Genomic DNA, 121896 nt, shown 5'->3' on the forward strand with positions numbered 1-121896 from the left:
AGGCACAGTCGGCATCGGGGTTCCACTGGAAGGGCTGCAACACAGAGGGGAGGGAATGTAAAGGAGACAAAACGGAACTGAAAATGCGAATGAACTTACAGTAAAAGTTTGCGAACCCCAGGAAACGCTGAAGGGCTTTCCTGGAGTCTGGAACTGGCCAGTCATGCACCTCCCACTAGTGATTGCAGCATTAGTGTGTGTGTGTGTGCGTAAGCGTGCAGGTGCGCTCTGTGCGGGGGAGTTGTAGTTGTGTCAGACAATATATTCACTGCACTACACCACAGTAGTATAGTAAAATAGTAATCATTATATAGTGTAGTAATGATATTTTCAATAGAGTTGGTTAGTAATTGTGTTTATTGTGTGTTTGTATGCTGCCCAATTTACATCAAAACAATACAATTTACTGATTTTTTAGATAAAAGAGATCAAATTAAATTAAAATTAATTAAAATTTGTCCCGGCCCTCAACAATATCTTTTTTTTCTCATGTGGCCCCTTGGGGAAAATAATTGCCCACCCCTGATCTAGCCACCTCTCTGCCTGGTGCAACATGATGAAAAATCTTGCGCAAAGTATCCATAAAGTCATTCACTGAGTGGCATATTATTGATGTGAGTTTGTACTGTAATGCACAGAACTGGACCCAGATGCAGGACGGTGGTAAATAACAGTCTTTATATAAACAGATAAGCTCAAAATGTTTATTCCTTCGATGCCATTATTTTTTTTTATCATGATTCGATAATAGCTCGGCCACTGTTGCAACCCTGTCTAATACCCCTAATCTTGTGCAGGTACCGTGTTCTAAAGCCACACAAATATTGATGTCCCTGTATCACACACCAATCAGGTTTATGAATTTCTGACCAAAAACAAAATAATTTAATATGAAAGGTGCTCCACTGAATCAAAAGCCTTATAAAACTATAAAATCAATTTATCATCAGTGTTGTTAGTTTTTAAAAGTATCATTGATGTTGGGTTTGAAATTTGTAATTTGGTCAAAGAAGTTGGTTGAATCAATTGGAGCGTACTTAGACGAGTAGAGATTTCTATAGAAAATAAAAATTTCTTTCTCAATAATTTTGTTATCCTTGCATTCTGTTCCATTAATTCACACACTTGTTAACGCCTTATTTTCCTGTCTTCTTTTATCCAGCCTGCTGAAGTATGTTGTGTTTTTTTCTCCCTCTTCCATCCATTTTGCTCTTCACCTTATAAAAGCACCCTGGGCTCTTTTCAGAAAGATATCATCAAGTTTGGATTGTAAAAGCAGTAATTTCTCCTTGTCTTCAGTAGTCAAAACAGGTTTGCTACAATCTTGATTATTTCACAAAACAATTTGCTCTCTTCCCTTCGTCTTTATTTATTTAATTATTTACTGATTATCATAGAGAATTCTCTAATTTTCTATTTAACAATTTCCCATTTATTACAAATATGATTTATGCTGTCATCATTTTTAATTTTGGTTATCATTTATTTTATTTTAGAACAATAATCTTTATGTTTTAGTAGGTCAGAGTTAAATTTCCAGTAACCTTTTTTTTTCTTTTTCTATAAATCGAATTTAACGTAATTTCAGTTATACAGTAGTCAGTTAAAGTAGCGTTGGAAATTAAAGTTTCCGAGATATTTGGCTATTGCGTACCCGCAGCAAGCCAATAGTCAATCCTACATTTAGTGGTACCATTAGGTTCATACCAAGAGTATTCTTTCTTCTCTGGGTTTTGATTCCTTCAAATATCAGCCAAGCTGTTATCTCTGATAAATCCTTCCATAAGGGGATTAAAATGGTTATTATCAAAGTTATCAAATCACTAAAGCTTGCTGTGCTCATACACAGCTGTGACATCACTCTACACTGTAAAATCCAATAGCTGCCCTGACATACAAACATTAGTTAACTTTATTCCTCGTCCCTCAATATGTACTTATGACTTGTATTTATGAAGTAACAGTTACTTGCATGGTGAAAATCGCAAAATACTTAATAATACAATAATACATTTTTACACAGTCTCACTCCCACTGCGCATTCGAAGAAGTGCGCATGCGCAGTAACAACATTCATTCAGTGTCTCCCGCTCAGCAACGCAAGTCCACCAGCACACAGGCCGGGGGCACTGAGGCCAGCCTGCTAACTTGCAGGCTGGACGCTAACGCTAAATAGCTAGCGAATGTTAGCGTTTGTAGATAGCTAGCGAAGGTTAGCGTTTGTGCACTCCCCCTTTGAAGCATGAACATGAATCTATATATCTATAATATAATATACCATAATTACAATGCATTGACTTTAGTCAGGTTAGTACACACAGTCCCAGCCATAACAACAAAATAAGATAAAAAAAAAACAAAAAAACAATACAGTAATACAGTATTGGCATAATAATTTCTTTCAGTGTTTCGTTTTCAGTTTTTGGCCAAGTGTTACCTGATTTTCTGTTTCGGCCAACAATTTTCATTACGGTGCATCCCTAGTTTTTGGCCTTGAAAAACTTACTTCCTCATGGAAGTAAGGAGAGACTCATGCAAGAGCTGTCTCTGATGATCACAGCACAAGTGTCCAACTCGCCTCCACTGATGAACTCAGCTGGATTTGCCCAAGAAATATAAATACAACCAACAACCCCCGTAGAATTTATGTTGCTACTCGCGGTTACAGCTGTGGATTGTTTCTTAAAAATTAATTCTGCAATCAGTGACTTCTTTCCTGCACTGTCAAATAATGCAGTGACACTTGTTTCGTATATACTTTCACAGACATTTGTGTACTGTAGCTTTTGAATGCTGCATTATCTATAGCTTAATTTGTTCATCATCCACTTCTAGAAACCAGATGTGACAGCAATGCGCACCATTGTACTCTGAGGCCTCCCTGTCCTACTTGGTGATGACCCCAGTGACTTCTACAACACCTGCTTCGTAGGTTCTCATAGGAGCATATTAAATGAGCACACACATTTATGTGGAAATTTGATTTGTATTTACCAGTGTAAATACAAAAAACCAGTGTGAAAAAAAATAAAAATTGTAATACAGAATATATCCATGAGTTCAGTACAAACATTGGCATGGGCTGCTTGCTAACTGACAGTTTGGTGTATGCTAGCAGGGTGAAGTTACCAGCCTAGCTCCTCTGAAGTGAGAGGAATTCATCTTTCATCTCCAAAACTGAGTTATTTCGTACAAGACCATGTACAAATTCTTCTTTGTGGTTTGTGTTTTATTTTGAAACATGCAGTGGAGAGAGACAGTAAATCCAGGGGGAGAGAGAGGGATGATGACATGCAGCAAATGGTCCAGGACGGATTCAAACCCGGGGTCGTTGACACAGCCTCAATTTGTATGTCCAACTGGCTACCAGCTGTTAACATCGCAACTAAGCCCAAATCATGGCAGTGAATATGTGGTTTACTTTTACAGAGTATGCCACTGACTTCTATCCACTGCCATTGCTTGCGCTGAGCTAAGCTGCAATGTTACCCTGGATTTCCACTGGACGCGGAACGGCCGCGGAACGGCAGCGGCCCGGTAGCCGTTGCAAATCGCTTCCATTCTAATCAATGTGAGCATTCCCACCGGCCGCGCTGCGGCGCGGATCAGCAGCGGCCCAGAAGTGGCTTGCCGCGCCGCAGCGCTATCGATAGGAATCAGTTCTATTTTTTCCGTTGCCGCTGCTGAACCTCGTAAATTTCAACGAAGCAGATTGCACAAGACAGGAAGTCCGACACAGTATCAAAGTAAAACACTTCCGCCCCCCTTTCAAAATAAAACACAATACGCAGGTCACAACTTCACCTCAACGTTACGTCATAACCGGTGCTCCCAGGTCAACAGTCATTTGATCCGAGGGTCTCGGAGACAATGGACGACGAGAGACTGATTATGGAAGTGGAGAAATATAAAATCCTTTATGACACCACAGATCAACAGTTCGTCCACGAAGCAGAACCGCGCCGCGGCCGTTCCGCGTCCAGTGGAAATCCAGGGTTAGACTTAGACTTCCTTTTATTGTTATTGCACAGAAAACACAGCAGAGAAAACTGGCAACGAAATTTCGTTGCTTGGCAACTGGATAAAAACCAACAACACTGAATTTTTGAGGTAGATTACTGTGTACTATGACTTAAGAAAACAAAATAAATAAATAAGTGGGTATGCATATAAATAGCCAGTTGGACATGTATCACAAATTGAGGCTGTGTCAACGACCCCGGGTTTGAATCCGTCCTGGACCATTTGCTGCATGTCATCATGCCTATTTTTTTGCACTACTTTCATATATATAAAAGTAGTGCAAAAAACAGGAAAGAAATCTGTAAGCAAACAATATGAAAAAAATAACAGTTAAATATTGCACTGATAGTGTCGGGGGGGGTTGTTATTCGGAATTTAGCAGTCTGATGGCCAGCGGAAAGTAACTGTTCCTGTGTTCCAGACGCCAGCAGGGAGAACAGTCCATGGTGGGGGTGGTTGTGGTCAGTGAGGATCTGGTTATCTCTGGTTAGGCAGCGCCTGTTTGCAATGTCCTGGATGGGTGGGAGGGGAGTCCCAATGATCTTCTCCGCTGTCCTCACCACACTATGCAGAGACTTCCAGTCGGAGGTCTTGCAGCTCTAAGACCAGACGGAGATGCCACTGGTCAGCAGGCTCTCGATGGTCCCTCTGTAGAAGGTGGAGAGGATGGGAGGGGGGAGAGACACCCTTCTCATCCGTCGCAGGAAGTGTAGGCGCTGCTGGGCTTTCTTCACCAGGGAGGTGGTGTGAAGTGTCCAGCTGAGGTTGTCTGTGATGTGCACTCCCAGGAACTTGGTACTGCTGACGACCTCCACTGTTGTGCCATTGATGAGGAGTAGTGTGTGGAGGAGGTTGTTCACCCTGCACCAGTCCACCAGATGTCGCACCTCCTCTCTGTAGGCCAGTTCGTTGTTGTCCTGAATGAGGCCCACAACTGTTGTGTCGTCCGCATATTCCAGGATGTGGTTGGTGTTGTACCTGGGACGACAGTCGTGGGTCATCAGGGTGAACAGCAGGGGGCTCAGGACGCAGCCCTGGGGGGAACCGGTGCTCAGGGAGATGACACTTGGGGTATTGTTACCCACACGGACAGACTGGGTTCTGTCGGTGAGGAAGTCCAGCAGCCAGTTGCACAGGGGGATGTTGAGGCCCAGGGCCCAATTTGTGTACCAGGTCCTGGGGGATGATCGTGTTGAATGCTGAGCTGAAGTCTAGAAACAGCATTCGCACATGGGTGTTCTTGTCCTCCAGGTGCTCCAGGCTCAGGTGGAGAGCAGTGGTGATGGCATCCTCAGTGGAGTGGTTAGGTTGGTACGCAAACTGGAGCGAGTTGAATGACGGGGGCAGTATGGGATTGATATGGTCCTTAACCACCCACTCGAAGCACTTCATGATGATCGTTGTTAGTGCAACAGGGCGAAAGTCATTAAGGCATGTGATGGTTGGTTTCTTGGGCGTGGCAGACTTAAAGCACGGGGGGACAACAGCCTGGATCAGTGACGTGTTGAAAATGTCTGTGAGCACATGGGCCAGCTGGTCTGCGCACTCCTTGATCAGCCGTCCTGGGATGTTATCAGGGCCTGATGCTTTCCGTGCGTTAACTTCTCTCAGGGCTCTCCGTATAGCAGTGGTTTCGAGCCTGAGTGCCTGTTCATCGAGGTGGGGGGTGGCTTTCCTCGCGGGGGTGTTATTCAGAGCTTCAAATCTCCCAAAGAAGTTGTTGAGCTCATTGAGGAAGCTGATGTCGTCTCGGCAGGGTGAGGGTGTGGCTTTGTAGTCTGTGACGGTCTTGATGCCCTGCCACTGTTGTCTGGTGTTGCTGGGGTCATTGAAGAAACCTTGGATCTTCTGACTGTGGGCAGGTTTGGATGTTGGGATTAGAAGCGTGATTGGTTATGAATTTAAAATATTAATAATTAATTAATTATGGAATAATTAATTTTGAAAAAAATAGAGTCAAACTCAAATCGGGGGACCACTCCTCTCAAACAGAGGAGAACAATCGGTTCTGAATGAACCATTAATTCATAACCTCCAAAGACAGTCTCATAAATTAAGCTGACTACCAATTTGGATTATGATTAATAATTAACTTAATAATTGATAAATCACAATACTATCAATAGTTAGGTGAATTGAAGGATTGGAGTTCTACAGGGAAGATGTTGGCAATATACACACGTGTGCAATATTAATCAGACCAGACTGTATATTTTAGAAAACATTTATTAAAAAGACATCAAAGATTGAAACAACAATATCTATTAAATGTAACTATATACAGTGTGTGTGTGAAAGAGAGAGTCTGTGTGTGTACAGGTCAAATGGTCAAGTCAAGTAGAGGTAGACTACAAATCAAGATGGCGGCTGTAAAAAGAAACTACAACAAGATGGCGGAATCAAAGATGGTTTCTTGACCGCATGGCTGCTGTGTTTCTTGGTTAACCACTTTTGTAAACTGAGATGCCAGGTTAGATGAGAGGTTAGAAGCATGCACAACTAGAGCTGAAAGCTAAGAAGCATGGACATCGCTAACATCATATTAACCTAAATCTAGACATCACAACAACACTTTGTGTGAGCAAGTAAACTCAATACAAGATTTCATCTATGCTTAGCCAAGTAGTGTGATGCTATGCTAGGCCCAGTTAAGTTACCAAGTCCTTAAAAGATGCAAAAGTGTCCTTTTGAGGTGCTGTCTGTTGGTCCAGGAACGGTAGATGGTTGACTGTGTTTCTGGTATCTGTTGCTCAGGTTCCTCCTTCAAAAGTTAGCTAGTTGGAGCTAACCTGGCTCTGGATCCTTGGATGATCCTTAGGCAGGCTCTGTGTCGCTGTCTCTGATTGGAGATAGCAGGCTGCTGTGAGCAGACTTTTAATGATTTCTTTGTTATCCAGAGCAAAGAAATGAAGAAAATATTCACATTTAAGAAGTTTAAACAATCGGAAATCTTGTTTTAATCATGAAAAAAGCTTCCAACCGATTAATCGATTATCAAAATAGTTGTCAATTAATTTAGTAATGGATTAATAATCGATTAATCGTTTCAGCTCTAATCATATCTAATTGATTGATCAGTTCCTAGTCTGTCCACCTGTTCCACTAGTCCAGATCCAGGTCTGTCAGTGATTACATGCTAACTTTCATGGGCATTAAAGGTGACATAGAATGCTTGTATCACACATATATGTTAGTTATGGAGGTCTACTTACATATATTAACTTGTTTTCATGGTTAAAATCCTCCTAATCGCTGCAAACGAGCCGATCAAAATATCTCCTCACTGACGCTCTCGTCAGCCGCGCTGTTTCAGACCAAAACCACACCCCCTGAACCAGGACTGTGTTGTGATTGGCCAGCCAACGAGAGCTTTCCTACTGTACTGTGATTGGCCAGGTACCTGGAAGTGACGTAATAGATAGGCCAGCTCTCAGATACACAGCTCCCCCTCTGGCACGGTGGATGCTCTGCATCTCAGCAGCTACAACGAGAGTAGTTCTTCTTCTTCTGCGGTTGAATGTATGCAACCGGATGTGCCCGGAATAGTGCCCGCACCGGGAGGCGCTACGGTGGTGAGAGGAGTGGTGAGGATTTTTGATGACGACATCAAACTACGGAAGTGCCGATCCGCTTCGCAGAGCCCAGGAAAACAATACAACACTATTTTCTCAGCAGTGGCTGAACTGTTTGTTCTGAAGCTTTAGGGTTTCATAAACGAGGTAATGACGCAGATACACACACAAACGCAGCGTTAATTGGAGCTTCCGGTCTATGTGGGCTTTAATTGATTGTAATCTCAATTTATTCCAGCAATTCCTGACCACAAGAGTGTCCTGTACATCCACACCTGTGTCCTCCATCTGACTGCACGAGTGTGCTGTCAGACCACACCTGTGTCTGCTGTTTAACTGCATAAGTGCCTGCTCGGAAAATTCATCTTGCCAGTCTTGGAGTTGGTCTGCCTCAAACAGTGAATGTATTTAGGTGTGGAGATGTGGAGTTGTAAGGATTGTAATGTATCTTTATCCGGTAGATTTGAGCTACTAAAACATATAAGACTACAGCACCGTCATAGGCAACGCAACCCATGCCCACACACAAAGTGCCCATGTACTTTTAAGACATGGAATGCTCTTCACATTCATTTAAGTAGAGTCCATCCTAAACAAAACTCTCAGGAGTTTCTGGAATTGTCAACATTCAGTTGTCATTTGTGCACTTGTAGTAATCTGCCTGCAGAAAATGATTATTTTGTACACATTGGCACTCATTTAAAGAGTAATGAAACTGTTGCTTGTATGTTTTGGGGTTGCAGTTTTCAAACAAATGTATACGGAACATTTCACTCTCACAAGAATAGGAAACACAACCTACATATGTTGAAAGATTTCAAGCCAGGTGTAGTTATCACTCAAAGAAATGAAACTCAGGTGCTGTTTGCATTAAATAGTTATTTCAACTGAAATTATTGAATAATTCTGTGTTTTGGATTCAAATGAAGAATGTCAAATAGCATGTACTTAACTTTATAGTTTGTTGTAATTAACAAACAATAATGAGCATAATTTATGTAAGCAAGTTAATTAAAGGCGACATAGAATGCTTGTATCACACATATATGTTAATTATGGAGGTCTACTTACATATATTAACATGTTTTCATGATTAAAAACCTCCTAATCGCTGCAAACGAGCCGATCAAAATATCTCCTCACTGACGCTCTCGTCAGCCGCGCTGTTTCAGACCAAACAGTTGCTGTGATTGGCCAGCCAACGAGAGCTTTCCTACTGTCCTGTGATTGGCCAGGTACCTGGAAGTGACGTAATAGATAGGCCAGCTCTCAGATACACAGCTCCCCCTCTGGCACGGTGGATGCTCTGCATCTCAGCAGCTACAACGAGACTAGTTCTTCTTCTTCTTCTGCGGTTGAATGTACGCAACCGGATGTGCCCGGACTAGTGCCCGCACCGGGAGGCGCTACGGTGGTGAGGATTTCTGATGTCGACATCAAATTAAGGAAGTGTCGATCCGCTTCGCAGAGCCTAGGAAAACAATACAACACTATTTTCTCAGCAGTGGCTGAACTGTTTGTTCTGAAACTTTAGGGTTTCATAAACGAGGTAATGACGCAGATACACACACAAACGCAGCGTTAATTGGAGCTTCCGGTCTATGTCACCTTTAAGATGTACATCAGGCCTAGAGGGGCGGTTCCCACAGGTACTTGCACATGCTCAGTAAGAAGAAGGCTGAAGGCGCCATTTTCTGAACTTGTACTCTGCTGTCCTTCCACATGTCTCGGATTTCTTCATAATCCACGACCATCCGTTAATATTCAGGTAAGTTAATGACTAAACAAAAAATTACAAACTAAAATATGCTTGTTTTATACCAGTTGATGAGTATTTATGATTTTGGATTGATGGTATAGGTTGTGGTAAGATGAAAAACAGAAATATTTTTGCTAGCTTGACTCCATTTAGCTTTCCACGTTGTGCACATAAAATGACCTGGTTAGCCATTTTTTATTTATTTATAATAATCAATCTCAATGCACTAAAAATTGTCTTTCGGAGTTTAGATAAATATGTACTTAATTGGCTGTAGGTTAATTTGTAAGGAACTTCAACCTATTGTTAACTGGCGGCTAACAGTAAATGGACATAATTTGTAGATATGTATTATGTTGGGGAGAGAAAGTTTGTTGCTGAATCCCACGTTTCATAACAAACTGCAAAATCATTTAACATGGCGTACTTCCCACACATAAATTTGATGTCATTAACTGTTCCATGGTGCATCACAGAAAATGATCCGCCATTTCCTTCTCCATATAGAAACGCACGGTGTCTTCGCGTCATGTGTAGTGTTACTCTACATTCCTAAATTTTAACCGTTGCTCCTTCAAATTTCTTTTTTTTTTAATTTTTGCAAATACCGCTGCATGTCTCCTCCCTTTACAGCAGAGTCGTGTATTCGCGTTACGTAAACTACAGATAACTATCTTGCGTAGTATCTACTCTTTTGGGGTTTGCTGATTTTGAAAATCTCCAAACGTTATGGCGAGTGGGGAGGGGAATGGTGGGTGACTGAGCACCTCAAATTGCGGCAGCGGTACTCGCGTCACATTTCTCACGCTTTATAAGTGATAAATTACTTCACATACATTAGTAATCTATGAATCGAGGATGCAAAGGCAGATTGCTCTGCGTAGTTCACGCATACAGCTTTCTTGGACTAGCGACCTATCAGCCAACCAGAAAATATTATTCACTGTTGCTGGGCAGAATGGACGCGCTGTGCTCTGGTTCACGTGCTTGTCTGACGTCCGCCCGTACCTGCACAACTGGAGTCGCGGGACTAGATTTTTTGGGGTTCTTGTACGGAAATACACTGAACATTTTGTAAACACAACGGCGCAGTATTTCTACCGACCGAATAAACAGGAGCACACTTAGCTCGCGTGGACTCTGATTTGATGTAGTAAAGTAAAATACAATGTGGTGTCAACACAGGATCTTTTAGTCTGAAAAGTAAACCGAACATTTTCCTGCTCGTGTCTCCTCACCCAGCCCCATCAAGAAATATATATATATATTTTTAAATATAGGCTATGATTGAAATATTCAAAATCGAAATATTGTTTTATTGTTTTTATTTAATGTTTAAATGTTTACACTCATCCTTTAAAAAGCAATTCTAAGTCAAAAACAGGTTGTGTGTGTGTATACATATATATGTGTATATGTATACATATATAGCCTTTTAATCATTAACTTTTCTCCTTATTGTCATTTGCATTTGTGTATGTTTTCTACATTCTTAAAAAGGAAGGAACTTCAAAACTGCACAGCTGTGAAATTAAGATTTGCAGAGCGTGTTTGTTGACGGATGCCAGACCAGCAACCTAACAATAGTGGTGAGTTTAGTACCTGAAAAATATCTCAATAAATGTAATACCTGGATGCAGTCATTTTAATAGCAACATACATATGATATATGTCAGATCTTAGAAACCTAATAAGGTCTTATCATATTTAAGAACTTTACAAATGAATGACCAATAATCTCTTTGTCTTTTTTTCTTTAGGTTATGAATGTGGAGATGCAAGCAATGTGCTGAAACTCTATCTACAAGGTACCAATTACTGAAGCATTACAAATTAAAACATGGGCATTTTGGTCAAAGACACACATTTCCATGCACATACTATGACTGCCCTTGTTCATTCAAAACATGGAATGCTCTGAAAACTCATTTAAGCAGATGTCATGTTGAAGAAATACTTGGAACGAGTGCAGAGCTTGTAACATTTACATGTATTTTGTGTCCAGGAAGTGTCTTTTCATCGAGTAGAGAGTACTTTTCACACACCAACAACCATTTAAAAAAATATGAGACTGTCCCTTGCATGTTTCAGAATTGTTCTTTTCAGACTAATATATACAGTATGCTACCTTTAAATCTCATAAAAACAGGAAACATGGCACTTGGACAGTAAAAGACCTGGAAGAGGAAATAGTGAAAATTTGTGATATAAGTGAGGACCGCACATCTGAAGAACATTGCAGCGATCTTGCAGGAACTGCCTCTGTTTTATCATCTCCCCATTTAATTAATTCTGACACTGAAAATGAGAACCTGCAAAACATCATAATTGAGAAATTTGCATCTGTTCTTTTGAAATTGGAGATTTACTCACATGTACCAAGCTTAGCAGTTGATGAGTTTCTTGAAGAACTGCATTTTATTTTAACCTCTGCTGTATTGCCTATATCAAAAAGTACAGCTATTGATATTTTCAAAATATCAGTATTTACTTGAAGGAAGGCCTAACAACAAAACGTTCCAATATGTTCCCTTAATCAAGTCCCTACAACAACTGCTCAGTCGAAATGATGTGATCGATAAAGTTGTTGATAGTCTTACTGTCTCTTCTGTGACTCAACAGCAGTATTTGTCTTTCAAAGATGGTGAACACTACAAGAACAATCAGTTTTTTTCAGGTGAACAACTAAGACTCTCAGTATGCCTGTATATAGATGACTTTGAAGTTTGTAATCCATTGGGAACATCGAGGAAGAAGCACAAACTGTGTGTTGTTTATTGGACTTTAGGTAATTTGCCACCTGGTTCAAGTTCAGCCTTGTCCTCAATGTATCTTTCATTATTGTGCAAAAGTGATTATGTTAAATCATTTGGGTACAAGAAAATATTTGAGCCCCTTTTGTGTGATATAAGGATCTTGGAACAGCAAGGGTTGTTTATTCCACAGCTTGGGTCATTTATAAAGGGTACAGTACAATGTGTAATTGCTGATAACCTTGCTGCTCGTGGGCTTGCTGGGTTTCTAGAGAGTTTTTCCAGCAAGTATTTTTGCCGATTTTGTACAGCGCAGATTGATGACATTCAGTCACAGGAGGTGAAATCAGGAGCTTTCCACCTTAGAAGTAAAGAAAGACATCAGCTTCATGTCAGAAAAGCTGAGGAAGAGCAGGTTCACTGTTTTGGTGTTAAAAGAGCTTGTGTGTTGACAGACAGTCTATCGCACTTTGATGTCCTTAATGGTTATCCCCCAGACATCGCACATGATCTTTTTGAGGGCATAGTTCCAGTTGAACTAGCGCACTGCATTACTGCACTGCTGTCAAAAAAGTACTTTTCTCTTGACCAATTCAATAATCTAATACGTTTGTTTCCATACATGTGGGGGGACAAGACAAACCGCCCACATTTGTTAACACAAACCTACAGAAATAAAAAAACAATAGGGGGAAATGCCCACGAGAACTGGTGTCTTCTCAGATTGCTTCCTTTGATGGTTGGGAATCTTGTCCCCCCAGATGAACCTGTGTGGCAGGTAATTTTGGATTTAAAGGATATTGTGGAAGTAGTTGTCGCCCCCATTGATTATGCAGAAACAATTGCATATTTGGAGTGCAAAATTTCAGAGCACAGAAAAAAATACCAGGAAGCCTTTCCTGATCAAAGATTGTTGCCAAAACATCATTTTCTAGAACATTATCCAGAGATGATTAAATGTTTTGGTCCTCTTGTAGCATTATGGACGATGCGATTTGAAGCCAAACATAGCTTTTTTAAGCAGATTGTTAGGCACACGAAGAACTTCAGAAATATTACATTGTCCTTGGCAAAAAAACACCAACTGATGGTGGGCTATCATATGGCCAGACCTGAAAGTGAACAATATTCCCCAGAAGTAACACAAGTCTCAAAGGTCTCAAAAAACTTAGTCCATAGTGCAACCTTCATTGGCTTTAACTACAAAAAGGGCATGATAGTTGTGCATGGGTCTTGTGGTGGTTTGCCAGAATTTGCAGAAATAATTCAGCCATGCATTTTACAAGATGGTGTCAGTTTCATCATCAGGAAATTTTGCTCATGGTATAGGGAGCACTACAGAGCCTATGAGTTGCATCCAACAAGAGAGCTGGTGATTCTGGATGTGAAGGAGCTTGCTGACCCATACCCTTTGGCTGACTATAATGTTGGATCCATACGAATGGTGACATTAAAGAGATTTGTACATGTGACGGGTAACTTCTTTAATATGATAAAATAATTACTGTCCATTATCAATATGTTAAATAAGAAATGACTGTCACTCATGAGTACTTAAAAGGCTGGAATCTGGGCTTTTAATTTCTAACAATTGTCTGCTTTTCTTTTCAGATTAAATACAAGATGGCTGCAACTATAAGAGTTGTACTTGGAGTAAATGATGCATCCAAACTGGCTCTTCCAACTGGAATACCAGGTTCAGTGGCAGACCTTAAAGAAGAGATTAAAAGACATTTTGGCTTGTCAAGAAACTTTAGACTTCAGTACAGAGACACTGAATTTGACAATGAGTTTGTGAACTTGTCATGTACTTCAGACATCAAAGACAAGAGCACAGTGAAGATAATTTACTTAACAAATGATACAAATGCGTCTCTACCTCACCATGAGCCCACTGCTTCACCTCAAGGAGTTGATAATACGTCTTTATCATCTTTTTCATCAACATCAGACACTGACATACTATCCTCCCCTGGATCTGCATCTTCAGGGTCCTCCCTCAGATCACAGCCATGGCCTCATACCTTCCCACTACCTCAGTTCAATTATGAGGTCGACGTTCAGCTGGAGAAGGCCAACCTGGCCTTTCACAGCAGTGGAACACTGCTGTGTCCAAGTACCAAACTTAAGTCTGCTATCCTTGAAAGTTTGGCATCAGAAATTATCAAATACAAAATGTATCCTTCAAGTGCAGACCTTGATGATGTGAGTCAAGCTTTGATAACAAAACATCCTTGTTTAAAGGAGCAAGGATCCGTTTCTGGGTACTATGGTTGGAAAATCAGTTTAAAATACAAAATGGCCAACTACCGCACCAGACTGAGGGGCATTGGCTGCCCGGAGTTGAGCATAAATGCTATGAAAGAAAAGGATGGTTCCCTGAACCACAGCCCAAACCAGGTGAAAAAGCCTCGGAAAGCCGAAGTCAACTACTGTCCTGGTTATCCTGCAGGCGAATCTAAAGAGAGTCTTGAGGCTGAAAGACAAGCACTTCTAGTGGAGGTGAAAAAGAAGAACCAAGAGCAGATTAAAAACAAAATGGAAAGAACATTTGCCTATAGAAGGCAGGAAATTATCCAGGATATGCCCTTCATCACAGAGTTACGGAGCAGATGGCCTGCTCTGTTTTCAGAAAGAGAGGTAAAAATGTTCTAACCCTGTTATGGTGAACATGCCATCCCTTGGTAGCATGTGGTTTTTATTCAGATGTGGCTTTTTAGCTTGAAAGTATATTACTATGTTTCAGGTTGATGCAGAATTTGCCAGAATCACCACTGTCCCACTACGGTCTACTTTCATGTTTCAACTTGATCGGCATACTGACAACTTACTGAAGGTCTTCCGTAAGAAGGGAGGGGCAGCAGGACAGAAAATTAAGGTCATTTTGGCAGCAATGGACAAGGTATATATGATTTTAAATATTTTAACTTTATTGTATGTATAAGTCTCTCCTACTTTTCTGTATCGTGTGCAAAACCTTTTATTTGTCTCCTGTAGGATCCAAGTATTGAAAAATGGAGAGATTGTGTGCTCAAAGCAGTGTCTGTGTACCTAAATGAAGATCCACAACATCTCATTAAGGAATACATGGTCAATTTCAAAGAACTGTTTTAAACAAAACTGAAATATTGATTGATTCATTTTAATGTTTCTGCGTTAGACAATGTTAACTTTTTTTGTCTGCTTGTTGACCATGTGACTTATTGTTTTGACCTGGTTTGATTATTACTTTTTGTAATTAGAACTGTTTTAATATTTCATTGTTGTATTTAAATTTTGGGGGAGAAAACACAAGTTTTGCACTTCCCTTCCAAGAACTTGCTAATCAGCTAGGACATCACAGGTTAAAAATCAACTTTCATAACTTTATAAATAAATTTGAGAGTGAAAAGATAAAAATTCTGAGTCAAAATTTACCTGCAGAGATCAGTATGGTTAAATAATTAAATATTGTTCTGAACAAATATTCCTGTATTTTTTAATGGCATTTTGCAATTTTGTCCTGAATCAATGTCAAATGAGCTGCCTAGGTTTTAGAATGGTAGACAAAACATAAGACAACACTTTTGGGATTATATGCATTCAAAACTTCAACATTTTTCTTTTTATCATTCTTCCACATTCAGGATATTGATCCTGGTGCAAAGAAAGATATGGAGGAAACAATGATGGGAGTCTACGTCATTTGGCATGAGGGAGCAGCGGACACTGATGAAGCTGAGGATGTCGGTATCATTATAGAGGGAGTTGAAGTGCTTCAGGGTCTCAGGTATTTTGCTAATGGGTGTGCACTACTGCTTGGCCTGATCTACAGCTTAAATCTAAGCTATCCCAAAGACTTAAGATACACTTTTGAGTTTGTCCAAAAAGTATTGCTGGATTTGGATAGAAACAGAATGTCTGCAAAGGTGCAGGTCTTGAAAAACCGACTGCACGAGTAGCTTCACTGCACAAGGCAATATCTGTGATGTTCACTGCTTTTTGTTTTACATGGTGTTATTACAGCAGATAATATTGTACTGTATCAGCAATGTTAAATGTCAGCTGTTAAAGCCTGTTCAGGCCTGCCTTGTTTTTTGCCATATGGTGTGCTAAAGTTCTGTCCTTGGAGGTATCTGCTTGCTTTTGGTATTTATTTTTTTACAAAACCAAAAGGCGTTGAATTTAATGTCATAATGACCAAGCACCAAGTTTCAATTTTTACTTGAATACACTATGATTATTATTGTTGGTTTTGCTTTGTATTGAATAGTGTATCTTTTAAAGGGCCACTGATGTTTACTGTTTTATTACAGTTAGAAAAACATTTGTTGTGATTCACTTTAAATTCAATACCTAATGGATATTTTTGGTTTCACACTGTTTACATGTGCAGCCTAATTGAGCCAAAGGCATAGCTTGACTAAGACAGATAACTGGACATATTGCAGAGTCCAAGTCTACATGCAGAGGAGAACATGTTATTATTGGCTGTGTTTAGCTTATCGTTCAAAGTGTTTCTTTACTGTAGCTTTCACTTTTGCCAGAGCCATTGTATTGTTGTTGCTTTTTCAGCAACAGTACTGTAGTTCATACGTTGTCTCCTACTACCTGAAAAGACCGGGAGGAGTATTTTTTGGTTTGTGGACGAAAATAGATTTTAGTTTGGGCTTTGAGAAATGTGTAATTTTCTGTTTAATGGTACAACTCAATTTTGTTTTATGGGTATCTGGGATGTAACCAGACTGCACTTTTGATTTAAGCCCATGTTTATTTGTGGTCAGTCTTGTCTGAAATTTAATTTTAAAATAAAGGCAGGTGAAATTACTTTTTTGTGTAGAATTACATTTTTAATAAATATACACAATTTAATTAAATTAAGCTTGACATTGATAATTAAATTGAACGTGACAAATTAATTAAATCCAACATAAAAGGGTTAAATTATTTCATCATTAATGAGTTTAGTACATCTAATATTATAGTGTTAAGTAAATGTGACTTAACTGTATGATGTAGAATATATTTAGATCTATTAAGTGAAATATGCATAAAAGTAAATAGTAATAATTACATACATGGTTATTCTTGCATTTAATTAATTGTGTTTCGTGGGACCGGTTGACATAACTGAGTTAAGTAAATCTGATGTTTCATTTCTTTGAGTGAGAGTTTCACAAGAATCCTCTGATAATCCTGAGGAAGAGGCACTTAATCAAGACAACTCTGCAGTTGAAACCGACCATGCATGTTCAAGTAGTGATGTGGATGTAACTAAGAACTTGCCTAAAGTAATTGAGCAAAATTTTGCTGCATCGTTGCTCAAGTTGGAACATTTTGCACATGGTCCAGGCACAAAAATGACTGACTGATGACTTCTTAGAAGAACTGCAGTACTTGCTAAGTTCAGCAACATTACCCTTCGCCATTAACATTCTTGAAGGTGTTTTTCAGAAACATAGTCCCACAACTGATAAGTCTGTGATAACTGAAGTAGCCACTGCTCTCTGCGCATCTAACCCATTGTTTAAAGCCATAGGGAAGGGTGGTCCCCTGAGCACATCTTATCTCCGCAAACAGTATTATAAAGAAATCTTTAAGGTTGTAGAACCCATCGAGTACATATTTGATGCCAAGGAAAAAAGAAGTTTTCAATATGTGCCTGTACTGAAGTCTTTGCAGCAGCTCTTTGACAAGAGAGATGTTGTAGACAAGGTAGTTGAAAACCACAAAGCACAGCAGAGTAATAGGGTGACTGGTGAGCAACATACTTACAAATCTTCTCAGGATGGTTCATTCTTCCAGGAAAACAGTTTTCTGTCAGGGGATGAGTTGAGAATTTTAGTAAGTTTATACATCGATGATTTTGAGGTTTGCAACCCTCTGGGTACTTCTCAAAGGAAACACAAGCTTTGTGGAATCTATTGGACTTTAAATAATTTCCCTCCAGGCTCGCATTCATCACTGCCTTTAATTGACTTGGCAGTCTTGTGTAAAACTGAGGATGTGAACAAGTTTGGTTATAACCGTATCTTACACCCCTCTTCTTCAAGATATGAAAACTCTGGAGCAAAAGGGGGTGTTCGTTCCATTGCTTTGCAAATGTCTTAAAGGCACAATTCATTTGGTTGCAGCAGATAACCTGGGAGCTCACAGTTTAGCCGGATTTTAATGAGAGCTTTTCTGGTGGGTATATCTGCCGATTTTGCATAGGAACAAGAGCAGACATCCAAACAAAAGTAGGTGCATTCAGTCTCAGGACAAAAGAACTCCATGACTCTCATGTGAAATTACATTACATTACATTACATGTCATTTAGCAGACGCTTTTATCCAAAGCGACTTACAATAAGTGCATTTAAACATTTGGGTACAAATAAGAGCTAGAAGTAAGTAAGAGCTTCAAGTAAATCAAACTATGAAGTGCTAGTCATAAGTGCGATATATATATATATATATATATATATTTTTTTTTTTTTTTTTTGTCGTCGTGTTTTTAGTCGGTGGCGGAAGATGTGGAGGCTTTCCGCTGTCCGGATGTCGATGGGGAGCTCGTTCCACCATTTGGGAGCGAGGACAGTGAACAGTCTCGAGTTCTGTAAATGCCTCTGCGATCCTCTCAGTGAGGGGGCAGCGAGCCGGTTTGTCGATGCAGAGCGAAGTGGGCGGGCTGGGGTGTAGGTTTTGATCATGTCCTGGATGTAGGCTGGACCGGATCCGTTTGTAGCATGGAACGCAAGCACTAGAGTCTTGAAGCGGATGCGAGCAGCTACAGGAAGCCAGTGAAGGGAGCGGAGGAGAGGTGTAGTGTGGGAGAATTTTGGTAAGTTGAAGACCAGTCGAGCTGCTGCATTCTGGATGAGTTGCAGGGGTCGTATGGCACACGTAGGGAGACCAGCCAGGAGGGAGTTGCAGTAATCCAAGCGTGAGATGACAAGAGCCTGGACCAGAACCTGTGCCGCCTTCTGGGTTAGAAGAGGCCGTATCCTTCTGATGTTGTACAACATGTATCTGCAAGATCGAGCTGTTGCAGCAATGTTGGCAGTGAGGGAGAGATGGTCATCAAGTGTCACACCCAGGTTCCTTGCGGTATGAGACGGAGCTACCACGGAAGACGGAAATCAGCTCAGGAGAATGGCACAAGCAGTTGTGGGGTTAAAAGCCATTGTGTTGTCACTAAAACTCTTGTCCACTTCAGTGTTCATACAGGCTATCCACCAGATGTGATGCACAATGTGTTTGAGGGGATCGTTCCTGTGGAGCTTGCACGTTGTTTGGCATTGCTGATTTCAAAAAAATATTTCAGTCTTGAAACCCTCAACAAATCTATCCTGCATTTCCCCTACAAGTGAGCAGACAAGACAAATAGGCCACATGCGATCCCTCACACGTTTTCAACAAGGAAAACAATAGGTGGGAACGCCCATTAAAACTGGGCCCTGATTAGACTACTGCCATTCATAATTGGGCATCTGGTGCCTGAGGATGAAATGGCATGGCAAATACTGTTGGACTTAAAAGACATTGTAGAGCTTGTGGTTGCGCCGAAACACACAGAGGAGTCCATTGCCTATCTTGAGGGAAAAATTTTAGAGCACAGACAAAAGTACCAAGACGTCTTCCCTGACGTTAAACTGCTCCAAAATTCATTATTTAGAGCACTATCCCCAACTGATCAGGTTGTTTGGTACTCTTGTGGGACTCTTTGCCCTTTTCACTTGCTATTAAGCATCAGCTAATGATTTCATATCATTTGACATCATCCAGTTTTGAAAATACTGCCCTAGAGATTACAATTGTGTCAACAGTGTAAAAAAGAAAAAGGTGAGAAAACGTAAAATATCAAGGCAACATGATGCAAGAGATTTTTGAGTTTTCTCAACTTTTGCCAGCTGTTGTTGACTTAACTAAGGTTTTTAAGTTTTGCCAAGAGTTCTGCCAACTCTGAGCTTTTTGTTCACCTTATGAGGATAATACTGTGAGACCAATAAAGAACTTCTTGCTTGAACACAATGTACTTCTACCTTCACCAAACACAGATGTTTATGTTAAATTAATGAACATTTTTTTTCCCATGAAGGTCATGTATTTCTACCTTCTTTAAACACAAATATTCTTGTTGAATAAACATACATATTACCTTTATAAATCAAGCTAAATTTATGTTGCTATAATTTTATTTTAAAACTGCTCAATAGATGGATAATTAATAATACAGACTGAATGTTATCAGAAATGTTTTATTCAGTTTACCAGTGAACACAGGAAAACCATCATACATACAACATGTGTAAAAATCAACATGCATACTGTATAGTCTAATAACATTTGGGGTGAATCTTCCTGAGTATTTGAAACCAATACTAGGCTTACTGAACATTCCCCATGTTTGGAATATTATGAACCAGTGTCCTCTTCCAACACAACCGCCTGGTCTTGCACAGTGTTGTCGGCTTCATCATCATGTAGCACAGTGAGGATGGCAACAGACACACCTTGCAGCACTGGTGCCAAAATGTTGGTGTCCTGAGGAAGAAGAACAGATACATTATTAAGAGATTAGAAAAAGTAAGACAAACTAGAAAGAGCATTTTCTGAAAAAAATATGTGAGTACTGATAAGGTTAAAGTATAACTTGTAAGCAGAGAGATGACTGGCTTCATAAGGGCTAAAAGAAGATGAAATGTTAAAAAGGCAGAAGAAAATGGGCAGCTATAAACTGAAATCTGACAGCCAATGAAAACTGATAAAGCAATTTTAACATAGCTAAGAATAGATTAAGTAGTTTAAGGAGGGTAATTTACACGAATTGTAAACAAGTTGGTGTAAGCAATGTATGAAAAATATTAACAAATCGGAGATATATGTAATGTTAAAGAGTGAGAAAAGGGCTGACAATAAAGAGAAAGGCATAAGCCAATGTCATGATATGGGAGAGGCTGAAAATTCTGAAATCTTCATTTTGTAAACAAACTCAAATGTAATGAATATAAAGACGTGGTAGAAGATGGTTCACATTTCCCCTCAATTGTATGAAATCACTGAGGTGCTGATCAGTGACAGGTGACATGGCAGAGAGCAAAATAACACTGTCTTTTATTTTTCTGGCTATGTAACAAACTCAGGTAGACCAACAACGCAGAGTTCAGGGCTGCCACATCCAGGACATCCATACAAGCGATGACAATCATTACAAAACTGTAGCTCCTATCAGAAAACATACCAAACCAGGCAGGAGGAGAGCATTCCACGAGCATGCGAGTAGGGCTGTTAATCTTTTGGTGTCTCATGATTCGATTCATATTTTTAGGGTCACTATTTGATTAAAAAAATCGATTCTCATATGCATATGCTCATCATTGTGCATCACCTGCAACAATGGTGCTGTTTAAAAAAAAAAAAAACCTGCAACCCTGACCTCAAAATTATTTGGACTGATAAACTGCCCCTGTACTTTTACATTTTGGATTAACTACTCTCTCATGGGAATGAGGAATTAGCTGCATGACCTGAATTATTTGTCTTTCCTGCAGTTACTATAACTTACTGAGCACTGAGCACAGGAAAAACTTGGTTGCATCTTCGCGGAGGTAGATAGGCAGGCCTCTCAGTGCTGCTGTTTACCGGTGGGACACAATCTCGGATGTCTAAAAGTATCCAGTGGAAAACATCAGTATTTCAATTAGTATAGTACTGAAATTTTGTCATTCCTAATAAGAAAGTATGTTCATGCTCTTCTAAAACTGCCAGGCAAAGGAGCGCTTCACTGACCTGGTTTTCAAGTTGATCAAGGAGCTCCTCCATCTCCTGACCAAAAGCTCCTTTCTTAGACCTGTATATTTTCAGCAGGCCAGGCCCAAATGTGTCAAGGGATGCATTGAAAGTCCCGAGGAGGTCCTTGCTGAAGATTAAAGGGGACATATTATGCAAAATCAACTTTTTAACCATTTTAATACTTATATTTGGGACTCTGGAGGCCCTACCAGTCGCCAAAGTGTGGAAAAAGAATACTCCGTCATGTTTTCGTGGTCCCCCTTAGTGTAAGTATAGGCGATAAAACACTTGATGTTGAATTCCCTGCGCTTATGACGGCAGCATGCGCATTTCACCGCGAATGTTACCGCCCACCAGTAAGTTTACCTCGAGAGCTCCACCTTAGCTCCACCTTGTCCCTGCGAGAGTGCAGGCGAGGGAGGAAGAGCGGTATTATGTCAACGCAGAGGGACAAGTGTGCTGTTGGTGGCTGCACAGTGGAGCACAGTGTTTTACACAAACTTCCAGCCTCAGAGGATTTTATATATGAAGCTAATGTTCCGGATAAAGTCAGCAAACGTGTGTTCGCACCACTTCACATCAGACTGCGGCCAGCGGTCGCTGTATTTAGTCAGCGAACGTATTTCACCGACGTACAAACACACACATTGTTAAGAAAAGGTCAAATAGAGCTCATAACTAACCATTCTGACACGTCCTAATTACAAATATTTGTTCAGTACGTCCTCCATGACCGGAGCACAGACTCCGTCTGATACAGTCACATGCAGCAGCTGGCGATCAGCGGTGGCGATCAGCGGTGCTGCACTCTCTGTGCATCGGTGCTGCACTCCCTGTGAAAATCCGTTAAAAAGACATAGGGACAGCATTGACTGTGCTCCGGAGACCTCGCCACCGCTGATCGCCAGCGGCGAGCGGCGATCTGCCTAAACTGCCGCTGTATGTGGCGATCAGCGGTGGCGAGGTCTCCGGAGCACAGTCACCGGTCTGATACAGTCGCATACACGGCAGTTTATTCAGCTCGCCGCGCGATCAGCGGTGCTGTTACTAAGTGTTTTTAACTGTTTTACAGTTCGGCACTGTTCGGCTCGATCCTTATGTCAGGCGTCTCTTCCTGTGACGGCACTCTCGCTGTTTTCTGCGCACGCTGCCATGTTGATATTGTCAGAGAACTAGTGGAGGGAGGGGGAGACGAATAGAGCTGTAAAGCGCTGTAACGAGGACAAATCAGAAACCCCCTGGAAGAAGTGGGTGTGTGTTTGCCTGTGTCTCATTTGCATATATAGGGACCATGCAGGAAAACCGAGCGTTCTGAAAGGGGCGGGTTTAGCAGGGTTATTGAACTGCTATGGTGCTTCATCCTTATGGTATTTTGACCAAGGCATGTCACTGACATGTTCATTAGGACACCAGGGAACTATTTTAATGGGGGAAATAGGGTATAATATGTCCCCTTTAAATTCTTCAGATATCTTAACAAGAAAACCAGAAAAATATTATCAAACCATAATGTCAGAATTTCTCTGTACAGGACATTCTTGGGTAACTTGTTCTGAGTCTGCACTATGTTAAATATCTGACCATGTTAACAGCAAAACATATTTCAAAAAACTACACTCGTCATGTGCAATATCTAGTGAATATGTGGTTTCCTGTGCACCCTTAAGTGCAGGAAAGTAGTTAAATTTCGCAGAGGAATGAAAATACCCGCCACAACAACAGATTTTTGAGTTAAGTTGGGCCAACTCGGTCGATTGCTCATGTGCGCATGCGCAGCAAGCCTGAACCAGGACTTGCGATAGAAAAAAATATATTCTGAGAAGACATGCTAGACCGGGAAGAACAGGTTAAGAGACAGTTGGAGCGGTCCACGCTCGGCTGGCGTTCACATAATAAACGAACACCATTGTTGTTTACCGCCTGGTTTAAAAAAGATAAAAAATACACAACGTTAGCTACAATTAATATAGTTTCCGAATTACTTACACCACTTTCTTAAAAAAAATATGATCCTCCAAGCCCTGTTTACGAGGCGTGTGCGAAAAAGTTACCAACAGCAAACAATGACATACAGTAAAAAAAAGTCAGTCTGCACTAATTCAGCATGATGAAAGTAAAAACACACTTGGCTTTCCTGCTAGAGCGAAAGTTTTGTCAGCTCCCGTGGTTTTTGCTCCACAAAACGTCGGACAGGAGCACACCTTCAGCACAGAGCTGTTAAAACAGGTTCAAACTGGTTCAGGCTTGCTGCGCATGCGCACATGAGCAATCGACCGAGTTGGCCCAACTTAACTCAAAAATCTGCTCAAAGATTTACAAATTCTTGTTGAGCTGATTTAAGAATAGTAGTTAAGTCAACATCCTTAACTTCTTCTTCCTTCCCTTGACCTAATCTGTTCCCCTCCTCCATCTTTCTTTCTTTCTTTATTTCCCACCTTCTCCCTGACCCAGTAGGACAGCAGGATGTTCAGGACAAAGGTACCATTAAGGTCATCTTTATTTCAGATGCACTTGCCCAGCCTGGTGGCTCTGCACCTCCTCCTGCTCCCCAGATGACTCCTCATCCCTTTCATCTGGGTGCTCATTTGATACAGACATACTTTCTTCTCCAGAGTCCACCTCCTCTAGGTTGTCTGCATGGCCTGTGGTTCTCCTATGATACTGAGCTACAGCTGGACAGGGCCAACACTGCTTTCAAAGCAACTGGAATTTTGTTGAATTCTGATGTAAAACTAAAATCCGCCATTCTTAATGGCTTAGCTGAAACGATCATCCAGTACAAAGTGTACCTCTCTGACTCAGAATTTGAGGATGTGGCAGAAGCTCTTGTATCAAAACATCCATGTTTAAAGAGCCAGGTTCTGTCTCTGGATATGGCAGATGAAAGGCAAGCTTGAAATACAAACTAGGTAACTACAGAACAAAGCTCAAGGGCCTCGGGTGCCCAGAAGTTACAGTGAATGCCCTAAACCAAAAACCTGATGGCAAAAAGTCCTGCCTATGGTGTTAAGAGGCCGAAAAAAGCAGAAGTGAATTACTGCCCCGCCTATCCAACTGATGAAACAGCAGAGACGCTGGAAAAGACAAGAGTGGCTCTACTGTCAGAAGTCAGGGAAAGAAATAATGATGACAAGGTGGCGAAGATGATGGACAACACCTTTGCACTCAGAAGAGAAGAGGTAGTTCAAGAGGCACCAATGATAGCACATTTCAAAACAAGGTGGCCGGCTCTCTTCCATGTGCGTGAGGTAAGTGAATGAATGTGTGATGGAACAAACTGATATCAATTTAATACACTGTGCTACATTACAGATAAATACAAAACATAGTGAGATGTATGTCTTTCTGCTGTGTCAGTCTCTGTCTCTCTCCGAAACTTTTCTCAACTAAGGTTGAATGTGCCATAGAAAAGACATAGAGAAAGATAAATACACATATCCTGCATTTGCATACTGTAAAAACGGTTGCCTAGATCTAACTCAATAAAAAGGCAACATTTTCTAACCACTTTTTGTGAGTTTAGTCAACTAATTGGTATTTTGAGTAAGGAGAACTTAATAATATGCATTTCGATGTATGCAAAAAGATTAAGTTGCAGTTACAGAAAAAGCCAAGAAATTGAGTAAAATCAATGTAAAAAAACATCAGCATATTAAAGCACACAAGACTTAATTGAAATAAGACATTTAACATAAATAAAAAAATAATTTTTACTCTATTTTTTTAATTTTGACCAAGTCACCCTTTGTATTGAAAATGGAAACTGCTTAAAATAGTTAGCATAATAATAGTAATATCAAGACATATCAAATTCCAATCTTTATTAAATCATTACCATATCAAAACAGTGGCAATGGGCTGGACAGTATGAACAGTCAACATTGTGCATAGAATGCATGACCTCAACTTTTTAAAGTGCTGCGTAGAACACCTTCACAGTACAGTTTTCTTTTTTTAAACAGTATACATATTCATAAGCCATACATGTGCATATTCGCAAGCCATATCCAAACAGTGGCAATGAGCTGTGCCATATAAACAGTAAAGAACATCTGTATTTAGTGCATACAAGAATGCATGACCTCAGATTATTATGTGCTGCTTAGTAGAACGTTCAGAGAACAGTTTTTTACTGTGTACATCATATTAAAGCATCTTAACTGAAAAAAACTCAGATTCCAGCTTCTGACCAGTTGCAGCTTCACAGTGGGGCAATTTAGTGTGTATAAAACATAAAAAAAAAAAAAAAAAAACTAAAAAAAAACTGACCTGAACAGCACAAACCGTTAAAACATTCTGAAGAATTCCACTCAATGTACAATGTATAATGATCTTGAAAAGACACAAGTGCAAACTGACAGTCATGGCTGACTGCCTAGACTAGAAGCTTGTTTTTGAGAGTCATGAATTTGGGGGTTGGCTTTGGGCACAGTGTGTCAAGTCCCACAAAAAGTCTTTGAAACACCTCAAATGTTTTGGAAAGTTTGGATGGATACTCAAGATTAATTGCATACGTCAACCCCAGGAGTAGGCAGCATGCTTTGGTCAGGTTTCCAAGATGAGTAAGGACTGGTATTCCTTCAATGATGATTCCTACTGCATTTGGCTCACGACAGATGTAGATGCTCATATTCTTCATTTTCAGGTCCTCATGAACAGTGGTCCCTTTAAGATACAAAAACAGTAATTAAAAAAAAAAAAAAAAAAAAACACAATCTCATTTTATAATTAATACAAGTTGTGTGATTTAATTCAGATGATTACTTTTGTGAAGACCATTTTGAAAACTTTTGAATTCTAATTTGAGATCTTGTACATTAAACTTGACAATATAATAGATGCATTTCCAGCAACATGCTTTTTATTAGCATTTTCAATTTGCATATAAAAAACCTGAATCGAACCACTAGAAATTAAAACAAAAACAAACAGCTCCACCTCCACCTGACAACTGCTGGTTCAGTCAGTTCACATAAAAGTCAACCCAATTTAAGCTTGTACATGAGATTGATCCAAACCTGCTTTTAAACAATACTTACACAGTAGTCAGAGATTAGCTCCTGTCCACTCGCTCCCATGTACTCTATGAGGCATCTCAGAGTCACATCTCTCTTCTTCACTGCAGAGACACTTGGGTCCTAGAGTTAATAGAAGAATAATAAATAAATACATTTTGTTGGCAATTTCACTTCAAATCTGTGATACCATTATTCCTTTAGGGCATGATTAGTCAGTTTTAACATTTTAAACCACTTTTAACCTACCTGTATCAGTTCCATCAACAAGTTCTTGATGCGCTGACCAGTCACTCCTCCTTTTGCACTGAAGAGCTCCAGGAGCTTTGGAGTGTACCTGTCCAGCTGGGACATAAATGTTGATTCCAGTGGAATAGCAGTGCACCTTCGGAACTCTTCATTAATCTGTAAGTGACGAGACGGATCAGCGAGGACTCAGAGGCCTTTTAATTGTCTTTATTGGCACTCTTAAACAAAACACAAGGCAAATCCTCTTTACTGAGGGAAAACAAAGCGTGGCTATGAAAAACTATAACCAATGGGGAGCGCAACGCTCTTCAAAAGAAACGTTGCGGAACTATAAACGCGGAAACAAAAAATCACTCCGAAGAGGAAACAAACTCAGACTATCATGTAAAACTTAAACAGAAAACTCTCCAAACGGAGGAAAAACAAGGCTCTAAGCACTTCAAAACGAAAACAAACTCAAAGCACAATCCTACTGATTGGCGATCTTTAACTAACTAAGAACGAGGTCAAAAACAAAACGCAATCTACAGTTAGGCCCAGAAATATTTGGACAGTGACACAATCTTCATGATTTAGGCTCTGCATGCCACCACATTGGATTTGAAATGGAACAACTACAACGGAATTGAAGTGCAGACTTTAAGGTTTAATTCAAGGGGTTGAACAAAAATATATGATTAAACATGTAGGAATTGTAGCTATTTTTATAAAACGCTCCTCATTTCAGGGGCTCAAAAGTAATTGGACAAATAAACATAACCCTAAGTAAAATGTTACTTTTCAGTATTTTGTTGAGAATCCTTTGCAGGCAATGACTACCTTAAGCCTGGAACCCATGGACATCACCAAACGCTGGGTTTCCTCCTTTGTGATGCTTTGCCAGGCCTTTACTGCAGCTGTCTTCAGTGGTTGCTTGTTTGTGGGTCTTTCTGCCTTAAGTTTTGTCTTGAGCAAGTGAAATGCATGCTCGATTGGGTTGAGATTTGGTGATTCACTAGGCCATTGAAGAATATTACACTTCTTTGCTTTAAAAAACTCCTTGGTTGCTCTTGCAGTATGTTTTGGATCATTGTCCATCTGTACTGTGAAGCGCCGTCCGATCAACTTTGCTGCATTTGGCTGAATCTGAGCAGAAAGTATATCCCGATACACTTCAGAATTCATCCGGCTGCTTCTGTATTTTGTCACATCATCAATAAACACATTGGAAGCCATGCATGCTCATGCCATCACACTGCCTCGACCATGTTTTACAGAAGATGTGGTGTGCTTTGGATCATGAGCTGTTCCAATTCTTCTCCAAACTTTCTTCTTCCCATCATTCTGGTACAGGTTGATCTTAGTCTCATCTGTCCAAAGAATGCTGTTCTAGAACTGGGCTGGCTTCTTCAGGTGTTTTTTGGCAAAGTCATTTCTGGCCTTTCTATTTTTGAGGCTGATTAATGGTTTGCACCTTGTGGTGAATCCTTTGTATTTACTCTCATGAAGTCTTCTCTTTATGGTAGACTTGGATAATGATACACCTACTTCCTGAAGTGTGTTCTTCACTTGAGTGGATGTTGTGAAGGGGTTTTTCTTCACCATGGAAATGATTCTGCGATCATCCACCACTGTTATCTTCCGTGGACGTCCAGGCCTTTTTGAGTTCCCAAGCTCACCAGTGCACTCTTTTTTTCTCAGAATGTACCAAACAGATGATTTGGCCACTCCTAACATTTCTGCTATCTCTCTGATGGATTTCTTATTCTTTTTTCAGCCTCAGGATGGTCTGTTTCATCTCCATTGAGAGCTCCTTTGACTGCATGTTGTGTGTTCACAGCAACAGCTTCCAAATGCAAACACCACACCTGGAATCAACTCCAGACCTTTTAACTGCTTAATTGATGACAGGTTAACGATCGAATAGCCCATGCAGCCATGTTATTTTTTTTTGCAGCCTTCTGAGTCAATTGTCCAATTACTTTTGGTCCCTTGAAAAAGAGGTGGCTACGTATTAAAGAGCTGTAATTCCTAAACCCTTGCTCCGATTTGGAATAATAATATGTGAATACTCTCAAATTACAGCTGAGAGTCTGCTCTATAACCCCATATGGTTTATATATTTGTATCCTGAATATGTTTTCGTAAACAGCTAAAATAACAAAACTTGTGTCGCTGTCCAAATATTTCTGGGCCTAACTGTAAACGATTGGATCTACTCAGTCTTACTTATAAAACGTAAGTCACAATCCTAGGGATTGGAGTTCCTAAAAGGCTGTAAAAATTAACAAACAGAAATCTCTCCCAAGGAGGAAAACAAAAGGGGCTATAAATCTTAACTAAGTATCAGCTAACAGGCTATGATAAGAAAACTTACAAAGGAAAGCGTCTCTCACAAAGAGGATCAAAAACTTGTGGAATCTGTGGCTGTGACGAGGAGCTCTGGTGATCAGGCATGGAGCGAAAAACACACTGGCACTGGAACAGGGGAACAGAGAGTTTTTAAAGTCCACATGGCTTGATTGTCAGCAGGTGTGTGTAATCAGGGCCGGCAGGCCGGCAGAGGAGGGGGCGGGGCAAACTGCCGGAGTGACAGTAAGACAGCAAATGTTGACTGTTACTTAAGATATTAAGGGCTTTAGTATATGTTGTCAGGCAAAAAGTCTAGTATGTCATGTCCAAGTCACACTGGAAACTTGGTCAGGCAAAATAGAATGATAAATCATTTACCTGGAATGGTTCGAAGAGGGCAGGCCATCTTTCCTTAAATTCTGCCACTCCAGGAGACTTGGCAACCACTTCCTGTCTTCTCCAACTGTATGTTCTGGCCATCGTATCATTTATGCTCCTTGTACAGTCCTTTCTCTGACAGGCTGCAATTAGGTCAAGTCTCAGATTCTCAAGGCTGTCATCTGTTTCACCATGTGGGTGTGAGGGCAGGTAATTCACCTCTGCCCTCTTTGGTTTCTTGACATTTTTAGCAGGTCTTCGCTCATCCTCTGACTTGTGACTCAGTGAGTTTACCAGGAGTTCAGGGCTTCCCAGTGCTTTCCGTTTGGTCCGATAGTTTCCACATTTGTACTTGCTGCCACCCGTAAGTTCCATTAAAGGATCCAGGCTCCTTCAAGCAGGGATGCTTCTCTACTAGTGCCTGTGCCACCTCAGATCTCTGGGCATCATTTGGATAAGCTGTGTAGGAAAACATGGCCTCAGCCAGGTGCTCTAGATGTCTGATTTGATACGTGGTGATGTCATTGGGGTGCCATCTCTTAAAAAAATCTAATTTCCTTGTCTCAACGCAAGTTCAGTGTTGTGTGAGAAAGTTGGAATGGGAAACACAGCAGGCCATGGGCTCTGCCTTTATAGAGGGGGAGGGACTCAGAATCACAGTATCTAGTGAGTCCCCAGAGCTGACATCAGAAGTATCAGGGGTGCTTTCTTGGGGAACAAGTGTCAGCGTTAAGTGTAGGGGTACATACACAACCTTAAGTGTGTCTTTATCTTTCAGTCCATTTGTAGAGGTCAGGGTGAAGAAGTCATCAAATTCTTCATCTTTGTATTGAAGACTTATATCTGTGGCGATGGAAAAACTTTCTTTGACAGCTGTAACCAACTCGTCCACAGTTGAAGGTATTCCAGTGCTGAGAGTTAGTTTCTTGACTTCATGATCAATCAGGACCCGGAATCTCACAGTTTGCTCCATTTCTAGGAAGACAGAAGATGGAGAGGTTTATACAATGATACTCAACACTGGAGACAGATGTGGCGCTTTAATGTCACCATTTGCTTTCCTGCAACAATATAGGCTGACAGTGGACATACATCACATGCTCAACAAGAGTTATCTGGTTCATCTTCTCCAGATAATGTCCACGATAGTGTTCATCATACCAGGCTTTCTGTGTTCTCACGATAAAATGCACTCTTTCCCCAACAAGTGCAATCTGAACAATCTCTGCAAAAAAAAGAAGACCTGCAGTAGAACCATAGGCCACAATCATGCCTTTTGAGTACCTCGTTCCCTGATAGGTGACTGTGTCAGCCAGCTGAACTTGAGACTGAGAAGGAGATAGATGCCTAATTGACTCCTGAATATCTACATGCAAGACATCTCCTGGAACTGCTGTTACTCTTACAACACTGAGAGCAGGCAAAACTGTTGTGGAATGCAGGTGGTGGCTTATCATAAGCTGGTGCTTTTTAGCCAGGGACATGAGTATGTTCTTAAAGTTGCCAGTATGCCTTACAATCCTTTTGAACTGGCTATGTTTTGCTTCAAACCGCATCGTGGTGCTTTGGGATCAAGTTTTCATTAGGGAATACTTCCTGGAATCTGTGTCGGTGTTCAGAAATTTTTGAGTCAAGATATGCAATGCTTTCCTCATTATGGACTGGAGCAACAACAAGCTCAATAATGTCTTTTAAAGACATGAGCAGAAGCCAGGGTAGATCATTTAAAGGTATTCTATGTCCAATAATGAATGGCAACAGTCGTATGAGGGCCCAATTTTCATGTGCGTTTCCTCCAATCCTTTTTTTTGAGGAGAAGGTTGCAGGCACTGGCTGAGGACAGTTAGTCTTGTCAGCCCATTTATATGGAAACTGTGAGATAGCACTGTTAAGTTCACTAAATGTGAAATATTTCTTAGAAATGAAAACACTGAAGCACAGACCCAGTTCCAAGGGAACAATCCCTTCAAAAATGTCATGTAATATGTCAGGTGGGTAGCCAGTGACACAGTGGAAGTGGCTCAGATTTTCAGTCAATGGGCAAGCCTTTTTTACACCAAAACAGTGTGTCAAAGCAGGGTTTTCTTTGACGGTCAATAGATGAGCAGCATGTGCTTCTTGGGTGCGAGCAGGAAATACACAAGACCTCACCTCCTTTCTTAGAAATTCTGATCGTTGTCCAAGACAAAATCTGCAAATGAATGGTCCAGAAAAATGTTCCACTAGTCCACAAATTGAGTGTGCCCCAAGATTGTCAGCAGCTACACAAAACACACTTCCTTTGACATTTTGTCCAACAGAGGAAATGTAGATGCCATCACGCTCCAAGACAGCAATGTCTTTTAACAAAGGGGCAAGCACTTCATCATAGCCAAATCTTTTGATGTCAACTGCTTTACATAAAAGAGCCAAGTATACAGAGCTGAGAGTGGATCGAGATGAGTGTGGAAGGTTGCCAAACACCCAGTATACAGCTGTAATCTTGTGCTTCTTTCTTGATGTTCCGAGCGGATTGCAAATTTCGAAATCATCAACGTACAGTACAAGTGTAATTCTTAGTTCTTCAGAATAAAAAGAATTCTCTTTATAGATTGTACCATCTCGATATGATTCATATTTAGTAGATGACTTGTTCTGTTCTTTACTTAGAACTTTTTCTCTAAGATTTTCTTTATCCAAAATCTGAATCAAGGATTGAAGAATTGGGATATATTGGAAGCTTCTCTTCTTATTTGGTTCAAAGACGTACTCAACAGGTTCAACAACTTAAAATTTTTCTTTATAATACTGTCGTCTCTTGAACGATGAGGACAGAGAACCAACACTACTGAGTGCTGCGCTTAGGGGATTGGATTTGTACAATTCTTCCACCAAAGATGTAACAAAAGTGTCATCAAGGGTTTGGTTATTTTTCTTAAAATGTGAAACAATAACACTTTTAACTAAAGAAATGGGGGCAGAACTTGCTATAAAGTGAAGCTCATCAACCAATTCATCTATGCACCGAACTGAAACATTATGAACACTCTCTAATTTCAACAAGAGGGACGCTATATACTCTACAACGACATTGCTTCCATCTTCCTCTTCGTAGTGTGCATTAGTGTGACTATCTTCATAATTACCACTGTTGTCACCACCCTCTTCAGAGGCTTCAAAATCAAGTACTTCCTCTGGTAACTCAGAGATAACCCCTGGTTTGAAATCTTGTGACGTATGTGGAGTATGCTTCCTGTGTTTGTGCGTTGCAAATGTCCCATACACATTAGTTTGGTGATCGCAACCTTCAAAGACACATTTCACAGTCTCATTATTCTTGAGATGATGACCTATGTGTTCAAAAAAATCCTTTTCATTAGGAAATCCAGGTTTTTTACACAGAGGGCAGGTGAATGAAGGACTTACTTGAGGTGAGTTGAGGAATTTGACTTCTGGATGGTATCTTGACAGATGAGAGCGGAGAGAACTCCAGCATTTAAAAGAGCATGGGCAACCTAAATAAATACCTTAACATAAATACCTTGTGTGTGTGTATGTATTCATTGCACCATTCTGTTCTGTTTAATGTTATTTGAAGCCCATGGTTATAATTATTAATAAATATGCAGTGTCATAATAACTACATCTCTGACGTTTATAACAAATCAAACCGTTTGAAAATCGATAGAAAATTGAGCAAGTTATGGTTATTTAAAAAGTCCATGTACCACTACAACACATGTTATGGGTGAGAGGGCTGACTGTGGCAAAATGGCCGCCCTGTGCGGACGTTCGACACTCCGCCGTAAGACATCTAGCCTTTATATATATATCTATGGTTGTAACTCCCTGTATTACAGTAGACTGATACGCTGTACTGCTTTATTGTGAAAGGGTTACGGTACGTACATGACATGACGTCACCACGCTCCTAGTGAGGGCCAGTTGTTGTTCTGTGTTAGCCATGATGATGAGAGGGCGGCACATCGGTCCGCACTTCACCGTGAAATAAAGTCCAGTATGTTCTAATTATCCTCCACACACACACTGCAGTAAATAACCCCCTTGACAAGGACAATGGCAGAAAGTACTGAAGGTTAAAAAACCACACCACATTCAGCGCCACCAAATGATTATCCCTCTCCTGCCAGTACCTTCGTGTATGTGTGTGTGGCAGCCTACACTGCCAAATACGACGTCGAAGCGCCAATAGTTTTTTTGTACAAGTCACTATATATTTAACATATTAAACTACCACGCAAAGAAAACGCTAATTATAAACTGCACAGGTCTAAACAGTGTTTGATTGAAGTTAATGAGCTATTAGAGGTAAGAGAAAATTCGAAATGGCGATTGGCGACAGGATATAACGTTAGGAAACAGAGCCATGCTTTTGCAAATTGCAAAATTTAAAAAAATCTGACTTTTAACAATATGAATTGTTACTTACATGAGTTCGGTAAAGTGTTTTCCTTAGGCTCCGCGAAAAAACGTGTCTTCAAATCCTGGAACACTGGCCAGTGAAGCATGCATGCCCGGGCTTGTTCATCCGTTGCTGCAGGTGGGCGGGTCATGACGTTTTACGTCTGATATAAACGTTTAAACTGAGTTTTGATAAATCAATTTATGTTGAAGTCCGATAAAATTAATTTTATCACATAAAAAAAGTGAGTTACTACTAAAGATAACTCAAAAAACTAAAACTGAAAAATAAATTGATTTATTGGAATAAATATACTTTTAAAAAATAAAGTAAAATGGACAATACCACTGAAAGACTTCTTACAGTGTATCTTGAATGGCCTGAACTGCCATATCAAATGTGACATTGACATGAAAATAGGGTGAGTTTTGTTTACCATTGTTTTTATTGTAATTGCAGGTGAGTTCCGAATTCAAGAAAAAAGAAACTGTTCAACCTGTACCTCTGTCATATTTTTCAACTTCACTGAAAACCTGACCTGAAGAGGTAAATTTACATAAGAAACTGTATGAGCTTGCTTCTGTTTGAAATTGTACACATTGTAACACTCTCAAGTGACGAGGAGACGTGTTCTCTCTTTCGCCGTTCCCGGCTAGATTTATTGCTTCTTCCGGCGCTGAACCAACGTAAACACACTGGATGGGGCGTGCTCTTAAACGTAGCTACGCTACACTACCCCCTCCCAACTAAACCCCTCGCCCAGAGGGAGCGGGTGGTGCGGGTCTTATGAATTCCCAGGCGCTCGCACATCGCGGCGAAAACCCTGGACTCAAAGTTACGACCTTGGTCACTATGTAGTGATTCGGGCACCCCAAAACGACAGAACATGCCCTCAACCAGCGCGTCCGCGACTGTCTCCGCCTACATATCAGCAATGGGGTACGCTTCCGGCCATTTGCTAAAATAATCCATGGCCGTCAGGATGTAACGGTTGCCCCTGTCAGTGATGGGTAACGGGCCCATGATGTCCACCGCCACTCATTCCAAAGGGGCTCCCACACGGAGCTGCTTGAGCGGGGCTTGTGAACGCCCAGTGGGGCCCTTGCGGGCCGTACACGCGTCGCACCTCCGGGAAAAAATCCGCCACATCCCTCTGATAGTTACCCCAGTAAAAACCTTGTCGGAGACGACGCAGGGTCTTGGTGGCTCCAAAGTGCCCTGACCCCCAGGCACCATGCATGGCCTCCAACACAGCCCCCTGCCTGCTCCGCGGAACCACCAACTGCCACGTCCTGCCTCCCCCCGGTGCCACCCAGGCCCACTGCAGCAACCCCTGGCGCAACCTCAACTCCCCAAACTTGGCCCAGAGCCCTTTGGTGCTCCGGGACAGTGCCCCCACGTCCTCCCATGGTGGACGCTCCTGAGCCTGAACTACGAAAGGCAGCCCGCACAGGTAGTACTTAAAATGTCTCACAGACCGCAGCACGGCCAACAGCTCACGACGTGTGACGCAGTAATTGCGCTCTGGCTTCTCAAACGCCTTGCTAAAGTAGGCCACCACCCTCTCACCCTCAGGCCACACCTGAGAAAGTACACCCCCACCCCCACCTCCTCACTGCTCGCATCGGTGTCGAGGACAAAAGCTAGCAAGGGGCTGGGCGGCGCCAGCACTGGGGCCTAACACAATGCGCGCTGCAGATGCTGAAAAGCCGCCTGACACTCCTCTGTCCAGCCATAGGACCGGTCCTTCTCCAACAGCTGGTGTAGGGGCGCTGCAATGGTGGCGAAAAACCCTGCACGAACCTCCTGTAATACGAGGCCAGCCCAATGAAACTTTTTAGCTGCCTCCGATTTGCAGGAGTAGGCCAGCTCCGCACCATCACTACCTTGTCAGCCATGGTGATGATCCCCTCCCCAGTCACCCTGTGCCCCGAGAATGAAACCTCCCTCTTCATAAAATGGCACTTATCAGGGTGCTACTTCAAGCCTGCAGCCCGGATCCTTTCCAGGACTCGTCTGAGGGCCTCCAACGCAGACTCAAAGGAGCCCCCATATGCCAAAATGTCGTCCAGGTACACTAGACACTGTTCCCGGGGAACATCAGCCAGCACTTTATCCATCAACCACGCAAAGGTGGCGGGTGCATTGCACAGCCCGAAGCACATCACCTTAAACTGCCACAACCCTCGGCCGGTGCAGAACACAGTTTTTGGACGGGACTCTGGTGCAAGCGGAACCTGATAGTACCCACTGCGGAGATCCAGAGAGGAGAACCATACAGACCCTGAAATGAGATCCAGGGACTCGTCAATGCGTGGAAGGGGGTACGAGTCCTTGATTGTCACCTTATTAAGAGGCCTGTAATCAACGCAGAGTCTCCACCCCCCAGTCTTCTTCGGCACCATAACCACCCCCGGTTATCCGTTAGAATTTTTAAAAAGATTTAAATCTAAATTGGCCCCACTGTTGCACTCTGTATATATGGAATCATTGGAAAATGGCTTTCTTCCTTCTACTTTAAAACAAGCTTCCATAAGTCTGCTTTTGAAAAAAGATAAAGATCCATATCTCTGCAGTTCTTACAGACCTATCGCGCTGATAAATGTTGATGCTAAGATCCTTGCTAAGGCTCTTGCCCGCCGTCTAGAAAATGTTCTCCCATACATAATTTCAGAGAAGCAAACTGGATTTATAAAGGGATGTCAGCTTTTTTACAATGTGCGCACTTTGTTAAACATCATTTATTCCAAAACTACCACTTCAACCCCTGAAGTAGCTATTTCTATTGATGCTGAGAAGGCATTCGATAGGGTTGAATGGGACTACCTGCTTCCTGTACTGCGTAAATTTGAGTTTGGCAATGGTTTTATCTCATGGATACAGCTTCTTTACACATCCCCACAGGCCAGTATGGCCACCAATGGCATTCAGTCCAGATATTTTACTCTGCCTCGTGGCACTCAGCAAGGGTGTCCTTTATCTCCCTTACTTTTTGCTCTCGCTATAGAGCCTTTGTCATTACATTTGAGGTCTTCCTCTATTTTTACTGGGATATCCAGATTAGGAATGGAATTCAAATTATCCCTTTATGCTGATGATTTGCTGTTATATGTCTCTGACCCTGGCCGATCATTACCAGCAATTTTATCCTTTCTACATAAATTTGGGTCTTTTTCTGGCTTTAAGGTTAATACTGCTAAAAGTGACTGTTATCCTGTTAATGCCTCAGCAATACAACTGGATCAAGCTGACGTCCCTTTCAGATTGAGCCCCTCTGGCTTTAGGTATCTAGGGATCAATGTAACTAGATCATTAACCACTCTTTCGTCTGCTAACTTCGGCCCATTAATGGTTAAAATTAAATCTGACCTGCAAAGATGGAAAAGTTTGCCATAGAGGTCTCTTCCATCCTTATCTCTCGATTGACGGATTTGTTTGTGTTAGTTTATTTATTTACTTTTCATTTTCTCCTTTTGTTTTTTATAAAAAATGTATAAGTTTTGTTTGGATTTTGTTCACCTTGAAAGAGGAAAAAAACAAAACAATAAAGTAATATGGTTCTTTTACTGCTCCTTTGTGATGTACATTACATTATAAGTCAATCATCATCTACCGCTTTATCCTCCGCCAGAGGGTCGCGGGGGGTGCTGTGCCAATCTCAGCTACATCGGGCGATAGGCGGGGTACACCCTGGACAGTTCGCCAGTCCATCACAGGGCCACACACAGATAGAGACAAACAATCATTCACTCTCACACTCACTCCTATGGTCAATTTAGAGTGTCCAATTTACCTATCCCCACATAGCATGTTTTCGACTGTGGGAGGAAGCCGGAGAACCCGGAGAGAACCCACGCACACACGGGGAGAACATGCAAACTCCATGCAGAAAGGTCCTTGTTCCAACCAGGGCTAGAACCTGGGTCTTCTCGCTGCAAGGCGAGAGTGCTAACCACTACTCCACCGTGTGAACCCCCTAAAATAAGGTGAAATGGGAAAAATAATTGGGAACTGTAATTACGCCTGAAGACTGGACAAATGTAATTAATACACAAATCACCACTACAGCCTCACAACTGTGCAGAGATTTTTCCTGGAAAAATCGGATCCAATTTTTCACAACACCAAAGCAAACGTCTTACTAGACGGGATTACAACCTGCATGCTGGAGAGGATGTGGACACAGTATGGCAGATCATATACATATTCTGGAGCTGTCCCACTCTTAACCCTTCTGGCAAGGAGTTCAAAATACTACCAGTAACATCTTGCAGCATAATTTTAATTTCACCTGTTTATCATTCTACCTGGGCAACATGGACACAGAATTACCAAAAAAGGACAGATACCTCCTAAAAATCTTCATGGCTGCCAGTAAAAAAGCCGTAACAAGAAGATGGCTCAACACCGAACCTCCCACAGTTAATCAGTGGGAGGCCATAATTGAAGACATTCAAACAATGGAACTACTGACTTTTAGCCTCAGATTACAAAGGGACAAATGTAATGCCCTCTGGGAAAAATGGAACATCTATCTCACAAGAAGGGGTGATAATCAGTCTTAAAGATTTTTGGTAAAAAAAGTGATTGCTGTAAGTGTGTGACATGTGACATACTTGCAACCCCATGGTTTGATTACGTTTTGTTTCTTTTAATGTGTTCATATATATGTGTGCAACTGTGTACGTTTGAATATCTTCTTGACTATTAACATGTGTATACGTGTGTTCAGGTGCACAGACATATCTACGCATACACCATTTGTTTTTGCTGTCTCCTTTGTACCAATAAGGGATAGCATGATATGCATAATATGGATAGCATTTGAATTATCTTGTCTCATCACTCTGTACCCATACCTACGTTTACTCATTATACTGATGCTACCCTTGTTTTGCACAAGAACATTTGGAAAAAAAAGTAAAAAGAAAAAAGAAAAAAAAAGAACTTTAAATATCTGTGAATTGTGACTTGTCATGTAACAATAAGAATGTAAGAATGTGAAGCATTTATTCTCCACCACTGTTTGTGTATACAGAGGATGCACGTTGTAGGTCTCTGCTATTTTATTCCTCTGCAAAACTGTTATCATGATGACAATTGCCTTAAAACATTACACTGTATTCACACAAAAGCATATTTGCATTGCTGTTGCAGGCCACCTTTTGTCCCTTATTTCTGGGACCACTTTTATAAGGACAGAGACAGAAACCCCAGCACAATGTTTCTCACCCCAGTGAAGGACAGAGAGATAAGACACCTGGTCAACAAATGCGTAGCAAAAACATCCACGGATGTAGATGACCTTGACATGAAGCTAATTAAGAAAGTAATAGATGGAATCGTTTCACCTCTAGCATACAGTATATCTGCAACCTGTCATTTCAGACAGGGACATTTCCCACCAAAATGAAAGTGGCAAAAGTAGTGCCATTGTTCAAGAAAGGGGACATACACAAATTTACTAATTACAGACCAGTTTCAATACTACCACAACTGTCAAAAAGTCTGGAGAAACTATTTAACAATAGGCTAGACAACTTCATTAACAAACACAATCTGCTATATATTGATTGGATCATTTTGTGACTCTGAGTGCCACCTGATGCTGAAACATGTTTTTGTCAAAATGTCATAAGAAAAAGAAAACAATTTTTTTTTAGTATGATGAAATTATGTATTGTACGATGAATGTATGTATTCTGTGGGTAATGGGGGCAGGACTAGATAAGCTTTTGTTTCTCCCGCTTTCCCTTTTCGGTTATGTGTATTGTGTGGACTACACTAAGATGATGTGTGATGATGAGTGATCTAACTGACATGACCGAAATAGATAGATAGATAGATAGATAGATAAATAAATAAATAAATAAATAAATAAATAAATAAATAAATAGATAGTGAGTTGGCAACCGTAGTGACAACGTGTCAGTACCACTTCCACACCGATGTGAGGCAGCAAATCACATAATGCGCCCTGTCTGCCAGAAAGCAAATGAGAAGAAAGGTTGGGGTGTTCTGTACCTTTAAGTTGGTGGTGGCTACCTCCGCCGTGATATGCGTGCGCAACGCCCTGTCTGCTTGTTATTCTCTTGAACAAGATGGCTGTCGTTCTCGAGAACGGTGTTCTGACATTCAGCGTCTATAAATGGAGCTCTTACTCCTCTACATATTTACCCGAGTAAGTTATGCACACTGTTATTTGTCAAGCGTGTCTGTTAGAGTGTGTAAGTAGAGAGGTCGTTTCTCTACACAATGAACCAATATTTGTTCCTGACGGGCCTATCTTTCTTATAATCTAAGCTAGCCCGCGTTAGCATTGTCAGCAGTTTAGGGTTTTTTGTTAGATATGGTTAGCTGGCTCTCAGTTGTGTATGCTGCTGGTTGTAGCGTTTGAGGTAGACCGTTGCTTTTGAACGATCGTAAATTCGATAAGGTCATGTTTAAAGGTATATGTGAAATCTCTAGGAAATAGACGGTTGTTTACATCCTTCGGTAGATAGGAGTGCGTTTCTTTTATAAAAGTAGTTCAGAATGCTCTATTCTCAATAGAGAATAGAGCATACTTTTATTTCATAATGTTAGAGGTTCCATCGTAAAGAACTTTCTATATCCAGTATGAGTAGTTGGCGAGGGTCCGATCATGGAGTACAATTTGTCTGAAGGGATGAATGTTGTAATACAAATACATGAATATCACTTTAACGGCTGTGGAAATTTCCATCAAATGTCCATGTCTAAGGGTGGCTAGATTTTTTTAAATTTAATGTTACGGATTTAGTTAAGAGGCTAAACTCTTATTTGTAATATAAAAATAAACGCTTCTTGTGTTCCTCTGTAAATATTTATATTGAAATGAAAAAATGTTCATCGAATATACCCATATGTAATGAAAATAACATTTTAAAAGGACCAGGAACATGTAATCAAATACTGGTGACCTCCATGGGTTAGTTTTTTGAAATTGATTGGCTGTTCTTATTATAACTGAAATATATTTAAAGTGATTGAAAACAACAACTGGTGTGGACAGTATAAGGCTGTATAAATTAAATATTATTAGCAGTAGTGGTGGAGAGGCAAATGTCTCCACATCACATCAGGGATTATCATGGATTACCATGATGCAAATTAGAGCATTGAAAAATAATGTGGACTGTTTAAAACAGCTTTCTAAGATTTTTTCAATAATGATTATGCTAGTAATCATGTTTTTCTTTCTTTGCTGTAGATGTACTAATTTTATTGGATTTTAGATTAGATTTGATACCTATATTTTTGAGTTATATAATTATTATAATATTTTTTAATTATTTTTTATTGTCAACAGGTATAATTTGAAACATATATGTTTATAATCCCATGCTGTGAAATCCAGAATATACCTTTTAGTGGTCACTCACCTATTAAACAAAAACATGTTTACCTAATCATGAGAGTTCTGCATTGCCTTCATGAGCGCTCTCTCTCTCTCTCTCTCTCTCTCTCTCTCTCTCTCTCTCTCTCTCTCTCTCTCTCTGTGTCTCTGTCTCAAGAGAGAGAGGGACGGTCAGTTTTGACACTGACCAGGCAGGGTTAACCTAGACATAGTTGGAATTAATGTGACATTTTCAAGCTGAGTGTCAGCCTGAAGTAGCCACAACTTCTGTCCTGGAGGAAATATCTTCCCTGTGATTTCTGACCACAGTCTATGAACTATTAACAGCGTAAGTTCTGGTGTAACATAAACAGACTCCTCCACTGTGACTCAGTTGCTGCAGGTCTGTGTCTTTGTGAGAAGCTCCTGCTGCCTCTCTGTGTGTTCTAGCCCCGCCCCCTGCACCAACAGAGACAAACACGATCTCCTCAGGATTCGGAACAGGGAAAATCCGTCATACAATCGGATTGTGTCCCTAACCACTTAAAGCACTGTTAATGTTGGTGCTAAATAATACTAGTATTTCAAAAGTTTGCCTCAGAGGCCTTTTTCAAGTTTCAGTACCCATCTTTAAGTGTAAAGTAGCAACAAATAGTATCCAATGCTATTCCGTGTTTGAAAACTGATTTCCTGTAAAAGAAAAATGTGTAAATTATGGCTGCTCTTGTCTATATGAAATTGTGAACACTTAGTTTATCTATTGATGACATGATTGTTGTTTCCTTGGTGAATGTACCATTTACAGAATGGTAAATTGTCTGTCTACAGTAGTCTTGATGCCATTCACCCTTCCACTCAGACTTTCATACAGTGTATCTACAGTTGTGTGCAAAAGTGTTTGCCCCCTTCCTGATTTCTCTTTTTTTTGCATGTTTGTCACACTTAAATGTTTCAGCTTATCAAACTAATTTAAATATTAGACAAAGACAACCCAAGTTAACACAAAATGCAGTTTTTAAGTGATGATTTTATTATGTGGAAAAAACTATCCAAACCTACATGGCCCCATGTGAAAAAGTAATTGCCCACCTTGTAAAATCATCAGGTCACTGTGGTTAGTCACATTTTTGGGAAAAGTTTACTTGCCACACCCAGGCCTGATTACTGCCAGACCTATTGAATCAAGAGATAGGACATGTCAGACAAAGTGAAGTCGGCCAAAAGATCCCAAAAAAGGAAGAAGCATCATGCCGCGATCTAAAGCAATTCAGGAACAAATGAGAAACAAAGTAATTGACACATATCGGTGTGGAAAAGGTTACAAAGAACTTTCTAAAGCATTGGGACTCTACTGAACCACGATGAGGGCCATTATTCACAAATGGAGAAAACATGGAACAGTGGGCAACCTTCTCATGAGTGGCCAGCCGACAAGAATTACCCCAATAGCGCAGCGACGACTTATCTACGAGGACACAAAAGAACCCAGAACAACATCTAAAGAACTGCAGGCCTCACTTGCCTCAGTTAAGGTCAGTGTTCATGACTCCACCATAAGAAAGACTGCATGGCAGAGTTCCAAGACAAAAACCACTGTTGGGCAAAAAGAACATTAAGGCTTGTCTCAATTTTGCCAAAAAACATCTTGATAATCCCCAAGACCTTTGGGAAAATACTCTGTGGACTGACAAGACAAAATTTGAACTTTTTGGAAGGTGTGTGTCCCATTACATCTGGTGTAAAAGTAACACCAAATTTCAGAAAAAACATCATACCAACAATCAAATACGGTGGCAGTAGTGTGATGGTGTGGGGCTGTTTTGCTGCTTTAGGGCCTGGAAGACTTGCTGTGATAAATGGAACCATGAATTCTGCGGTCTACCAAAAAATCCTGAAGAGAATGTGCGGCCATCTGTTTGTGACCTCAGGCTGAGAAATTGGGGTCTGCGGCTGGACAATGATCCGAAGCACACCAGCAAGTCCACTTCTGAATGGCTAAAGAAAAACAAAATGAAGACTTTGGAGTGGCCTAGTCAAAGTCCTGACCTGAATCCTATTGAGATACTGTGGCATTACCTTAAAAAGGCAGTTCATGCCCAAAAACCCTCTAATGTGGCAATTCTGCAAAGATGAGTGGGCCGGAATTCCTCCACAGCGATGTAAAAGACTCATTGCAAGTTATCACAAACGCTTGATTGCAGTTGTTGCTGCAAACGGCGGCCCAACCAGTTATTAGGTTTAGGGGGCAAACACTTTTTCACACAGGGCCATGTAGGTTTAGATTTATTTTCCCTCCCTTAATAATAAAAACCTTAATTTAAATAACACATTGTATTTACTTGTGTTGTCTTTGACTAATATTTAAATTTGTTTGATGATCTGAAACATATAAGTGTGACAAACATGCTAAAAAATAAGAAATCAGGAAGGGGGCAAACACTTTTGTACACAACTGTATGTACAGCACATTTTCTATCACTCACCTTCCTTACATATTCAAAAATGTGCAGCACATTTTCTCTTACTCACCTTCCTTACATATTCAAAAATGTGCAGCGCATTTTCTATTACTCACCTTTCATAATTCACACGCTGCCGGCACAGCTGTCCAACATGGGGTTAAGTGTCTTGGACACATCGGCATATAGACTAGCAGAGGAATCAAACCCACAACCTGCAAATTTAAAGACAACTCACTCTACCACTGAGCTACTGTGGGAATCATCTTACTTACATTTCCGAGCATCTCGGGATCATCTGACCAATAAAGTGTATTTTCCTAAAGCTTGAGACACCTCATATGTAAGCTAGACAGACATTTTCCCTGCTAATTACTGTGCACAAATGTACTGTTATGTACGTAAGCCTAAAGAGCCCCTCTGGTCCTGGAGCCCCTCTCCTCCCGGCAGGATGCAATTTGCGCTTTGCTTTTGAACACAGGCAAACACTCAACTCCACTACAACTCCATCCAAGGGGAAACGCTGATCTGACTGTTGCAGGGCGGTGGAAATCTTGGCATGCGTTTTGCCATTCTCAAAAAGCTGCACAAAAATGTCTGAATACCCATCCAGTTCAGCCATAAAAGCATGACTAATGAGTATAACACAATTTCAGACTCATTATCAACCATCAATTCTTCTTCATAGGCTCTTGTTGAACTGTACATCATAGTTTAATTTGAGTTGTATAGAAAAGGTAAATCTGTATTTATAAAGTGCTTTTAATTTAAGGAAATCATTATCGTCAGCTCTACAAACAAAGTGACATAATAAACCAAAACCTAAAAACCTACACAGTCCATAAAGTCCCAGGACGTCTGTGAATTTGTACTACAGGTACATAGTGATAAAAGCAGGATGTGGTGATACTTATTAATCATACTATTAACTAAGATAACTGGAGGAAGATTAATTACATCAGAGGTGTCAAACTCAAATGACCAGGGAGCCCTGAGCATCTCTGGTAAGAGCGGGCTGGTATAAAGAAGGTAGGTGGGGGGAAAACGGCCGTTCAGTTACCTGGTGGGCAATATGGACTAAAAATTAGAACACAATATTCCCTCACAAAATTGTAATAAAGATATTCATGATAATATTTCACAGAATTTCAAAGCAAAATACTTGTTATGATATGGATACATTTTACAATCAAAACATATGTTATGCAAAATAAATATATCATAATCAAATAACAGAAATCTAAAATTAACTTGAACTGTAATTAAAACACTCAAGTGGCATTTAAAAAAAGTTTTAATGCTGTTATTATTATTATTATTATTATCAAAACATTGCGAGCAAATATATTTTGTTTTATATTCTGTCTATATTCTATCACCTGACAGCTGTGCCTCAGCCATACACTGTTTACAAAGAAGAGGTCACAATAAACAATACAATTCTGTGCCTGAAAAATGTACGTGCTGTAAATTTTATTGTGGTCTGGTTGATTTTGAAAATGAAATATCATTAGATAGATGTAGTACGGAGCCCCTCTGTGTCATTTGATTAAAAAAAACGTGGACGCACCGTTTCATGTATATGATACAAAAAATTGTTTTATATTTAAGATGAGACATAGTGATTCACAGTTGGATCGGTAGGACAACAGTTTACTCATGGAGAGGAAGAAGTGATAGAAGTACAGCAGCAGATAAGAGTCCTGTAACTTCACCGTTGAGAGCTGAAGAAGGCTGTTATGTTTGCAAGGAGGCAATAACCACACCATGTAATGGAACTGGGTGATAAAACATTTTTTTCAAGAAATTCAATTTTTTTTTTCAGGAGTTTTGTTTTTTCATGAATATGAACTTCCTCTTTGACTGATGCTCTCTTTGGGCTCCCATGATTCACAGTGGGCTAAGAGTGTGGCAGTAATGCCATAGCAAATTAACTGCCAACCACGACACAGACAGAAGGCGGTGCATATTGAAGTGGGCCAAAACTAACCGTAAAGAGGGACAAGATTAGGAGAGCCCAAAAGTAGTAGTTACCTGGCAAGCATTATTAGCACTAGCATTCCCTCAACCTCTGTGGCGTCAAACAACTGTTTTCTGCAGCGGGACATATTGCGCAGAGGAGACTAATACCGCTTCAGATCCAAAGTATAAAAAAAAAGAAGAAAACTCCAGCTTCTGGCTCGAAGGGTTTTTTCATTTATTTGTCTACAAAACAGCTTCAGCAGCTTTACACTTGACATACACTGCTGTACGCTGGCCGTTGGCACCACTTAGCTTTTGCATTAGCATTACTTGGAGCACTGTCATTCTCATTGTTAACTTGTGTGACTTTTTAATTATATTCCCTTGCAGTAGTGCCACATAACCCAGACAAGTCCACAGTGTAAATAAATCAAAAATAATTTACTTAAGGGACATACACTGAGCCTTTAGCGGCTAAGTATATGTTGCTAACAACATTTGTAGTTCTAACATGTAATTAGCGGGATAACATCTAGTGGAGTGATTAATGCCGTGATGTTCTTCATTGGTTCAGAATGCAGTAGGTGTATGCAAAGAGAGAAGAAAAAGTAATAAAACTTCCTGAAAATGTTAGTGGAAAAGGGGCTTAGTTTGCAGAAATGAATTACCTCTTTTTCAACAGGTTGAGCGACAGAAAAATAAAGACCTAGAAATGTATCCCAAATGATCAAATAAGCATGAATTGAATGAATTTGCATAGCAGGAGTAAACTGTTCAACTATCAAAAGCACATTTCACAGTTTTCTGAGATTTAGTACACACTAGGGTACTGGACTAGGATTATTACTCCTACATCTTTATCAAGCTCATGTAATAATTTTGCTTTCAGTGTTATATGAGAGTGTATATAGTACATTCCTTGAGCTGCATAAATACTCACACCATATTTGTGTGTTTTTAGGAATATCTTGGTCGACAAACCTAACGATCAGTCTTCCAGGTGGTCCTCGGAGAGCAACTACCCTCCTCAGGTAGGTCTACTGGTGATCAGATACATTTCTCTATGGTCCTCTTAACACCTGGCATTTAAATGTATTTTCTGTGAACAGATTGCCATTGGATCATGCCTGACCACATGTGACCAGATAGAACAGAAGTGTTAATGTGATGTGTTTCCGAAGGTACTTGTTGGCTCAAAGCACACTAACGTGACAGAGCGACAAAACTACGCAGTCTCCCCTGCTTTCATTTAGGGATGTCCCGATCCGATATTGATATCAGATATCAGTCCGATATCAGCCAAACGAGTATCGGATTGTATCGGACTCCCTCTAAAATCTCCGGTATAAACGCTCCGATACAAGCAGTGCTACTGCTATTTCAGAGGTTAAACATTTTTCTTTAACCTCTGAAATCAGAGGCTACGAAGCCGCACAGCGAGCACAAGGTGCCATTAGCACCACGCTAGCTCATCCTGAGGCGAGCTGCTAAAACAACATTATTTCAGCCTCTGTTTGTTAATTATACCCAATACACAAAAACCAGCCATGCCAAGAGCTTTCTGTGTTTTAAATGTTTCTTGAAGCTCCACACACGGAGATAAGTATGTCTGCGGGGCCGGTCTCCAGGTTTAACTGCGGGACGAGTCACTCACCCTGTGTGGTTTGGGCTAATCCAAAATGTGAAAACAAGGATGGTGTTCTCTGAAGACATGCTGTTATCTGTGAAACACGGGTGCTCTGAAAACACGCCCATTAGCACTTGGTACTTTCCTCCTGATGAAATTAACCATAGACAGTATGAAATTAAAGGCGACATAGAATGCTTGTATCACACATATATGTTAGTTATTGAGGTCTACTTACATATATTAACTTGTTTTCATGGTTAAAATCCTCCTAATCTTGACGCACGTTAAGACCAGGTGTAACTACATGTGGTGAAGCGCTATCTGATCTGATCTCAGAAAAGGGCTTTCTGATCACAGAAGATGCCAGGTGTAAAGGGGCCTCTTCTAACCCAGAAGGCGGCACAGGTTCTGGTCCAGGCTCTTGTCATCTCACGCTTGGACTACTGCAACTCCCTCCTGGCTGGTCTCCCTGCGTGTGCCATACGACCTCTGCAACTCATCCAGGATGCAGCTGCTCGACTGGTCTTCAACTTACCAAAATTCTCTCACACTACACCACTCCTCCGCTCCCTTCACTGGCTTCCTGTAGCTGCTCGCATCCACTTCAAGTTTCTAGTGCTTGCATTCTATGCTACCAACGGATCCGGTCCAGCCTACATCAGGACATGATCAAAACCTACACCCCAGCCTGCCCACTTCGCTATGCATCAGCAAACCGGCTTGCTGCCCCCTCACTGAGAGGATGGCAGAGGCATTCACAGAACTCGAGACTGTTCGCTGTCCTAGCTCCCAAATGGTAGAACGAGCTCCCCATTGACATCCGTACAGCAGAAAGCCTCCACCTCTTCTGCCGCCGATTTAAAAACACATTTCTTTCAACACTACCTCGACTAAGAAAACCAAAAAAACAAAAACACTTATACTTATACATCGCTTTAGATAAAAGTGTCTGCTAAATGACATGTAATGTCGCTTTGCCTCGGCACAGCACGACATGGCACGGTTATAAATAAATAAATAAATAAATGATAAATATACAGTGCGTTGCTTACTGTACTTGCTCTTAAGAAGGATACTGGAGAAAGGATTTAATATTGGAGAGTGTTTATTTATTACTCATTATCACACAGCTGGGTATTGTTATTATGGTTTGTTATGTTATTATTGCTTCCCAACACAACACCAGTGTGGTTGAGTTATTGTTTATTCACACCAGCTTACTTACCACAGTATCACCTCCTTCACATGGTGGAGAGTCTAGTTTTTCTCTCTCTTCCTGCACTTGTGTCGGCAGGCCAGTGTCACTCGACACCTGCTCCTGTGGGGGGGGGGGGGGCTAGCTAACGCAGCCGCGTCGGTGCTGTTGGTCCCGCCACACTGGCCCCTGCAGCAAACATCTCTTTTCTTACTTTAGGCAGCATGTGCCGCTAGAGATTTTGTTTATTTTCTCTGAGCTTCTCTGAGCGCCGCCTTTTGTTTTTTACTACTCTCTCTTTTTATTCTCCGTTTCTCTATCATCTGCTCATCAAGATGATTAGACGAGGGGGGTTAGGGGTGTGTGTGTGGGACTCCTGGGCCTCTGTAGCCTCTCATAGGGCCATTGAGCCAGGTATTCCTGTCATGGTAACTCTCCTGGGCCCACACTGTGGGCCCAAAATCGATCGGCCCACCGGGAAAACTCCCAGTACTCCCGATGGCCAGTCCACCCCTGGTCGCAGATCTTGGGCCGAACACGCGGCAGCATGGCTGTAGAGGCACATGTTCTCACTGCTTGATCGCATGGCGTGAGAAGAGAATTAATAAAAGTAAACAAAATACAAACAGTTGACAAAGATAAGTCGGGTTAGGGTAAGGGTAAACAATATGATCGTGTGGAAAGGAAAGTTTACAACCACAGAACCTTAACATAACGGGGCGTCAGCTTCGGAAGAAGGGTGTAGGTGCGGACATCGCGGGTGCAAGAATGGATGCTGGTGGCTGCAGAGTCTCCATCTTCGGTTCCGGAAGGGCTCGTGGATAGAAGCAAAACAAGTTTCACACTAATATAGTGAGTGTTTAACTGGCAGGCTTCAGAAAGGGCATCGTTTGTGCGACACGGAGCCGCATGGCCGGAGCCCTGGGCCCTTGGGCCCCCAAAGGAGAGGAGCAGGAACCGGAGCAAAAAGTGAATGGAGGAATGTCTGACCTCCTTATGTAGAGTTTTTTTGGGGGGGTTCATACTGATACTGACCCCCTGGAATGTTGTCCAGGGGGCATAAAACCCAGTCATAAAACCGGGAGTCCCACATGGGGGGGCTGACATTTTGCATAGACTCATCTCAGCCCATGAAGAACAATACAACAATGGATTACAGTTAGATGTCTAGGTCCCAACAGTCCCCCGTTTGGTCTGAAGGCTGGGATGCCGGTCGCAGGGTTCAGAGCAACTGAAGGGCCTAGATGCCGGTGTGGGCTGCCAGTGTTCACAGCTGTAAACAGTTCGGGTGCTGCAGTTTCTGCACTGGGCTAGGCGCAAGGAGAATAGACCTGTGGCCTATAAATGGTCGCAGCTATCTGTGTAGGCTGGGACTATGCAGGGGGATAAACATCCGGTGATTAACAGTGCAGCAGTTCCTGTGAACTGGACTAGGCGCAGGGGGAATTGACCCGTGGCCTATAAATAAATAAATAAAGTCACAGCTATCTTTGTGGGCGGGAACCATGCACGGGGAAAATTGTCCCATGACTCACTAGCAGGGTGCAGGGGAAAGTCCGCCTGGCCTGAATAAATAGAGAGCCACAGCTCTTGTAGCTGGGCTGTGCACGGGGGAAATTCCTCCCATGATTCGTGAGATGCCACTGTTCCTGTGAACTGGGCTAGGTGCAGGGAAAGCCCAACCTGGCTTAAGTAAAAGAACAGCCACAGCTCTTTGCAGCTGGGCTCTGCACAGGGAAATGCCCACCTGTGACTTACAAGAGGCCCCAGTTCCTGTGAACTGGGCTAGGAAAGGGAAAGCTTGACCTGGCCTGAATAAATAACATTAAGCTACTTTGTTAGCAAACTGTGCATGGGGAAAACCAACCTGTGTTTCAAGGCAACTCACTTAAGATGCCTTGAAACTACAGATATTATGTTGGTTATGTTTAACCAACTGCTAAAGGGGTGTATCAGCGATTAAACCCTTAGCACACGATATTCAAAGTATTCAAAGCTGATCTTAATTTACACGATTGAATGGCAGGCTGACCACAAACAATTGGGCACCAGTCAGTAACAGCTAGTTAACAAGTTCTAGCAGGTTTCAGCAATAGACATCTGGAAACCGATCAAGAATCGAAACAAGCTAAGGTAACACGCTAACACATGCTAGCACACGCAACAATTTTGGTGATAGACCTTCAGAAACCAATCAAAAATCCTAATAAGTTAGGTTAGCATGCTAACATGTTAACACATGCTAATATGCAACACATGCCAACACACGCTTAGCAGTGGCAATACACCACCACTGGTTAACCAGTCCAATTCAAGGAATTTAGGATGCGAAACTTCAAAAATTCAAGTAAAACACCATATCTTGTGTTTTGTACATGTACAGTTGTGACAAAGTTGTTATATTTGAGACTCTCACACGGAGCACCATATGTTAGGAATCAACTATCGTGACAAAAGTTTGATTGATAAAAATAAAAAATAAAAATAAAACATTTTAATAATGTTTTTAATTAAATATTTAATTTTTTTTATTAAATGATAATTAATACTAGATCGGGGCACCACCCTGAAAACAGGGAAAAGACAATCGATGCCTTTAAAATCAGTCTAAACTATCACTGTAATTGACTATGATATCAGAGATATCCCAATTGAACAATATTGAAATAACAAAAATTGATTAAACAATCATCATTAGTTGAATCAACCAATATCACTTGCTTAATCTAAGACAACACAAGCTATATACAACATAAACACCAAGAAAGGGGAGTGACGCGGTTTGCCGAGCTAAGCCACTATGGCAACAAACATTCAAAGAAAACTATTTCACTGTGTGATTGCATGGCGTGAGAAGGGGATTAAGAAAAGTAAACAAAATACAAACAGTGCAAAAAAAACATGGGTTGGGGTAATGGTAAACATTACAAACGTGTGGGTGTGCAATCCAACACGTTTAACACAAAGGAAAGTTTACAACCACAGAACCTTAACCTAACCCTCCCCGATAACAAGGTGTGCGGTCCGTCGTTGGGTCCGGTCCAGTTCGTTGGAGTTTCACAATCGGGCAGTGAGTGTGAAACTGGCATGGAGCTACATGTCCAGAGCTCTGGGCCCCCAAAGGATAGGAGCAAAAAATGAAAGAGCACAAAGAAAAAAAAAAAGGAAGAGAGAAGAGGAATGTCTGTCTTCTGGTTCATATAGAGTTTTTCAAGGGGGGCTCATAAAGCCAGGAGTGTCCCACATGGGGGTTAAGACTTTGCATAGACTCAGCTCAGCCCATGAAAAACAATAGAACAATGGATTACAGGTAGATGTCTAGGTCCCGACAGGGGGATACACTTTTATGCGCTTAAAGGGGACATATTATGCAAAATCAACTTTTTAACCATTTTAATACTTATATTTGGGACTCTGGAGGCCCTACCAGTCGCCAAAGTGTGGAAAAAGAATACTCCGTCATGTTTTCGTGGTTCCCCTTAGTGTAAGTATAGGCGATAAAACACTCGATGTTGAATTCCCTGCGCTTATGACGGCAGCATGCGCATTTCACCGCGAATGTTACCGCCCACCAGTAAGTTTACTTCGAGAGCTCCACCTTAGCTCCACCCTGCGAGAGTGCAGGCGAGGGAGGAAGAGCGGTATTATGTCAACACGGAGGGACAAGTGTGCTGTTGGTGGCTGCACAGTGGAGCACAGTGTTTTACACAAACTTCCAGCCTCAGAGGACTTTATATATGAAGCTAATGTTCCGGATAAAGTCAGCAAACGTGTGTTCGCACCACTTCGCATCAGACTGCGGCCAGCGGTCGCCGTATTTAGTCAGCGAACGTATTTCACCGATGTACAAACACACACATTTTTAAGAAAAGGTCAAATGGAGCTCATAACTAACCATTCTGACACGTCCTAATTAAAAATATTTGTTCAGTACGTCCTCCATGACCGGAGCACAGACTCAGTCTGATCTCATACAGCGGCGGTTTATGCCGCTCGCCACTGGCGATCAGCGGTAGCGATCAGCGGTGCTGCACTCTCTGTGCAGCGGTTCTGCACTCTCTGTGAAAATCAGTTCAAAAGACAGCACCGCTGATCGCCAGCGGCGAACGGTGAGCTGCCTAAACTGGCGCTGTATGTGTGAGTGCCGTCACAGGAACAGACCTACGACACATGGATACATAGGAACAGCACAGCTGATCGCCACCGCTGATCACCAGCGGCGAGCTGCCTAAACTGATCGCCAGCTCCGGAGCATACAGTCACCAATCTGATACAGCGCCAGTTCATTCAGCTCACCGCGCGCTGCTGGCGATCAGCGGTGGCGATCAGCTGTGCTGTCCCTAAGTGTATTTAACTGATTTACAGTTCGGCACTGTTCGACTCGATCCTTATGTAGGACGTATCTTTCTGTGACGGCACTCTCGCTGTTTTCTGCGCACGCTGCCACGTTGATATTGTCAGAGAACTAGTGGAGGGAGGGGGAGACGAGAAGCAGCTGAGCGAGTGAGCGCTGTAAAAAGGGACAAATCAGAAACCCCCTGGAAGAAGTGGGTGTGTGTTTGCCTGAGTCTCATTTGCATATAAAGGGACCATGCACGAAAACCGAGCGTTCTGAAAGGGGCGGGTTTAGCAGGGTTATTGAACTGCTATTGTGCTTCATCCTTATGGTATTTTGACCAAGGCATGTCACTGACATGTTCATTAGGACACCAGGGAACTATTTTAATGGGGGAAATAGGGTATAATATGTCCCCTTTAAGAGCTTGGTGCCACCCACCATTCAAACGGTAGAACAAGGAAGTACGCTGCTGTTCCAATTGCAATGATCATACTTGTGTACTCCCGTACTTGGCGAGTCGTACTTCCCATGTATGCAAGTACATCCTTGCAAATGAACATGCAAATGAAAAGAAAACATGCATTGTACATTAAATTCATTTAGCAATTTATTTTCTACTATTAATCACTAATTTCTTGTTTCTCTCTCTCTGTCTCTCTCTCTCTCTCTCACTTCTTCCAGTTTTTAGTCTTAAAAATGGAAAGGCCGGCAGTTGTTCAGAGCATCACCTTTGGGAAGTATGAAAAGACTCATGTCTGCAACCTGAAGAAGTTTAAAGTGTTTGGTGGAATGAGTGAAGAGAACATGACCGAACTTTTGTCTAGGTGAGGTGAACCTGTTTTTGAAAGACTGTACTTCTTTTGTTTCGCATTACTGCGGTCAGAAATTAAAGCTGACACCAGACGTTGTCTTTTTGCTGGGTTGTTCACATTTCACAGCAAGATAGACAGCAGTGCTGGTCGGTATGACCAAAAATTTGTATCACTGAATTTTTCAAAATGTCAAAGTTTTCATAGTACACAGTGGTATTTTTTTATGTATGAGCATGAATGCATGCTCCTGTGATTAAGGTGCAGTTGAGTGTGTGTGTGTATGCGCGCTTGAGCAATGCAGCTGAGTGTGCTAAGCTCTTAAAGAGTAACTAAACCCACTTTTTTCAGGTGAAAACTAGTGTATAAGGTTATCTAGTAATATTATTCACTGATCCAGGTCCAACTGTTGGTAGTTTTGTGTGAAGTATTTGAATTTTGTGTTAAAAATGGGTGTATGTACTGCCTTCTCTGGACAAAAACACCTCCCATTACATTAGAATTTTTGTATTAGCTGGCTTTTACCGGGTTGTTGTCACTGTTCCGGGTCCTCCGCCACTAACCGTCCTCTTCTAGCCACCCCCCCATTCTGCCCAGCAACAGTGAATACTATTTTCTGATTGGCTGATAGGTTGCTAATTCATGACAGCTGTATGAATGAACTATGCAGAGCAATCTGCCTTCGTATCATTGATTCATAGATTATTCATTTATTTCCGGTGACTTTTATCACTTATCAGCGTGGAAAATGTTATGTGCGGCGTGTGAGTGTGTAAACTTATTGAAATGTGTGTATCTTGCGTTAAATGCGTGCTAAAGCTCTAAGCTGCCACTGGAAATACCACAGCAAGCTGCCGCGATTTGCACTTGCTGTCACTCGATTGTCATGCCCCCTGCGGTGCTCACTCACCTCCCCACTCATGATAACTCCCTTCCACCCAATGCCTGAATTAAAAAATCAGTGGAGTCAGCTTCAGAACAGGGGTTTAGTTCTTCTTTAAGTGTGCTGCTTTTGTCATATACCCGTTTTGCGGCAGATGGCAGTTTTATTGATGCATCACGATCCAGTTAATTATTTTGATTGGATGGTGTTTTTACAGGCCTCTCCGTTCCACAGCTGACTGACATTTTTCATTTTTTGTGACAATGCATTGATAAATTGGTTACAATCATGGTGTGAAGAGGACTTTAAGCAATATAGTAAAAATGCTTCCGAAAATAATCTCCCACTCCACTGTTAATAACACTTTAATTTCAAGCCTAATTTGTGTTGCAGCAAAATTATATAGCTTTCATTGTTTCTAACACATGTAAATAACCTTCATCTAACATTAAAAAGCCTAAGAATGAAACCAGACACAGTGTTCCCCTTGGATGGATTTGTAACAGTGCAAAAGCAATACACCAAAGTGCACCCTGCCGGGAGGTTTCTATGTGTCTGCCAGCACCAGAGGTGGTCTTTAGGCTTAAGTACATAACAGTACATTTGTGCACAGTAATGAGCAGGGGAAATGTCTGTCTATCTTATATATGAGGTGTCTCAAGCTTTAGGAAAATACACTTTTATTGATCACAAAAACGTATAATCTTTAAAACAATTATTGACAATAATTTAACAACCAACCATATACAGGTAAATCACATAACACAAATACAAGAGCAATCCAAAAGGTCTGTGCCTCTGACCCATGCATCTCCCGCCCCTATCCCCATCACAATCCTCCCCTCCACCCATTGTTAACACCTCCGGCCTTCCCAACATTTTTACCATCTCCTCTTCATCAGTCCCCTCCATTCCCCCCCCCTCCCACTTCTTTAAGATCCTTACCCTACCCTGCCCTTGTTCCCAAACCCTCAAAGTTCAAGGTGGGTATAAAACACCACTTTAGTGGTGGCACATTTGGCATCCTGCCTGAGAGTACTTGATCTTCCTCAGGTTCTGAAAAAATAGCTCTAAGGCTCTCTCAAAAGGAAAATGTTTTGTTGGTGGGCCATTGATGCTCTCGTGCATAGTAATGCTGCGTTGGAGACAGTAGGAATTTTCCGATCTCCTACTAGAAAAAGTACACTGGAACTCCACTCAAAGTCGGAGTCTGGACAAGAAGCGTCCACAGCGCAAAATAATATTACATTAGTTTCTAAAGAGACAAGACTGAGCCCACTCTCCACCTCTTGTTTAAAATAATAATAAAAAAAAATAATAATAAAATAAAAAATCTGCAGTGGTGGTCATATTTCACATATTTACATGCATGTAGGGGAAACACTAAGACATTATCTGAAATTAAAGTTAATAACACTATTTTTTTAAGCATGTAAGAAAAGATCATAAACAGTTGTTATTTTATTTGAGTGTATTAACAGTGTTACATTGTTACTTTTCTTTAAGAAGCACACACACATCTCAAAAGATCAGAAGACTGTGAAGATCAGTGAATGTGTTGATTGCACTTTTACCCTGCTATTACTGCCTTTTCTAGACTTCTACAACAGCAGATTTTTTGTCTTACTTTTCCCTGAAATTGTTATTTTGGTATGGCTATCATACCAAAATAACAACAACATTGGTCAGTGTGGAAAAGATGACAATAGTATTCAACACTTTAAAAATATGTCCCAAAAATTGAGATTGTAGATTTTCCTGGCCTGTCAACTTCTAGCTGTCAAACAAATTCAAATCAATTTTATTGGCACAGCCCCAATTCACTAATCAGAGTGAAATGGAGTCTGGTTGACTAAATTTGGATCATTTTACATTAAACTATTTTTAGTATTGATAATATTTGCCTTTAGTAGGGTTGTTATTAATTGAGTTTGTACTTGGACAAAATAAAATATTATTTTGGTAAATTGGGTTCTTAAGCCATGTTCACATCCAGCCAGTTTGTTTTGGCAAGTCAAAGAGATGGCTTCTTTTTCAAAAGGTGTCCAGCTCAAGACCAACAAGAGTCCAGCTCAAGACCAACAAGAATCAGAACAGGTCTCTTAAAGGGGACATATTATGCAAAATCAACTTTTTAACCATTTTAATACTTATATTTGGGACTCTGGAGGCCCTACCAGTCACCAAAGTGTGGAAAAAGAATACTCCGTCATGTTTTCGTGGTCCCCCTTAGTCTAAGTATAGGTGATAAAACACGCGATGTTGAATTCCCTGCGCTTATGACGGCAGCATGCGCATTTCACCGCGAATGTTACCGCCCCACCAGTAAGTTTACTTCGAGAGCTCCACCTTAGCTCCACCCTGCGAGAGTGCAGGCGAGGTAGGAAGAGCGGTATTATGTCAACGCGGAGGGACAAGTGTGCTGTTTGTGGCTGCACAGTAGAGCACAGTGTTTTACACAAACTTCCAGCCTCAGAGGATTTTATATATGAAGCTAATGTTCCGGATAAAGCCAGAAACGTGTGTTCGCACCACTTCGCATCAGACTGCGGCCAGCGGTCGCCGTATTTAGTCAGCGAACGTATTTCACCGACGTACAAACACACACATTTTTAAGAAAAGGTCAAATGGAGCTCATAACTGACCATTCTGGCACGTCCTAATTAAAAATATTTGTTCAGTACGTCCTCCATGACCGGAGCACAGACTCAGTCTGATACAGTCACATACAGCGGCCGTTTATGCCGCTCGCAACTGGCGATCAGCGGTAGCGATCAGCGGTGCTGCACTCTCTAACAGAGAGTGCACAGAGAGGTGCTGCACTCTCTGTGAAAATCAGTTAAATAGACAGCACCGCTGATCGCCAGCGGCGAACGGTGAGCTGCCTAAACTGGCGCTGTATGTGTGAGTGCCGTCACAGGAACAGACCTCCGACACATGGATACTTAGGGACAGTACAGCTGATCGCCAGCGGCGAGCTGCCTAAACTGATCGCCAGCTCTGGAGCATACAGTCACCGGTCTGATACAGCCACATACAGCGCCAGTTTATTCAGCTCGCCGCGTGCTGCTAGCGATCAGCGGTGGCGATCAGCTGTGCTGTCTCTAAGTGTTTTTAACTGATTTACAGTTTGGCACTGTTCGGCTCGATCCTTATGTAGGAAGTCTCTTACTGTGACGGCACTCTCGCTGTTTTCTGCGCATGCTGCCATGTTGATATTGTCAGAGAACTAGTGGAGGGAGGGGGAGACGAGAAGCAGCTGAGCGAGTGAGCGCTGTAAAGAGGACAAATCAGAAACCCCCTGGAAGAAGTGGGTGTGTGTTCGCCTGTGTCTCATTTGCATATAAAGGGACCATGCACGAAAACCGAGCGTTCTGAAAGGGGCAGGTTTAGCAGGGTTATTGAACTGCTATTGTGCTTCATCCTTATGGTATTTTGACCAAGGCATGTCTCTGACATGTTCATTAGGACACCAGGGAACTATTTTAATGGGGGAAATAAGGTATAATATGTCCCCTTTAAAGTAATACACTATTTTAGATTTTCGACTCGCAAGCGCCTCTCGCAGTTGCAGAGTCGTAAATACTACTCACTGCGACACGCCTCCTCCACTGCTCCTCAGATCAGCACAATGTTGCAGAAAACAACATCATCCGACAAGGTACAGTAATGTTTCATGTTGTCAAGAATATAACTTATTTTACACAGTTGTACATAAAATAAAGTTGTTACAAGTCTGCAATTCCTCCATACTAGCTACGGGAAGTTTCCCAATAGCGTGTCGATTACCAGACCTGTAGCTTTAGCTGTGGTGGTGACACAGAAGTAGAATAATGTAAATGAGCTAATAGTCGTGGACTCGCAAAAACACGCGATTTCACCACAGAGAAAGTGGTCAGGTTTAGAGGAGAGCTCGTAGAAGCTATGGCTGCCAGGTCTATGCTGTTGTTAAATAATGAAAAAGTGACGAGAGGACTGGATATGTGCGAACGGAACATTCATCTACATCATGTTCACTGTACAACACGGGTTGCATGATTTATAGTCGTTTATGGAGTCATATTACAGATATTGACCACAGATTATGTCAGTTGAGTGCAGTTTGCAAATGAGCTTGTGTTCTGTTATATTTTGTAGTTTTCTTCCAAAGTAAATAATTTACAGTGTAACAGTGGTTAGACTCTTTCACAACATGTTTTCTTACGGTTTTATCACAGGATTACTCCTCACCTCTCAGCACAAGCTGTTCAGAGGCAGAGACAATGACCACAACCCTGAGCCTGGATTCAAGCAGCAGCAGTCCAAACACTTTGTTTACTGACTGCATGGTCACCTGGGTGAAGGTGGTCATTCCAAGCTACTGTGTTTGGAAAATAAGACATACATTTCCTGAATCAAGGGACACATACACTGGCTTCAGACTGCACTGCCTAATTTAGAAAAAAATGTAATTCTTATAGCCAGTACATGTATATAATAATTATATTTTATATTGTTGTGCCAGCATTTGTTAACTTTTGTTTTATTTATACTTAAATGTATACAAACACAGTAAACAAATACAGTAAACATACTAAGCTTTTTTTGTACATGTTCTTACTTTGTACTATTAACCACAACTATTGTACCAATATTTATTTGAAAGTTTGGGGCTTTGTAAAATAAAACTTTCCATGGTTATGGATATTCATTTCTTTTGAATTCACTTTTTACCTTTATTATTTTATTAGTCTAGCATTGAATGGTAAGTGGCAAAGCAAACTAAAAGTATGCAAAATGAATATAATTGTACATCAAGCAAAAAGTCAGCAACACACGCACACACACACACTCTCACTCTCACTGGAGGACTCATTCATGCTCATGCGTAAAAAATACCGTTGGATACTGTGAAACCATTGATAATTTGAAAAATTCTGTGATATCATTTTTTGGTCCTACCAGCTGGCACTATTATTACATGTAAGTATGCATAAATAGATGGATACAAGAAACATGAATAACATGATGTGCTTGTGTCTTGCCTATCTGCTATATCCACCCCAAAGCTGTATACCTAGAGTAAACACTGCTCAAAATGAATACTGCTGTGTCATAGACCATTTGAAGTAGTACCCCTTAGAATTCAGCAGAGGGTGCTTTCTGCTTATATGTATATGTATATATGTATATGTATATATATATATATATATATATATATATAAATATTGTACATATATATGTGTATATATATGTATATATGTGTATGTATGTATGTATATATATATGTGTATGTATATATATATGTATGTATGTATATATGTGTATGTATGTATATATGTATGTGTGTGTGTATGTATATATATATATATATATATGTGTGTGTGTATATATGTGTATATATATATGTGTGTGTGTATATATGTGTGTGTGTGTGTATATATTAAGTAAAGTCTCCTGACTTTACTTAATATATACAAAAAGTATTGCTGTGTTCTACTGTGTGTTCATGAGATAATTTGGTTGCATCAGCCTGGTACATACATGTGTTAGTTTATTCACATTTGATGTCCCTACTTTCAAATAAAAATACTTAATTATTGACACTGCTCAATTCTGAGCTCACTTAATATGTTTCTAAACTTCTTCACTATCTTCATCCCTCTCTTCTCCTGTCAGTGGCCTGAAGAATGACTACAACAAGGAAACATTCACCTTAAAGTACAAGATTGATGAGCAGATGTTTCCCTGCAGATTTGTTAAAATAGGTAAGAGCTGAACACTATGCGTGTGTGGAAGAGAGGGAGTGAGAGAGACATGGTGAATTTATTTTTACGATGCTTTTCTCTTTCGTTGTTTACTCTTTTCCAGTGCCTCTGATGTCCTGGGGTCCTAGTTTTAATTTCAGCATCTGGTATATTGAGCTGCATGGTATTGAAGATCCTGATGTGGTGCAACCTTGCCTTAACTGGTATAGCAAGGTAAATAAATCACTTCCAACAACTGCCTACACTACAAAGAAACCTAAAAAAGGAATGCGTCTAAAAGACAGAACAAATATCAACAGAAATTAGATATTTAGATTAGATAGAGGCAGGGTGGTACATTACATTACATATCATTTAGCAGACGCTTTTATCCAAAGCGACTTACAATTGGTTATTGAGTACAACCTGCCAGGGGAGGAGTTGAACTTGCGACCATGAAGTCTTTTGCACACAGGGTACCGGTCTTAACCACTGAGCTACCCCACCCCAACTCATACAGTGGTTTATACAGATAAATAAATAAATATTATTATGTTCACAATAGTTTTTCAATTAAGGGGGGCCGTGAAAACATTTCTGTCCTCTAGGGGGGGCATGACAGAAGTTAATTGAGAACCACTGGTTTAAATAGCGACTAGCACATTTATTTTCCTATTTATTATTTGAGGCAACAGTGTGTGAAAGAAAACTTCGTAGTCATAATTTCCTGCATTGGAGTTCTCAAACTTCAATTTAGAGTGTTGAGCCATGCCTCTGTTCCATGTTCTGTCCTCTAGTGATGGGAAGTCCGGCTCTTTTGAAAGATTCTGATCTTTTGGCTCCGCTCCCTTAGAAGAGCCGGCTCTTGCATCTCCGAAATGGCTCTTCACTTAGTATCAAGGCCTTCTATTTTAGCCTAATTTAGCAATTATGAATAGTTTGTGTGTTGGTAAGCAAGTTTTTTAATCTGTGTTTTCATAAAAGCCTTATTTTTATGTATTTTTTATTTACTATTTTTTTACATTTTAATCAAACCTTTAAATGAACAACTGAACACAGAACCTGCACCTAAACTCACCAACCAACCTAACCCTCCACTTTGCATTCTCCAATGTCTTTGAAATGCAGCCAGATGCTGCTTCTTGGATTTAGGATTGTTAAGTAGTTTTAACTGAGCTACAGTCCGGCGCTGTTCGGCTTGATTTCTGTCCAAACGTCTCTGGAGCACAGCCTCCTACTCCACAGACTACAGCGGCAGCGGTCTGTGATGCTGCTCGCGATCGCCGGCGCTGTCTCTAAATATACCAGACTCTTGCCTGAGCAAAATAGTACCTGGTACCAGGTACTATGCTAGTGGAAATGTTACTTAAACCTCTAAGTCCTCTGCTCCATGGTTGGCTCATGCAGGTGCAGGAGTTAAGGGATGTGGTGATAATATTGCTATAAAAATAAAAAACTAATTCCACTCAAATCTGAAAATACCCACTGCTGTTCACAGTCTGAAGAAGAAAGATGATGAATGATGATGACATGTATACATTTTTTTTGTAACATTTATACAGTAAAATCAATAGATTTAATAGTGCATGGAGTGCAGGCAGCTGGAATACACAAGAATGATATAGCTAGTGATGCAAAAAGTTGGCTACCTTGCCTCATTTAGCTTTCATGAAGATGGGAAATTCTGTCTTGGGGTTGGGCTGCTATCCAAAGTATGTCAGCACCTCTCATGAGAGAAAATATTTCAATGAACCTGTTTGATAAATGTGTCACGTTGTTTTTGATTTTAAATGTTCTTTAATATGCACTATATTTATAATTGTCTTTAAAAACTTAAGTGATAACTTGGTCGGGTTCATCCTGTTCATTGGTCTTGCCATCACTGTCACATCCAATCAGTGAATCAAGATGAGAAACAGACTTGTTTCAGGCTCTCTCAGCTGAGACTGTAGTATGTGCATCATCCAATGGATTTCCCAATGGTGTGCTGGCTCCTTACATTAGTACACTGTAGGACTAGAGCTTGTACTTTGTAATTCGGCACTGAACCTCAGAAAATGTCCGAAATTTTGTCTGGAAGGGTGCATCGGAGGACTTCAGAAGCCAAAAAGCTCAGAGTAGAGGATGGAGGGCAGGAAGTGTTGCATAGCTTTTATCCCTTACATAGACTTGGTATTGATTACCTTTCTGTGTTACTGCCCATCAGAGCATGTCGCAGTCGGGGGTAATCTTTGTTCCACTTCATCTGCTGCACTAGGAGTAGAGGAGGAAGAAAACACACAAGTCACGCCTACTTTTTCAGAAAACCCTGTTGGCCACCTTCAACATGATAGCAATTTTTCAAGATGGCTGTTCCATTAAATGTGTTTTTAGTGTAGGACGTCAGTGGTTGGACATCCGTCAGTGATCTAGGCATCAAACTATGTATTTAGACATCCACATAAGAGATGGCTGTGTCACTTCATACCTTACTCCAAGATGGCGGGTGTACAGGTAAAGGCTAAGATGACTTCATCATCAGAAATCTCAGAAATCCTTCTGGTTGGAAGATGACCCGCCCTCTGATCCACTGCTGTCTTGTGCAGGGTATTTAATCAGGCTCTGGTACCTAATTTCAGGAATGGGAATCAAACCCCGGCTGTTGTGGTGGTAGCTCTGAATCTTAGCCACTGGACCATCAGGGATACACATTTCTTAATGCTGTGTGCAGCAGTAGCTTCCGCCAGTTTTAATCAATATTAAAAATCCCACTGAACCAGGCTCACACCACCTGTCCTTCTAGACAACTGCCCATTTATGAGTCACTTGCACTGTCAAGCACTGCTTCTTTGTCTCTTCAGTCACCTTTGACATCCAAGTTGTTGAAAGTCCAACCCGTGTTAATTATGACAGCAAATTTTTATTTAGTTTTATGACTGAAATACCATTCAGCTTTGGCTGTCACCTGAGATGCTTTAATTATAGTATACTTTTAGTCCAGTAACTATAACCATAATTTAGTGGACTAAATATACTGTAGATATTTTATAACATCTCATTTGTTTGTAGTATTTAAATGGTTTTCTATCATCCTATCTATTAATTCGTTATTAAGGTTTGAATTTGCAACACAGATATAACTGTTTTGAAAACAGAATGAAACATTACACTTATCTTCAGCAGGTAAATTGGTATTTTTATTTAAAATCCACAATTATGTTTTTGTGGTTTGTTTAATTTAAACTACATTTTAAATTTAGCAACTGCACAGCCGTTGAGCTGATAAAATAGCATTAATGTGTGCACTTTCCTGAATCTTTGCATTGATTTCTGGATGACTCGCCTCCAAATGTAGCTTCAGGTTTGTTGTGTTTTTTCCCTTTGAGTTTAGCTCTGCATGGTTTATTAAGGTTTGTCGTCTCTTAACTTTCTTCCTAATGCCATAATTTCATATATCCTCCTCTGTGTTGACATCTAGGTAGATCCACCTAACCTGTACCTTGCCAAGGGATTAGTCTGATTGGATCTCTTCTTATTATTTCTCTCTTCAGATTGGTTCTCCCCCCCAGTTTGTCTCATTTTCATCTAGTTTTTATTCATTGAGGAAAGTGTCAGTAGATTATGTCGTAGTTTTTTTCACATCATTTACTGAACATCTCTTTTTCTTTGGTAAAAAAGGGTTGTTGACGAACATTTTTTGCAGAGTCCAAGTGATATTTATTATTAGTGTCTTTGAGATACTGTTTTGTATTTACAATGCCAATCTCTTTTGGCACGTGACATAGTTTCTTCTTCATCGCTGGAGCTGGAACTTCCCAGTGTGACATTCTTATGTTTGTCTGGGTTAGGCTCCTGTAGAAACATGGCGTGTCACGATTGTCAAGGACTTTTGCAGTAGCGGCCTGTTACTATATTATTAGTAATACCTTTTTCTAAGGCTACGAAAATCATACAATTAGTATTATACAGTGATTATACAACACATGTGGCTTTTGTATGGAAAATAAATTCGATTTTTGCTAATATATCCCCAGAAATACTACAAACTGTAACTTTAAAGAATGGGATGGTCAGACAGTCAATCTGAAAACGTAATGCACAAATGTAAAGAACATTAGCGAGGGGTTATTGCACAAGTTGAAATGAAAGGAAATATCTTTTAGTACAAACAGTAATGTAAATAAAAGGGCTTTCACTTTCCATTTTGAACAAATATTACATAAGATCTTTAGATATAATTAGAGCACCCTCTGCTGAATCACCTGGTAATTACATTTGATGATCTGATATGCTTCAAGGCTGAATATTTTACATTTGAATCCAGCCCCCACCCCAAATAAAAGAGTGGCAGCCCTTTTATATCTCAGTAGATGGGTAAGAAAATGGACTTACTTGAGCATGTATCCTCTCCATTGCGTTATTACAGTACAGAGAGCAGGAAGCCATCCGCCTTTGCCTCAAGCACTTCCGGCAGCATAACTACACAGAGGCCTTTGAGTCGCTGCAGAAAAAGACTCGAATAGCACTAGAGCACCCCATGCTCACCCACCTGCATGATCGACTAGTGCTACAAGGAGACTTTGATGCCTGTGAGGAGCTCATAGACAAAGCTGTGAGAGGTAATGTCTTGATGAAATACCATTTAAACAAGGGCATATACTGTACTGCCAAGTCCAGTTTTCCTTTTGAATCTATTCACTAATTACTAGGTAAAGCCTATTAAGTGTTTTTGCCATATTTAATCATTTATTCTCATTTTTAGATGGTTTGTTTAACCACTATATCAGCCAGCAGGAGTACAAACCCAGATGGAGTCAGATTATCCCAAAATGTAACAAAGGTACAGGCATCCCAGAAATCAACCGAGATGACATAAACGGTGAGCCTCAGTTTTTAAGCAACAAATCTTACCACTCACTTAGTTTAATAATTCATTTTACTTAAAGCTGTGTTGCCTTGTAGCCTAGATTTGTCTTTTGTTTTTGTCATTGCTGCTCTACCTAATTTTCTTCTTTTTGCCTTGTGTCCTTTTGCCTTCCTTTCCTATTTGCAGGTGATGGTGATGACAACAGGCCAGGAATGAGGGGGGGACATCAAATGGTCATTGACGTCCAGACTGGTGAGACCTACACATTTATTGACATAACAGTGTTTCCCCCCCCCCCCCCCCCCCCCCCCCCCCGGAGGTCATGTCAATTTTATTTAATTTTATTTTCTATATATCACCTGATCACAACAGTAAAAGTACTAGTAATTTAAGGTTACCTTCAGGTCTATACCTTGTCCTACTGTATTATTGAACAAACTAAACAGCCTTATGTTATTTATCTTATACACACGACGAACATCACTTTTAGAACGTAAGTGCTGATACAGACTCCTTTCTAAATAAATTGTATAACATTATATGCTCATATTATAACACACACGTATAAAATACGTAATACAACGTTATGTACTGTATAACAGTATAACACACAGTACAACTTTATTTACTCTATAATTTACTTACTCACTGTTCATGCAAAGGTGGACCTTGCAGACCCTGCACACCACATTTGACCAAACAATGTTGCCTTTCCTGCTGCAGTACTTGCAGGTCTGGCGTTTGGCATGTACAGGGGCATGGAAGAGGGACAGGTCAAAGCGCACAGCCTCATTTGGTGTGTGGCTGCGGGGTCCCCGGACAGGCTCAGGGACATCAACACTGGTGGTCAGACTTTCAACAGATGAGGACGAGCTTCTTCTGGAGCTCGATTTGGCATACGTCTGGCTGCTGGCGCCTCTGAACACCTGGATTCTGAAATCTTTCAGAGACTGGCCATTCACTCCAAGGGCCTTACTGTCCCGTCGGTACACAACCCAGGCATTTGTGATACTGACATCAATGACATATGCAAACAGTACCACCTCTTGGACTTCATGGGGGTGCGGTAGAGGTGTACCAGCATGTCACTCTTATCAATGCCCCCCATGTTGGCATTATAACTCCTGATGACAGCTGGACAGCTCACAGGCTCCCTCATCCTGGTCTCACTGCAGTACCTTATGACTGAGGACATCGGCTCCACCCCCATGTCTGTTGACAGCAGAGTGACTGTTCTGTTGTCCTTCCATCTGACGGCCAGTATCCCATCATCACTGGTAACATAGTCATAAGTACTTCTTCTCCATCTCCTTGATGGACTTGAGTGGAGGATTTCTGATTCTATTGTCCCTTGCTGTCCCTGTGTACCTGCGATTCTGATCTCTGAGGTACCACACTAGCTCCATGCTGTTAAAAAGTTGTCAGCAAAGATGGCTTGGGGGTCTGTGGCTCACGCCTGAAGGCAGTATTGAGAAAGCTGAACAGTTCCCGGACTTTGAAGAAACGGTCGCTGGTGCCAAGGATCTGAGTGTTGTCATTGAAGTGGATAACCCTTTTCAGCAGCCTGAACCTCTTTGATGACATCAGGTTGGCAACTTGAGGGACCCTGGTTTCCATGGCCCAGTAAACAGAGGGGAGCTCAACAACACCCATATAGATGAGGATGGCCAGAAAGGTCATTATTTCATTCTCATTGGTGGAGAAAGTGGTGTTGATGTCCTTCTGAGCGGCATATAAGTTTGTTTGGTATGTTATATGATGATTTGGTTATCAAAGTACCTAATAAAAGACTGAAAAGGATGCTGGTATTCAGGAAGGGCTGTGTTATTCAGGTCAACTTTATGCCAGGTGGTTGGCCTGGGTGCCGACTTGCCAGATCTCCTTGGCCTCTGGGCTTGTACTGCGGCCTGCACGTTATCATCACCATCACCATCATCATCATCATCATCCTCACTGTACTCACTGTCCTCACTGTAATTTTCTTGGAGCACCTCCACCACAGGTGTTGGATCCATTTCCTCTTGGCAGAGGGGTCAGTCTGGTTGTGGGTGGGTGGGACAAAATCAGCGTCTGCCACATCATCATCATCATCCTCCTCATCATCCTCACTGATGGCAGGGTGGGCGGGCACGACAACACTCTTCCTCCTCTTGGCATAAAACATCCGGGCAGACATGGCCTAAAAATTTCACACAATATAACAGTCGTGAAAAGGTCACAAACTGAAAAAAATCAAAAATTTTCACTATTTATAGCTTTAATATTTATCAAAATCGGTTAAAATTATCCCTGAATCACAGGTGCATCGGGCATATGTCCAAAAATGGACACACTTAATGAACTACCGTTTTTAGGTGAACCGGGCGTATGTTCAAATATGGTGCCTGCATTTTTCATTCCGTGATTTCACTCATTTCCACAAGTCCTCCACAAACAACACATATGTCATCACTAAGCACAACTTTTCAACTATAAAAGGTGTGAGTTTCATCAACTTACCATGGTTAGTTTAGAAGTTTTGTACGGAAATGTACGGTGAGCTGGGCATCTTTAGCGTCTTTTTCCGACTTCTGTGGAGAGAGAAAGTTAGACTCACTCCAGGTCTCTGCTGATTGGTTGAATGCCACAGTCATGTTATCTGTGATGTAGGGTGATCTCTTCTGATTGAGTGAGGACCACATGGTTCTTGACCTTACTGAGGTACAGGAGGATGGCCATTTGCAAGGGGTGTGGAAATGACCAAAAATAGTCATTTGCCCTAGCACATTTATTCAAATGAGTAGCTTGAGTGACAGTTTGTACTGAGTGGAGAGATGGAAGTGCACTTTGCTGTAAAGCCATATGCACCAGAATATTAGAGTTATAGCAATATTTGTCAACCTATTTGCTCTCTGCAGAGACTGTCTATCTGTTTGGCGGCTGGGATGGCACACAAGACCTGGCTGACTTTTGGGCTTACAGTGTTCAGGATAATCAGTGGGCCTGCATCTCCAGAGACACAGAGAAAGAGGTGAGAAACTTTGTATGCATTTTTGTGAGAAGTGACACTATTATGAATTTTTTTGTTAATATTCAGATTCTTTCTAAATATCTAATCTTAATTGTTCATCTTTTTCTATATTGTACATTCATCGATGTGAAAATGTATGTTTATTATTTATAACCTTTACCTTGTCTGTCAAAATTTGACAAAAATGTTATAGGTTAGTATGTCGTCCAAAATTTGACAAAAAGGTCACCCTCATGGGACTTAATAAAATGCAGTATCCTTAAATGGACATTTAAGATTTTTTGACATGTTGTATTGACCACCATGCCACTGCCAACACCAGGAGCCAGCCTAAGTGATGGAGATACTGTACACTCTCACTGAAAACATGCCTGTGAGGAAACAGAGGTTTATTCAATAAATAATTTGACTGCTTTAGTCTAAGATATATTAAAACTATGTTTGCCATTTTATTTGGCTATTGGACAGCCATAAAATCAACAACGGTTGATGGTGCTCGATTATACCGATTTTATTTCCAATTACGCTCGTAAAAGATTATATACATGTGCTGTGCCGACAGTGTGTGAATGGGTATGAAATATGTGTGTTAGAAAATACGCTGCAGATAGATGCAGTGTATGAAAGTATGAGTGAATGGCAAAAACTGCAGTGTACAGACCTTTTACTTATTACTTATTACAAAATGTTGCAAATATTATTAGGTCCAAGATTTTTATTACAAAGGTTGTCTAATTATTATAAAATGCGATGTTAGAAATAATTAACAAAACATTTTAAATGTACTATTATTATTATGTTTATAATAATTATGTGTTATTATGTAACACAGTTTTACAAGACTATCAAACTGTAAACTTATAGGGGAATTATGTGTTTTATGTTTATAAATGTGTGTGTGTGTGTGTGTGTGTACGTGAATAGTACTTAGAAAACATTTCACAAGTGGTCCAGTGCAGTAGATCGTCTCAGGCAGCAGCAACAACAGGCGGCAATGGCTGTAGTGTAATCTTATGGGGCAATGGCGCCACTCTGAGTAATATCCATAAAAAGTGCTAGTTTTTGCCTATAAATGACTCAGATTGTTTTTGTAAGCAAAGGTGTTCGTTTGGTTACAAGACTGGTGGAGACACTGCACCGCCGTGTTGTAAGAACAGCACATCACCTCCTCTCCTCTGTGACTCTGCTCGGCTGTGATGGGTTCACTGATGCTGCTAAAATCCGTTCGCTCACTCTCCTCTCCAAGGGTGTAGGTTTGCGTATGGACAGCCCCTCCAATATGTGAACCCCAGATTGTCTCTATCAATATTAGAGACGGGGCAATGTGTACGTATGCAAATGCTGTGAGAGTGACCGGGCGGATTTTAAAGCATCAGTGAACGCATCACAGCCAAGCAGAAATATTGCTGCAAGTCGCAGAGGAGACGAGAAGAGCGCAGGTTATGTGCTATTCTAACAACACAGCGGCACAGTGTCCCCACCAGTTTTGTAACCAAACACCCTTGCGTACAATAACAATTTGAGCCATTTATTGATAAAAACAATAAAAATCCTTTTTATGGATATAACACAGAGTGGTGCTATTGCCCCATAATATAACACTGAAGCCATTGCCAGCTGCCGTGGCTGCCGCCATGAGGCGAGGTACTGGACCAATTACGAAACGTTTTAAGTACTATTCACGTACACACTCACATTTATAAACATAGGGCCCAGGTCGAAAAATACCGGAATTCCCCTTTAGGTGGTAAGAATATTTGTATTATAAAAAATTTAGTAGACCTGACCTTTTTTTATTAGGTCAGTCTGTTGTGGCTAAGATCTTTTTTTGTGCGTCTACCTGCTTGAAGCCATGTTTTTAGTGAGAGTAAACATTTGTGTCTCTCTGTTTGCAGTTAATATGGACCAGAAGCTGTTACAACCACTAGTAAATAAAACCCAAATTATTACTTAAAGCTATCCAAAACACATTGAGTTAGTGGACAAGACTGGACAAGAAGTTTTTTCAGCCATTTGACCTCTCATCCAAGAGGTTTCTTCGGTTCTGATTGAGTGAAGATGCCTCTTGGATGAGAGGACAGTTGTTTTTCGGACAACTACGAACAATGAGACTCTATAATAATCAGTATTTTATGTACCACACAATATATTTAGTGTCAGACAGAATTTGCTGGAGGTTTTTGCAGACTTGGATTTCATAAATGAAAAATTAATGATTTTTGTTTTTATTTATGATTGAATGAACTTAATGTCCCTCTCTTTAAGTCTGGTTTTGATTGCAACATAGAAAGAAGAAGAAGAAAAAAAAAAAGCTTCTGTTGATTTATCAGAAAGGTCCAAGTGCTCGTTCCTGTCACAAGATGTGCATCGACTCCCATCGGCATCAAATCTACACACTGGGTCGATATCTGGACTCCAGTGTCAGGAACAGCAAGTCTCTGAAGAGTGACTTCTTCTGCTATGACATTGATGCAAACACCTGGACACTACTAAGTGAGGACACATCTGCAGATGGAGGGCCAAAGTTGGTGTTCGACCATCAGGTATATTGAATGTGTGACCTCTGAACACACTCTCTTGCACCCACAGATGACCATTGACAAACATAACCATTAAGGGTGAGTGGACAACTCTGTCAAACCTGTCACCAACCTTTTTGACTACTTCAAGGGTACTGAGTAATCCTAAGGGCTACCAGTTTGATATACATTTCTGAAATAACAAAGTTGCACGGTTTACATTTTCTTCTTCTTCTTATTGTAGTGATCATTATGATTATTATAATGATTATGATAATGATTAATGATTAAGGATATTCATGTGAAGACACTGTCTGATCCAGTAATGATTCCTCGCAATAATTATTAACAATGATTAGGTTAAGATTAAGTTAGGAAACGGATACATTTAGTTTTTAACTCATGTGACATCAAGGTGAGGTGACCTATGATGGAACCTCTGGAGTCAGTGATGAGTTAAGTTGAAAGATTTTATTGAAGACAGCTCAGATCTGAGGAGAATTGAGGCAATGCCTGACATCTGAACAGTAATGCATCATCACAGATTCAGGTGGTGCAGGTCTTGTGCCAAGCCTTGAGATAGTGTATTAGATCCAGATGCCTGACGTCTTGGTATCTAGGGAAGGAACCTTGAAAGGCGCCTAGTTTGTGTCTTATAAGTTATGGCTGTTTATGTTGAACACCAGGTCTGGTTATAGAATAATATTCCTATACTCACCTAACCCAGCCCTTCCTGACAAAATCTCACTCTGAACTGACTTCATAACTTGAGAGCCCTGATAAACTATTGTAGTAGTTTGAACAACGTTCAAAGAGTGTTCCCAGTGAAAAATAAAATGAAATATGTATATATATATGTATATAATATGTATGTATGTATTTATAAAAATGAAAAACAAGAAAGGTAATATACTTAAGAGTTAGAAGGATCAAAGATAGATACATATTTCTCATATAAAATAAAATACATTTTAGTGGCTCCATGTTGGTGTGGATGGTTCAGTCTGTTGCTGAATGATGATGATGTGCTCAGGGAGTTGCTAAATCATTAGCATCACAGTCAATGTTGCAGAAAGGTCCAAGAGGATGAGCACAGAGGACAGATAGGTAGCCTTCGCAGTGTGGAGTTACTCGGTGAGAGCAAGAAGAGCAGTTTCAATCGAGTGACCTGCCTTAAAACCAGACTGATTAGGACCGAGAAGAGGGGTGAAGGAGGATAGAGAAGGAGATGAATTTGTGGTTGGTAGAATGGTGAGGTGGGTTGGAGAAAGAACGAATGTCATCTACCTTTTATGGCGCATTTCCACCGGCTCTACTCGCCTCGCCTCGCCATGGCACGGTTTAAGTAGCGTTTCCACTAGCCTAGTACCTGGTACCAGGTGTTAGTGTTGGACAAGTAGGCCTGCTTGGAAATCAGCAGAGCTGATGGTTGGCACCAGGATGGCCAAACTGGAGAGGAGTCTGTGCCCTTCCTCCACACAGGGAGACTGGGGAAAGAAGAGTGAAAAAGAGTGAGGTGTAAGGTATTGTTTATGATATGTGATATGTGACCACTGAGGTGGTTTTCACACAGATGTGTGAAAGGTATGGGATTTTGAGAGATTGAGTTTTTTGGCCACCTTTGTCTTTAAATAAATAAATTAAAAACTCACATCTTATACAGTTTTTCTTTTTTTTTTTCCACACACAGTGAATACAGACAAAACAGAAACAAAAGGAATTGTATATTTGCATGGAAGTAACTAATCTGAAATAACATTAATACAGTAATGAAAACAAAAATTCTGCAAATGTGTGATGGTTACATAATGGCTTATCTCCAGTTTTCTATGTCCTTTGGTCCCTTTCAAAACTCTCTGTGTGAAATGGATGCATTCCTGTTTCCTTTATTTCATTATCTTTTTTGCAGATGTGCATGGATTCAGAGAAGCACATGATCTACACTTTTGGCGGTCGGATCCTGACATGTAATGGAAGCGTGGAAGATGCTCGGACATCAGAGCCTCAGTTCAGTGGCCTGTACGCCTACCATTGCCAGGATAGAACATGGAGCCTCTTGCGTGAAGACTCATGCAACGCCGGGCCAGAAGACATCCAATCTCGCATTGGACACTGCATGCTCTTCCACACTGTCAGTATTTTTGGAAACATATTTTGGGTTAATTTCTATATCTGTCTCTGTAACCTTGTGTGATTCAACTGATTACTTTTTTTGTTTTTCTCTTCATTTACAATAACTCATAATCTTTTTACCACAGAGGAATCGCTCTCTTTATGTTTTTGGTGGTCAGAGGTCAAAAACATATCTCAATGATTTCTTCAGCTATGATGTTGATGGAGACCATGTAGAGATTATATCTGATGGGACAAAGAAGGACTCTGGCATGGGTAAGTCGCCAAACCATTCCACAATTTTTTATAGTAATTGTTTTTTTAAATCAACTTTTAGAAAACATCCACAATGATAATGGGACATTATAACACAAAAACAAACTCAATTCAAAAAATTTAACCATGTAGTTTGTTCCCTTGTTTTAAGGACAAAAAAAAACTAGGCTGCATGTTAGCCCGGAGGTCTCTAAACTTGCAGCCTGCGGGCCACATGCAACCCCCTTATCGATTTCATGTGGCCCACCATTTAATATAATTTTATCATCAAACCTGCTCTTTGTTATAAAGACAACACATGTTGGTGCAACTGCCCGCAAGGTGCACAGAGAGAGATTGATAGGTAGAGCATAGCCAGGAACCTGTACACAGCAAGGCAGAGTTGGGCAACTGAAGTGAAACTTAACTCACAGCAAGTAAGTATTACTTAGTACTCTGTACTGAGTAATAATGCTTGTCCTGGTTCTACAACTCGGAAAGAGAGGAGCTTTGGTGTAAAAGTAAGTACAAATGTGAAGCACTCACACTACCAATGAAGCAAAGTTATTTAATGTTCACATGATGAATTTAGACAGAATATAATGCTTAATGTTTGTTAGCAAATTGCATTAACAATTACCAATATTTTTTTATTAACAATAATAATAATAATAATAATACTGTATTAGATTATTTTTATCACATTATTAAATGTATTACATTTATCATTAAGAATGTTTTAATTGCCCATGTTATTTATAAATTACTTTGCATTATAAACATATTTTGTTTTTATTGTGAATTATTTGTAATTTAATATCAAATAACCAAATTGAAATTCAGTTTAAATCTAGTTTTCATTGTGATATGATGAGATATTGTCAATGCAATTAAATATCTGGTTCCCTGTGACTATCGGGGTCGACGGTAGCTCAGTGGTAGAGCAAGTCGTCTTTCAACTTGAAGGTTGTGGGTTCCCGGCTCCACTAGTCTACATGCCAATGTGTCCTTGGGCAAGACACTTAACCCCACGTTGCTCCTGATGGCTTTGCTGGCAGTGTGTGAGTGGGTATGAAAGATGAGTGATAGAAAATGCGCTGCACATAGATGTGCTGAGCGGCAAAACTGTAGTGTACAGCAGCTGTGAGTGGTCATCAAGACTAGAAAAGTGCTATATAAATACAAACCATTTACTATCCCATGCTATGAATAAATGTTAAATAGCAGAAAAGTAGAATAAATTAAAGAATTTAAAAAATAACAAAAGTCTTTTCTCTATTTTTTTGCACAGTGCCGATGACCGGCTTTACCCAAAGAGCCACCATAGACCCCGAGCTCAATGAAATCCATGTGCTGTCAGGCCTCAGCAAAGACAAGGACAAACGTGAGGAGAATGTCCGTAACTCCTTCTGGATCTATGACATTGCCCGAAACAATTGGTAGGAGGCTGACAAAATAATGAAAAATTAACACACACATTTTGTGGCTGCAAATTACCACCATTACAGTGAGAAAAGCTTGCGGGACATGTTTCCACACATGTGGATCTTGGCTATAACAAAGCTTCACCATACCAACAGAAAGCAAATACCCTGTGTTAAGCAATACCCAAGTTCAGATGTCATTAACTTGTTGTAACCGTTTTGACAAATCTCAACATATTTGATGGTGGTTCCAAAACCTATCGACATACAGTTGCTCATCCCATTGAATTTTACTATGTTTATGTCATATGCATAGTATTCAACTGCTTGGCATCTTTTTTCCTCCTGGATTTTATTTAAAGCGGCCATAGCATGGTCCTATCTCACTTATATGTGAGATATGGAGGTGTACTTACAAACATGAAGTTGTTTTTATGGTAAAAACGCTCTAGTCGCTACAAACGAGCCGATGTAAATGTCTCATCACTGACGCTCTCGTCAGCCATGCTGTTTCAGACCAAAACCACACCCGCAGAACACAGCCTGTCTTGTGATAAGCCAGCCAACGAGAGCTTTCCCACTGTCTTGTGATTGGTCAGTTACCTGGAAGTGATGTAATTGGCACGTCACCTATCAGATCTGCGGCTCCCCCTCTAGAAAGGCAGATGCACCGCTAGCAACTATCAAAACATTGAGTAATGCCGTAATCCCTTATGCATTTGATCCGGAGTCTGACCCAGAGTCAGAAGACACTGTGACAAGTGAAAGACTGCTGCAGGGCGCCTGTAGCTTAGATAACGTTGTGGTTATCGAGATGATTAACGCACATGCAAATGAAACACGAGCGTAGCGTGTGGCTTAGCCTGTAGCTGGCTATCGCTCATGCTAAACGACAAAACAAGCACACAAAGACAGTTATATACTGTATGTATTGTTGGCACTGCTCCTTCATTTAGGTGGAGTTTGGTGCTGTGTCCTGCTTTATATTCCTACTTTCAACCGTAGAAGAAGAAGAACTACTCTCGTTGTAGCTGCTCAGCGTATCGGTTGTACAGAGCTCAGCAGCTACAGCGAGAGTAGTTCTTTTTCTACAGTTGACAGTATGTCACCGGATGTGCCCGGACTAGGAGGCGCTGCTGTTCAGAGGATTAGTAAAATTCGCCAGTGACGTAACTAGTCAACGGAAGTGCCGTTTAGCTTTGTAGAGCTCAGGAAAACAATCAAACCCTGCACTCTCAGCAGTGGCTGAACTGATTGTTATGGACTTTTCATAAACGAGGTAATGACGCAGATACACACAAAAATGCAGCGTTAATTGGCACTTCCGGGCTATGGGATCTTTGATGAATATACACAAAATAGTCAAAACTTGTGAAGTGAAATTAGAAAATAGAAATTATATATAAATATATACATAATTATTTATTTATTTTATTTTCAATCAAATTGTCACATGATCTGAATATACCTGTCTGCAACACTACCAAGCAAGAAACACGAACAAACACAGTCAATCACCATTAAGGATAGACAGGATTACAAATTAGCATATTGGAGGGACAGCCCAGGTTGAAGGGTTTGTAATTAAAGTAAGACAAGCAATCGGCATGTCAGTTTTTCACATGGGCTGTGGTTATATAGCCCAGTGGTGATATGCAGTTACCGCATATCACCCTTAGGACACACCAAAGCACCATTCTCATGCCTGATACCATTATTTTAAAAGATTCACTTAAATGAATATAAAACACAACAAAGTTTTTATTGTGTATTTTCAGGCATTTGAATTTTGCCCATCTCTCCTTGTGCGAGCTTTTCTATCACTCTTTTGTTCACATAGCATTGTCCATATGTCTGTAATACCTGTCTGAATCCAGGCTTGTTTGATGTCCAGGATCTGAAAGAGGAGGCAGGGAAAACAAAACATGGCACTGGTCTGAGGGCAGCCAATTAGCCAGTCCTTCTTATCATACCAGCTCCTGGAGAAAGAACAAGTGTAATTCCTCCCCTCTGTCATTCGTTTGCTGCTTTCTGGCGACTAGAACTGAAACAATTAATCGCTTAATCAATGATTAATGATGAAAAATATTTTACATCTGCATCTCATGCGAATTGGAGGAAACATTTTAATTCCAGCAATCTGGAATTAAGAAAATAATATAAAAAATTGACAAAGGGTATGAATACTTTCGCAATGCACTGTACTGAGGACACATTTCAGGCAGTTAATTGGGTTAACATAACTGGCGTACATAGTAAAATTTGTTTCCATTGAATGTTTAACTCCTTGTTTTTATGCACGCATGCCTATTTCTGCTTAGGTCATGTGTGTATAAGAATGATCAGGCTGCAAAAGATAATCCGAGTAAAGCTCTCCAGGAGGAGGAGCCATGCCCACGCTTTGCACACCAGCTGGTGTACGATGAAATGCACAAGGTAAGGTACTATAAGGTACTATAAAACACCCTAATAATGATAGTCTAAAACACATTTTTGAATACAGTCAGCTTATTTTGGTCTTTTAATTTATGCTAGGACTAAGTTAAAGTTATAGTTCAAGTTGTTTGTTTGTGCAAAGAGTTATTTTTAACTTGGTGGACACAGTGAGAATATTTTTTTTTTAATCACTGGAGCCTTGTTTTCAGTTTGGTGAACATCTAGGTCAAAGTCAGCACTGACTGTGTATCAATACCTCATAAAACTTGAACTATCCATGTAACATGCCTCTTCATCAGTTGTTTATTACAAACAATACTTCTTTTGATTGGAAGTGTCACTGGGCCTTCCTTGTATAGAACAAAGAGAACTTTATTTTTTTCAAGCCAAGCATCAGGTTCGCATGAGCAGGACCACACTTTTTAAAGGCTGTCTTACACCCTCATCCTATACAACACATGATCATAAAAATTGGATAAAAAACCACAGGTTTGACATCATTACCACTTAGAAAATAAGATCAAGATGGCGCCACGGACGGCTGCCTCTGTGCTTTGCTCCGCAGTACTTTGTTTATTTGTCACGTTCTAAGTTGTCCTTCCATCATCCAATACACTCGGGAGGAAATCTTACAGTCTGAACATTCAACCGGTCACACCTTTTTGCCGTTTCCCAAAGATTCTGGAGTATTCACAGAACTTTTAGTTGGAGGAGCAGCAGCTCTCTGTAGGATGTTCAGGAGACGCAGATGGGGCAAAAGAGCCGGCGTGCTCGTTAAGCACAGCGGGGTTTTCAGACCGCGCTCCCGTCAATACATCTGGCGAATGTCCCCTCCCTGAGCAATAAGATGGAGGAACTGCTGCTTCTCAACAGTAGAAACTCGGACCTTCACAGATCTGCCGCCCTGTGTTTTACTGAAACCTGGCTCAGTGAATACATCCTGGACACAGGATTACAACTGCCGGACTTTCAACTTCTCCATGTGGACTGTGTAACGGAGCTCTTGGGGAAGAGGAAGGGAGGTGGAATCTGCTTCTATATTATTGAAGGTTGGTGTACAGATGTCACAGTGTTGAACAAATCATGCAGCCCCCACTTGGAGTCTTTTTTCATAAATTCCAAGCCTTTTTATTCACCGCCGGAGTTCTCCTCGTTTATTCTGGTTAGTGTTTACATCCCACCTTAGGCGTCTGTTACTGAGGCTTTACAACACTTGGCTGACCAGATAATATACATGGAGAGGAAACATCCAGATTCCCTGCTCATTGTTCTTGGGGACTTTAACAGAGCAATCCTCAGATGGAACTGCCAAGATATAAACAACATGTTAAGTGCCCAAGGGACAAAAACACTCTGGACCATTGCTACACCATTTTAAAGGATGCATATCGCTCTGTCTGAGGCCTACAGAAGTGGGGACAGAGTCCTGTACAATACGACCAGGAACTCACTGATGAAGGAGATCAAAGTGGCAAAGAGGTGTTACACTGAGAAGCTGAAAAACTGTTTCTCAGCTAACAAGCCTGCGTCAGTGTGGAGAGGTCTACAAGAGCTCACCAACTACAGGAGACCATCCCCCCACATCGCAGTGAACTGTGAACTGGCTGACGACCTGAATGTCTTCTGCTGCAGGTTTGAGAATCTAACATTCACACAAATCATCCGCTCCACCATCAAACAACCCTCATCTCCCCCTGCACCACCCTCACCCCTCCCTTCTACCTGCTCCGGCGAGGTTCCAAGCGTGCTAGTAGTAGGTACTATGCGAAGATTGGTCAGACTGCCGGCCGCTGACTGGCCAGGGTCCCGGAAGAGACGTCCCACTCACAAATCGAGCCGAACAGCGCCGAACTGTAGATCACTTAAAATTACTTAATAATCCTAAAAACGTGGGTTAATCTCCAACAACTACCAGGGAAACCTCTATATTTAACAGCAGTCTTTGTGGTTTGGTGTATTTAGTATCACGAGCGGCATCACAGACTGCCGCCGCCGTAGTCTGTGGAGTAGGAGGCTGTGCTCTGGAGACGTGTGGACAGAAATCAAGCCGAACAGTGCCGAATTGTAGATAAGTTAAAACTACTTAACAATCCTAAAAACGTGGGTTAATCTCCAACAACTGCAGAAGTCTTGTGTAAAGTCACTAGTCACTCGTGTGTCGCGTATAAAACAAGTCACCGCAGTTTCACTCAGCCGTGCAGTGATGACTCAGCCCACGTTAAGTAGGTACTTTTTTGTAGTGGAGATGCAACCTAATCGTGCCATGTTGAGGCAATGATATCTGTCCCTGGGGACATAGCATCATAGATCTGCTAGGGGCCAACTTGAATCGTGGAGTGAAAACAGCCAAACATGCCTATGGACAGAAAATCGAAGCACACTTCACAGGCATCCAGTCAAGGCAAGGCATCAAGTCAGTCACCAACTACAGGCCAAAACCCCCACCTTGTGACGATAATGTAGACTACCTCAACAACACACTTAACACCTTCTTCAGCCAGTTTGAGGAAAATAAAACCACCTCACCAACAACAAAAATAGCTAATCGACCCGCATTCAACACAGTCATCCCCCAACACCTGGTGAATAAACTCAGCGCAATAGGCATCTGCACCCCACTATGCAACTGGTTACTGGACTTTCTTACCGACAGACCACAGACAGTAGAAGTCGTCAAAAACTCCTCAGAGACCACCATCATGAACACTGGGGTCCCCCAGGGTTGTGTGTTGAGCCCTCCTGTTCACGCTGATGACACGACTGCCAGATACAATTCGAACCACATCATCAAGTTTGCAGATGACACAACAGTGGTGGGCCTCATCAGTGACGACGACGACTCAGCCTACAGAGAGGAGGTACAACTGCCATTGGTGTGACATCAATAACCTTCAACTAAACATGGACAAAACAAAACTGTGGACTTTAGGAAGAAACACAGGCCACACACCCCACTCACCGTCAATGGCAGTGCTGTCAAGTCTGTGAAAAGCACCAAATTGTTAATGTGTTCATCTAAGTCAGATACTTCAGAATTCTCCCTCTACTTTTGCTAGTGTCCTAGTATTACAAAGCCATATTACAAGTCAAAGTTACCTTCTATTTATCGTATGCCCTCGAGTGTCATGGTAAATGGAAACAAGTCTACAGCAGAAATTAAAAAAATGAACCAAAAGTGGTACCACACTGGAAAGATGGACAGCATTGAATGTAAGAATATCAGCATAAAATATATATTTACTGATGGCTACAAGTGCTTTGTATGTGAGGAGGAGGAACTGTACAGGAAGCCATTGTAGAGAAGCTAACACTGGAGTGATATGGTCTCTCCGAACTCGTCCTTTTGAATTAGCTGAAGGGTTTTAACAGACTTGTTGGAACATCTTGATAATAAGGAGATACAGTAATATAATCTAGATGTAACAAAAGCATGAACTAGTTTTTCGGCATCGTTTAAGGACAGAATGTTTCTAATTTTCATAATGTACCGCAGGTGGAAGAAGGCTGTTCTGGAAATGAGCTTTGTGTGTGAATAAAATGACATTTCCTGGTCAAAAATAACTCCAAGTTTCCTCACAGTGGAACTTGCCATGGTGATGTCATCTAAAGTGCCAATGTGGCCAGAAAGTTTTCCCTGTAAGGTGTTTAGGGCCAAGTATAAAGACCTCAGTTTTGTCTGAGTTTAATTGTAGAAAGTAACAGGCCATCCAGGACTTGATTTCAAAACATTCCTGGAGTTGAACAACCTGATTTATTTCATCCGGCCTCATTGATAAATATAGCTGTGTCATCTGCAAAACAAAGAAAGTGTGTGTTGCGCTTTCTAATAATGTTCCCTAAAGGAAGCATATATACAGTAAAAAAGTATAGGCCCAAGCACTGAGCCATGTGGAACTCCACAATTAACTTATGTTTGCAATGTTTATGCCCATTACCAAAAGTTCAGCAGTGGATCAAGGTTTTAATTTTAGCATTTGGTGTTAATTTTCATGTTCACTTTGTTGTTAGGTTTTTTGTTAATTAAAGGATTGAATTGAATATTTGATTAATTTGTTTTCTTTCCAGGTTCATTACCTCTTTGGTGGAAACCCTGGAAAGTCTTGTTCTCCCAAGATGCGTTTGGATGACTTTTGGTCTCTCAAATTGTGCAGGCCTTCTAAGGAGTATCTTCTTCGTCACTGCAGATACCTCATCAGGAAATACAGGTGTGTTGCTCTTTTATCCCCAGCACCTGCTACAAACTAATGTCTCCCTTTAATTTATGTGATACACATTTATGAGCATTAATATTGACCTATAGTGCCCTCCTATAGTATTGGAACAGTGAGGCCAATTGTTTTATTTTTGCCATAGACTGAAAACATTTGGGTTTGACATCTAAAGATGAACATGAGACTTCCAGGTATTTACATCTGAATCTGACACACAATTTAGAAAATGCCATTATTTGTAACAGAACGCAACATTTTTAGGTGAGCAAAAGTATTGGAACAGATAGACTTAAAAAGGATTAAAGTGAATAAGACTTAATATTTAGTTGCAAATCCTTTGACTTTAATAACTGCATCAAGCCTGTGACCCACTGACATCACCAAACCTTTGGTCGTCCAGTGTTGCATTATTTTTCACCAAGATCTTGTATTGATGGTGGGAGAGTCGGACCACTGCGCAAAGCCTTCTCCAGCACATCCCAAAGATTCTCAATGGGGTTAAGGTCTGGAATCTGTGGTGGCCAATCCATGTGTGAAAATGATGGCTCATGCTCCCTGAACCACTCTTTCATTTGAGCCTGATAAATCCTGGTATTGTCATCTTGTAATATGCCCGTGCCATCAGGGAAGAAAAAAAATCCATTGATGGATGAATCTGGTCATTCAGTATATTCGGATAGTCAGCTGACCTCATTCTTTCGGCACATAATGTTGCTGAACCTAGACCTGACCAACTGCAGCAAACCCTTGCCTAATTGCTTAGTTAAATCCAGGTGGCAACTTTTTTTTTTGACCAGGCAGTGTATTATTTCAACACCTGCCAAGGTTATCTTTTTGGGCCCCATCTGTCTGTCTAACTTTTTGTGAGCAGCATAACTCAAAAAGAAGGACATATTTTGACTTATAATGTGGCCCAAGGAAGAAGTTATTACATTTTACATTTTATAGCTCATTACAAAAAACTCAGTTTCACCAAAGTGATGTACAAACCTTACAAATATAAAATAAAAACAATTGAACTGACAATATACACAGTATATAAACTCACACACACACATATATAAATAATGAAAACATTGAAAGGACAAATACAATAAAACACTGAACTAAGTAAGTTAAAAAAACAAAAAACTGAGCCTGCACAATAAAACCAGGCTTTGTGATGTGGAAATTGAGTAGCTTTGGTGGAGATTTGCTCTCTTTGAGTACTTTCTCTTTTTATTATGCTTAATTAATCATTTTAAAAATTTAGTATATTAAGCATTAAGATCATGAAAAATGGAAGAACTGACATTACATTTTTGATTGTGTTTTGATATTTTTAATTTTAAGCATTAGGATCATAACACAAAAGTTGTTTCATGTTCATTTGTTGGTGGAGGTTGACATTTTACACTGTTAAAGACCCACAACTAAAAATGCAGTGCCTTGTGTCTTTTGCAGTCTAGCGTTTAGTTACTCTAAATGTGGTCATATATTTGGTGTGTTTTTATTGTTCAGATTTGAGGAAAAAGCTCAGTCAGAGCCAATAACTGCACTAAAGTACCTTCAGAATGATCTGTCTCTCACTGTGGACCACACAGACCCCGGTGAGACCCAAGAGGTATGGAAATGTTCCTGGCTTTTTATTTTTGTATGTATGTTTGTTGTTGTCTTTACATGTTACAGATCAAGATATTTTTTGTTGTGTGTACTTTTTTAAAAAGAGGTTAAAGCTAAAGCTCAGAAAAATACAGACAGTTAAGCTGGATGTAGTGTTAGAATGACCATAGTGGGAGCCTCAACTGCTTAAACTGTTTGATTGTTCAGCACTGTAAGATGTCAAAGTTACTCAGACTGCCTTGTGCTTGTAGTTTCAGCTCCTGCCCTCTGCTCTCTTCAAGTCTGGCTCTGATTTCATCCCACTGGGTAAAAACCTAATTACATACTATGACCTAATTACATAGTAAGACTACATCCACCCTGCTACGTTTTCACTTAAAAATGTGATTTTGAAAGATAAAACATTCTGCATCAAACTGCTTTCAGCTCCAATTCAGAATTAATATACTTCCATATCTTTAAGGGCCACTGCATATGTGCGTGCTGGTAAAATCAGGAAATTGATTATCTTCAGAAAGTATTAACAAGAAACCCCAATGATGTTTTAATCTTAATTTAAAACACGACAACATAAATTGGAGTGTTGACACAGCTTTCGTTTACGAGTGATAGCAAATTTGTGGCTAATCAAGAAGCCAATGAATTTGTGTATCATTCATTACTTTTTTTTTTCACAATAAATCCAAAAATAAAAAAACTACTTGTTCACAATATTTGTTTACAAAATCAAAATGAAAACACGGATAACGTTATAACAAAATTTCAGATTTTGTGTTGAAATGGATATAACGGATAACGAGTGTGTCCCGTTTAATCCAATTTTGACGTGATGTATTGCTGTGCGGCCCATAGAGATGCGCAGTAGTGTTACTCCCATAATGCCTCTCGGCTATGTGAACGAGCCATTCACGCTCTTGATTTGCTTGGGGTGTCCATGAACAGCGAAAGGCATGATGGGAGTACGCTACTGACGTTTGCTAGCGGATTTCCGGAATACCGATGGCACATTTACTTCGGGTTTTAAACCATGGATTTGTAAATAAATTAATACAGTAAGCTAAAAAGTAAATTGACATAATTGGACGCTATTTGCTTGATTTTCCATTCACTGATATACTGTGATCAAAATTTTGTGAAATACAAAATTTTGCTGTCACATAATTCAGGGATTTTATATATTATTGTCCAAGAAAATCACGACAACATTAAGTGCTTTTATGATGATTAAAAAAAAAAACAATTCCATTGAATATTAATCATGAATGGAATAGTTTTTTTTTGTCTAATTGTTATGCTTTGTATTTTGGTTTAAATTTCAAAGTTCAAATTTGTAACTGTTTTTGTATAGGTGGTTTACAGATAAAGCTAACTTATCATTATAATTACAATGTATGTTTAATATAATAATCATAAAATATTAAAATAAAGTCAGGCCAGAAAACCTGCAGACTGGTGATCAAATTATTAGGAATAATAACGAGTTAAAAGTAGTTTTATAACTTCTTTCACTCAACATGTTTATCTTCAACTCTAATTTCATCACATTTATCAGTAACTTTATGAACAGATATTGACAATAAGACAAGCAGCCTCCCCGGGAATCAGTGGTGAAGAGAGCGCAGGTCTCACTGCATCACATGGTCACAGCCGGAATTTGAGGCTTCTGTTATGGGCATCCTCAGCAAAGTCAATTATGAGTCCTCCACACTGATACTCTCGCCGTGCACCTCGTAATGCCCCCTTACTATGAGGTCTAAAGTGCTAAAGTGGCCATCAGGCCCAGGAAATAGGGCTAAGTTGCTGTCATCGGTGATGTAGAGACTGGGGCCATGTAACTTTTCAAATGTAAACAGTGAAGGAAGGGGTTCAGTTCAATGTTAGTAAAGTTAACGTTAGCTATAAAATAACATAGCTAACAGTTAACGTTACATCAGTGCAATTTTACAGAATAAATGGGACTTATTTTTAGATGAAACTACAATAAGTTACCTGCCGATTTTTTCGGTCGTCATGTCGTCTTCCTTTACAGTCACCCGTTTGAATGAGATGAAACGCTCCATGATTGATCCTCAGTATGGTTTTGAAGGCTAACGTTAAACTTCCAAGTGCAACACACGAAGAAGACAATAACTTCCGGTTCACAAATTAAATATCAAAATCAAAATCTTTCCATTCATAAACGAATGAGGAACTAACAAACTGTTTTATCATTTTTCGATTTTGGAATGTCAATTTAATATGAAAAGAACGAATGATACACGGATTGCGGCGCACTATCCAGTTCTTCTAATACATCCATGGATTTAACGGGAAGGGCTCAGTATCTTTTTTTCACATTTCAGCACAAAATTGGAAATTGTAAAAATGAGTAATCTGTTTTTTTGTAATCAAAATGATTATTATTATTTTTGGTTTTATTGTGAAAAACAAATGATACGCGGTTTGTAATGTTGGTAACTGCCATATCGTTTTCAAAGATCTCCATTTCTCCCTGTCTAAACTAAAACTACTTGAGTGCACCAGTTTTTTTAAACATTACTAATGTAATGTAGTTTATGTAGTTTAAGAGCATTTTCTATTGCTACAATAAATGCAGGAATCAATAACTTCTACATTTAAAACACATTCAAGATAGTTCTTTTCAAATAAGTAAGTCAACACTCTTTCCTTCTGTACAGCCTGATGAAGACCGTAGAGTTAAATTGTTGCTCTTTAATGCCAATTTAATAAACACTTATAAACATTTTCCTACTACTTGCATTAAATACATGATACCAGCAGCATAACAGGTTCATTCAACATTCACTTTATTTTGGAACTTGTGAAACTATACTTAAAGAACAGACATGGGGGGTCATACAAAACATGAACTAGCTCACTGAGCTCAGAAATAATTTACCCTGTCAGTACACCTAAGTAAAAAAAACACAAAAGTCATGATTTAACTAAACAATATGCATGGATAATACATAATCATAAATCAAAGTTAGCCAACAAAAATCTAGTACAGGGCTTCATTTGTCAGGCACTGTGCCCGTGATCACACAGATCGGGCTAAAAAACGGAAAAAACTTTATTTCTTCCAATATATGTCGGTTATATGGCGCATCCACAGGATTTGTGTCGAATCACAATCCATGCAGTAAAACACCTGGTATTTTGGCTGAAGAGCTGCCTGATCTTGTATGGAAGGCCACTATTGCGTCCAGCTGCTTTATATAACCTGCTAATATTTATACAGCAGTCTTCATCCGTCTCAATATTTATACATTCTACCAAAGAATCACGTAGCCCAGAAATATTTGGACAGTGACACAATCTTCATGATTTGGGCTCTGCATGCCACCACATTGGATTTGAAATGAAACGACTACAACGTTTAATTCAATGGGTTGAACAAAAATATATGATTAAACATGTAGGAATTGTAGCTTTTTTTATACAAACGCTCCTCATTTCAGGGGCTCAAATGTAATTGGACAAATAAACATAACCCTAAGTAAAATGTTACTTTTCAATATTTTGTTGAGAATCCTTTGCAGGCAATGGCTGCCTGAAGTCTGGAACCCATGGACATTCCAAACGCTGGGTTTCCTCCTTTGTGATGCTTTGCCAGGCCTTTACTGCAGCTGTCTTCAGTTTTTGCTTGTTTGTGGGTCTTTCTGCCTTAAGTTTTGTCTTGAGCAAGTGAAATGCATGCTCGATTGGGTTGTGACCTGGTGATTGACTCGGCCATTGCAGAACATTCCACTTCTTTGCTTTAAAAAACTCCTGGGTTGCTCTTGCAGTATGTTTTGGATCATTGTCCATCTGTACTGTGAAGCGCCGTCCAATCAACTTTGCTGCATTTGGCTGAATCTGTGCAGAAAGTACATCCCTATACACTTTAGAATTCATCCGGCTGCTTCTGTCTTTTGTAACATCATCAATAAACACAAGTGACCCAGTGCCATTGGAAGACATGCATGCCCATGCCATCACACTGCCTCCACCATGTTTTACAGAAGATGTGGTGTGCTTTGGATCATGAGCTGTTCCAATTCTTCTCCAAACGTTCTTCTTCCCATCATTCTGGTACAGGTTGATCTTAGTCTCATCTGTCCAAAGAATGCTGTTCCAGAACTGGGCTGGCTTCTTCAGGTGTTTTTTGGCAAAGTCAATTCTGGCCTCTCTATTTTTGAGGCTGATTAATGGTTTGCACCTTGTGGTGAATCCTTTGGATTTACTCTCATGAAGTCTTCTCTTTATGGTAGACTTTATGGTAGATACTGATACACCTACTTCCTGGAGAGTGATCTTCACTTGAGTGGATGTTGTGAAGGGGTTTTTCTTCACCATGGAAAGGATTCTGCGATCATCCACCACTGTTGTCTTCTGTGGATGTCCAGGCCTTTTTGAGTTCCTAAGCTCACCAGTGCACTCTTTTTTTCTCAGAATGTACCAAACTGTTGATTTGGCCACTCCTAACATTTCTGCTATCTCTCTGATGGATTTCTTCTTTTTTTTCAGCCTCAGGATGGTCTGTTTCACCTCCATTGAGAGCTCCTTTGACCGCATGTTGTGTGTTCACAGCAACAGCTTCCAAATGCAAATGCCACACCTGGAATCAACTCCAGACCTTTTAACTGCTTAATTGATGACAGGTTAATGAGGGAAGAGCCCATGCAGCCGTGCTATTTGTTTTTGCAGTCTTCTGAGTCAATTGTCCAATTACTTTTGGTCCTTTGAAAAAGAGGCTGCTATGTATTAAAGAGCTGTAATTCCTACACTTTTTATCCAAAGTGTCTTACATTGGAATTGAGTACAATCAGCCAGGCGTGGAGTCAAACTTGCGACCATGATGTCTTTCGCACACAGGGTACCAGTCTTAACCACTGAGCCACGCCAGTGTCGTCCATTAGTGGATAATGGATGACACTACCAGCAAAGGCAAGTTAGGGCTAATAACCAAGAGGGTATCATCAGGAACAGAAGGAACAATATCAGGGTCAGTTTGATGGACTGTGTTAAGGTCAACATGTGGGACATCACATGGTGACCCTAACATCATGTCATCATCAGGATCATTGGAGTGATGGTCATCATCCATCACTCGATTTCCATGGCCTTGAATGTCACCAACCAAAAGGCCCAGTGTGTACAGCACCAAGATTGTTATGCCCACTCTCATTGTTCCGATTTCTGTAAATGAAACAACATTAATTGATTAAACATTGAGGCGAGGCAATTGTGCCCCCCTACAAATAATTTGACTACAAACCTAGATGAGCCTCTACATGTTGCTGGTTGATGGCAGATTGAAAAAGGTAGAGCAAAGTAAACTTGCTTGATGATAAGGTGTTACAACCCGGCTCTTAGGCTGCAACAAAAATAGGGAGAGAAGACGAGGACTAGTGCAAAACTATGATTTATTTACAAACAGAGAATTAAATATCAGTGTCAGTAATCAGTAAGTGTAGGCAGGTATGCGCGCGTGTGTGTGTATGTGTGTGTGTGGATGCATAAAACAAAACTAAACTAAAACAAACAGCCGCGCCAAGGCCCATGCCCAGGGTGTCTGTGTCTCTGCGAGAGAGGCCAGCCAGAGTCTGAGAGAGAGAGGGCAGAGGGAGGAAGGAAGGCCTCTTAAAAGTGGTGTCCAGGTGTAGCTCATCCCTGTGATGATAATGACCCCGCCTCCAGGCCTGAAACAAAACAAATAAGGCCAGCACAACACTCCCATAATAAGGGGTCGTCACAGGTTCTACACTATAAAGTAGTAAAAAAGAAAAAATCAACAAAACTAATTTTTTGTGTGGTTTATTGAACACTGTTAGGTAGCTGGGCATCTTTTCTGTTTTTTCCTCCACAGGGCTTGTATATGAGATTTACTTGCACCATAGTAGAAGTGATCCTTATTGCTATGTACATAAAACAAATAATACAACCAAATCTCATGGCAGTTTGTATACAATTTGTATACACAAACATGAAAATTATTATTTTTTGTGTCAGACAGGCATCCACTTTTGTTTTCACAGAGGCACAAATTTCTGCGGGTAGGTATTGAAATGCTGCCCTACCCATTAAAACCACTGATTAATATTAAACGTACTGGTAGAGTTCAGAGGAAAGACCACATTGCTCAGTTAACATGGGAGACAACTGACCCCAACACAGCTGGAAGTCACGCTGTAAAACACCAATGCAAATGCAACAAAACCAGCTGACAGAATGGTAAAACAATGCAAAAAAAACTATTCTAAAACTAATTTCACGCATGGAATCAAGTCTCAGGTGTTGATTTATAAAACTGCGTCGGATACTAAATGCTTACAACATACAATGTTATCCTATCTAAAATCTTAATACACATGAAACAACTGCTAGCTAAATCACAAGAAATAGCAGCTAGCTAAAACATACAACATTGTGCTAACGAAAATATTAATACACAGAATATTTTAAAGAAAAATGGTGGGTGGCTTGATTTAACAAGGATATTAATTGAACTGTAGAAGTCGCAAAAAGTGCTGCTTACCTGCACTAGTCAGACAGTAGAGGTGAGCACGACAGTCTCAAAGGCCCAAAACAAGTCTCATGGATGCCACCTAATGGCTCAACTTTATACATCAATAAAATGTGAGAATACAGTTATAAATAATAGGCTGCTCAGCTTCACTAATTTGGTTTATTAAGGTGCTGAAACCCATGTCTTTTGCTTTATTTGTACCTTTATTTCAGAGGTAAATGATGATAATGCAACACTTTTGTCACAGTATAAGTCATTGTTACATTATGAGCTGTTATTTCATTATGAGTTGCTACAGCTTTCACCATTCAATAACATCAATGGTTAACTTGGAATAAATAGTAAATTAAGTGTTTTAGTTTCAGCTTATAGATTTTTGTAAACAGGTATTTTAGCACAGTGTTTTCTCTGCAAATAAAAAGGTTAGTCCCCTGATGTTGTGCATGTATTTATTTTATTGCTATAAAATTATTATCTATTATATTATTTTATTGTCACAATGTTTTACAAGAACAAATCTGTGAAAAACGTGTGCTGTTATACAACTAGAATAGAAAATAGAAAATACAGGTATGAGTAGCAATAAAGAATAGAAATGAGAAAAAAAGAACCATAGTGAAACAGATTTCTATGCTAATGGTTTAAAAACTGCCAGTTGACTAAATCTGACTCAAGTTTATTTTAGATAGAGCTTGCTTAGGAACCACTCAAAGCACATTCACTATTTCGCTAATAACTGTAATACAGCATATCAATCACACACGCAATGGACATCTTGCCCAACAACACTTCAAAAGGATGAAACACCAACCTAATGTGATTGATCCATTTTACATGTAGTTAAAAATAAATGGTGGAAAACCAATTTAAAAAGAAAATCATAGTGTCATGATAACTGTAATTCTCTTAAATTCTAGTTTTTATAATTACACTGATAAATGTGTGAGTGTTTTTTGTTTATGTTTATTTGTTTTGATTTAGCAAACAGTTGGCATTCTTTTTTATGTTAGTTTTCAAAATATTACTTTGGAGTTACCCTCTGTCAAACTGTAAGGGATTTTCTGTTTTTCTTCTCCACTTTTTATTTTCCTGTTTTTCCTGTGGGATACGAGTTGTGATTTAGAAGCTGACTGATACACTTGATACACATGCCATAATTGTAAAGAGCAGAAACAGTAACAGTTGTTTCCCCTTTTTCTGTTTTCACTGTCAGGTTTTTCAGATGTGGACCAGACGTATGCTCAGCGGACACAGCTCTTTGACACACTTGTCAACTTCTTCCCAGATAGTATGACTCCGCCCAAGGGCAACCTAGTAGACCTCATCACCCTTTAGCCCCTCCCCTCTCTGATACATCCCTCCATCACCCATCACTCCACCCACTGGACTGACTTATACAGCCCAAGCAACTGATGGATGAACCACACTAGTTATCTTTCTATTCCAGAAATTTCTTTGTGGTGTGGATTAGCTCTGCTTCATCACTGTGACATGCTGATGTCACAATCTGTGTAAATATAGGTGAACGTCATAAACACATTAACATCACTTTCATTTCACAAAGACTTCATCAGCTGAGGTTTGTCTGTGTTTCAGTCCGAAACACAGACAAATTATTTAGACCATTATTTTATTTTCAAGTCTTTTTTTTTTCTATGAAAAGGCTAATATTTTTACTCACACAAATATCTTCAAAGTCCACTATCGGCCTCCGCATGTTTGAGGGAAAGAAAAGTATGATGGGACATTCAGGCACATTATAGTGAAAGCAAAAAAGTGGTCTTTTTTAGTTTAATTAAAATTAAAATAACAGCTATGTTTCAGCTATCTGCTACTCTCCCAAATTATTGAATCTTATATGCAAAATCTTAGGACACATCTATTATTTACAGCTTATGGTTTGATTGTCATTTACATAAGATTTCTGTTCTCACTTACTTATGTACTAAACTTAATTCAATGGGTTTAGATACTATACAGATAAATTAATTATACATAAATGTAGCTTTGAAGATTCCTGAATTGAGCACATAGTTGATGCTCCTTGTCCTCCTTCAGAACACCAAGATTCACTCAGAGAAACCTTCTGGCTCTACTGTAATACTCGCTAGGATTTGGCAGTATCCAGATTTTGATCAGGTGAAACACATTTTGCCACAGTATTACAGTAATAAAAACTGATGTGAAAGGGCTTAAAGGGAGTGCCAAAGGCAGCAATAGCACACCAGGTCGTGGCCATTGGTCAATTTTGGAGATAGTTCACCCTCTCTACTCCTAATTGGTTCTCAATGTGCTGAGAGTAGCAAGTATTTTTAATTGTTTTTTTTTTTTGCAAGAGTTGCCCAGAGTCATCCATTCTTTTGTGGCTTTTATATTTTTCTCTTTCAGTGCAGTGGTAGCATAATAACATCCGGTCAATAAACTTGAATCAACAGATACGGAAAAAATACTACAGAAACTGAAAAGTCAACCTCACAGACAGATGTGGTGGACAAAACAGGAATTAAATAAGGTATACTTATATATATTATAAGAACCATAATTTATGCACATCGCAAAGCTGTTTTTTTGACGTCATAATTAAATTGTTTGAATGTTTGGTGCATTGACATGGTTTATATAGCAGAGATGAGTAATAATTCAATTGCTACCAGGTAAAAATTTAAAAACAACCATCTAAATTGCATACACAGAAATCCGACCACTCTTACTTAGAAGTATCCATCCATCCATTTTCTACTGCTTTATCCTCCACAGGAGGGTTTCGGGGGGTGCAGTGCTGTGTCTCAGCTGACATAGGAAGTTTGCCATTTCATCGCAGGGCCACATATAGAGACAAACCACCATTCACTCTCACATTCACACCTACGGTCAATTTGAAGTGTCCAATTTACCTTATACCCATATTGCATGTTTTCGGACTGTGGGAGGAAGCCCATGCACACACGGGGAGTACATGAAAACTCCATGCAGAAAGGCCCTTGCTCGAACCCGGGCCTTCTTGCTGAAAAGGCAAGAGTGCAAACCACTACAACAAATGTGTGGTCCTTCTGTCACACAATCATGCTTTGATTTTGGGTTCTTTGCTGATTGGTGTCGACTGCAGTTGGTGGTAGTGAGTCTTGAACACAATTGTTTTTTCTGTGGGAGTAACATCATTAATATAATTTATTTTCAAATACTAATCTGCAGAGGGACTTTGGGGATCTAGAGCCCATCCCAGCTGAAGGGGCAAAAGGCAGGATACACCCTTGTCAGATCACCAGTTAATCATAGGGCCAACATACAAAGAGAAAAAAAATAAACATCTCCATTCACACTGGAGTCTCTGAAATATTTTTACAAATCCCCTTGCAGTGTGCCATGGACAGCCGTTTGGAAAACCCTGCTATACCTCTATCTCTTTGTGTCTTATGTGTTCACTTTCTGTCACAGTCTGAAAGAAAAATCTTTGAAAAAACCCATGTTTCACAATGATTACATTTATTTTGTTAAACAAAAACATGCTATAGGTATAAAAAAAAAATGGAAAACCATGAAAGGTAACACTTTGACAAGTAATGTTTTTTTTCTGAGCTAGTGTCTTTGTCTTAGGGCACAGCAAGGTAAAGGAAAATGTACTGTTGTCTAAAAAAAAAAAAAAAAAACTAAAATAATCATTTTCACAATGACATTGCATATCTGCAATTGCAATTTGATATTTTCCATTGTCATCAACATCTAAAAATATAAATGGTGAGCCTGCTCCAGCCCAAACATGACTCCCATGCAAAAGTGTTGTGATCAGTGAGGCCTATTCCTTTATTTTTGCATTACACTGAAAATATTTTGGTTCAACATCAAAAGATTAATACAGAGGAAAAAGGCAATAAGAATTGGATGGTCTGATTGGAATTTGATAAAGGTTAATCTTTGTTACATAAGTCTATAAAACTTTGTCCTAGAACATTTGAACCTTGTCTATACCTTTTGGCAAAGTGATGGAAAGTTTGGAGAAAGAAACAATCTGCTCATTATCCCAAACACGCAAGCTGTTCTGTGAAACACAGTGGAGGTGATGGCATGGCTTGGGCTTCTGAGACGAGCTTGTTGATCTTCATTGCTGGTTAACACATGATAAAAGCAGCGTTATGAACTTAGAGGTCTACAGAAACATTGTGTCTGCCTATGTAACGATTGATGAAGACAGATCCTTCATCATGCAGCCAACGACCTAAAACACACTGCCAAAACAACCAATGTTTGGTTTGAAGAGATTGAAGGTGTTAAATGTTACTGTGACTCTTGTTGTGTAGTATCATCATCACTTTAAGTAGTGCTGGTGTTATGTAAACACCAAGATGAGATGGTTCTGTCAAAAATTGACAAAAACTAACAGAAATGACCTGCTACTGTAAAGTCCCAAAATAAAACATCCTCTACAGTTAATAGAACTTATAAATGATGATTTGCTGCTCCAATTAAGAGATGAGATTATTTTTTAATAAAAAGACACCAGATTTGAAAAAGATGTCTTTATGATGTGAAATGTGAGGGATAATTGGCATGTGGACATTTATTTGGCTCATCATGCTTGATCAGCCTTTTTGTGCCAGAACACTGTTTGAAAAAAGATCCTTTGAACTACTTGGTACAATTCTCTTAAGTTTTATGGTAAAGCTCCTCCACACCAAACTTTACTTTATGAATTAGTAATTTTGTATAATTTTCCATTTTTGTCCTAATCCTGACTCCTGAGTGGTACTGAGTGGTTTTTAAGCTTGTATACTATTCAGTAAATTTGTAGAAAGCCTTGTAGTATTGTATTGTATGTAATGTATATAATGAATAAAGACTGTATTTTGTTCAGGGTTTTTTAAACCGCTCCCTCAGTGGTGTGTTTGCCCTCCAGTGACCATGTACTGTACACCAACTGTTATGTAGAATAAGAAAACTGAACCAAGACCAAGGTACCAAGTGGAAAGATGCTTTCTTTATTTGCAGATGACCGCCATGGCGGTTGACAATTTACAGCTTCAGTGTGTCAGACCCCTGCTGTTTGCCTTTAGCAGCAAACAAACCACAAATATATCAAATACTGGTAAAAGTACTTTGGGTTAAAAAAAAAAAAAAAAAAGGTGGTGGGGGGTGGTGGGCTATATAATAACTGAAGAGTGCAGACATGCAAATACACACAAGAAAAAGGTGGATAGGAGTGCCAGTTGTGCATTTACTTAATTTGTATAAAACATTACATACATTACATACACATAAATTTACACTCACACACACATAATATATGCATATATAGAGAGAACTCAAAAGAAAGAATGGTGTTAAGGTGAGAGTTTTTATGCCATTATCAGCAACACTATCAGGCTGCATTTTTATGGCATTACTGATCAACTATTTTGTAATTGCCTTCCACTATTATATAAATGTCAGTGTAGTGCATTTCAGAGAGATACTTTTGTCTGCTCTAATACAGCTTCCCTGCTTTGCACCTTGTAAAGCAAGTAAAAACTATAAAAAATATTATTAGCCCAAGAAAACTCTTGAATAATTCCTCATTATTAAAACCTGAGTATAATTTTAGCAGCTTTGGCATCACTTCCATAGCATCAGTTATTACATCATACAGTCCAACATGATTATGAAAACTTATCAGTCAGACAATCAGGGTGAACAGTAAAATAACTTCATAACCTCTGCTCCAGCTGCACTTTAGCAAAGGACCAAGCTATCATTTGTAACATGAAATAATTTTCCTCAACTTTAGAGGTCTTAAAGTTTTTTTAATTGCTTCCTCAAGGCTTTTTTGTGTGTAAAGAAACAAATGTATGAGTATCACTGGAAACGCTAAACCTTCTATATAAGTATGCTGCAATCAAATGGGATTGCTTACCATGTTTATCAGAAAAGCCAATTTGAACACTCACCATCATATAACATTTAGGATGTCCTTTATACTGTGTATATGTTACAATTACAAGATAATAAGCTCCTCTTGAGTGCAACAATAGATACAGTGAGTAATGAGCTGCTTTATTTAATTGTTTTGGATCAATACAAGGACACTCATAATATCCTTTGCAGTGTGAATGTGATCCTGGCTTTACCTGGAAAGAAAGCTTAATCTTTGGATTAGAGGAGAGATAAAACCATGGTTAATCCAGGTCTGGATTTCCTGCCATCAGGAGCTCTCAAGCCTCCAACTTGTTGAATACTTTATGTTGCATGTCTGTTTTCTACTTGGAAAGGGCATTTAGCAACATTTTAGATTATATCAAGTAGTCACAATTTGTTGTAGTATCATAAACTCATCTGCCATAAACATAGTCTGCATTCTTGTATTTTCTGAATCAGGTAAATGTTTAGATGTACCACTACAACAATCAAGTCATAGCCCAGACCAAGTAAGTCGCCAGGATGATTGGGGTATCCTGAGCTGGATAGCTTCTGTGGAACTGCAGCAGTGCATGCAATATACATATATGTCATATTTGTGCTTCCACACATGCAAAAGCTAATGTAGAATATAACAATTAGGGTTTTATTTTATTTTTTTAGATCAGTACATGGACACACATAATACCATTTGCAGTGTAGGACTATAGGTCTGGATTTGCTGAGTAACAAAAATGTTATAAATTACACGGACAAGTTGTCTTCTGGAGGATACTGAATGTACAGAAAAACTGCATTAATATGGTAGCTTGGTTACTCTACTTAATGCAGGTAAATGTAGCAGGGTCCTCTGTAGCTAAAGGGACACAATCCCTTGGCCAGGAGTGAAAGATCTGTGTGTGCAGGGAGTGAGAATTATTTTATTTGTTTGGGCCAGGTCATTTCACCCTCTCCTTCCCTTCTTTGCCTCTCCCAGCCTACAGATGGGTGTCCTCCTCATCAGGTATGTCCTCTTTGATCAGGTTGTCAATGGGGACAATCCAGCTGTCACTGAACTCTCCATTTAGCGCAACCTTCTTCTCCTGCATCTCTGGCTGAACCTCCATCACCTCCAGCGTAGGGTTGTCATGGTAACCATTCTCCACAGTGTGCAGCTCCTCTGTAAGGTGTTGCTGCAGAGATTAAGAGAACAAAATCTTGAAAAAATGTGTATTCATGACTGACTCCCCAGGTAATCTCTAATATGATTTATCTCTAAGACTGAGTCAGCTATTTGGCCTTTTAATGGTGTCCTTATATATTGAAATAACAGTTTTAAAAGCCTATTACTTAAAAAAAAAAAAATCAACAAAGTTTTAACTTTCAACTATGTTAAAGGTTAATGTATGGGTGAGAAATGGAAGGTTATTTTAAACTGTAAACCAAAGTCATGTCAGTTGTGCAGAGAGGGCTCGGCGGTATTAAATTTTCTTTAGTCAGATTAGGTCACTAGACCAGCTTTCATTGTCAATGGTAATTTATAACTCTTCAACTGCCTTTAAACAATTGCGTTATTTAAAATTAAAGTGATGGCCGAGGTTTTTTAAGTGTTGGCTTATGAGGTACTGATACTTAAGTCACTGAGTTTGCTGTCGGCATCAGGAACCAGCTCAAGACACGATGACTTGGGGCCCCACCAAACATCCAGAAGTGCTGAAGCCCATCGTCGACCCGGGCAAGCAGTCCACCACCCACCACCGCACCTTTAGGTAGGTGCGTCATGATGGGCCGCAGCTATGCCACCCTGACACCCCAAAGACCGAGCATAGGGGAGCAGGCCCCACATCCAGCAATGCCCCCAGGCCACCACAACCCCCCCAGACTGCCAGCCCCAACACCCAACACAGCCAAGGAGCGACAAAGACCATATAGGATGCCAGCTTCCCGACTGGTAGAGCCATGCGTCCTAATCCTGCCCATGTCCCAAGTAGGGGGGTAGCCTATCCAGGCCAGAGACACACCATGGCACCCCACGAGCACCAGAAGGACTGGACCCACCCCCACCCGACTAGGAGCTACGCCCCCCCCCCGATGAAGTAGGGCCCGTATCCAGGCCACCAATGCACCCCCCACGACAATGATCCCCAGATCGCGGCCCCACCCACAGTCCAGGGGCAGTCCAGACCAGGCCCACACTTCCCCCATCCTGAGGACCCCCAAAGCAAGGTGGCCCCTCACACGCCCCCCACCAAAAGGTATAAGGTGCCTTATACCTTTTTCTTTCTATGAGTTTTAATGTTGTTTTATTTCGCAGGATGTCTCGATCATTCCAGATTGGGGTAAATTTACAGGGGATATGCGAGGACCCAGTGAGTTTAATTAATTCCCACCAGGCTGACATGGAGGTATTTATATTTATGCTTTTAAAGCACTGATGCCGTTTGATGATTTTGCCAATAAATGGCAGACCGGACATTTGTGTTTCTTCGATGTCTAGCCACAGGCTGTCCAGTGACTTGTGTTTAATCCATATTTGGACATACTGAAGCTTATTTGCAAGAAAGTAATTGTGGAAGTTTGGAAGTTCCAGACCACCATAGGCTTTTGCTTTTTGGAGGGTTTTTAAGCTAATGCGTGCTGGTTTGTTTTTCCAGAGAATTTAGTGGTGGCAGAGTCTAATGATTTCAACCAAATTGGTGGTGATTGAGTGGGGATCATTGAAAAAAGGTAATTGATTTTTGGTAAAATTCTCATTTTTATAGTGGCAACTATTCCCATAAGTGATATAGGTAAAGAGTTATGTAGTAACCCGAGTGGTGTAACTTACAGTTACTAAAGCATGCAGACTTTGAGGACAGTTGATGCTCTTTATTGAAACTTCTCAGCAGTTACATACACCAGTGGGGAACCTTCAGGGCCTTCTACGCCTTAACTGAAAAATAATTCTGGACCAAAAAATATGAGTATTAATAATAATACATATATATATATATATATATACATATATATATATATACATATACATACATTTAAAAAATCTATGTCATTTAATTTAATACATTTAATATATTTTCTCTCATGTTCTAAAGTTAAGTTTTCTGTCAAGTTCCCATCAACGATGAAAGGGTTACATGTTATCCACTCAGGATATCGTCTGTCTTTATTAGGCCCGGTTAGCTGGCTCATTAATTGGTAAGGACTTCGCGAATCCCGTGGAAGGCCAAGCTATGTGTTTTGGTTTGGGGAGTGATGGGCAAATTGACCAATCACGGTTCGATTTTAAGTGGGTGGGCCAAAAACAAAAGATCCTAGGCCTTCGTGAAGTCCGAACAGCGCAGATCTAACTGCAGACCACAGAAACACTACACGACACACACCCCAGAGAGGTGAGAGAGGTTGAGAGACAGTAAAATGTTGGCGGGAGATGAGAGCGATGTTGTGGCTAGCTAACATCGCCTTTTTCAAGGCCAACTCCAGAACTGGAATTTAAAAAAAAAGGTTATGAAAATTATTATTATGTGCGCACAGCTTACCGGCAGCTGCACAGTGAAAACTATGGGCTGCACTTTGACTTCCCCAGGCTCAAGATTGAACTGATAGTCATGTACAACATGGCAAACTTTGAGGCAAGGAGCCCGTCAGACCTGCTGCACTTTCTGACACTTAAAGAGCTGACTGAGAGCAGCACCTGCCTGGTGCTGATCATCCCCGTGTCCACCTCCCCTGTGGAGCAGTCTTACTCGGCATGAAGCGCATCAAGACGCATGCCAGAAACAGTACTGGACAGGATCGCCTGGGAGCTTTGGTACTGATGTCCATAAAAAAAGGACTTCTTTTGGAGCTCAAGTCAACGGACAAACTTTACAACGCTGCCATCGCCCACTTCACAAGGAAAGACCATGTAAGGTAGGCCTATGTTGTAAGCCCCCTCAAGGGCGTCACTTTGTTTATAAAAGTGCCGGGGACAATAACCATAGCTTAAGTGTGGTTTGAAAAGTGCTGGTTACTTCATCCGTTTGACGTTTCATTACAACATGCACTGCACTACAGTGTATTGAGTGGCTCTGACACTCCTATTAGGGAAAAGGAAAAATAACACATACACATACAAAAATTTGAGAATGTGCGGAAAGGATCCCCTCGCGGGTCTTCTCCCCGGCCGCCAGTGGACTGCGCCGTTTGTCTGTATGGTTTGCTGTCCGCCATGATTTCATAGCGCTGTCCATGGTGATGAAATGAGCCTCACTGTCAGTGTCAGCAGCGTCACGGGGTGACCTCATTTTATATTTCCAGATTTTGGCTATGTTTGCACTGAGTATGTTTATTTAATTTCAACTATGTAGCCTAAATGGTCTCCAGTTTTATGAAGTTGATGTTGAGAATTTATCTTGTTGCAGAGAATGTAAGTGATGTTATGATCTATTTGTTTACATCCTTGTCATTGTTAATTAAAGAATTACAGTTGTTTAACGCTTTCAATTTATTGTACTGTTGCTTTTTTTCCACGATGATTTATTTTCTCGGCAATGATGGCTGAGGTGAAGGCCCAGCTGTAGTGCTCATGGTTCACCACTGACATACACTTACTAACAGCCACAAACGTTCCGCGATTCATCTTTCCAACGGTGAATTATTCCTTTAACTGTATCTGAGTAGACAAGCCTGTATCTCTGCAACAGATTTGAGTGAATGACACCTCATTAGAATCATTAGAATCAATAGAGTGAAGCTATACTCACCAAAATAAGATTGACAGCACTGTCAGCTAATCAGAATCAGCAGAATGTCGGCGTGTGCAAAGGGCAGGCTGCTGTATATGGAGATTGTAATGCTTCCCCCAGGGTCTTAATGTCCTACATTAGAGATGCCTGAAATGATTTGTCACAGAGGACATCTGTCTGACTGTATATAGATTGATTTACCGAAGAAAAAAAATTCTCACGGCAAAAGGGAAGACAATTTTTTTTCACAAAGCGATTTCTGTTGTTGTTATTCTTTGCCTGGCTTTTATCTCTCTGATGCCTTGGTGCTTTTGATCTTTTTCTCTCTCTTTTAGCACAGATGGGTCTGCAATTTTTAGACTTATCTAGTTTAGTCTAGGATCATTGATTTTATGTCACGATAACTAATACAATTTTTTAATTCCCATTTTGATTGTCAACACGGTACCATGAGTGATAAAATGTCCATCATTTGTTTGCAATGTTCCACACTAAGGCCTTATTATAGTACAATTTACATGTAGTTCTGTGTTGCTCTAAAGGTCCAGCAATCTGTTATTAAAGACACTAAATCTGCACTGCTCAGACCTCCAATAACTTTTTCCTTGACATTATTGGGATAGGGTAATGTGTAGTCGCGCTACAATGGCTACAAACACAACACTGTTTATTCCCCTCCCTTCTCTCAGGATGTCACGTTGGGGGCATGGTTAAATCCTTGCCATGGTTAAAATCTTTGCTTTTGAAGGTCAAGATTGTGAAGCTGTTTCGATCGATATTCTATTTACAATCGAGATTGTGACACCCCTAGCTTTGACATATATCTTCCATGCTACAAACGGATCCGGTCCAGCCTACATCCAGGACATGATCAAAACGTACACCCCAGCCCGCCCACTTCGCTCTGCATCGGCAAACCGGCTCGCTGCCCCCTCACTGAGAGGATCGCAGAGGCATTCACAGAACTCGAGACTGTTCACTGTCCTCGCTCCCAAATGGTAGAACGAGCTCCCCATCGACATCCGGACAGCGGAAAGCCTCCACATCTTCCGCCGCCGACTAAAAACACATTTCTTCCGACTCTACCTCGACTAAGACGATAACGACGACGACAAAAAAAGAAGAAAAAAAAAAAACAAAAAAAAAACTTGAAGCTCTTACTTACTTCTAGCTCTTATTTGTACCCAAATGTTTAAATGCACTTATTGTAAGTCGCTTTGGATAAGAGCGTCTGCTAAATGACATGTAATGTAATGTAATTGGTGGAGTCTTTGCTTTTATTTAAGGTGTATGTTGTGTGTTCCGAATAAAGTGTCATAGCGGTAGAGCCAGAAATCTGGCGAATGGGTTAACACAGCAGTGCTGTCTGGAGTATAGTTATATAATCTTGTAGCCCATGTTCTGCTGTTTAAGTAGATGTGCAACATTCTTTTGTGATAAGTGCATTATTTCACACTATTTGCTAAGAGGTTTCTCTTGGACTTAAAGGGTTAAGAATCAGCAGTCCTCATGCTTACATGCTCAGGATGAGAATGAAAACATGGTAATGCTTCACAATTTGGACTAAAAACAGTGACTTTATATCACACATGGACAATGTGTTCCCACTTCCTCACACTTTAAATAAATAAAAATATATCAGTGTGGCACTGGTGCAAAACTGTGGTGTAGTGGTTCGCACTCTTGCCTTCCAGCGAGAAGACTCGGGTTCGAGCCCCGGTTGGAACAAGGGCCTTTCTGGATGGAGTTTGCATGTTCTCCCCGTGTGTGTGTGTGTGTGGGGTTTCTCCAGCTTCCTCCCACAGTCCAAAAACATGCAATGTGGGGATTAGGTAAATAGGACACCCTAAATTGACCGTGAGAGTGAATGGTTGTTTGTCTTTATCCCTGCGGCCCTGCCATGGACTGGCGAACTGTCCAGGGTGTACCCCGCCTATTGCCCGATGTAGTTGAGATTGGCACAGCACCCCCGCGACCCTTTGGTGGAGGATAAAGCGGTAGATGATGACTGACTGACTGTGTTGCAATGATCATTGAGGGTCAGTCATCATGTCTTAGTCTGCTACTGAATTTGACTGGTTAAGAATAATTTGGGAGATCATTTTATATTTATATCATATTAAAACACTTGAACATGCAGTGCATCAGGACTTGTACATTTCTTGAAGATAATTTTTATCTCATCCAAGAGGCTTCTTGTAGTCATGTTCACATCTTCCGCTTCAGTTTAAGTAAATTAAAAGTCTAGTTCCTTAATGACTTTTGGAAACAGGTATGGAGATGTTGGGTGACCAGCTACAAGGGAACACCTCAAAAAGAAAGAACTGCAAAAATGTGATGGTCTTCTCTGTCACTTTGTAGTGTAAGAACACCAACCTGATTCTCATTGTATGGCCTCCGGTGGTGTGAGGCACAAACAGCAAGGATGACGATCATGATGAGCAGAGCTCCACAGGAGGCCAGGATGGCAATTAGGGTTTTGTTATCTGCTGGCCTCTTTGAGAAGAAAACACAAGAAAAACACTGTCAGCCAAGTTCACACAATTTTAAGAGTAATTTTGAGAGTCTTTGGAGTCAAACAAAATGACCGACCAATGACTGGGAATCATACATGACATGAAGCTTCTGACTGATAACGCTTCACAATTGACACAATCATGCCTGAACCAGGTTTATTTTTAACTTAGTTTCATATCTACAGGTCAACTACTTAATGTTGTACCAGTGCTGTCTGGGATTTCTGTCATGTCTGTTTATTCTTCTCTCTGATGTCACTCTGTTCTATTTCTCCTTGAGGTTTCGGACCCTGTAGCAACCGATAACGTAATAACAGCCAATAACGTAATAACGGCCAATAACGTAATAATTTAAATGTAATAAAATCAATAACGTAAACTTCAGGCAATATAAAGCAGGACACAGCACCACACTTCACCTGAAGGAAGGAGCAGTGCCAACAATACGTATATTACAATATTTACAAACCGTAAAACTGTCTTTGTGTGCTTTTTCTGTTGTTTAGCATTAGCGATAGTCAGCTACAGGCTAAGCTACACGCGTTCCCTCGTGTTTCATTTGCATTTGGTTTTATCATCTCGGTAACCACATCGTTATCCAAGCTACAGGCGTCCTGCAGCAGTCTTTGCGATGTTAGAAAGACTGACCCTAAGAAAGAGAAAGGTGCCCATTACATATGGCTAGTGGTAATGACATGTGTTTATGTGACTATGCCATCCACATCAGCACATAAGACACTTCAAAAACCTCTGGAATTACATGAAGTTAAAACTATCTTTATGGAATTTACAGATTTCTTTAATTCAAGAACCACATGGTTGTGCATATGTGGGTGAATGAGTGCATTAAATCAATTTAGGAGCAGCATATCTAGAGCATATGCATCAGACAAACATTGGCTTAGTTATTACATTTTCAGCCAAATCTACAAGCAATTTATTGTTGCTTTTTGGCTGATTCAACAATCCCAGAGTAAAATTAAAGCTTTGTTTATGATACTGGCAAAGTGCTCTCTGTAGCCACGGAGAGCCCTCTCCATCGTCGCAAACACTGTCGGAGAGCTTCTCTGTAGCCCGACGTGTGCCTCCAAAAAATGTTATCATCAGTCGAGGCAACTGAGACCAATGGAGTCTGCGGTGCTGTCATTGACTCATTCCCGCAGCCCCTAGCGTTCTGGCGGTGAATTGCAATACCATACTGAAAACTTCAACACACTACCCCGTCAAAGCGCCTGTATGGTCACGGAGTTGGATGCACAGAGTACTATAATGGAACCCTAAGAGTGACATATAAATCAAACTCTTAATTGCTCCTTTAGGCCTCCTGTGGAGGGGGGTTTGAGGGTGGAGGGGTATCTATAAGGTTGGATATTTAAGCATCTGTTGCAAGATGCAATATTTAGGCTAAGTGTGACACTTTCTCTCCAGAAATTGAAAATAAAATAAAGTGATACCTCAGTTATTACATTATTGGCTCAGTTATTACATTATCAAAGGATTTTTCTAATGCAAGGCCAATAACGTAATAACCAGACACTAACATAATAAGTTATTACATTATTGGCAAAAAGTTATTACGTTATTGGTTCAACAACTTTATTACATTATTGGCAATTTATTACATTATTGGTTTTATTACATTTACATTATTACATTATTGGCCGTTATTACATTATTGGTTGCTACAGGCCCCATCACCCTGTCAGGGTCTGTGATTGGCTGGGGTGGCTGGAGTCATTGCAGACCCCAGTCTCATTTCCACAATGGGGATCACATGCTGATTACAGGCAATCTGGCATATCAAGCTGAAAGTTGTGTAGCATGAACTAAGCTTTGGTGTGCTGCTTTTAGAGTGCAAAGGAATTAAAATGCAAAATTTGAAACTGCATACATGTAGCCATATGTAGTCCTTACCTTGGAGAATTCCTCATAATACTGGGTTGCGAGGCTGGGTTTCACTGCAAAAAATTTCAAATAATTATTTTTTTTAACCAGACAAATATGACTTAAGCAATGGGGAGGGGTGCTATACCTTTTCCATTTATCTCCACACTTTCAAACTGTACTTTGCCATTTTGGTGTTTCCATATCAGTGTACAGTTTCCATCTTCCAAATTTGCCATCAGTTGCCTGCACACCTCCACCAGCACCTTGTCTTTGTCTGTCTGAGGGTATAATTACACATCTGTAAAAATCTACATATTAATTCCATCAATGCTATAGTACATAGCCTAAATGACAAATGAGCTGAAATGCCATCAACAAACCTCAGCTACAGTGATCAGCCACAAAATTAGCAGTCAAAGGTTTGAATGTAGCAAATTGTAAATATAGTTAGAAAGCAGGGAGAGGAAGGACAGCGGTGATAGATGAGATAACGTCTTCCTGTGCAGTGATGCAAGGATTATTTCTGATCTGTTACAGAGTGCACAGCTGCTACTGCACTCTAACCGTGTGGGTAAGTGAAATAGGTGTGGAAATGAAGGAAACTAGTAAAAGGCAGGAAGGGCTCCCCAGCATGATATCCTCTCCACCCATTGACCAAAATCCTTTTCAGCTGACTTCACTTCTTACTATACTGTTACTATTACTGTTCTGTAATAACGAAAAGAAAATCCATTGAGCAGCAGTTGTTCAGAAAAGAGCGATCAGAGTGGTTCAAGTCAGTCCTGATACTTTATTATTTGCCCTATGTACCAAATAAAGTCACCAGGGAGTGTAGCTGATTGTTGAGTTTAATTTGTATACACACTTGCTTATGTGACTGCAGATATTTAAGTGTTTTATTTAATTTTTTTCCAACTCCCCTTTAGACTCTTTAATTTGTTATGTTTTTTTGCAATGTAGGCAGTTGTTGCTGGTGCTTAAGTAGCAATCTTTTTAAGCAATAATAAAAATACTCTGCCTACTTTTAAATATTTAATTTTGAGAGACAAACTGCGAATTTGAGCATGTGATTAATGTGCTGCTGATAGTTTTGAGAAATACACATACTGCTTTGCAAATATTAGGAATGATCACCAAAGCAACTATGAAAAACAGTAAAATATTTAAACTCTGTTTACAAACATAAGCAGTTATCCTTAATAGATAGTGGCTGATTCTGTCAGAGTGGATGCTTCATTCTGTTAAATAGGAGTTTTCTCTCACTATTAGTCCACCAAGTAAATGTTCTGTATTTTACTGGTATGTTTTAATACTTGACAGCCACTCACTTTTAATGTTTTTGCAGCTCAAACATGACTCATTAACTTATGCCAACCTAATTTTTTGTTCATTCTCTGAGTTCAGGATGTCATGTATATCATGTGAATGTTGTAATTATGATTTGCAAAATTCCACATCAACAAACCCAAACAGTCACAAGCAACTTGGTTATGGCAGACTGTAGGTTAAAGCATCTAGCATCTAAACTCTGTGATCTAGACTGTGGATTTACTTACAAAATAGCTCATTCTTTGGCTAAAACAACCTTAGACAAGTAGGGCGATAACACATGGTTAATATTGGTTTGTTTGTTTAGGCAAAGAGAACTCAAAAATTGTCAAAAAATGACTCTGAGCTAGCCCTGCCCCCCTTGAATTGGAAGTAACTTAATGCATACATTATGTCATATGTCTGACAAATGTGCCAAATTTAATTCTACATCTGAACCAGCTTGAGGGAGGATCATCAAAATATATTAAATGTATCACATACACTAAAATGTACTTCAAATCAGGACATGCACTGGGAACTGATATAAACGTCACACGTTCTAAAACCATGTGCTAGTGAAATGTTACTAAATCAGCATGTCTGACCCACCATTGTTTTAAAGTGATGAAAGGAGTGGAAGGGTTAAGGCCTGTCTCCATAGACAGGACAATAGCAGAGGCTTAATAAACCTGAGCACAAACTTTATACAGGTACTGTTTATGTAAATAAAAACTTAAATCAAAACCAAAAAGGAAACCCTTACCTCCAGTTTGTTGTTTAGAGAATACTGTAGAAAAATGACAAAAAAAAAAGAAATGTCAGTCCAAAGCACCGATGTGCCTGCCAGCCGGGATAAAAGGAAAAACAAATTTTAAGCTGTTAAAATGTATGCTTGCTAAAAAAAAAAAAAAAAACATGTTTGCTACTTTAATCTTTTTAATCTTACTGTTAGTCTTGTTACTGGAAACTGAAACTCTCCCACACCAAAGTAAAAAACACACACACTGTGCTGCAAATATCACAACACAACACATTAAGAAAAAACACGCTGCAAATCCCACAACACAACACATTAAGAAAAACGCAATGCAAACATCACAACACAACACAAACGATCCCCAGAAATGATGGAGCAGTGTATTGTCCTGGAGCACCTGGAAATCACAAATTCTTCATTTATTATCTTATTTTGCAAAACGGATTTCCTAATCCTACCTGTCTGCTCGTTCGGGATCGTTTCAATGCATTTACCATGGTTTGATGGTACTTTAGAGCAATCCCCCTGCCTGCAGATGTAGAGCATGGATGTATGAAAAGAACTGGATAGAGCACCGCCCCCTCTGCCTTGAAGACAATTTTGTCATGGTGGCCACTCATGGGACTACAAAAAAAATACTCATGCGGCCCAAAAAAGCAATTTTCCCATTGACCACAATAGTAAAAGAGACGCCTGTAAAAGTGTCCATAGGATACCTCGAGATATGGACATAGGCTTTTTATAGATTTACATATTCTATATTTTTAATTCATGGAGTTTCATATTTGTACATCATTCCTAAAGGCCATAAAAAGCCCAGAATAATCTTATTTCCCAGAGTGATGTTACAGCTCTGCTTTCGGCAGAACCACAGCGGTAGAGACAACAAATATAGACCTGGAATAAATATTTTTTTGAGTCCCGGAAAGCAGTTTTAAGATAATTTGAGGCGAGAAATTTGTCATTTAGAATTCAAACATGTGGTTTGTGTATTAAGATATGATGTATTTATACTTTGGCAGCGACGTTGTCGGAGGTGATGAGCTTGATGCGCATATTGATGCATTTTATGCACTTTAATGTAAACGTTCTGACATGACAGTTTAAAAGTCTGTATATTATTAATGTTTCATTTATTTTAACTTGAATTTTAGATTTATATTAAAGTTGCACTGTCATTGTATATGTATTTAAATATTTAAATATAGGACAGGTATCTTTAGCGCCCCTAGTGGTTGTGACCACAGGTCCGTGCCACATAGTAACTGGTCATGATCACTGTGCCACTGGTCGCGACCAGTGTCTCTAGCACGCCCAGTGGAAGTAACCACTGGTCCGTGCCGGACCATGGAAAACGGCTACAACCCCCTCTCCCTAATGCAATATTCTCACTGTGCAATACCTGCAATTGCACTTGCCCTTCACCCACCCAAACTGTGTACATATCCCACCTCTTTGTAGTGTTTTATATTCTATATCTCTTGTACTCTTTTATTATTATATATATTTTTCTCTGTATAGTGTTTTTATATTTTATATTTCTTGAACTTTTTTTCTTTTTTAAAGATTTATTTATTGACAATGCACAAAGGCACATTGGTTATTTTTATACAAAGTAAAGATGAAATGACAAAGATAAAAGAAGAAAAATAACAACAACAAAAAAAAGAAAAAACACATAACAAAGTAAACTACACTCTAGCAATTTAAACACCTGCCAATGTAGACTTCAATCAGCATTGTTATTATTATTATTATTAGTAGTAGTAGTAGTATCATAAGGGATGGCAATCTCTATTGTAAATCAAATATTGATCAAAATGATCAGAGGGGAAAAAATACACACAGTGTTGTGGTTGTAGCCTTTGTACCATGACTACACGTTACCCCCTATCACTAACCCGAAGCTGCTGCCAACTAATAGTAACCATGGCAACTGCAGATTTGGGCGACACATCGACCAAACTCAAACTCCCTCACGCTTCTTTGAAACCACTGGTGTGAAAAAGGTTTGCTCGCGTTGTTGACAAGAAAACCACAGTGTGTGGCACAGGACATCTTCACAAGCATCATAAGAATGTAGACGTAACTACAAAAACAACTTCGTTAACACAGACAACTCTTGAATGGTAAATGGCCTGTATTTATGTAGTGCTTTTCTCGTCTTGATGACCATTCAGAGCTGCTTTACACTACAATTTTTGCCATTCACCCAATCGACACAGCCGTCAGGAACAATGTGGGGGTTAAGTGTCTTGCCCAAGGACATATCGGCAAATAGACTAGCAAAAACAAAATCCTTAAACGATAACTAGCGCTATAGGTGTGTTTGTAGCATCAGACATGCTACCTTATTCTGTGGTGGAAAACCCTGGATTTAAGCATTTACTGATTATTGTTACATTCATATTAATGAGTTGTTTAAGTTTGCCAATAAGGCCTTAGTGTAGTACATTGCAAACATTATATCACTCATGACACCATGAAGGGGCTGCACAGTTGGTGTAGTGGTTAGCGCTCTTGCCTTTGCAGCAAGAAGACCTGGGTTCGAGCCCCAGTTGGAACAAGGGCCTTTCTGCATGGAGTTTGCATGTTCTCTGTGTGTGTGTGTGGGTTTACTCTGGGTTCTCCGGCTTCCTCCCACGGTCCAAAACATATAATGTGGGATAGGTGAGAGTGAATGGTTGTTTGTCTCTATGTGTGTGGCCCTGTGATGGACTGGCGAACTGTCCAGGGTGTACCCCACTTATCGCCATATGTCAGCTGAGATTGGCACAGCACCCCCCGCGACCCTCTGGTGGAGGATAAAGCGATAGATGATGGATGGATGGATGACACCATAAAGGGAATGAAAAAATTCAACTAGTTATCATGACATAAAACCAGTGATCCTAAACTAAACTAGTCAAGTCTAAAAATAGCAGACCATCTGGAAATCAAATCGAATCAAGGATTTGGAGAATTGTGACACCCCTAATTATTATTATTATTATTATTATTATTATTATCATTGTAGTTGTGCAGAACATGCATTTACAATCAGTTTAATTCCCTGAACTGAAGCCAATCAGATTCAAACAGGTTTGGTGGGAATCAAAAGGAATGTCATCACAATGTGCAATGATGCAAAATAGTTGCTTTGTCTCTGCTCAAGGATCAGACATATGAAAGCTTCAGATGAAGAGAATTTTCAAAGACCTGGAATGTGAGCCAGTTCCAACTTAGATCTCTGTGCCACACTGGATCCAGCATCAGCACACACAGAAACAGGCTCCTAGATATGGTGATTACTGTACGTACAAATCCAATTTGACAAACAATGTCTCGCCCTTCAAACCATTTACTTGAAATTATTTCCCTAACCCTTAGTGTGCAGAGGAGTGGAACTTAAGTGTGATCTGTTGTGGAGCAGAACTATTGACCTTCTGGATTTACAGCATCTGCCACATTCTGTCAATGATTATTAATCTGTCATTATTAAAACTGCGTTGCTTCGTGAGTTCATTGTGATTTATAAAGGGAAGCTTGTGTGGGTTTTTATAAATCAGAATATCATACCATATTCATGTTTACCTATGCACAGTTTTTTTTTTAAATGAGGCCCCAGAATCCTACGTGAAAAGACCTGTCTAACCTCAAATCTCTTTTGCTGATGCTCTGTGGTAATGGCCATGGAGGTGGTGGTTTGCTGGGATGTGGTTCCACTTGTGTTTGTGGTTTCAGATGCAAGAGACCCTCTTGTGGTTAGAGTGGGGGGGATGGTGGTGGTCTCTGGCTTCCCAGCCGGCTGTGTGGCCCCTGATGTTCCCCTCCCGTTACTTGTCACAGGCATAGTTGTTTTCTCTGTATCTCAAACAGAAATAACACAACAACAATAAATATCATGTCCTCAAATAATCGTGCAGCCCTCCTGAAAACAACACTGACAGCTGCATTGTTTTAAAGCTGTAAATGGTAAATGGTCTGTATTTATATAGTCCTTTTCTAGTCAGTTTGGCCATTCACCCATTCACATTCACTCACACATTCATACAGCACACATTCATACATATCCTTTAATGGGAGTGGGTTGGCTCGAGCCAATATAGCCAGTACCTGAACCTGTGAGCAGCACCCCTGCTTATATAAAAGAGAACAAACCAAGACAACCTTTATTTCTGTTTTTTATATGATCCAAACGAGATGTGCTGATGCAGTTAATATATTTCCCTATCAAAACAGCTGTAACTACACTATGATCACTGATTGTTGATGATCACTGACCTTTGCAGTATAAATTAGTGTTAATACATGCACACAAATCCCATGACAGATCAAAGTAATGGGCTGCTCCTGAGCAAGGTACCCACCCGCCATTGCTTGCATTGGTCACAAAGTCACTACCACTGATTGGTGTGTGTGTGTGTGTGTGTGTGTGAATAAAACTAATTGTAATTCACAGATATAAAAGTACAGTACAGCCAACATGACAGATCCAGAACTAAATTTGACTATCATGTCTGTACTGTGCACTGGCTGTCTGTCTGTCAAGATTAACAACAGGTAGTGGAGCAAAGAATAAAACTACCACTATAACAGTCCTCACTGTGAGTAAAAGACCAGCACTTTTTTGGCCTTGATTGCGGTTTACTTTGGCCTGGATTTTTTGGTTAAAATTAAGTGCATATACTGTGTAAGTTGCATGTACATTCAACTGTACTTCACAGGAGAGTAAAGTGTGTCTATGTTTAACTCAAAGCTGTTATTATACAATAGCATCTGAAATGAAATATACTTCCATGATGTTAACGATACATTAATTATGTGATTTTACATGACTGAACTGAAAACCTTAACTGTACCTTCAAACCTCAATCACAGAGACCCTTTCAGGTTTATCAGTGCGTTACGCTGGTGTATTGGGAATTCACAGGAAAACATACCTCCTTTGCTGATCTCAGAAGCAGTGGTGGGGTGAGTCGTGGGTTGTTGTCCTACTGTGGCATATGGTGAGACCTCTGTCTGTAACAAGTTATCACTGCCATTTGTTGTGGCTGTTATTAATGTTGGAGCAGTTGCAGCTGTTGTAGCTAATATTGTAGCTGTGGGGGTGGTAAAGGTAGGAGCAATATTGTTGTTTTCATGAGTTGATGATGGGTTGTTTGTAAGGGATGATTGTGGTTGTGTTGGGACATAATTGGGGGTCACTACAGTTGCATTTGTTACAGCAGTTGTATTTGCAGTTGTCCATGGTCCATCTTCAGTAGTAGATGGACTCTCAGAAGTGGAATCTGAACAGTGAACCAGGGAGCCTGCAGAGGAGAAACATGACCGATTACTTACAGTATACTGCTACATACAAATAGCCCAATCTCTGACTAGATTTTTTTTTCTCAGTAGCCTTTGAACATTTCTCAGAATCAAATTAAAATTTCCAAAAATAGCTGTTCAATCTCCCTATTATTTATTAAAACTAGTCCCTTGCCTGTGCAAAACCTGTTTTTGTGTGTATTTTTAGTAATTGTTGGTTTGGTGTGTTTGAGTGCTCATTGTTACTATTACACAGCAAAAGTTCAGTGACATTTTTAGAAAGCAAATGCTCATACTGACATAATTGCATAGAATAAATATGGGAATACTACTCAGAGAAATCCCACACACACAGGGAGAACATGCAAACTCCATGCAGGAAGGCCTTTGTTCTAACAGGCCTTGAACCCAGGTCTTCTTGCTGCAAAGGCAAGAGTGCTAACCACTACACCAACTATTTGATGAATTTGTCTCCCAAGGGTCATCCAAACACATATGCTGATCATCATCAGTGGATATGTGTGGATGTGATTTAGGTGTGTAGAGGCAAGAAAGCAGTCTGGGGGTGAGACTATTGTTTTCTCTCAGGGAAGTCAGGGATTGTTGAACACTGGATATAGGCAGCAACCATGGGTGTGGTGTTTCCAAGTTATTGTGTGGCATCCTGTCCTGCCCACTATTAATCCAGGAAGAGAAAAAGATGAAGCAGTGTGATTGAATTCCACAACAACAGATGAAGCAATACCAAGATGCTGGTATGATCTGAGGTCCTTTTCCTCATGTCTGAGTTTGATCAGGTAATCAAATTTGAATATTTGGATTAACCCATGGCCAGTATCATACAAGGGACCAACTTGTAACTAGTCCATACCAAGTACTCTAAACAAGTAAAGTATTGCTGTAATCACAGCATGTGTCAGCAGCTATCTGCAAGGGAGTACTGTAACTGAGCCACACATAGTATACACGCACACACACACACGCATGCACGCACGGGCACACACACACCTCAGAGGCTGAGGCATGAGGGGAGTTCACACAAAATGATGACGTATAGGAAAAGATAACACGAGCTGAGGAATGAAAACACAGAGAAGAAGAGCAAGTCAAAGACCATGATGGTACCAGTCACGGGCATAATTAATGGATACTTAAAGCATGGTATGCAGGGTGTAGAGAGGGAGTGGGAGGTTACAGTCCTTTTATCTGCATGATCGAACAATAATGAAAACACTCAGCTTTACTGAAAGCAGAGGTTCTTCTGAGTTTCCTCAGAGCATCCACATGCCAACGTCCATTACATCTGGATGTGAAACAGGGTGTGTCAGTCCTATGAGTTTAAGCTGTATAGATATTCATATAATCCAAATATTACAGAAAATTGTGATTCTGATTCTGATCTTTGCGCATGAACAGCAATGTGAAGATACACATTTGCAAATCACTGAGGTGAACATTAAGAATAACACAATTATGCAAGAAAAATTATCAAAAAAAGCGACCAGGACCAGGAAAAAAAAAAAATTTCAGCTTCATGAGAAGAAACAGACAGTTTGATAATATGAGGAATGTTCTGTTTGATTATAAACAGTCCCAGTTATAGGCTTTACATATTTTCAATGTCACATCATTACCAACTTGCATTCTGATTCTGGTTCTGGTTATATCCAATATATTCTGGTTATATATTGGAAGTTAAACTTTGAAAAAAAATCCATAAAATGCTTAGCAAATTCCATCGCTAATACTCCATATTACAAAACTAAAACCAACACTAAAACTAATACGAAACTAAACTAAAACTAAGCATTTACAAAAATAAGCGGAAAAAGATCAAATGTAATGCTGTTGCAATGGCTACAAGCGCAACACTGTTTTTCCCCTCAAGAACGTAATGTCGTTTCGATCAATATTTGATTCACAATCGAGACTCTGAACTCCATGAAGGCCTTACATGTATATCTAATGGAAAATCCCATGGACCAGATGACTTTTCAACTGAGTTCTGTTCTCTGGCGTCCTCATTCTATGAACAAGGCAATCAGAGGTGGCAGACTTCACCACATTCATGCAACAAACCTCTGTTTGCCTGTGTTCTGATCAATGATCTACCTCTTGAAGTGAAAGACCAGTTTACATTTTTAGGAACATTCTTGATTACACCCTCAATTATACAGCCAACAGAATGGAATGGATTTCTTCTTATTATTCTTCTTTAAATGCAATGCAGCAATTGTGTCTATTAGGAAATTAGGCTCATTGGTTATTAGACTATTTTAGAGATGGTTGGCAGTAGCTTTATTGAAAGTGTTACAATACATGTGTGCACATGTTATGTCCATCTGGGGATAAACAACAAAAACAAAATATACTGAATTATAGAGGTGAGCAGTAAGATCAATGGGATAAGCAGAAGCAGTTTATAAAATTCACAAAAACAAAACGCCAGGCCAGATGCGTGTCACACATGTTCGACCTCTTTTTGAAGATTTTCAACTGTTTGCAAGAAGAAGCTACAGAGCTGCTACAGTAACCAAAAACATCTTCAGGAAGTTGTTCATACCAAATACAATAGCTATACATTTGCTTTTGCTCAAGGGACAGTTCAAGTTCACCACTCCAACTTCTCCTTCCCTGAAAACCCAACTGCCATTGGGGACACAAGGAAAAACAGGTCTAAGGCTGACTTAAGTTAACAGAAGGCTCACTTATATGGAGGACGAAAAGTGCCTAAATGAAATACATTTAATAAATTAATTGATGACACATTTAATTCATTATTTAATGGTGTATTTATGTGTCATTACTTAATTAAAATACCAATTCATTTTATGTAAAAAAAATATATATAATTATTTTACTATTTAATTCATTATTTCATGGTCCGTTGCAGTGCATCATTAATTAATTTTATCCGTCAAACTTGCCCATCAAAGTCAGTGGGTGGATTTCTAGCACCTGATTGGTGACCCTGTACATCAAGTCAAGGCAAATCGATTCCACATAATGGATTGATGCAGAGCTAGTGAACACGTTCCTATACACTGGGTGGCACTATTCACATCTACGTTGGTTTCCATCAAACAAAACTTTATTTACAACCACTAAAAATCAATGGCCCTTTCTCAATACCCAAGTACTTGCACACTTGGGAAGTACATACTTGAGAAATACTACTGGAGTACATATTCGCTAAGTACAGGAGTACTTGACGATCTCTTCAATTGGACCACTAGCTACTTGCTTGTTCTACTGTTTGAATGGCGCTAAGTGCTTAAGCCTCATCACAGAGTGATGATAAATGAACATATAAAATACTTATAAAATAATATAATATAAAATAAATGCATATATATTATTTTCTCATTTTAAATATTTAACTTAATGTATTAATTTATTTTTAGAAAAATATACAGTACCATGTGGAAACATTAATAATATACAAACTTTCAAACTGTCAAGTCAAAACGTTTACATTAAAACAAAAGAACACGTCAACAACAAATCTATGGATCACACCAAGCATCTAATGACAGAGACGTCTGAGCCAGCGGATCATTTCATCAGGACAGGCTGAGGTAACGCTGCTCTGAGCCAGGCACTGTGAGCGCCAGCATCCACAGAGGCGGAGCTGATCACCTCCGACAACATCTCTGCCCAACTATAAATACGTCATATCTGAATATACAAACCACATTTTTTAATTCTAAATGACTCATTTCTCGCCTCAAATGATCTTAAAACTGCGTTCTGCGTTTACTTCAGGTTTATATTTGTTTTCTCTGCTGCTATGTTCCGGCGAAATGCATTCTGGGATACATGGCTTTCTCCAAGCATGCTATTTCAGACCAAAGCAATGAATCAGACTACATCAGCATTAGTACCACTGACTTTGATGGGTGAGTTTGACAAATAAAATAAATGAATGATGCACTGCAACGGACCATGAAATAATTAATTAAATAGTGAAATAATTATATGTTTTTCTTTTTACATAAAATGAATTGGTATTTTAATTAATTAATGACACATTTAATTAATTATTTAATGGTGTATTTATTTATTTACTTAATTAATTACACATTTAATTAATTATTTAATGGTGTATTTGTGTATTTACTTAATTAATGACAAATTTAAGTAATTATTTAATGGTGCATTTATTTATATACTTAATTAATAACACATTTAATTAATTAATGACACATTTAAGTAATTATTTAATGGTGTATTTATTTATTTAATTTTGGCACTTTCCGTCCTCCATACACTTACAGTATACCTACAGTCTACAATATCTTAACAATGTGTTTCCGATTTACCCCGCCTTCCGCCCATGTCAGCTGAGATTAGCACAGCGCCCCCTCATGTGGAGGATACAGTGGTGGTGGATGTTTGCAACTTTATTTTGCAGCGAGACAGCCTTTCCAACAGGAAACTTAAATGTGTTTCACTATGCAAACTGCCTACTCCTCTTCACCATAGTCCATAAAGAAAATTATTCACTCTTCATTCACAGCATACAGAAGTTGTTGATCCACTACTTCCTCCATCACTAAGTTCAAATGAAAATGTTTTCTCTATGGACTTCGATGTGAGAGAATGAGTTGTACAAACTTTCCTTTTCCAGCCCAGAAGAGTTGTCTAACATGTACAGTGATGACTCAAACAGGCATAGATATAACCAGGTGTGCTGGCAGCCATGTTTTCAGTGACAACCATTATACAATGAAACCATCTTCATTATCACTATTGTGTATGCTTTTTTCTCCTTTATTTACTGAGTTTATTGTGTTGTGATTGTAACTAACCTGTGAAGACAAAGACAAAGATTCCTCATCTGTGGACAAAGAGCATTGCTTTTGTTGTTGTTATTATAATTAAATCAGACACAGTAAAATAAAAAATATATATATTTGTACAGCGCCTTACATAGACTTAAAGTATATGTATACGTGTGTGTGTGTATTGCAGATAGGTGAACTTAAGCTGAAAAATGTATACTTTATTAGAGTCACATTATTCTCCTTTGGGCACCTAGCGCTGCATTACGCCGCTGATGCTGCTGAATGCAAGACTTTGCAGCAAAAACACAATCTATAGCCCCAAGATAAGGACTGGTAAACAAAAAATTCAAATATCACATTGATGCCTTCATCACGTTTTGTAATGTTCCCTTGAAAATGACATAACTTCACGGACTCAAAACGGAGAAGTTTCGTGCAGTTATTTATTAAAAGTAAAAAGCGGACTCACTGAGTGAAAGCAGCAGCCACGCGATCCTCATTGTCGTGCTGTTTTTGTTGGATTCCTCTTGATGCTTGCAACAACATTCACGCAATCTTTTACTTGGTGGTGGAGGACAGATGATGAACCGTCCTCTCAGCTCTTTCTGCTTGAGTTGAGCAAATGGCTCCCTGACAAGCGTGTTGCTATTTCGTTCTTCTTTTAAAATGAAAGCAAAGAATGCTTTTGTTCGTTCCCTTTCTCTTCCTCTGGACTGAGTCGCGGATTTGGAAGAAGAGTGTTTCTAATGTTTCCTAGGCGGCCCCGTTGTTTCTCTCTCTCTCTCTCTCTCTCTCTCTCTCTCCCTCCTCTCTCCCTCCTCTCTCTCTCTCGCTCTCTCTCTGTCTCTCTCCAGCAGCACTTGTCACCCTGGCTGATCAGCACCGTAGCACTGGGCCCTCGGTTTCTGCCGGGACACTTAAAATAACAAGGAAGTTCTGAAACAATGTGTTGGATTTTTCCTAAAATAGTCCATAAGTGAAGGACACGGAGTGATCACATCAGCACTGTGGTGTTTGATCACGGGAAATATCTGTTTAGATACTAGACACTGTCAGCATGTCTTCATGTACAACATTTCTGTGTTGTTAACTGTTTTAAACTCAGACCTTAACGTTTTTGTGACATGAGACAGGATTGCTTTTTATTTTTCAGCAGTGTGTGAAGTGGGAAAAAATAAGTGCCAGTAGGCTACAAGGTTATAATAGTTTTAGATTGTTCATTAGTTTTAGTTTTTATTTAGTTTTGACTTGTTTTACACCCTGCATACCATGTTTTAAAAATGAGTTTCAATTAGTTTTTAGAGAAAGTTTTTACAGAGCCCCTGACAAAGAATTGGGATAAAAATTGAAAGGGCATGTGGTCAAAAAAAGAAAGAACAAAAGAAAGAAAGAAAGAAAAGAAGGGGGAAAAAACACTAAAAATCGCATGGATAAAGAGATTATTTTACAGAAATTAAGAAATAAAATAGGAACACGGACAATGTAATCAAGGAAAAAAGGAATCCTCTATAATGAGCAAGGTGAAGGTGTAGCAAGTCAAAGACAGTATGCAGGAGAAAAGACTTGCCAAAAGATTGAACTGGGATGGTTTCATTTTAGCAACAATGAATACCGACAAGTGAGGACCAAAAGGACGACCTGAAGATGATTTAAAAAGAAACCAAATTGATTCAGATTGCACTGTTGGCAGACTTTATGAACAAACCAAACTGAAGCTGCTTAGATTTTACATTTACACCAAAGAAAAATCACCTTCAACAGAACAGTCCTCATCTGAAGAGGATAAATGTCATGAAGTTTCTTTATCTGATGACAGCATCACTGACAGAGCAGACTCCCAGTTGACTACACATGGATCTCACACTGATGCAGATGATGTGATTACAGAGCTACCAGACCATGGTTATTCATCTACCAGTGACAATAGTGCACAGCTATGTGGCAGTAGGACATATATATTTCTAATAAATAAAGTAACAATAATAACTGGAAGAGATAAATAGAGTTTGTGTTTAGTACGGTGGCCTGGAAGTGCAAAAAAATATAGAAACAAATTGACAAAACTCGAAACATTTTCCGGAACAAATTTGCAAAACACTTTTCATACATTTCCATAACAAATTTACAAAATGTAAAACACTTTCACAAATACCAAAACAAATGAACAAAACTTAAAACAAATTTATATTTTCCAAAACAAATTTACATTTTCTAAAACAAATTTACATTTTCCTCACTTTTACAAATCCTGAAACAAATTTACAAAAGCCACAGTCCTTACAGAAAGGGAATGTCCCATTGCTGCGCGTGACCCAGAAGTGATCATTGGTGATTTTTTGTGTCGCTCCGTTCATTCCTATGGAGTTGCTCACACAGCGCATATGTCAAAAATGTTGTGCAGACTCATGATCATATTATTGAGCTCACCAGACCGTGTGACTAACACGCAATGCATTCTGGGGGGTAAAGGCAAAATGCCGGTAGTCTGGCAGTTTACTTCTTTGTTACAGTAATATGTAACAGCAATACACCTCGAGACATGAGCATAGGCATGTATAAATCTTTATTTTCTATATTTTTAATTCATGGAATTTCACAAAGGCTATAAAAAGCCCTGTAGCAACAGCTAACATACTAACAACAGCTAACGTACTAACAACCAATAATGTAATAACGGCCAATAACGTAATAATTTAAATGTAATAAAACCAATAACGTAATAAATTGCCAATAATGTAATAAAGTTGTTGAGCCAATAACGTAATAACTTATTACGTTATTGGCTGGTTATTACGTTATTGGCCTTGCATTACAAAAATCCTTTGATAATGTAATAACTGAGGTATCACTTTATTTTATTTTCAATTTCTGGAGAGAAAGTGTCACACTTAGCCTTAATATTGCATCTTGCAACATTGTTGCAACAAGGTTTAATTGCAACATTTAAAATTTTTAATTAAACCTTTTTTGAATCTCAAAATGCCTCAAAGGGGTTTTACTGAGGGCTACAGAACTCCAAGTGATTTATTCTGAACAAACTGTAAACTCTGAAACTGTCAAACTGTCATTACAAATGCAGTGCACGTGTTGTAAAAAATGGAACTTAGCATCTCAAAAGAAAAATGATCCAGCACTTTTTACAAATGTAAAAAAGGAGAAAAAAGCTTGAGGAGGGTAAATTTGAATAGTGCAAAGTTATCAAAAATGGAACTTAGACTGGAGGTCTCAAATGAAAAGTAGCTCTCACTCATTTACTACTGTAACTAAGACAAAACATTAAAATAAAATTTACTTTAGGCCTACTTTTTCCAGAATATGTTCTTGATTTTATACTGCCCTAAGGCTACATGACTGAGAAGAAGCCATGCCCTCATCCAGCAGCTGTCCTGACTAAACAATTCCTTCAAATGCATACTGAGGCCACTGTTGCGACCAGGACTTTTTTGACATGCGCTGTGTGAGCAACTCCATAGGAATGAACAGAGCCAAAGGGGCGGGGCTGTATCCAGACAATACATCCATGACAAAACCTCACTCGGTCACAAGTATCTATTCTTACTGCACGGTATCATTCCGGGTCACTCGCAGCAATTGGGAAATTCCCTTTCCGTAAGGACTGTGGCATTTGTAAATTTGTTTCTGGATTTGTAAAAGTGTTTCGCAGTTTGTAAATTTGTTTTGTAAAATTTAAATTTGTTTTAACTTTTGTTAATTTGTTTTGGTATTTGTAAAATGTTTGGGAAAATGTAAATTTGTTTCAAGTTTTGTTCATTTGTTTTGGTATTCGTAAAATTGTTTCAAGTAAAAGTACATTTTTTTAAGATTTAAGATTTTGTTTCAAAATCAAGTAAAATTGTAATAGTGGTTTGCACTTCCAGGCTACCGTAGTAGGCTTTAGAGATTTAATTTCAGGTAATGTCCAGACCTCGGGGAAATCCTCCCAAGAAACCACCAGCAAGTAAAACAAACCATTTTAAAGGTTTATTAAAACCAAGCACAAAATGTCTGCTGGCAGTCTGGCTGTGAGTGGTTTGAGGAAGTCCACTGCATCTGGGATGTTTAGGTATTTCAACCGACTCTACTTGCCTCGCCTCGGCACAGCACGACACGGCACAATTAGGTTGCATCTCCACTACAAAAAAGTACCTACTTAATGTGGGCGGAGACATCACTGCACGGCTGAGTGAAACTGCGGTGACTTCGTTTTTATACACGACACACACACACAGTAGTAGTTTTACCTTATCTACAGTTTGGCACTGTTCGGCTTGATTTCTGTCCACAGAAATCTAGTACAGCCTCCGGAGTAACGCCTCCGGAGTACAGCCTCCGGAGTACAGCCTCCGGAGTACAGCCTCCGGAGTACAGCCTCCGGAGTACAGCCTCCGGAGTACAGCCTCCTACTACAACGGCAGCGGTCTGTGATGCCACTCGCGATCGCCGGTGCTGTCCCTAAATACACCACTCCACTTTAAAAGACTCCTGTTAAATATAGAGGTTTCCCTGGTAGTTGTTGGAGATTAACCCACATTTTTAGGATTATTAAGTAGTTTTAAGGGATCTACAGTTTGGTACTGTTCGGCTTGATTTGTGTGTGGGAAGTCTCTTCTGTGACAGCAGTCTGACCAATCATCGCATCGTACCTACTACTAGCACGCTTGGAACCTCACAGGAGCAGGTACTAAAAATAGTACCTGGTACCAGGTACTATGCTAGAGGAAACGCTACTTAAACCGTGGCGTGGCGAGGCGAGGCGAGCCGGTGGAAAAGCGCCATTATATGGATTCCTCCTGTGCAGGACCAATCAGCTTTGTCTCTGCCCCTCCCTTCTTCCCCTCCCTTCTTCTCTTTGTATCCCTCCTCTCCATCACTCTTCCCCATTCCTCCCCTACCGCGGTGAAATTGGTTTCAGGTTGGATATTCGATCGTTCTAGATGTAGCGGCACCTTCCTCCGTTTCCACCCAGTGATAGCTGCACGATCACGGCTTGTTCAATGTCCAACCCATCGCTCTTAACTACCATGGTCTCATTTAGGGTCCATCAACAAATTACTCTTTAAATGTTAAGAAATATGAGAAGTATTTAAAATGGAATAAAAAGAGGTGTGTCCTGATTAGGCAGTGTAGTACTGTGGTCCTGCACTGATTTCAAGTCATTAGTCTCATGACCTGGAAGCTATTGAGCTAAAATGCTAATATTTATATTTGTCCATTGAATATCCAACCAACCTGAAACTAATTT

At 40.1% G+C, this 121896-nt stretch overlaps 3 protein-coding genes across 5 annotated transcripts; 2 read left to right on the forward strand and 1 right to left on the reverse strand.

Annotated features, from left to right (window-relative positions):
- The first annotated feature begins 13860 nt into the window (after positions 1 to 13860).
- LOC131455991 (uncharacterized) lies at positions 13861 to 16504 on the forward strand. Its single transcript, XM_058623938.1, has 5 exons — positions 13861 to 14747; positions 14854 to 15009; positions 15105 to 15197; positions 15734 to 15876; positions 16483 to 16504. Exons 1-5 carry the CDS (start codon positions 14283 to 14285, stop codon positions 16502 to 16504), a joined length of 879 nt encoding a protein of 292 aa, XP_058479921.1. The 5' UTR covers positions 13861 to 14282.
- A 23789-nt stretch (positions 16505 to 40293) lies between these two features.
- On the forward strand, positions 40294 to 94381 carry mkln1 (muskelin 1, intracellular mediator containing kelch motifs). 2 transcript variants are annotated; one of them, XM_058625849.1, is made up of 18 exons: positions 40294 to 40416; positions 46975 to 47044; positions 53859 to 54001; positions 60528 to 60616; positions 60720 to 60829; positions 65001 to 65193; positions 65337 to 65453; positions 65628 to 65693; positions 68339 to 68451; positions 70782 to 70994; positions 72880 to 73101; positions 73229 to 73358; positions 74629 to 74776; positions 77083 to 77197; positions 81263 to 81402; positions 82909 to 83011; positions 83262 to 83316; positions 90735 to 94381. In XM_058625849.1, exons 1-18 carry the CDS (start codon positions 40337 to 40339, stop codon positions 90854 to 90856), a joined length of 2229 nt encoding a protein of 742 aa, XP_058481832.1. In that variant the 5' UTR covers positions 40294 to 40336; the 3' UTR covers positions 90857 to 94381. The 2 variants fall into 2 exon arrangements, with proteins under 2 accessions (XP_058481832.1, XP_058481833.1); XM_058625850.1 differs by lacking the exon at positions 83262 to 83316.
- A 92-nt stretch (positions 94382 to 94473) lies between these two features.
- On the reverse strand, positions 94474 to 117449 carry podxl (podocalyxin-like). Of its 2 annotated transcripts, none has more exons than XM_058625852.1 (8): positions 117124 to 117449; positions 111501 to 111869; positions 110213 to 110421; positions 106585 to 106608; positions 104656 to 104788; positions 104538 to 104581; positions 102484 to 102603; positions 94474 to 96579 (listed from the first exon to the last, which is right to left on the reverse strand). In XM_058625852.1, exons 1-8 carry the CDS (start codon positions 117152 to 117154, stop codon positions 96385 to 96387), a joined length of 1125 nt encoding a protein of 374 aa, XP_058481835.1. In that variant the 5' UTR covers positions 117155 to 117449; the 3' UTR covers positions 94474 to 96384. The 2 variants fall into 2 exon arrangements, with proteins under 2 accessions (XP_058481835.1, XP_058481834.1); XM_058625851.1 differs by having other exon boundaries at positions 110213 to 110427; positions 117124 to 117448.
- Positions 117450 to 121896: the final 4447 nt, after the last annotated feature.

Source organism: Solea solea, chromosome 3 (genome assembly GCF_958295425.1).
Source record: "Solea solea chromosome 3, fSolSol10.1, whole genome shotgun sequence".
Classification (NCBI taxonomy): domain Eukaryota; kingdom Metazoa; phylum Chordata; class Actinopteri; order Pleuronectiformes; family Soleidae; genus Solea; species Solea solea.

Bases quoted from the DNA above. Each gene is read 5' to 3' on its own strand.
- LOC131455991 (XM_058623938.1), top strand. From the start codon at position 14,283: ATGTATCCTTCAAGTGCAGACCTTGATGATGTGAGTCAAGCTTTGATA. The intron at 14,748-14,853 runs GTAAAAATGTTC...ACTATGTTTCAG, and splicing joins CTCTGTTTTCAGAAAGAGAG to GTTGATGCAGAATTTGCCAG. The intron at 15,198-15,733 runs GTCAATTTCAAA...TTCCACATTCAG, and splicing joins ATCTCATTAAGGAATACATG to GATATTGATCCTGGTGCAAA.
- mkln1 (XM_058625849.1), top strand. From the start codon at position 40,337: ATGGCTGTCGTTCTCGAGAACGGTGTTCTGACATTCAGCGTCTATAAA. The intron at 40,417-46,974 runs GTAAGTTATGCA...GTGTGTTTTTAG, and splicing joins TCCTCTACATATTTACCCGA to GAATATCTTGGTCGACAAAC. The intron at 83,317-90,734 runs GTAAAAACCTAA...TTTCACTGTCAG, and splicing joins CTCTGATTTCATCCCACTGG to GTTTTTCAGATGTGGACCAG.
- podxl (XM_058625851.1), bottom strand. From the start codon at position 117,154: ATGAGGATCGCGTGGCTGCTGCTTTCACTCA. The intron at 111,870-117,123 runs GTGAGTCCGCTT...TCTCCTCTGCAG, and splicing joins GTGGCTGCTGCTTTCACTCA to GCTCCCTGGTTCACTGTTCA. The intron at 110,428-111,500 runs GTATGTTTTCCT...TTTCTGTTTGAG, and splicing joins TTCTGAGATCAGCAAAGGAG to ATACAGAGAAAACAACTATG.